The sequence below is a fragment of the Equus quagga genome, chromosome 4 (genome assembly GCF_021613505.1).
Source record: "Equus quagga isolate Etosha38 chromosome 4, UCLA_HA_Equagga_1.0, whole genome shotgun sequence".
Taxonomy (NCBI): Eukaryota; Metazoa; Chordata; class Mammalia; order Perissodactyla; family Equidae; genus Equus; species Equus quagga.
The window spans coordinates 14,851,270-14,995,448 of NC_060270.1; the positions used below are offsets into that span (position 1 = coordinate 14,851,270).

Consider the following 144,179-nt stretch of genomic DNA (forward strand, 5'->3'; position numbering starts at 1 on the left):
CGTATATCAGCCAGAGTACACTTGACATAAAAATGAAATTACAAAAGATTGAAGGGATTTTGGGTGTGCCAAGGTCTCAGCTTGTGGAAATAGCTTTTAAGGTTTTTAAGACTCGAGACCAGACACAAGAAAAGATGGAGCAATGGCAAATGAAACAGGAAGCCACCCTGCTGGCAGCAGCCCTGAAGAGAGCCAGTTGAACCACAAGGACCCCGAGGCTGAAGGACGCCTCAGGTAAAAAATCCCCAAGAGACACCCTCCTTTAGGCCAAAATCAGTGTGCCTATTGTAAAGAGGAGAGACACTGCAGAAGGGACTGTCCAAAGTTGACGGAGAGAGACTCTGAGACTAAGCGGTGGGTGGCTAATCAGATGCCAGAGTTGACTGATAGTGATCAAGAATGCCAGAGGCTCCTTTGAGTCTCAAGAAACCTACTGTGATTTCCCCACAGGAGCCCCAGGTAACAATGACAGTGGGGACCAAACTGATAGATTTTCTTAAAGACACAGGAGCTACATATTCACTATTAAATACCAAACTTGCCTCAACCTCTCCCAGAACTATGACGGTGACTGGAGTATCCGGTGGAATGTTGAGCAAACTGTTCTTGCAACCCTGGGATTATAAAATTGGGAAAAGTTACTTGAAACACAGCTTTCTTTATATGCCAGAATGTCCCGTTCTGTTATTGGGGAGAGACTTATTGACTAAATTGCCGCTAGACTGACTTTTACTCCAGGACAGATCAACGTTAAGGTGCCTTCTGAACATGCCTGCGCTTTCCAAGCCCTGTTGTTGCAGCCAACCCCTGGACCCATTCTAGAGATACCAAGAGAGATCCTACAAGAGGTAAGGTCAGAAGATTAGCGGAGTGGGAAGCCTGGAAGAGCCGGGACTGATCAGCCTGTTTCTATTAAGTTAAAACCTGCTTCTAAGCCTCTGAGACTTAAGCACTATCCTCTGAGAATCAGCTAAGAGAGGCATCCAGCCTTTGCTGAGATCCCCTTTACAAAGTGGCCTCATTAGACCATGTCAATCACCCTATAACACTCCTATACTGCCCGTGCAGAAGCCTGGCACGACAGAATGGAGGTTTCTTCAGGATTTGTGAGCCATCAATGAAATAGTGGAGGACATAGACCCCTGGTACCTAACCTTTGTATTTTGCAAACCACCCTCTCTGGGCAATTTTGTTGGTTTACGGTATTGGATTCGAAGGACACATTTTTCTGCATTCCTCTGAGTCCACAGTCACACAACTGTTTGCTTTTGAATGGGAGGACCAAGAGACTAAAACTAAGTGGCGATATTGCTGGATGGTCCTTCCCCAAGGTTTCAAAAGTTCTCCTACAATTTTGGGGGAAATATTGGCAAAAGACCTACGAGACCTGCAATTAACAGGTGGGGCATTGCTTCAACACGTAGATGACATACTGATAGCAAGCCAAAATAAAGAGGACTCTGATAAAAATACAATTTTGGTTTTAAATTTTCCGGCCGACCAAGGCTACAGAGTCTCTAAAAAGAAAGCCCAATATCTCAACCCACCATCAAATACCTCGGATTTGAACTCTCCAAGAGGCAAAGGAGTTTACTTCCTGACTGACGAGAAGCCATCACTCGGGTTGCAGTTCCAACCACTCAGAGGCAGCTGCGCCGGTTTTTGGGCATGGCTGGTTTCTGCCGTATTTGGATTCCTAACCTGGGACTCATAGTAAAGCCCTTATATGAGGCTTTCAAAGGAGAGGACAATGAACCTCTAGAATGGACCAGAAATTGTCATCAAGCCTTCTTAAGGGTGAAAGAAAAATTGACGACAGCCCCGGCGCCAAGTCTTCCAGATACCAGGAAGCCTTCTGATTTACTTGTACGTGAAAGACAAGGCATAGGACTGGGAATCCTAGCTCAAAACCTGGAAAATGTCAAAGGCCAGTAGCCTATTATTCTAAACAGTTGGACATTATCACCAAGAGATGGCCTGTTTGTTTGCAGGCAGTGGCTGCCACCTGTAACATTCTGTAAGAAGCAAAAAAGTTTACATTCAGACAGCCCACCATGGTGCATACCTCGCATTGTGTGCTCCCCTTGTTAGAACAAAAAGGGGGTTATTGGCTGACATCTGGATGAGTAGGAAAATATCAGTCCATTCTACTAGACAATCTTAATGGGACTCTCAAAGCAATGTCGACACTTAACCCTGCCACCTTGTTAACTACTAATTTGGAGGAGCCCACCCATGACTGTCTTCAGATAATTGAACAAGTTTATTCCAGTAGACCAGATTTGCCTGATCAGCCTTTGCCTCAACCTGATTTGATATTCACTGATGGAAGCAGTTTTATGAACCAAGGGTGACAGAGAGCTCGGTAGTGACATCTCAGAGCATATTGGAAGCAGAGGCCCTACCAGCAGGCACCTCAGCTCAAAAGGCTGAAATTATTGCCTTGACTCATGCCCTTCACCTTGGAAAAGGTAAGATTAATGTGTTTACTGATTCAAAGTACGCCTTCTCTGTTGTCCATGCTCACGGGGCCATCTGGAAGGACTGTGGCTTGCTAACCTCTGGAAATAAGGAAATAAAACATGCCCTTGAAATATTACAACTGTTGGATGCTGTGCCAGAACCCAAAGAGGTAGCTGTCATACACTGCCAGGGATGCAAAAAGGGCAGAGACTATCTAACTCATGGGAATAATAAAGCAAACCAGGCAACAAAACCAGAATATTCAGAGGACGATTTAAATCGGGCAAAGGAGTGGGGCTGTGATTATAGCAGTCCTGATTACATAGGTTGGAGAATGACTGCTCAGGGAAAGATACTCAACCAAAGCACCCGATGGAGCCCACACTCACTCGGATACATCAGAGTACTATGGGCGAGATGCAACCTTCCAGTGGATCCAGAATTATACCATTGGACCTGAACTACAAAAAACAATTCAAAAGATTATTGGGAAGTGTGTGACTAGTGTTAAATATAACCCCAAGGCCAGTGCCCTCCTCCAATGAGGGGAGCCCATTTGAGGGGGACCACATCGGGAGAAGACTGGCAGATAGATTTTACTGTGATGCCAAAAGCCGAAGGTAATGTTACTTTTGGTGTCCGTGGAGACCTTCACCGGGTGGACTGAGGCTCTCCCCTGCAGGACTGAAAAGGCTTCTGAAGTGGCTAAGGCTCTATTAAAAGAGATTATTCCCAGGTTTGGACTGCCTCTTACTAGTCAAAGTGATAGCAGGGCTGCCTTTGCGGTAAGGGAACTCAAGAGGTGTCTCAGATTCTGGGAATTAGTTGGAAGCTGCATGCAACCTGGAGACCCCAGTCTACTGGAAAAACTGAAAAAGTAAATCACACCTTAGAGAAAACTGTGGATAAGATTTGTCAAGAAACTAACTTAACTTGGGATAAGGCCTTGCCCATTTCCCTGCTTAGAATGAGTGGTACCCTGAAGTGGGCTTGGGTTGAGCCCTTAAGAACTCTTATATGGGAGCCCCTTCCTATAAGCTGCCGCCCCAACAGATGCTTTAGACAAAAATGGAGAACTTGAAACTATCAGGTATGTACAAACCCCAGGAAAGATACTAACCACTGTTCATGAGTTTGCTTCCAACAGGTTGCAGTACCTGACTGATTTGCCTCTACACAATATCCATCCAGGAAACCAGGTCCTGATAACGACCAGGAAAAATCAACACCCTGAGGATCAGCTTCAGCCTAAATGGATTGGACCTTATGAAGTGTTGGTGATGACCCATTCTTCCGGAAACATAAAGGGTATTAGGCTGTGGGTTCATCATACGTGGGTAAAACTTGCACCTTCTCTTGAGTCCCCCCCTAAACCCATTTGGACTAGTGAACCTCTGAGTGACTTAAAGCTATTATTTAGACAAAAGACACAACGAAAGAAATTATATGGATTTGGAGTTTGTTGAGCCTGGGTTTTAGTCTGGCCTAGAAAAATAACGCTACGATAAGAATATCACAAACCCTCAATGAACCTGGAAACTTGTCTCAGTGTTGGATATGCCATACTCAGTGCATGACTACACTGACTCCTTAGTCATTCCTGTAGTTGATTTTTCAAAAGTACCCAGTTATACTGTGGTTTATAATCAGAAACCCTCAGATGTAATTCACCAAGTTAAAGAACTCACTGGAGGACCGACGTCTCCTCTCGTTTCTTCCTGACTCTGCCTATTGCCGAAAGATGGGCTAATTCTTACGCTGAAATAGCAGAGTGAGACTACCCAGCAAATGCAACATTGGCCTCCAAATTGGTTGGAATTCCTGTCACCTGGTGGTCTGAGACAGAACACTATTGCATGACAGAGTTTCATGCCTTTGGGGAGCCCGTCTCCTGGAAATATCTCACAGTTTTGCTCAGGGCAGAATAAAGCCCTTCCCTTTTGCAAAGCTTTTCGGCCTCATTCCATCAAACGATGAGGACCTCATTCCCTCTTTTATGCATCTTTAGGAGCCTGAAATATTAATGTTACCCCAGTTGTCATTCCTGTCTCTGACCCCCACAGAATTACAGGAGCCCCCAAGCATTGGAAATTTTCCAAGACAGACCCCTGGTTTGACTCCATCCTCAAGGGTCTTACCCAGGGTAGTCAGTTAAATGTTTTCAATTTGTCTGTTGTTCTTTGTGCTCCCTCAGGTTATCTGTTTGTCGGGCATACTAAAATTTGGGTTATTTTACTAATATGTATGTCATCTATGTAATTATAAACTGTAGACTAAAGTGTCGTTCTGAAGCCATTGATCAGAGCACTAAGATATTAGCCATGCAAAGCATATCTCGCTGGTACCCAAGAATATTTTAAAATAAAAGCAAGCCAATTTCATTCCTCTAACCCTGATCTTTGCCCTTCTACCACAGGACGTAGCCTCTGTTCCCCAAGACTGAGGAATGATAAGATAGTGGGAATTGAAACGAGGAACGAAGTTAAAAATCTATCCTGGGCCAGAAGAAGAGAAAAACTTTGACATAAGCTTTGTTAACTGCAGCTGTGCAGACTCAACATAATCGACTATTGTTTAAAACTAACCAGGTCTTTCCACCCCTCTTTAGTATATGAGTGAGCTGTCCTTCGCAGGAAGTCAAGGTCTAGACATCAAAACTCAGCCTCACCAGGCCGAATGGAGGCTGAAGATGAAAACTAAACAGACAAGTCCAGACAGTCAAGAGAAAAGAAATTCAGCCTTCAAGGCCAAATGCAGGCTGCTGGGAAGACACCAATCAGCAAGGCCACATAAAAAGTTTAAAAAAAAAAACCTATTACCATTTGCTACTACTAATGCAAATCAGACATTTAAAAATACCGAGAGGCTAATATAGATATAAAAAATAAACTGGATGTGAAGACTTGTGAGGTTGTCATCCATAATCTGAATTTCAAGTTCATCAAAACCACTTCATTGTTCACCAAAATAACCCACTTTTCTCAATGAGTGCTATAAATCTGAACTCATAAAAACACATTTATACTATTAATATATTCACTTTTGTTTTATGTTATTAGGGATCCATATAAAGATTTCAATTGGAAAAAAGATCTGAAACTAAAAGGTTTGACCAACAAAATTATTTGTGCCACCTAGTGGTGACTGAGATAAACATGACTTCTGACAAGAAAAAGTTTTGAGGCTAACCTGTACTTTTGATAAATAAGATTTAACTGGGAGAAAAATGTTGACAATGTGATAATATCTAATATTGTATATCATTTAGATTAAAGGTATTCGAAAATAGAATATTTCAGTACAATCAGTTTGGAAGATTAAATTAAGAAGGGAGAATAGCTTGCTGGCCACATGAGCAAGCAGGATATCTGAAGTGTATTAGAAGACGACACCCATGTTTATCTTTCCATGTTATACTATATCAAACATCACCTTACCTCGTCACTATCTTCACTGTGGACATTTCCTTGCAATACAAGAATTGGACTGCAATTGCAAAAAGGAGAAAAATAAAGGGGCACTGAAGTAAAAAGAATATTCTTGAATGATGAGGAAAAAAAAAACTAAGGTTCCTTAGAGGCAGGGTTAGCCACTCCATTATGTGCAGAATGGGAAGAAGAGGGATGAGAGGCAATGTAGGAAGAGAAGAAGGTAAAACGAGTCTTCAAAAGGCCTGGGTTCTGCTCCTTGCCTCTCAGCGTATGTCCCAGAGTAGAACACACTCAGCCTTTCTGAATTCCTCTACCCCGATCTATAAACTGGTGTGATACAACAAACGGTCTCTAAATTCTGCCAGGCAATCACAAGAGGAGAAACACTCCTGAATCTTTGATAAAAATAACTGTGGTGGCATCACCTTAATAAAACAATCAGGAAACAAGATAACTAATAGCACTTAGCATATTTCCTGGCATACAGTAAATGCTTCATAAATATTCACTATTAGCAGAGGAGACTTGGGGAGGAAGTAAGAAGAAAAACAAAAGGAACAAAGAAGAGAAAGACGGCAGGAAGTCTGGTACACAGGATTTTCTAGTCCTAACTCTCACACTATTACACATTTAAGTACTTTCCTCATAAATGTGAACCCAAACCAGGCATCATCATTCTGTATGACACATTTCTTCACTTAAAGAGTAGTTACTTAAGGAAAATACTATTCTCACCTTTTGACAAGAAGCAAGAGAAACAGTCTCTTTACACATTTTTATTAAACAAGGCTGGTAGTGGAACTTTTTTTTATTTAATGCATAAACATGTAAGTCTCTTTATTAGAGAAATTGTACATATTGGTGAATATGGTCAATGGTCACATCTATGGGTTAATTCTTTAAAAATCAGAACCAATTAATATTAGGATAGATTCTATGCTTGCTTTGTTACATTGTGAAGTGTCTTGTGTAGTCATATTCTATTGTTGGAATGACAGCTTGTACAAATTTCAAGAAAATTAGAAGATACCTAAAGATCTTCAGCTAAGGAAAATAAACCAGTAAATAGTTCATGATTTAAGCTAACATTGCAATTACCCATTTTAAGCAATAATTTCTCAAAAAAAATATATAAGACAAAATCGTAAATCAAGTATCTTGAAAAGTTCACTCATGCAAGTTTGTGTCTATTCAATGAGGCTCTCTGTAACTCTAAGGCTGCCTGATCCACTTCCATTTCATATCTGAATGTGAAACTTCTTAATGAGTACAAGTTCATATAAGCCCAGCTACTCTGATATAAAAATAAGGACAAGGCTGTCCATGTTTAAAGGAGTGGGAAATGGTCCCACTACTGACTATGTTTGCTAGAATATTTTAGAAAATAAGACAGGGTAAAAAATACAAAAGCACTGAAGCAAAAGAGAAAAAAACAATTAAGTGGAACTCTTCCCTAAGGACTGATCTAGGTTAGCATGCGACTTGTCACAGAATCTGCTATATTCAACAGTCTTTACTAGAATCTTGAAATTTTTCCTATGTTCCACTGCATGTGAAAACATCAAGAGCTGAATTTTATTGAGGGAACGGATGACTCAATTACGAATTTATATTACATAGAGTCTTCCAAGTTGCTACCTAGCTTCCACCATAGAGATGAATGTCAAATTCTGCATAATATGATTTCAGCAGTAAATCTGGTTTGGATCAAAAGTTCTTGCTTTTTCAATATCCAATCAGCCCAATGTTCCTCTGAGGGACACACTTTATTAGCAAGGCTTAGGTTACCCGTAGTTCTAAGAGTGCGGTGGCCCCTCAGTCTATAACACTGAGTGGCATGAGTCACCAAGTCTAATATCAATCTAGCACCAAACTAATTCAAGCTATGTGGCATCTAAACCATTGATTTCGGCTGCTTTTGATGAATCCATGCTATGGGCATATGTCTTTCAGGATGGAGCGGTTTACTTGATTTATTCCTCTTCTCAATCCCAGAGAACTGAGTAAGAAAACCATAGTAAGATATAAGAAGGGCGCTCTTATCTGGAGAAAAATGAAAATACTATATTTTAAGAATATCTGAAATATACTTCATGTGCTTTACTTTTTAATTAACCTATTCAAGTTGAGTTTTTTGCCTCAAAGAGACCTCAGACTGACACAACCTAAATCTACTCTTACGTGCCAGGAAAGCACATTTTTGAGAACGTGTTAAATTGGAAATAAGGAAGGAAAAGATACTCATGTTTTATCCTCTAAACTAGTACATTACTCATCTTTCAACAATGAATCAAATCCATTGAGTTTCTTTTCAAACATTAAGAGCCATGGTTTTGTATTCACATTCTCTTAGCCATTTCCTCTTTGACAAACAAAAGCATTTGGCAAGCTGCTGCCTAGAAGCACACCTTGATCTGAGGCTCTGCAACAAGGCAGAGCAAACTGGTGCACAAAGGGGCCATGTGGCATCAACTGAACAAGGCAGAGCTATCACAATCCAATGTTTTCTAAAGACTCGCACTAAGATTTCCAGATATGAGGGACTAAAACAAGCTACAGGTACTGTGTCATTAAGGTTACACTAATTTTCCCAAAAAGGAAAAATAAATCCTAGGAGCCAATTTGCCACTAATCACATACACAGGTAAGGATACATATGAACACCAAGTTCTCCCCCTCCTTCTGCAACAGTCTCAATGATCTTCTTCATCACCTCAGCATGCCTAAAAGCAAAAGAACAAATCTTATTAGCATAGATCAATTAGACGAAAACAAGAAAAGCAAGTTTTTGTTTGTGAAGCAATCTACCTTATTATTGTTGGTTAACAAATTTAACATATAATAGTTACATTGTAAAATACTCTCCTCCCTACTCCCCAATGGGTCAGATTGTTGAGTCACCCAGACTGTGGTCCTGGGGGAGGGGATAATTTTAAAAAGCTACGGGAGTCAACAATGAACACAATGGCACTAGTTAGCTTTCCTACAATGGAGGCAGTGGGCAGAACACCAGAGAAAGGGAAATCACGCCAGGGCATAATTGCAGAGCGAGGGTTGTCCGCTCTGAGAAACAAAAACAAATCAGACCAGGCAAATTCCAAAAAGCTACATGGTAACAGTTGGTAAAAAAAAAAAAAAAAGAAATAATGCTGTGATTTTGACTGTTTAAATATTTAGCTGAGAATAAGCCAAAACTGAGGTAAAGAAAAGCTAATTCGTCAAGAAGTTTATATATTTTTTCTTTGTCCTAATCCACATTGTAAAATTTATCTGATTCTATTTAGAAATTTCTTTTGTTTTTAAATAAAGATAGATATTTATCTGAAGTTTTTGTCCTATCCACTGACCTCTTCACGGCCAACTGCTGTCTCTCCTGTGGTACAGAAAAGAGTGATATCAAGGTGACTGCCTGGGCACATAAACTGACAAAAGGGCAAAGTACAAAAGAAATGAACTATCTTTTATAGAAACCCTGACTTAAATAATGCTGCTTCAGATTTTACGACTATAACCTTCAGGACAGAGACAGTCAACTTAGAAGGTGAGAGTAAACACAGTGGTCCTGAAAACATGAAGGTACAGTCTGAGGTGGCCCGTGGCAAGGCCTAAAACATCCCTGAAGTCTCATTTTACAGGCCCCCAACTTTTTTGCCACGTTAACATAAACATTTTAATAAATGACTGTATTATGCAGTGTAACATTAATTACCAGTTAAACTACTTCTCTCTTTTCCCAGCTGAGTAAAATTTCACCTCAGCAAGACACATGCCTCAGTTTCACAAGCATGCCCTACAACCTCAAACCAAGGAACAAAGAGAATAACTCTCAAAATGAAAATCTTTTAGATTAGATAATTCAAAACTGAAACTAATGACTCAAATTACTTTTCACAGTTCGCAATATTAACAGCTCTTGATGTAAATAAACTGGAAAAATGATCTAGGCTTTCTATGGGATAAAGTTTGGGAATAAAGAGGTTGCAAAATTTTAAACACTAGAATGTTGCATCTAATTAGTCAATAGAATACCAGAGTTTTCATCTGAAAAATATTGTTAGTAGAATTTCTCAAGGATTTGTGAAAGTTACCCATTAGAAATAACTAAATGAAAGAAACTAGCATGTAATATATATATATATTTTTTAAGGAAAATTCTGAACAAATCATGTATATAGACTCAGGTTCACTTATTTGGCCCTGTGAATACACAATGACACAAAGAAAATCTCGAATTACGAAATGCACTTGGTTTGATAGGGCTGAAAACTTCTTAACAGAAGAGTAAAGCAGAACAGAAAGTCTGCATGTATCTCCCTTCGCTAACCAAAAAAAGGAGAGAAACATGTCACCTAGAAAAAGAAACAGATTAACTTTATACTCCACATTCACAGAAAGATACATCACAATGGAGCACACCATGTCTAAATGAGGCATATTTCTTTAATCTAAAATAGATCTTCCAAACTATTCTTGAAGCTAAAAACAGGAGTGAAATCACAAAGATTGATACTATAATCAGACATATACAGGGAACAAAAAAAAATGAATTAAACTTAAATTGGTGAAGTTTTTTCATTTTTCTTATATATTTAACTAAGCACAAGAACACTTCTAAGGAAGACAAAAGAGAATTTTATTTGCTTATTAAGTAAATTTTTTCTGTTAGGGCACCAATGTTTATAGACTCCCAAGTAATAAATTCATGAATTATAAAGACACCCCCCCCCACATACATACATACATACACACACACACACACACACACACACACACACACACACACACAGACCTGCACGGGTGAACTGAACACATAGGTGGTGGTGGGAGATGAGGGTGATTTTCAATGGTCACTGTTTTCTTCACATGATCTTGACTGATGTCTTCATACATGTGCTCAACTGTTAAAGGCTGCCGTTGCTAAAACAAAAAAGGCTTTGAAATTACTGTTTAAAAACTTTAAGGCCTAAACTTAAATGTCTATAATGTATTTATTCCCACCTCCCACATCGCTTACAATTTAGAATTCTAGACTATTTAGAATTACCGGATTATTTGGGGGAAAGTTTACACCAAGGAGGGGAGGAAGGAAGAAGTCTGTCCAACAAGGCTTTGTGATATCAGCCACCACCTAATGCAATAAAGATCCCACAAAAAGTCAGGTTCATGGCTATCAAAACATTTTAAAACTTTATATCTCGTCTTTTAGGTCTATTTTGTTTATTTCTTCTTTCCCATTTATAGTTTTTGGAAAGACAGGTTACACAAGTTAATTTTATTTCAATTATCCTTTAATTCAATTAAGTGGGTGAGTAAAGGAAGGTTTTCTGTCTTAAGGGAAAAAAAGACATGTGACACGAATATTCTGTAAATGCCTATATATCTAATAGATGTAATCTCAAACACAATTTAACACAACAAACCAAGTTCAATTTCCCTCACATTTTGAAGGAATAAGCTCAGGGAACAAGCAATAAATATGTAACAGACTATTTCTGCTTAATTCTTAGTAGGACTGTTGTCATGGTGAATAATGCACAGTTTCTTCAAAACAAGAATCAAGTTCAATATTAATCATAAAATTATAAAACAAATGATTTACCAAATTTGAAAGGCCACAATATATACTCATGGACCTAATGGCAAAGGAATTAAACACAACAATTTAAAAAATTTGCATTAAAATAACTTTTTCTTTATTTTTACCTCATCATAGCCAAACAACCATAGTCGTGGTGTCTGGTAATATTTATCGTAAGTGATGTAAAGGTCGTAAGTTCTGGTTTGCAAAATAGCATCTTCACCTCCAGCATCAGTTTTAGCTTTACAAGCTTCTACTATTTTCCTTGTGTCTAGGGTAGCCTGGTAATAATGGAGAAAATTTTACAACCATTAAAATCAGCATAAATGTGACATTTTAGAAAATCTATTTTTCCCACCCTATATATTTTTTTTCAAAAGCAGATATAACTTAAAACTCAAAGTTAAAATGTACACATATAAATAAAAACTTATTTGAAAGATCAAGATACAATTAATAACACTAATCTCCAAGTTTACTCATTAAAAATTAACCAAAGAAAACTCAATTTACAAACCTCATCTGTTTCCAACAATCCACTCTCTTCATATTCTGTTATAAAAAGCAACAAAAGATTAATTAAGTTCAAAACAATTTCCTAAACCAAATTATGTATTACTTCAGAGTATCATTCAAAGACCAGGTTTTTGCTTTTGTTTCTGATATTGAAGAAAAGATACTGAATACATGACTGAGCTAACTCTATACTTACAAAGCAGTGGATACTTTACCTGAGAGAGCCAGAGAAAGTCAGCACGCTTAAGGCTTGGTCTGCGCCACAGTCTAATAATAATACTAATTGGCATAAGAATACCGTAATTAGTGACTCCATAGGGTACACAAGGTTGCTCACATAACTGCATAAAATGTGCTACTAATGTCATCAGTGACTTCTACTTCGCTGAATCCAGTGGTAAATTCCCAGTTTTCATCTTAATTGACCTCTCAGGAACATATGGCATGATTTATTCCCTCCTCCTTCAAATACTTTCTTTCCTCTGCTTTTAAGATACTCTGTTTTCCGGGCTTTCCTCCCTCTCATGAGTTTCTCCTTCACTATCTCCTATGCTGGTTCCTCTTCATCATCTCCACCGTTTTTTAAGAAAAGAAAAACAACCTGCAGTAACCAAGGGCTCAGGTTTTAGACCTTGTCTCTTCTCCACTCACACTTACTCCCTTGATGATTTCATCTAGTCTCAAGGACTTTAAACACTGAGGACTGTCAAATTTATTCCCTGACTGCAGACCTGGATACCTACTTGTTTACTTATGGCTCCAATGAAGGGGCATCATTAATATCACATGTCCAAAAGTGAGCTCCTAAATCCCCCTCTAAAGCCATTCAGTCATATAATTTTCCCCATCTAAGTTAATGATATCTTTCCATATCCTCAGGTCAAAAACCTTGGAGTCACACTTGACTACTGTGTCTCTCTCATGCCACATCTAATCCAGCAGCAAATCCTCTTGGCCCCAGCCTCAAACTATGTCCAGAATTCTACTGTTTCTCATCACTTCCAATGTTGCCGCTTGAGCCCAGCCACCATCATTTCTTGCCTAGATTATCAAAATAGCCTCCTAACTGTTGTTTCTATACCCCCTCAGTCTATTCTAACACTGCAGGCACAGTGATTCTGTTAAAATGTTAAATCTCATTCTAAGTTTCTCTCCTACCTAGAAAAACCCCTCAGTGGCTTCTCATCTCACTCTGAGTTATAGCCAGTGCCCTACATGATCTGGTTCGGAGTTTCCTCTCTGACTCCACACCTTATTACTCTCCCCTCATTCTTCTCTGGACATAGGAGCCTCCTGGAAGGATTTTATATAAGCCACACATGCTCCCACCACAGGGCCTTTGCACTCTCCCTCAGATATCCAAATAGCTTGTTCACTCACTTCATGCCAGGCTTTACTCAAAAGGCCTATTTTCAACTTGGTTTTTCTTTTTTTTTGAGGAAGATTAGCCCTGAGTTAACTTCTACTAATCCTCCTCTTGTTACCGAGGAAGGCTGGCCCTGAGTTAACATCCATGCCCACCTTCTTCTACCTTTTACATGTGGGACGCCTACCACAGCATGGCGTGCCAAGTGGTGCCAGGTCCACACCCAGGATCCAAACTGGTGAACCCCTGGCCACTGAAGCGGAATGTGCGCACTTAACTGCTGTGCCACCAGGCCAGCCCCTAACTTGGTTTTTCTTGACCAACTTATTTAAAAATTACAACACTCATCCCACCCCAAGACTTCTCATCCCCTCCCTCCTTTATTTCTCTCCCTAACACTTATAACCATCAAATACATTATACGCTTTGCTTATCTCTTCTTTTTCATTTGTCTCCCCTAAACAGAACATAAACTCCATGAGATCATGTCTACTTCTTTATCTCCAGCACCAAAAACAATTATCTGATACATAGATACTGTATTGCTCAATAGATATTTGTTGAACAATGAATGAAAATTAACTGCTTTTTAGATACCATCAACATGGTTTTCTAAGCAAAATTCCATATACAGCAATTCTTTCCATAACTCTATGCTCAGGAAATGTAACAAACATACTAAAAGCCTGTCAGATATCTAAGGCAGTCCCACAGCTTGTACTCGAAACTGCGCTTTACTCATAAGGTTCTTCCTACCCCTCCACTCCAGCATGGACGACTGGATACCCTTCAGAGACAGAAGGAATCCAGAGAGAGTATTTTTGCAGGAAGGTAGTTCTGACAATTATGAGACATCCAGGTGGAAATGAAACTAAATGAGTGGAACTGAAAGAGATCTGGGTTGGAGGTTTAGATATGGAAGCCTTGAGCATAGAGACAATATTTGAGATTGCTGTGAGCAATTCTAGTTACAAGTAACTCATTTATTTCCTCAAAGAATGGGAGTTTACCATGGAAATAAGGACAAGACTCTCACTAGAATTCAGGAACAGATACACAGCTAGGCTTCATGGGGACTCAAAAGTAATTTAGAAAACAAAACTGAAAGATACTTTTCAGTCGAGGCTAGCCTGGCAAGCACGCTATGCTGTCACTTCCTCATCAGCAAACACCACTTGCCGTTATGGTGCTTCACCTCTACGTGGCACCGTCTTCTCCTTCGGCATGCTACAAGACATCTCTACCTCACCGTAAATTCTACATACTTTTGGGATTCAGCCTCCAAAACGTCTACTCTTTTTTTTTCATATTCTCTTCCTTTTTCAACTGCTCTCTCTCTATACATTCATATATTTATACTTAAAACTCTCACAGAGAACCTAATATACTTTATACATCATTTTTCCTGTCATACAAATTTCCATGCCAGACCACAGTATGCCATTACACAAACCTTAAGAATAGATAAAAATCTACCCAGGAGTGCAAGGAGTGAGCAGAAAAAAAACAGTGAAATCCCATGAAATGGTAACATTTAACAGCTGGGCAGAAGTAGAAGAACCCCAGAAGAAGACTTAGAAGAAAAAGTCAAGGAAGGAAGAGGAAAACCCAGTGCCACAAAAAACCGGAGGAGGAAAAAAAAGAGGAGGAAATGGTTAGCAGAATCAAATAATGCAGAGAAGATAAGTATACAGATTGGATTTAACAGAGAGGTTGCCCTGGTGACGGCAATTTCTTCATCTATTTTTAAATATCTGAGGTTTCATGTGCATTAAAGATGATCATGCTAATGAAATATGAAGCTTTTTGAAGAGCCATATACTATTAGACATGTATTACTCTGCTCTGTTAGTACCATGGCTTTCAATCTCTTCTAACAATGATCCACTAATGCAGCGATTCTCAGCTGGCAATCCTAGGAAGGCATTTCAGAATCTCAGGGAACAGTGAGGGGATTCTGTATAGTTCACAAGGCCCCATTAAGAATCATATTGTAAAGTTTTTATAGTAAGATGTTATCAGAAAGGAAAAAGAAAATACAGAATGCACAAGCAAACTTCGTTCTGCTCTGAAAGAGTTTAAGAATTAGCTTAAGAATCTGTATCTTACAGCTGTACCCAGCATTAAACATTTATGACTAATATTTATCCCAGTAGAAATAACGCTGTCAAGATTATGCTCTAGGTAAAGTAGAAGAGGTAAGTTCTGCACTGATTAAATTTAAACCATACAAAATCCTCCCTAGGCTGTTAAATGTTAAAATTTAGAACTCAATAGATTAGAATTCTTAATCCACATGAATTACAAATATTCCAAAATCAATATTCTAGCGCGACTAAAGCAAATGTAGGACACAAATACCTTCCATATCTGCAGCTTCTCCTTCATCTTCCTCTTCTTCCTCCTCACATAATGCTGAGCAATCTTGGAGTTTTATACTGTCCTTTGAAATTAATTATATGTGAAGTCAATTAAATATGTTCACTAGTTCAACTACTGAGCACCCCCATGTCAGCACAGTGCTAATCACTGTGAAAATAAGAGTGATATGCCAGTTCTCATCCTCAAGAAACTCTTCCTCCAGTGGAGATGACAAACCCATAAACCAGCTAAGTGCTGTGACTGAGAAATACACAAAAGGCATCACCGAAGCACCACGAGTCACCTGAGCTACCCATTTAACAAGAGCTGCCAGTTGCATTCCCAATAAAATAATATTTTTGGGTAACCAATTCATTGGTATTAGAAAACCAGTTCAAAGTTACATTAACTTACGTATTTAATTTAAACGTGGAAAAAGGTATATATTTATAAATCACAATACATCCATAAGATAAATTTATTATTATAAATCAAACTATTATATTCTAATTTGTTAACAATATCCTGGCTGAATTAAGCAATTACAGTTATTTCAACACATAAGATTTCAGTTCAGTTTCTTAACTATATTAGCACTAGAATGGAAGAATGATGCTAACCAAAGACAAGCCTGATGTACAATTATTTTCATAAAATTAATATTCTAAAAATCTGAAATTATTGTACTAAGCCAAAAATTTGAACATTACTTTCACCTAATTTAAAATTTTACTTAGCGATGATTTTATTTACCACCATAAACTTAAATCGTATGTATCATTATTACACTAAAAATGTGAAACCACAGAAGAAAGATTGTCAGAATCTGCGTAATTATTAGATGAGCCAATATCTGACAATCTGATCATTAAGGGAAATTTTAATCATGTTGGTGATGTTCATACTTAATACAGCAGGGTATGGCAGAAATCAACAGCAAAGGTTAATACTTGGCTCCACATGGGAAGTATTCTAAGCACTAAATTATAAAAGATAACAAATTGTATATTAAATAGGAAATGACAGGAAAGGTATATTCTAGTTGTAAATTATTCTAAGTATCCATCCTTTAGTAGGATATAAGGATGTTAAATGGGATCTAAGCACCATATTAACCATTATTACATTTATTAAAAATTCTTAAAAGAATTACCATAAACCTATCAAAACAATGCTATGCACACTACTCTGCCATCTATCATTTCCAGAGTCTGAAGCACATACACTAATGGCTGGAGTAAACAAGATCTTCTGAAGCAGCAAAGCCAGTGTGCAATTTCTCCTTAGTCATTCAAACTCTCCAAAAAGTAGAATTTCAAAATTCTCAGGCCAATGAAGTGAACCTTAATCCCTACTAAGCATAAAATTGTACACTGAAAAAAATAAAATTTGTTTTAGTTTCTAACACTTTCTGTTAAGCCCCAGTTACAAATCCCAAAAGATCCAAATGACAAAAACAAAGAAGAATATCCAAAACTAGCAAATGTTGTAGTTGAATGTTTCAGAAGGACCAAAGGAACACAATTATCCTGCCCAAATATTCTACCCTCCAAGAGACTTGACTGTTAACAAAATAATTAAGAAAAGAGAGGGGGGTAAAGGCATTTTGCATTATTTTTTCATATCATTTCAAGCAACTATAAAAAATATGAAGACAATTGTGGTCATTCTCTCTTTAGAAATGAAAAGCTAATAGAATACAGACAGTCTGAATTAACTGAAAACTTTCAAGCAGAAAAATTCCACTCAATTACGTATTTTCACCCTCCCCCTAAAATAAGTCATACAATAAAATCTAATTGATTTAGCTTCCACTCACTCAAAATGTCATGATTTTGGATGATATAAACTACAATTTACCTTTAAATTCTCAAAAGCAAAAAACCCCACTCAAATTAGCAATAAATTAATAAACTACAGAAGGAATGAATGAACTTAAGACAAGGTTTAAACTACAAAATTTAAATAATATATCATTAGCATCTACTAATCAGCAAGTAAATAAACCCCCTCAAAAACCTCCACTTACAGACCATTTGGTACTTAAAAATAAAAAGCCATTCCTTTTAAACTAGCCTAGAAGTCTTTCCAATTAGTGAAAATTAGTAGTTTTTAACCAGTTATAATCCAAAAACATGTCTTTCTTAACCATTCGACAGATTAAGGAAAATAAGAGCAGCACTGGGAAACAGGAGTGTTTTGGTATACTGAAGTAAGAAAATGAGAAGGGAAAAAATAACTGGAATTTAAAAGAGCTTGGCTGCATAAGAATAATATGAGTAATCTTAAAATATATATATATAGGGAAATAGCTAGGCCACTGAACTGAGAAATAGAACTGATCAAACAGTACCTTGCTTTCCAGTGTGATCTCCTTAACTGCTTCGGTTATTCCTGCAATACCTGTGGTCAAATTCAGCAGAAAAGAGTAACCAAAATTAAGTTGTAAACATCCCCCACCTACCTGATTCAAGTAATATAAAAACACTTAAAATTATCTAAATTCTCACAAGTTCTTTGAAATGAGAAGGCAACGTTACAGCATTTTTACAAATGAACTCTAATAGGAATAATCTCAAAGTCACCTCTCAAATTAAACATAAAATTTAAAAATACCAATATAATATTTCACCAGAATTATCCTACTCTATCATTCCTCATTTACTTTCCTTGTGTGAATCTAGCAAAATACATATTCATTCCCAGAGAGTGAATATATTAAGAGATTACAGGAGTCGTATTTAGATTTTATGTAAATCTGCATCACAATTTTCTCAATAAGATATTGGTTACACTAAATATGCTATTTGCTTCAGAAATCTAGGCCATCCAGAGGTAGCAATATCACGTGACAATTAGTATGTGAGACTTTCTATTTTTCTGTTTTCACATCTTATTTAATCCTTACAAACACTATCCTGTGAGGTAGGTAGGGTAATAAGTCCTCCCAAAGAAGAAATAGTCTCTAAGAGGTAAATTAACTTGAGTCTCACAGCCTGTTAGTGAAGAAGCTGGGATGCAAATCCACACAGGGTGACTTTGGGTTCAAGGCTCTTCCAGCACACCTTTTAAGCAACCACCTCGGAACCTACACGTCTCAGTGAAGGTGGCATTAAGCAGATGGCAGCACCACAAGTCAGCTAAATAACATTTCTAATTCAAAATATCTGTCAGTGTTCTCAATTAGTTCAACAAGGATGGGAAATATTAAAAAAAAAAACTCTAAACGCTAAACATGCTTTGCTCCTTTGTTAATCTTCTAAAACTCTGATATATCTGTTCAACATGTCCAAAGCAAAAAATGACTTACTTTCACAAATGGAAAATGTCACAATCCACAGCTCTACCATAAAGCTTTTACCTCACAGTGGTTTTTCTAGCAATTACTATATATTACGTATGATTATTTCATAACAGTAAAACTCAAACATTAACATATTGAATTGGTATTACAAAACAATTCACTGAATCCAGTACATAGAAACAAAGAAAACAAACCTTCTCAACCTGTCTAAATATAATAATGTAGCAGTATGCCATTAACCCACTCTTCTAGAAGCAGGACTTACTGGCAAAGAAAGAGAAAGCTCTAATGACTCTAAGAAGGGTAACACTCTCAAGTGCTGTAATGGTTAATTCTATGTCAACTTGTAGGTTATTGTGTCCAAGTGTTGGTCAAACACCAGTCCAGATGTTGCTGTGAAGGTCTTTTTTAGATGTGATTAAAAGTTAAATCATCAGACTCTGAGTAAAGCAGGTTATCCTCCATAATTGGGGGGGGGGGGGGGGGGCGCTCATTCGACCAGAGTGAAGGCCCGAAGGGGAAAAGACTGAGGTCCTCCAGAAGAAGGAATTCTGCCTCCAGACTGGAGCTGCAGTAATCAACCCTTCCCTGAGTCTTCGGCTTGCTGGCCAGCCTGCCCTATAAATGCGAGCCTCGCTAGCTTCCACAATCACGTAAGCCAAATCCTCAAAATAAATCTATCTATACCTGTACCTGTATCTATACCTACATTCTATTGATTGTTTCTCTACAGAACCATTGACTAATACAAGGGCTAACAGAAATAAAAGAAAGCCGAGAGAAGAGAAGCAGGGATGAAGGAAAGGGACTAGTCACCTGGTCTTGGGAGTCAGTCGGAAGCACTGCTTTAATCCCATCAGGATACAGTTTAAACCTAAAATTCTACGGGTTATCTCTCATAAACATTAGTTAGAATGCATTATGTACATCAAATTAACTGCAGCATAATACTCTGTGGTTTCCATAGATGAAAATGATGTTACTTGTGCCCTGTCAGTAGGGCACACATTCTTTTTAGTTGCTGACTTTCTGTAATAGATTTTTGTCAATCCAATCATACTGACTTACAAATAAGCACCTGGACTTTGGGATAGTGATTACGGAACAGAATACAACCAGACGACAGAGTAACTCATTAACTTGACATCACAAACATAGTGCAATAACCAATGGCTCTAGTCAGTTAACAGAATTTCCAACAGATGTGCTACCCACATCTTCCAGTCATGGGAAAACTAAAGTAGAGCAGAAGTCTAACAGCTCTCCCCAGTGGGGGAAAAAACGATGATCTTTAAAATTATTTTAAAAAGTTGTTCAATCTGCTCTTTTCTCTAGGCCTTGATATAACAACACTCAATGCATTAAGAAACAAATCAGTTTCAAATCAGGAAGCCCAAGTCCTGAATCTATGCCAACATCACCAGCAGGAAAGAGATAGCAGTGTTTCTCCTATTCAGAGAAGAGGAGAAACTGATGGGACCACCTGTTTCCCGTGCAGGTTACTCAGCCCTCTATTGCAGAGGGTCTCAACCGAAGGCAGCAATTTCCCCCCTCATGGAATATTTGGCAATGTCTGGAGGCATTTTTGGTTGTCACAACTTGGGGAATGCTACTGGCATCTAATGGGTAGAGCCCAGAGATATCACTAAATGTTCTGCAACGCACAAGAAATGCTACAACAAAGAATTATCCAGCCCAAAATGTTAATAGTGCTACAGTTGAAAAACCCTGCTCTACCACTACTTTTGATGTACCTCCTACTCTCTACAATTTAGAGGGAGGAAACCTGTTTTTAGTATCCTAGATTTAAACCCAGAACATATTTTCTTCATTAAAACTAAGTCATAAAAGGTAGTTAGCTATAGCAGCATATAATTACATACATTTACCTAGTTACATAAATACAGTGGCAAAATAGATTTTTTAGGACTTGGAATAAAAAATCATATTCAGAGTCCCAAACAACTTATGCAAACATACACTTATGAAAGGCTTAAATTTAGTCAATTCCTTTAACAAAAACTTACTGAACAATTTCTCTATCAAATACTTTGGCAGATACTGAGGACTCAACAATGAATCTCTACCTTCATGGAGCCTACAGTGCTTACAATCCTTTTAGTAGTCATTCAACAAATAATTAAATATTTTTAAATGCCAGGTCCAAGTAAAATATGAGTACAATAAAGCTCATCATCCAGCAATGGAATGACATGTAAATAACGGATTGTAAAGCAAAGTAGTATGCATACTCAGTATTTCTAACTGGTTTGCTTTCTTCCTTTGGAAATAAATAAAATAATATCATATTTTCAAACTGCTACTGAAGTAAGAGTATTATAGAAATGTGGTAGACTCTAAGGGCATTTTTCTCTTTTTTTTCCAATTTGTCCTCCTTCTTTTCACTTAAAAGTCTACTGTGCCTTATGTACTCTCTTTTTTTTAAAATCAAGGCTGCTATAAAAGATTGTAAGAGTTTAAAACAACTTAAACCAAATATACGCCATTCTGTTCTCCTCTTACCTGTATTATGATAAGTATCTACCCATCCCCCATCGCCATCATCTTCTTCAATGATAGCTTCCAACTCATCAGAATATTCCATCTGTTTGCAACGCTTGTAGCATGGCACTATAAAAAAGTGGCAAGTTTAGTTACTAGCACATAATCTGCTTCCTATAAATCCATTAGAAAAAGATAAGGTTTATTCCATAAAATATCTTTCTACCACCAAAATATGAAGTGAGTATATTTCACTTCTAATCAAAGTGATTAATTTCAGAGTTACATTCATCCCACAGACACACAATTATTTGACCACATTTATCTTTCCCTAAATAGCTTTGTCAGAAGACAAGGAGAAATGCTCTAATGGGAGTGTTCTATGTATTCTTTACTGTGATGGTCTGTGAAGAACAGCAGGCTGAAGCCAGAGATGACATTGTTCAACTTCAAGCTAATGAATAACACCACCTTATTTTAATGGCTTTGATCTCAGAACATGGAGGCACCAACACCTGTCATACTCAGAGGTGGTAGAGGTGACCTCTGGTTTGCAATGCTAAGTAACTTTCAATATGAATTTCATAATTCATATTTAAGTTCCAGCTATTCATAATGGATAAACCAGTGTAAAATTCGCTAAACTAAATTTTACTCTCTTATGCAATATTGGTGTCAAGTTTTTCATACAGCTAACGTGTCAATTAACAGGTATTATTATTCATATAATTGAAAAATTATATTCAATTAACACTGAATTATAAAGTTGAACAATTAGAAGGTAAAAACATTATGATGTAGAGTCAACAAATTACTATCTCCTGATTTTTTTAAAACAAGCAGTATATAAGTGATCAATCGTAATAAAACACATGTTGTAGGAAAAAAAAAAAAACCCTGCTGTTTCGTATATATTTTCCCTTTCCTATAATGGGTAAATGAGAGTCTTGGATAGGTACTATAACAATCTTTTGATGTTGTTTTCAAAATAACTTCACAAATAAGATACTACCTGTTTCAAAAACATTTTATGTGCCTATAGGCAATCTTTCAATGCCACAATGAACAATAAAATCTTTAAGAGTTGAGCTTTTAGATGTCAAAAGTAGTATCAATTTCACTTTCCAAGAAAAACTTAAGTCTAAAGATTAAAATTAAATAGCTAAAAAGATGATGATTATGAAGTCAACTTAAAAAAAATCTAATTAGAAGTAGTTCAACTTTGCCTCGGGCCCTTTTCCTCCATATCTTAAAAACTAGACTTTTGGCAAAAAGAAATTTAAAAAAAGGAAGGAGATAAAAACCAAATAAGGAAAAAAATACTTTAGCAATAGAAAACCCAGAGCTTCATTAAGTGTCCAAATTTCTGTCTGAGAGAAGCTGTAAGTACAAATTAAGATTAGTAAGTGCTAAGGTTTTTCTTAAAAATATAACTCTTTGTGCAAAATTTACTAATATATGCAACATAATTCTTACCATTTTTGGTAACCAAAAATTGTTTGCCTGTTGGTAGGTATGCCTTCACTTTCAATTCTTCCCCTGTAGCCCTTTAAAAAGAGTGAAAAGTGCCAAACACAAAAAAATATTTTAAAAGGCAAAGACAGAACAGAAGATATCACATGTAAATCTCAAAACCACACAATCCACACCCCTGATAAAACTGTTTTAGGACGGTTTGGGAAGAATACCATTAAGTGATATATGCCAGGGCATGGAAGAGCACAGCGATATTTTAAGTGAAACATGCTAAGAGATGCAGACAGATCCAAGAGCATTTGGATTAAATACTAGACAAAAAATGTAGGATAATGTAGAACTACTAAGCAACTATTATGCTTGCCTCTAAGCAAAAAGAAAATGCTGTTCTTTAGTGAGTATAATCTCATTAAGGTTTTTAACGCTAAAGTAGAGCTCACCTTGAAACCAAGAGAAGGCAGAAGAATAGCTACATGACATTACATAACAAGTAAGTGGCTGACAAGGTCCCTGTTCCAACTACTGTATTAAAATTGGAAGTAAGAGGTAAAAGATGCTTTGAATCACAAGATGATAATGTTGAGAATAATAATAATGGAAAACAAATAAAACTTTATTGAGTACTTATTAAGCATAGAACTTCTTTAAACTCTAACACACATTATTTTCATATAATCCTCAGAACTGTAAGAGGTAATATTAATACCCTCATTTTATAGGTAAGTAAACAAAAGCTGAAAGAAGTCAGGTTGCCCATGATCACAAAAACCAGAAGATGGAAGAGCCAGGGTCAAGCCAAGTGTCTCGAGAACTCCTGCTCTTAAATGCTACTCCCTCTGTGGGTCAGAACCAGGTATAACATTTCTGATTTTTTGAGTGACTCTGGAATACATAAGAATTTGTTCAAAGATTCTTCTGTGGGCTACCTACTGGAATTGGCCAGAGCTGTGGTGTCATGAGGTGTCTGTCACAAAAATGAGCATAACTTTGGAGTTCCGCTGCCTTGACAAGCTTCAGCCTAAAGTTCAAACCATAGATTTGAGCACAAGATAAAGCCAGGAAATATGCTAATATCATTTGGCAGCCTTCTAGGCGGCTTTAGACCATTCCCAAGTGTTAAATTCAATAATGTCATGGCAATGCCTGAGGTTCTGAGGGAAGGAGATAGAAGAAGGTCATGAGAGCATCTGTAGACATTAAAGTATAGCATAGAAATAATCTGTTTTTAGCAATAATTTAAAATGAATTGTTTCTTTGGCCCCAACAGTTCAGCCAGAAGAGTGGACACTGGAGTGGGGTATATTAGGGTATAACTGAGTTCTAAGTTACAAGTAAATTATTTCAACCATCACAATTCATAAAGTGAAACTATAAACTCCCACCTGCTAAAAGAAGATCCTGTCCATAAATACAAACCCCTATAACAATACTCTAAATCCTATGTCCAAAGTAAGCAGACAATTAAGGGCTATGAAAAAAAATCTGACTAACAAAAATGTGTATCTATCATATTGAAGAAAATCCTAAATTAGTTCTTTTTAAAAATAACTATTATTTTAAATTTTATATACCTATTTGACTTGAAATATATATAAATAATAGACTAGAACCTAGTAAATATAGTTTTAACAATCTAAGAGAAAAAAATCAGAGAGCTTCTACGATTGATATGAACTCAATTTTAAATATGAAACAGAAATACATGTAGGAAAGACAACGACATAAAAATAAATGAACCTGACATTATGATCTTTCTTGGTACATAAAAAACAATGCTCTAAAAGATAAAGAGCCATCGACACAAAGCAGTAAGAACCATTTTGGATATGTGTTAAATATAAAAATTAAGGGGAACAGAATAGGCCACAGACGAAAGAGAGTTCTAACTCTGGTTTAAAACAGTTTAATTATTTAGGCTCTTTAAATATTAAAAAAAAATTACCAATTAGAACCTTGTTAATTCCAGAACCCCCACTCCCAAATCAAAACTGCACCTTTCAACTATAATTGGAAAAGTGTCATTGAGGAAAACAAAAAAGGATCTAACAAGCTGAGCCACTTATATCCAAATGAGATGATAATTCCAAACAATTCTAGCCTAATTAAAATAGTTTTTCCAGTACTAGGATCATTTTTTTAGCTATTGTCAGGTGGTTTTACCATAAGTACTTGAAAGTAATGAAACTAAAATTGTTTTAGAACATTCTGTTATTATTCAGAATATTTAAAATATATGTTATGAGAACTGTTAAAATTACTTTTATAATTAGAAGAAAAGTTAATGAAGAAAATACAAAGTTAAAAAGTCTGCTATGGGCCGATGTCCAACTGCGACCTTATTTGGTACCATGAACCTCAACTGGAGCTAACTCCCAAAAGCGGAGGATATTTTTGAACCTTAATAAATGTCTTAATAATGTCTTAAAGAACACAAGACTGCAAAATCTCTGGATTTATGAATGTCATAAAAAATATTCAATAAATACTTAATTTGAAAAAAGTGAGCTGATCAAACTTCTTAAACTCTTCAACAGTATCTTTTAAAGATCCACCACAAGCTCAGACCTAGACACTATAAAGAAAGGGAATACAAGTAAAAGCAGTAAAGGCATTTATCTCAAAAATGTCCATCTTTTGTGCTAACAGAGCAAAACAAAATAGGTATAATGCCCAATTTTTCTTCCTTTATTTTACTTTGAATATCACTGGCGCAAAGTTTAATAGAAAAATCTACTAGAAGAGGGTTAAACCAGTAGTTCTAATTTTCATGCACTAACCTATTTTGTAAACTGCCATAACTATCAAGTGATACCTTTTACAAATTTTCTCTTTCGCACTCAAGATAACTTACCATTGCCATGTTGGACAGTGATGGACTAAGTGATCTCCAGCTGCCACAAACTATTCAGGATTTAAAAAGAATATGAAAAAAAGGAAAAAGAAAAATTGAACATCACTGAATTTAAGGTGGCAAAATACCAAAGTGATCATCCCATGTAACCTTTACACGCAAAAATCAATTAAACTGCAAACAGCCCCAAACTTGCTCTCTCAGCCAGAACTTATTTTTGAATACTATGCAAAATTTTTAACATCCATAAAAATTCAAATTAATTTTGGAAGAAAAAAATATTGAGTGCTATTTATTTTTTAATTCAATTTTAATCACTGGATTAAATAATGCCAAAAGCATACAGAATCATGAAATAAATAAGGGTAACACTACAGCATTTCAAATTTCAAAAATCATTTTATGGATAAATAAAATGTAGAGAGATTCTTGCTAGCAGCTGAAAACTCAATGAAAATCTTTGAAAAAATTACTAAACACATACAGGTCTATGATGCAAGCATAGTTTATTACATCACAGTGCACATTTCTTCTTCCTCTTTTTTTTTTTCTTTTTAAATTTACGTAAGAGCCAATTTTGAAAGCTTTTTCATGCTCTTAAAGGAATCATTAACAAAAGTGAGAAATGTAGTGCCAAAACAATGAATGGGGAAAACTTAGAAACTTTTGATTTTTTTGGAAAACATCAAGACAATTAAGAAAGTGCCTCCTCTAACAAACCTTGGACTTTCTAGGCAAGCTGAACACTGTACAAGGTTTCGGTTTTCTTCAGAAATAGAAAACAGACTCAGGAGAAACAGTTTAAGCTTCTGAGAATTTCCATCACCCATGAACACGAGCGGATCTTACTGCAAGACGGCAATCCTGCTTATTCTTAGAGCAGAAAATGAAAGTCTGTTCCGCACAACCGCAGCGCCCCGACTGGAGCACTGTCTGCACATACTTTCCCAAGGACTCTATTTCACAACAGCTCCAACTTCAAATCACCAACAAGGGTTGACTACACAGCAAAAAATTACAACGTCTTCCATCTTCCAAGGTCTTTCTGAGAGAAGGAGGTCTATACACAATACTCTAATTTGAGTAAAACTCTCTAAAATAAGAATTCTGAGAGTAACTTCTTTTAAGATACATTAACAAGATAAGATTTGGCAGCATATTCCCCCCAACAGCAACTTCATGAATGTTTCTGTTCTTTTATTTCAACAAATCTTTTTATTATTTAAACTGGTCAGGTAAAGACAAAAAACCCAAATGAAAACAATACTCTCTTCCTCAAGGTTTAAGCATTTTGGGTCACTGCAACCAGGTGCTTACATTTAACTATGTGGCTCTCAGGAACTAATTCATCACCACCACACGAGTATTAATTTAATCAAATGCAAGCAAAACAATAAAAATTAAAAAATTCTTTAATGATACTGCCTTGAGGTTATAAGACTGTGATATTTTATTCCATGGCACCTCTGGTGGCATCTATTAAAAAAATAACAAAAACACTAGAAGGTAAGGAAAACTATAAAAGAACATAAACTGCACTGATAATCAGTACATGTGTACATCTGCCCTCATTCGCAATGGCATCATTACATGCTTCATATGCTCAAATGAAATAAAATCTAAGTTTCAAATTTCTAAATTCTCAATATTGCTTGCAGTAGCTTTCTCTTAGTGATTAAATATTAAGTAATACTGAATAACTCCAAGATAAAATCAATATACATACATACATTTTTTTTGCTGAGGAAGACTCACCCTAAGCTAACATCTGTTGTCAATCTTTCCTCTTCTTTTGGCTTGACGAAAATTTGCCCTGAGCTAATGTTTGTGCCAATCTTTCTCTATTTTCTATGTGGGCCAGCACCATGGCATGGCTGCTGATGAGTGCTGCAGGTCCGCACCCAGAAACCAAACCTGGGCCACAAAAGCGGAGCGTGCCACACTTAATCACCAGGCCAGGGGCCAGCCTCAAATATTAATATTTTAGTGAATAGATTTATCCCTCAAACTACCCTCTATTACTAGTACTCTACTTAATCAAGTCACACACATTGTACACCAAAGTATTTTTAGTCAGACAATACTACATTAGGTAATGCCTGCCCCTCTTTTTAAACATAATACTTCCACACCTCTCAAGGAAAACAAAAAGATACCTGGGGGGCTGACAGCCAGAAGTCCAGAAACAGTAACATAAAACTAATGAACTGATGAACTCAGCATAATGTTTATCCAAAGCAAATTATGTCTTCTCATTTTCCTCCCCCAGACTCATTCTAATCTAACTTAATCCTGTAATTGTGCTCTATCCCAATCCAGCATTATGTGGTTAGTATCCAGCTGAGCTAGTTTCACCTTGCGTTGTTTACAAAGGGGGAAAATTCATAAACCACTTCATGACGCAATTAAGTGTAACAGTTATTCATTCTAGGATTAGTAGCTGTTTTAAAACAGTTAGCTTAATTCTATCCAATGACCACAGACTTGCATCTCTAACTCCAACTATCTATTTACCAATTAGTCATCTTCACATAGAGAGATAAAGCCAAAGAGCACAAGAAGAACAGTAAACTTTCATCTCTACTCTTGATTTCAGATACTGTTTCAAGAGCCATGTCTAAATTACACCTTCAGTTGGCAAGAACATTAATGATATCCTTAAGATCAAAACTTAGTTTTATTTGGCATTCACAGTATTAAACTCATGATGTCTAAGGTAGAATGGGTTCTTTAGAGAATGTCAAGCCAAAATCTGTCATTTTATAGATGAGGAAACACGAGGCCTATACCTAAAGAGCTTCATCGATTTGCCCGCAACAGAATAAAAGAAGTTAAAGAAATGGGTTTAGAAGGCTGGTCTTCTAGGTTCTTTCCATACCACTGATAAAGAAATGAAAAGCAATAGGATGTACTGGAGTACATGAGGAAGCCATTTAGTTTAAAAATAATTGAGCACAATCTTGTTTTTCCAAAAGGGCCTGACATTGCCTACTGAGCATGCATTGTACATCTGCTTTAAACATTTCCTATGTCCCAAAGTCAAGAAAGATACCCCTAAAGATAGGGATGTAGCTTCCCCCTATATCAGCATTTCTTTGAGGATAAGCATCTCTTCCTGGAAACTAAGGATTAACTAGTGACCTACTGTGCTCACCTTGTGACCACTGACTTGCTGACCACTGACCTGCTGTGCCAGCTAAGCATCTTGTGACAATTCTAAAAGGGACGTTCCTGTCATATGTAACGTATGCTCTTTGTTCCAAGATGGTATATAACCACACTGTACACCCCACTTCTTTGATGCCCTTCCTTCCTTGGGGAAGGCAGGCCCCGGGATAGTCCTCAGATCTGGCTCATAATAAACTCACCCCATTTTGATTTATAGATTGATTATGGATTATTTGCACTGACACCACCATGTGTCTTTAGTAAAAATAAAGACAATTTTAGATAAAAAGATCAGTTCGGTACATCATTCTTAGAACTCACAAGGATTCGGGACTGAAGAGATTCCATCACAACTGAAAAGTGAAAGATCAGTTACTTCTCTGGCTTGAGGTCTTGGAATTTACAGTAACAGCCAGATCATACAATATGGCTCATTTCAAAATGTTTCTTTCAAAACAATGAGTAAAAGTTTTACTGCCAATGAGTGATGCTTTTAATGAGAGTTAAAGTGAAACGTAAATAAATTATTTGCCATTTATTAAAATGAAAAAAATAATCCTGATGCAACCATGACTATTCATAAAACTGCAGTCTAAAAAGATTTTTGGACTAGTATTTATTTCTCAAAGGATAACTAAATAAACTATCTAAAGGACAGAGAACACTTCCATTATATAGATTTGGTGAACAAGTAAAATGATTCCTCAAAACATAATTCTATGTTAAAAGTTCAATAAAACACAACTGGCCTATAAAACAGCCATTATTTTCAGCATTAAGCAGATTCAACATTACTTGGTTAACAGGAGAAGTGAAAGAATGGTGAAAAAAATCAGTGTTAAGTAGTATGTAGCAATAAAATATTGAAGCTGAACACTGACAGAAAACAGTGAGCTGAAGTTTCCAAACGGAAAGCCGTGAAGATTCATGTTTGGTGTACACAGAGGCAAAACCCAGCAAACACCTCAGAGCCCACTGTGCAGCTCAAATATGAGGGAAATCTTATGACCACTGACATCTTTTCCATTCCCTCTCCCACCCTCATTTCGAAACCAAGAGGAACTACAGAGAAATAAGAGAAGTGGCAAATCGAGAGGAAGTTACATTTTCTTCTATTCTATGGGAAGAAGAAATCCCCATAAAATTGCTAATATAGTCAACAGAATCTAATTTTACCCAAATCAAGATTGAAATTCAAGATGTTTTCTTAAAAAGCAAAAAAGCCACTCTGTTTAAGATAATTGTAAAACATAATAGCTTCAGAGTATCTTCAACACTCACCTCTTCTGGGGTGATAACACCTGTTTCCTTAAACTTTGATTCCTAAAGAGATTAAAAAGAGTAACACTATTATACTGTGTTTCACTTTCATTTAAAAAATGTTTGTTGGTAACTATTTGCCTGTCACCTTTCTAGGCAACAGAACACACATAGAAAAACAATTTATCACTGGTACCTGAACCTCAAGAAATATACAAGTCTAATGGAGGAAACTGACATGAAAATAATTACAATGCACTTTGGTCAGTGCTATAAAAGAACAAAACTCTCTGGAAAAACACTCAAAGGTTTATACAAACATTAGGCTTTACAATGATTCTGTGGAATGACCAAATACCTTTATCTTACAGAATAGTAAAAATGTCTTAAAGATGTTTAGACCTTACAATTCAGCCTATGTCTCATTTAAATCAATATTAGAAATCAAATCTAGAAGTCATCAGTCATTTAATACTTTCCCATTATTCTCATCTCCAACAAGATATTGGTACAATATTCTCTTCTCTAAAGCAAAGATGTTATTTACCAAATTTTTATAAATTTTAAGTTGTATGTAAGACTTTTCGGTAAATTCATTTATGAATATTATTCATTCAACAAATATTTACCAAATAATTACTATGTGCCAGGCACTATTTGAGGTAATGAGGATAAGAGTGAACAAAATAGACCAAACTCATCCTTGTGCTCATAGTTAAACTGTAGTGGAGGGAGAAAAGCCAAATGGTAATGAATACCAGGAAGAAAAATGAAGCAGAGAGGAGACTGGTCAGCGGTGAAGGAGAGAGGGCTATTTCAAACAGGATGGTAAGAGAACAAAGACTGCATCAACAGGTGACTAGAGCAGAGACCTCAAGGAGAGGAACCAGCCACAAGGCTGTCTGGGGGGAGAGCATTTCAGGCAGAGAGAAGGGCAAAGGCAAAAACCCGAGGCAAGAAAGCACTTCATGGGATAACAAAGAGGTCAGACTGGCTTAAGCAAAAGAGAGCAAGGGACAGAGTAGATGAGATAGAGCCCTGAGCCAATCAAGTAGAGGCTTGAAGGCCATCCATCATAAGGACTTCAGCTTTACTGTACATAAATCTCCCAAACCATGATTTTTCTTAACTTTCACTTGTTGGGAGAAGTCACTATTTCTCTCCCAGGGACTTAAGTTTTTTCTCCTTGCCTTCTCATGTCTCGTAGGAAACCACAAGGATTCTCTCTGTAAACCAACAGTGTGCACAGAGAGGCGCAGGAAGGGTCATTAATTCTGCTTTCCTTATTACTAAAAATACATAGTGACAAATGCATATGGAGAAGCTAACACTTTCTTTTCAGTTGGTGAACAAGTAAAATGATCCCTCAAAACGTAATCCTTTAAGTTCAATAAAATATAACTGGCCAATAAAATAGCAGTTTTATATTTAATTTGGGAATTCTTTTTCTCTTGCTCCTCTCTCCCTAAAACTAAAAAACTTGTAACAATCATGTATTATTTAAATCCTGTATTTTTAGGTAGACATGTTTCTGAAAAAATGAGATAATATGCAAAAGAATCCTTTGAATCAAATGTCAAAATTATTTTCAATTTCAAAGCGACTGAATAATCTTAAGATGGGTTTCGCCATAAACAAATTTAAGCACAGCAAGAGTTGGACTTCTCATCTACAAACCTGCCTGACTTTTTTCCCTAACTTGGCCCAACAAAGTATCATTTTAAGATCAGTCTTAAAAATAAACATTAAAAAAGCAGAGGACTAATATTTCCCTTTGTCATGGAAAGAGAGCAAAGTAAACCTGTCCACTATTCTTCTTGGCACACCAGAATAACTTCTTGAATACAGAGGACCAACCATTCCCAAGAATATTTCATCCCCACACTAAGATTTGTAGCTTTAATTGAAAGCTTTAAAAAAAATTTTAATTTTTTTCTCTTAAAAAAACACTAACAAGAACTCCGTATTCACTATCCCTGCTTGCTTTTCAGAAAGGAAAAACAGTGACAACAAACAATTTACTCTCAACGAGCTATAAAATTAAACTTGAATGCACTTCTGGAAACTCATCTTTGAAAAAAGTCACTGCTGTAACAGCTAGTGTGTCATGATTTTTACTTTAAAAATGCTGTATTACTGACAATGTAAAAAACCCATTTATATCTAGGAGGGTCAAGCTGCTCCTTATTATCACTGAAGTCCAAGCTTAACAACTAGTTTGGGCTATTTTAAGGACTTGGGAAAGGGAGTTTTTGCCTGTTAGCTGGGTTCAATGGTACTGATAGAGATGATGACGCAAGTTTCACCTTGTTCCTCTGAAATCTAACAAGCTGGGACCTCAATCACAAGTTACAATTTCAAACTCCTAATTATAAAGGACTTACTATGAAATCTGAAAGAAAAAAAGTGACATGTCATTCTAGTACCAAACACTGATTTCATTTTTTTTTAAAGATAAAATCCTTGTTTAAAAAGTTCAAAAGACTTCCGATATTAGGATGTCACCTTCTCAAATCCACTTAGCTGAGGACCACCTTCCAACTCGACGCACCCAGATGCGCCGAGTTCCGACGGATGGAGACAGGAGTTCGCATAAGACCGCTTCAAGTCTACCCTAAGGGCCAGAAAGCTCTGAGAACCGCCAGGTGAGCACTCAGGTGGGGGCTGCACCTTTCCTGCGTCCCACTCTCACCCGCTTCCTCCACCTCTCCCCGCCCGAAAACACCGAGCCTCCCCGGCGCCGGTTCATCCCTGCCGAGTGGAGGGTGCGCCTGACGGCCCCTGGCAAACCCAGCCCAGCTTACCTTGAGGACCGGGGTCAGGTACTCAGCCACTTCCAGTGCCTTTCCCTTCACCGTGTTAATCACATTCTGCATCCTGGGGCCGGAGGAGCGGCCGGCCCCGCGACCGGGTGGGAAGGGCAGCCGGGACAGGGCCCGGGAGGCAGAAAATGTCCCCGCTCCCGCCGACTCTTATCGGCACCCGGCCGGTTGACTCGAGGGGACGGGACGCGACGGGACGGATGGGACGAGGGGGAGGGGCGGCCGGCGCCGCGCGCGAGGGCAGAGCGCGCTCCTCGCGCCCCCGGCAGCGCGCGGCGGCCCGGGCCCAGCTGTCACCTGGCCGCGAGGGAGGCGGCGAGGCCGAGGGGAGGGCTGGCGGAGAAGCGGGCGCACGCGCAGCTCTCGCCCTCTCCGGAGCTGTCTTCTCCCTCTTGCCGCACTCGCGCCCCTTCCGGCTTCCCCTTCCTTCTCTCACTCTCTTGCCGTAGCTCGGCCGCCACCTGGGCCTCACGTGACACAGGACTCTCCCAACACGTGACGCGAGAAAGGCCGCGAAGGGGCGGGATCAGGCCGCTTCGCCCCTCCCTCCGGAAGTGTAACACTGAGTGCGCCTGCGCAATGGGCACCACGCCCTCTCTCTTTCCCAGTCGGGTTCTTATTGTGCTTTTTGTTCTGGAATAGAAGGCTCCGGGACAGAGGCTTTTTCGCTTTTCTCTCCTTCCCATAGCCTTCCCGCCTATGGACCCTAAAAGCTACTACTGCTGCTGCTGCGGAGCTAGACGGCTACTGTCTCAGCTCTAGGATGTGCGCTCTTCCTTTAGAAGCTCTATGGAGGGAGTGAGGTAACCCTGCCCGCGGGCAAAGGAGTGCGCGTGCGTGTGAGGGGAGGGCGCGCCAGATAGCCCCACTGCGCATGTGTGACAAGAAGGCTTTCCCTGCAGGTGGAGGGAACCCTGCCTTGTAGGGGAGGTGTGGCTTTGGCCTCTGTGCGCTTGCCCGGTTCGGCAGTCGGTGTTGGCCTTTCAAGCCCATCTCTCACCGATCCTCCAGGCACTCCTGTGCGCTATTCCTGCACTGAGAAGCTTTGGGCAAGTTACTTACCTGGCCTAGACTGTGAATAATATGCATTTCTGCTAGGGGCCATATTCATTGCTTTAAGCTCAAGTCGCATCTTACCGGCAAAATAATCGTGAGCACTGTGTAGTGTCTTCAACACATCAAAAGAGGGCCTTAGGGTCATTGATTTCTAAATTCTCTTCTATTTCTAACACTAGTTCAGTATAAATTAACAGCATTGTTGCAGGTATTTCCATTTAGGTCATTATTGTAAGGAAATCTTTCCCAGTAAGCTGTTTTTCCTCTTCTTAGGGAAGAGCTGCCACTGAGGAGAACAATACAAATCTGAAATTCTCTTCTTCTAGAGTTAAGTTGCTAATAAGAGTGAAAGTTAAAGAAATGCTTTTTTGCAGAATTCTGCTGTCCCAAAGTGTCAGTGGCTCACTTGCTGCCTTTGGCAGCAGTTCTAATCTGGCCTTTCCTTTTCTGCCATTGGAATTTCCCTTCCTATCAAATTTTGACTCCTTTCGTTTCCTTTCCCCATAGCTTCTCTTTACTTCTCAACTTTCTTGGTTCTGATATAGCCATAGCCAGACTTCTAAAAAATCCTTTTTGTCTTCTTCAGAAATCAATGGTATTTGCATTATGCTTAATCTGCCAGCAGGTTTGCTCATGAACTGTTCTTCTCTTTAAGGCAATTAAAAAGCAGTGGAATGGAAAGTAAGTGCTGTGGTCATCCCCTATTAAGCTCCCTGTCAACGATGTATACATTCCTGCTAGGGGCTGTATTCATTGCTTTAAGCTCAAGTCGCATCCTGCTGGTAAAATATTCAGCCAATGAAGGTAAGTTAAGACTTGGAATATGTATGCAGCATTTCCATCTAATCACACATTCTCTCTCCTGTTTTTGGTTTCCTTGTGTATAAAATGGTGATAATACCCTTTAAGCACTGGCTTCATGGGAATGATAAAGAATGTTTAAATTTGATTCTTCAACCTTTGATCCTTAGCAAGAAAAAATTTTCGTGCTGAGTGAAATTTGGGTCAGTCAAGTACAGAATCAAACCCTTTATAGAACAGATCATAACATCTGACTATTGCTTCAGTCAACAGCACAACACAACAGTGTTTCCGGGCCCATAGCAATATGTATAATTATAACTTATTTTGAAGGAGACAGGAGGATATATTTGGTCACCTGGCATTTATGAGGTCATATCTTAATTGCTGTATCAATGTGACAGTACAGATTATTAGCTATAAATATGTGCTCAAGAAATCTTGTTTTTCTTTAATGTAAGAATTTGTATTTAAACGATTTAATTCAACAAAACTGTACTGAGAACTTCTCACTAGTTATTGAGGTCACATAAAATCTTCACGGCATGACCCTTAATGGTCTGCTTGGGGCTCAGATGTGTATATAAGTCTCTACTTCAGTTAACGTTTTTCTGCCAGGCACTAGACTAAGTGTAACAGGATTCAAAGTGCAAAAGACATAGACTTTGTTCTCAAGAACTCACAGGTTATTAGGAGAAACATACATGTAAGTACATCATGAAAATAACAGTATAATAAATGCAGTTCTACACCAAAGGTGCAGAGATTGTTGAGAGTAGAATGTGATATATTCTGTCTGGCAGAGGATGATGTGGTGACGGTTGATGCACAAGAAGACAAGATGGGCAGGCTTTTCAAAACAGAGGCAACAACCTATAAAAATGAAGAGATGCATAAAAAAGCAGGATGGATTGTGAGACCATGTAGTTCAGAATTGGCACAAAGCTGAAGGGCTTGGAGGAGAGGGAGTTAATACTGATAGTTAAGGACTTCATATGCCATCTGAGGAGCTGGGACTTTATTCTCTGGGCCTAGAGTCTGGGGGATAAGGAATACTTGAAGGATTATGAACAGGAGGGTAAAATGAGAAAGACTTTTATGATAGCTGGATGGAGGATGGACTAAAGGGGAAGAGACTGGAAGCAGGGTAGCTAGTTAGGGGCTTATTACAAATTCAAGCCACAGATGATGAAGACTAACCAAGGCTCTGGAAGTAGAAATAGAGAAGAAGGGTAGATTCAAGAAATAAACATAGAAAAGATAGGACTTGGAGAATATATTGAATGTGGAGATTAAAAAGGAGATGAAATATTGGGTAGTTCAGAGGTTTCTGGTTTGGAGTGAGAAGTGGATTGATGATGTTCTCAGCTGAGATGGAGACTTAGGAGGAAGAGCAGGTTAGATAGAGTTCAGAGAGATGGCAGTTTTAGCTACATACCTTCCATGAGGCCAGGAGCTGTCCCCTTGTTCAGTGCAATGTCCTGCAGTGTCTAGCACATCACATATGTGAGGGAAATGCCAATTAAATGAATCACTAGGAGGTAGTTATTCATAAGGGTGTGTTTAGTGAGCATTAAATGTTCCAGAGTACAGATTTGGAGACGTGAATATTAAATTGACATTTGAAACCCTAGGAGCAGAGGGCTAATCAGGGTAAGCACACAGAATGAGAAAACAAGCCAAGATCAGGACTCTGAGGAATGCCAAGATTTCATAGTCATGCTGACGCTCAGAAGGACTCCAAGAAGGAGTTGTTAGATGAGGGAACTAAATGTATGTCACTTGTAGAAGAGAAAGAATGAGTTTGAAGACTGAGAGGGAATTGCAGCGTTATAAGATAAGGATTAATACATGCCTTTTGGAATTAGTAATTAGGAGATATTTGTTAATCTCAGAGTAGGTAGGTTGAGTACAGTGTTGATTGCAGAAACCAGATTGCTTGGGGACAAGACTTGAAGGGAAAGTGGGTAAAATGGAGATAATGAATGTTGACACTGTTTTAAGGAGAGAAGGAGAAGGTGTGGTAGTTGGAGGGGTAGGATCTTATATTTTATTTTTCAGATGGGAAAGTTTTAAGCGTATTTATAGGCCAAGGAGAGGAAGCCAGTTTATATAGCGAAAGATAATGGAGATCTGCTGAAGCTAGAGAAAATACTTACTGGAACAAAGTCCCTGAAGAGAAGGGTGGGCTTTAAAGGGGAGAATGGGTGAATACTGGGGCCGTGGCCCCTTTCTTTGGGACTAAAGGGGACCCAGTAAGGATGGATGTGATGTAGATGAGGGTGTCTCTGGGTAGAAGGTGAGTGGAAGGAGGCCCCACATGATTCTGAGACACAGTTTGGGATCACCCATGACGGAAATATGAGGAAAAACAATAAAAGCAAGAATGAGTTAAAGAGCAGTGACAAGAGGTTGAGAGTTGTAATCTGAAGGCCCCTACCCCAGTTCTTGTGTGTGCTTGTTCACTCATGTGTGTATCATGGTAGAGATCAATGCAAAATATTATTGGAAGTTAACAGTGTGTGATTTCAGTCTAGCTTTAAGCTCAGAAAACGAAGAAGGAGACATTTTAGCTGGGCTTCGAATGATGGAGAAAGTTTAACAGGCAAATAATTGAATTCAGGTAGACGTTTATTAAGTGCCTACTGCATGCAGAACACTTACCTGCTGGGTCTGTGAAGATGACTGACATGATCCCTTTCTCGTAAGGAGCTTACATTCTAAGGTAAGACATACGTGTGAAAAAGAACTGTAATACACTGTGACAAGTACTGTTACAGAGGTTTATAGGTAGTGTTACAGGATCAGAGATGAATAAACAATTGATTGTGCTTCAGTTGAGAAGGTCAGGGGAAACCACAGAAAAGAGGAAGGGTGTTCTGGGTAGAAAGAATGTTGAGTTGGCATTTTTCGTCTGTACTTGGCCAGTTTTGGTTTTTAATATGATGACCAAGGGAAACAAGCAAATATTTTCAAAAGGAGGAAAAAAGGCACTCCTCAGAATAGAACCTAATCAAGTTTATGTTTGTCCTTGGCAAAAATATGGAGTAAGTTGTTTGTAAGCATTTAGGAAACAGGTAACAGCTAAGACCAAGGTGTGCTCAGCAAACCTCACTGCCTAATTAGATTGACTTGTGAGTTAGGATGTAGCTTCCCAACTTGTCAATGCGTTTGGATGTGTCAGCGTATTTTCTCTTGGCCCTAGAGGTAGCCAGGGCCCTGGGCCACTTACCTCTTGCCTCAAGTGGCCTTCTTTTACCCTGAGGTACCATTTATCCCGGAGTGCCAAACAAATATTGTTTCTATGCATGCGATGGTGTGAAGCAGACAGGAAAGCTCTGAGTTAAGGAAACATCGCAGGCAGGGAGTACCTTCATTTTAACAAGGCAAACTTTAAGTCACACAAGAGGAACCATGAGCTAGGTAATAATTCAGCCAGGTAAATTCATAGCTTTTTAATGAGTCAGGCTCTGAGTGGTAATTAATGGTCAATGTAGAAGGCGTCTCTTATGCCATGCCACAAAGCTTTCTTTGCCCATAACCCTAGGCACCTCAACATATTTACCAGCAGCTTGGATGAAAACATGAGAGGCATGTTTATCAAATTCAAGGAGAATAAAATGCTGAATGGGGTAGGGAAAGCTAATACATTAGGTGAATTGATTCAAAAGTGCAAAATAGCAAAGCCAACACGATGAAGTTTAATAAAACCAGTATTAAAATCCAGCTTTTAAGTTTAAAAACAGCTGTAAATTATTAACTGTATGTAAGTGTTGATCGTTGTTATTGCCATTGAGTCAATTCTACTCTGGCGACCCTGTGCAAATCAGAGCGGAACCCTGCCCAATCTTTCTGCACCATCCTCTCAACTTGCGGTGCCATATCAGACAGTGCTCTGCTGCTATTCATAGGGTTTTCATGGCCAGTTTTTCCGGAAGTGGGTAGCCAGGTCCTTCTTCCTGGTCTGAGTCTGAAAGCTCCACTGAAACCTGCCCACCATGGGTGACCCTGCCGGTATTTGAAGTACTGGTGGCATAGCTTTCAGCATCACAGCAACATGCAGCTACCACAATGTGACAACCAACAGATGAGTGATGTGGTTCCCTGACCAGGAAATGAACCTGGGCTGCGGTGATGAGAACAATTTATGTTAACCACTAGACCACCAGGGCTAGCTATGTATAAGCATTAAATGGAACAAAACTTATAGTAAAGAAACGTTTCTCTTACATTTCAGAGAACAAATACGATTATCTTCCAACTACTGTCAATGTGTGTTCGGAGCTGGTAAAGCTAGTTTTCTGTGCAATTTTGTCATTCTGGGTTATCAAGAACGGTGAGTCTTGAAATGGTACTTTATACTTGATAAAAGTCACAGAATCAAAAACTGTTAGAACTGGAATGAACGTTTTATATCACTTAGTCTAGCCTATTAACTTTATACATGAGGACGCTAAGATGCAAACAGAAGTGTGATTAGCCATATTCTACAGTTGGAGAAGCAGGCTCAAAGAGGAAGTGCTCTGCAGGCTGATGGGAGGGGGCAGAGCCGGGACTCCAGCCCACGTCTCTTAGCCTCCTGTCTGTTGCTCTGTCTCATGACTTGTTTTTGCAATGGGTCGCGCAGTGAGTTTTTATTCACATTCAGGATTTTCTTAATTACCACTGTCTGACTTGATATGTAGCATATTGCAGAACAGTCCCCATTTCCTTCAGGGGAGGCAGCATAATGCAATCGAGACAGTAATAGAGAGAGACTGAATTCTGGGGCAGATCATTTTAACGTTTCTAAGCTCCAGTTTCATTAATTGTCAAATAGGGATACTAATCCTCCCTCACATCTGAAGTATCTAGCCTTTGTGGCTCTTCGTATTTATTAATTCTCCACCGTAGTTTCCCGTTTATTGAGCCTTAGCTCTCTGCTCCTTTGACCTGCCTCCCCACATGAGGTAAACAGAATTTAGAATATTAAAGGTTTGCCCAAGAAGATGTCTTTTCATACTCAAGTGTTTCAATCTGTGCAGTTTCTAGTTAGTGGAATACATTTCTTAATCTCATGAAATTCATGCGTTATTTATAGGGCTTAAATCATTTTCTGTCTTTTCTTTTTTACTTTGTATTCTGTCTGTTATGGTACCTCCCAAGTTTTTAGAAGTCTAGAGATGGAGTATTAACTCATATTAGGATTAGTAAAAGTTAATTTTCTCTACTCTGACATGTATATAAATTTTCACCTAGTATCTCCCTTTCCTGATCCCTCCCCGGGAGGAAAAACATCCCAGCATGAACGCTTGATTTTTTTCTGCTTATTTTAGCTTGTTGATCTCTCCCTTGGCATTATGATCTCCAAGTAGTAAGAAAAACGGTAAGTATCCAGAGTTGCCTTAAGTGACACTTCTATCTCAAGTTAACAGGAATTAGGAAAATCTCTATTCCTAAGGTGTTGCTGATTGTCAGTGATGAGGCACAGTGGTCGATTGAAGAAAGACAGTAATGAAATCCTGTATTGTCTTTGATTTCTTAAGGCTAATAATCACTTATGGAAGCAAGTTCATAAAGCGTCTTTTAAAGAATTGTATCAGAAGTCAGACACAATTTACTTTCTCTAAAAGTATGGTGATTCTCATGAAGATCATTTGTTTACTGGTGTATTTCTTTCCTTAGAAGATCATCAAAGTAGAAGCTTGAGATGTGCTTCCTGGAAGGAGTTCTCCAGTTTCATGAAGTGGTCCGTTCCTGCCTTTCTTTATTTCCTGGATAATTTGATTGTCTTCTATGTTCTTTCCTATCTTCAGCCTGTAAGTAAATATGACAAAGAAAATAGCATTGGAAAAACACAGAGAAATGAATCTCAGAACTAATCTTTCTCTTTTTTTTATCGTTTTCCTTGGCGTCGTTAGTTTCTGAGTGCCCTTCCTGGCCTTCCCAAGGTTTGACCAGATCATCTGCCTACTGACCAATCTGCTTGCCAGATTCTCTCACTGCTATAGATCACTGTATTAAACTGTGTGGACTGTTCTGCGGGAGTTGCTCCCTGGGCAGCGAATCTGGAGCCATCTCTCTTTGTGTAACCTTCATCAGTCTATTTTCTGAGCCATCCTATGGTCACCAACCTCTAATATTAATCTCAGCACCCAGGACCTCTAAGCAGAGTTCCATGAATAACTCAGAAAATTATTACTCAGTGCACCACTCTTTCTTACACTCACTTTAATGTAGTTTGTATGTATTCTATTTGTATGATTTTTTTTGTTGTTGTTAGTCCTATCATTTAACTAACAAGTTCTTCAAGGATGGAGATTATATCCTCCCAACTTTAAATGTTATCTATAGCTGATAATATGAGCAATATTTCTCATCTCTCTTGGCATCCTCCATGCCAGCTTAGAGAGCCAGTAATAATCAGAATTAAAATTTGGCCTTCTGCTTTTACCTATTACTCAGTTTGGGTCACGTGTGTATTTTTCCCTAATATTCTGTAAAATGAAGATTTCTGTTGCCATTGTTGCCAAAATGTGTTTTAAGTTTCTTTAAAGAATAAATTCAGGCGTTTTGATTATAAATAGGATTTTATTGGTTTAGTGTATCTGAAACCTCTTAAATATAGCCAAATCAGTTTGAGCGTGGGATGGAAAGAAGGGATCACTAGAGCAGTATGGGAGAAAACAGGAGTTTGATTCTTTTGCCTCGTTCAGAAGCTGTGTAACTAGCAAGCCCCAACTGCTCTAAGTCTCAGTTGCCCATCTGTAAGATAGAATCATGTTACCATACCAGCCTGAAGGCAGAGGCCTGGGCCAGGTGATTACCTGAGGTTCCTTTCAGCTCTGTGATCTGTGCTGTTAGTAATATTCATCCCATCTAAAATTAGTGTTCTCGCCTAAATTCTTGCTTCCACTTTGTTTTTCAGATCTGAGAATTCCTGTACCCAATGACATAATTATCATGTTCAATAAGTATATATTTGTTGTATTTTAGTGGTATCCAACAAATCAGCTCTAAATTTGTATCCCTTTTCTACATCCTCTGTGCCAAAGCAAGACTGCAATTTCCTGTTCTTCCAGCTTATTGCTCTGCTCTTCCTTCCTGATTGTGTACAACCACATATATTACCAAATAAATTACATGGCATTTTCTGTGTATTGCTGTGCCCAGGTCTAGTTGGAAATAACGATGCATGGAAGTTTTGGGGCACAGCTCTGGTATTTTGTTTGCTCTATACTGTTGCATGGAAAGAGTTTTCAGAATCCATCAGGCCATCCAGGCCGCCTGGTTAGGTGCGTTTGCCCTGTCATTGTGGTGACTGACAGACCTACCACTTCCCTACTCTTACTTTGTTTCCTAACTGGGAGTTACAGAGAAGGACGCTGAGAAAACCTTAAAATAGTGGTTCCCATAAAAATTGAATAGAAAAACAGCAATGTTGTGTTCTTGGAATTTTTGCTAGTTTTTATTGGATTTACTCTTATTTCTTTAATTCAGCTGCAGATTAGCCATATTTGCTGGTTATAATAGACTGTTGGTCATCTTTGGGGTTTAATCAGCTTAAAGTGACAGCAAAGAGAAGGGCAGGGTGAACTAAATCAGTAGGATTTGTTTTTAAAAATTATTAATGTTGTCAGATCCAGTTATGGGGAGCTCTGATAAAATTTCCTACTTTCTGGGCCAGAACATACATACACACGTTCAGAGTACTACTCTCATGTGAAATCTGACTGAATTCACAAAAACAAACCTTTATAAAAATCTGACTGACACCCTTCTAAGTGTTTAGAGCAATGTGAATAAAGAGCTGTCAAACATGAGTTTAGAAGGGAATCACTGGTATTGAGTCACTATGGTTCAACCAGGAAAATTGATTCCATTCCTGGAATGGTAAAGATGCTTAGAAACCTGTGCTCAGCTTTCTTAGTATATAAATGGGCCTGGCAGTACGTGTCTTCTCTCTACCCATAGAAGCAGTATTAAAAGGCTGTAAAGCACTGTGAGAGCTTGAGAAAGTATATTTTAAAAGCATGGTAAACGTTATTTCTAGACCTAATCCTTTAGAGTTTGTAAATATTTCCAGATCTGCACATACAGATTATTTACACAGGCATTTGCTGAATTTCAACACATTTTTCAAAGGCTGTCCAATAATTTGATCATATCTGCATAAATTCAACAAGCAATAAAAATGGAATTTAATCCTTTAGTGAAATAGCTGCCCTAATAACCCCTCTGGTTTTTGACCAAAAAGCGTTTTTTGTCAGATAAACCACGAAGCTGGGAGATTTCTAAGGTCAGTCTTTGTTTGGATTGTAACACTATCTTCTTTTTCTTTCTAGGCCATGGCTGTTATCTTCTCAAATTTTAGCATTATAACAACAGCTCTTCTATTCAGGATAGTGCTGAAGTAAGTAACTCGTTATGAAAGCGTATATCATACTTGAGAACGGCACAGCCTTGTTTCAGGTGATATACCCAGAGCACCGAACGCTCCGAGTCCCAAGGCCAGGATTTGATTCCTAGCTGGCTTTATGTATTGGGCGAGTTGTTTACCTATCTGGAAGGCAGCTCCAGTGCTAGCCTGTCTAAACCTTCTGCAATTTGATATTTGAAATGCTTTTTCTTAGCAGCTCAAAAAAGCAATATAATTGCCTGGGTTATTATTATTCTAATTTTTAGTGCCAGGTTTTCAACAAAGAATTCATGAGGCTTTTTTTTTTTTTTTTGCATAATCTCTGTACACTAACAGGGAACCAAGAAGTTCCTAAGATTAATACATTTGCTGTTTGGAGTTTGGAGATGGTAAAGAGTGGCAAATTCTTTATTAAACTACTTGAGATAAATACGTGATGTAAGCTCTAACTGGCAGAGGATTTGCATAAGGAATCTAGTCAATATTACAATTAATCAGAATGATAGACTTTTAAACTTTTCCAAAGCTATCACCAGTCTTTCCTATCTCCAGGACGACCTTTGAGTAAAATAAACATTTTTAAGTAGACAGGCTGTGCTGCAAAGCAGAGGCCAGGGTGTCCTGAGCTGATATGGGATCTGGGTGCTTAACTCCAGTTTAACTTTTCGTAATGATGATGATGATAAAAATAAAATTAACTTCTTGTTTTATTTGTTGTGATTGGTTTTTTTTTTAATTTTACATTCACTTTCTCTTTTTAATTTCTTATTTCTCAATGTGCTATGTCATAGCATGTTCTTCGATGATTTGTGTGTACAAAAGGATGAATGGTTTGGTACATAGGCACTCAGTAAATATTTGTTGCATACATGATGCATTCAGTACATAAATTATATAGAATTCTTGAAAGATTTTCTCTACCACGAGAAAACTTTAATTTAATGGCTGATGTGAGAGATGGGAAAAAATGAAGATTACATCTCGTCCAGTTGAAATGTTAGAGTGCACTGGAATTTGCTTTTGTATCATATTCTTCATTTTATTTATGAATTGTGAAAATAATTCAACTAGCAACTTAAAGAATGCTGTTCCAAAACATTTTGAAGTCTTTAAAATCAGCATGAAAGTCACTTTGTAGGATAAAAAGTTGGCTTCTGAGAAAATACATGTAAGCAATAATATCTTTATGTTGATTTTTGTCATAAAATTAGAGATGCACTTCCATGAAGGAAAAAATTGGCTCTGACACACAATAAAAGGCTATTTAATAAGGGAGTTTCAAAAAAGAGTCTCAGAAACATGTTTTCTTAAGTAAATTTTTTTCCTGTGAAATGGCGGTTTATGAGCACACATGGTGTTATGCTTAAGTTATATAATACATAAGTATTATGACAAAATTACATCAATTTAAAACTGAATTTACCAAAGAGAAGATAGAAAGTATGTATTGCCTGACTTAAAATTGGCCAGTAGCTCTGGTTGTGCCTGTAGTTGTTTCTTTGCTTTTCCTTTAACTTACTCCAGAGCATGAGCCATGCCTGTGCGGCCGAGGTGAGGGGCCACTCAGCAAGGCCCTGCCCAGTGCTGGCCTGAGTGCTCGTAGGCAACAGGGCAGGGGAGGTTCTTCACCAGGCAGGGACAGGAAAACACTAAGGACTCCTCAGGGCCAAGCGCAAGCTGAGGGCCTTTCTCCACTCTTTCAGCTTAACCCACAGTGACTCCAGGAGGCAGGTGCAGTTATTGTCCCCATTCATCAATAGATTTGTCCCAAGCCGATACGTGCCCGCATCCCACAGCCTCTGAGCATTTTGCATTTTTGGGTGGCTCCCTTGACTGGAAAGGAGGGATGTCTGGGGTGGGCAGGCCTAGGGGCAGAGGGACCAACTCAAAATGAGCTGCCCCTGTCCAGCTGAGCATGCCAACACCATGGGCAAAGATGACTGTAAAATTTTTAAGCATTTAAACTGTTCAGATTAAGAAAGTTAATTCTTAGTGTAACCGAATCCAAATCTATTTATACTGTAAACTTTAAATGTTTGCTTGTAATACTATTAATTGCAATATTAATTGTATTATTGCTAGGGTTTTCTGCTTTTTTACTTTTGTTGAGGAAGATTGGCCCTGAGCTAACATCTGTTGCCAGTTTTCTTCCACTTGGTATGTAGGATGTCACCACAGCATGGCTTGATGAGTGGTATGTAGGTCCCAACCTGTGAACCCCAGGCCACCAAAGCAGAGTGCGAGAACCTAACCACTACGCCACTGTGCTGGCCCCTATTGCTAGTTTTAATAATAATTAACATTGTTATGAACTAAAGTTCAAAACTTTTTCACGTATTTTACCTCAATATTCAGAACAGTAATATTGATTCTAAGACATATGTTTGCTTTGTTGTTGATATCTCACTGTTTTGAATCTTTGGAAGTTATTTATGTTAAAAAGACAGTAAAATCACTCCATTTTTATTATTTCCTCAAGCACTAACTTAGCTCCCAGAGCGAGTCTTAATTTGACTGATTCACAAATCAACACCGAAGCTACTCTTCATAGAACTAAAATAATATAATAAATCTAATACTGTCTTTTATGAGAATCTTTTAAGAGTTATCTATTACATTTTAAAGTGAATTGAATTTTGTTCTCCTTTGATCTTTTTGTTGTTGGTAGTGTATGTTGCTTGTCTGTTTTTCCCTATTTAAGTAATCTACTTTCTGCAAATCATTTCATGATTTTTTTGCTCGTGGCAATAAAATAGTCCAGTGACTAATGCAAGAATTACTTAGAAGAATTTGAAAGTGGGAAAAAGAAAAATGTCACCATCCATATGTCTTCTTCTCTTTCCTAGAGAAACCCCATGTGAATGTATAGATATGTTCTTTGAGATATAGCCACTGGTTCAAAGTGGAAACTGATGGCAGACGTTCTGCGTCAAAGCCTTACTGGTTTGCTGTTATGGCTGAGTAGTATTCCATATATATATGTACACACACTCACAAACACATACACATCTTCTTTATCCTTATCCATTCATATGTTGAGGGATACCTAGGTTGCTTCCAAGTCTTGGCTATTGTAAATAATGCTGCAATGAACATAGGGGTGTATATATCTTTTTGAATTAGTGTTTCTGTGTTCTTTGGATAAAACCCAGAAGTGGAATAGCTGGATCATACAGTATTTCTATTTTTAATTTTCTGAGAAATCTCCATATTGTTTTCCATAGTGGCTACACCAATTTACATTCCCACCCAGCAGTGCTTCCTAGTTCCACTGCCTCCAGGAGGGCCGGTCTGCCCCCCTTCAGATGTATAGATGCATGGATCTCTCAGGGGTCCTGGTGTGCTGTGCAGAGTCCTTTGTTGGTCAGTGGATGTCTGCTTGGTTGTAACTTAAAGGGGAGTGGCAAAGGGAACAATTCACTCCACCACGATGCCGACATCACCTCTGCAGCATTCTTTTGATGAAGAGCTGAGGCCTTTTCCTTGAGTAGGTATAAAATTTGCTGATTGGAGTTCTTTGGCTTCTTTCTTGCTTGAAGCTACATTGATTATACATCATCCGTGATTTCTGGGTTCAGTTTCTTTAAAGTAGAGTAAGTCCTTGAAAAATACTTTTAAAGTAGCTTCTCCTAGATTTTTATTATTCATTCTCTAATGTTAAAATAAGCTCACCTATACCTGATTCAAAGGCAGTTTTTTATCTTGTGAGTGATTTGCCTTTAACTAGTCTTCCTAAGCATTCAACTTAGTTTTCATAAAATAGCAATCCTTTTCTTTCATTCGTAAGTTATCATTTATGTAATTATTAAAACATTTGATTCCAATAATGAGATTACCTTGTGAAAACCCGTTTAGAAACATAGACTCTGTGAGCAGACAGTTCACTAGGAGCAGAGGCCTGCCGGTGGGGCCGCCTTCTAGCTGCAGGTGTTCAGCTCTGAGCATGAATGTGAATGTTTTCCTGGGGCCGTGGACATCAGTTAAGTGAATTTCTACTGTTGCATTCACCAAACTGAGGAGCAGACTCTTCCATGTACAATCCGTCATCATTTGTAAAAGTTCAGATCCTAACCTCACACGATAATTTGTTATGCTTTTTTTTGGTTTTTGGGGATTTTTTGGCCAAACATCTACTATTTTCAGCCTAATCCTTAATAATTTTTACCTTCCCTAGAACATTACCTTGAATGAGTAATTATTTGCAATAGGTACTATGTAGCTTGTTTAAGGCTTTGTTTCCTTGGATGCTTTTTTCTCAATGTCAGTATTAGTGGAAAATCTATAGCTGTGAGAATTGAAAACTTCTAAGGAGCTAGAGATTATATCGTTGCCTCGTTTGTGTTGATATGCAGTAATTGGTTATATAATGATCTTTATAAATTGGGCACCCGTTCTTCATCTCTGTCTTTGCTGCTTCCATTCACTTTGCTCCCTACCACCTGAGGTATACCAGCTGCACCATCGGAAATTTACGTGACTAGTTCACGGTTCCTGACCTCATGGCACATGGCTATGCTAGCCCCATCACTCTGTGCTAGATCTGGTTATTTGAAAGTATCTACGCGATAAGCATATGATAGTGTGCACAGGTGTCTGCTATCTAGGCTGGTCTGTGCATGTAGCAGTTTCGTAGCGTGAAACTCCATGGAAGCATTGGTGCAATCAGACACATCTTTCTATGTGCATGCTGGGAACTCAGAATTACACTTAAGTGGCGCAGTGGTCCAGAAGGAAGACGTGTAAAACCATGGCTCAGATCCCTTCCTTGCTCTTTCATAAATGCATGACCTAGGGAAGTCAGTTAACCTCTCAGAACACTATTTCCTCCATGAGAACAGGAATTGCCTAACCCATTAGTAGGTGCTCAGTAAATGCTCCAAAATTCTTGTAAGTTCTGATTCTCTCCTGTTGCATTACGCTTCTGCCATTGCTTGTATTATTCTCTTCGTGGTGTCCCTCTTCTTTGCCTGACTAATTGATCTGCAGGCTTGAAGATTCTGTTCCCCTGAGAGGCCTCTCTGTCTAGCCCAGCCTGAGTCAGCAGCTGCTCTTTCGTTAGTCAACATTGTACATTCTCGTTGCCTTTGCATACTCTCCCCTCTGCCTAGGTATGTCACCAGCTTCCTTTTCACATGGCAAACTCCAGTTTATTTTTCATCTTTGAGCTCGTGTCATTTCTTTGAAGCAATACCTGATTGTTTACAGACTCTAGTTTTTCTTCTTCAGTGTATGTCAGTTGTTCCCTGTATCACTTGTCACACATTATATTGTCATCATTTAGTTTCGTGGTGCTCTCTCTGTTAAAGTGTAAATTCCTTGAGGATGGAGATCAAGTCTTTTTTATCTCCCCAGATTGCCTGGCACATATTAGCTGCTTATGAGATGGCTATTGAACTGAATGAATCTGCAAAATGGAATAATAATAATGTCTTCTATATCTCACAAGTTTGTTGTTTGACAAAATAAGGAATTGTTAGGACTTTGTAGGCCGAAACACTAAAAATAACTTTTCCTTGCCTTATCAAACAGTGGATTGCTGTAAAATGCTTTATGATTAGGCTCTAATCCAGGAGCCAGCTTCCTCCTTATCTTTTTTGGGTCATAAATACCTTTGAAATTTGACAGAGCTTTGAAGAGTGCCCTGGTGGTTGGGGAAAGGCCAGGAATTACCTCTGTAGAAGATGTGGCACCCACTGCAAGGATTCACAGATTTCTGAAGCTCATCACATTCTGGTTCATGGGAACCAGGTTGAGAATACTTACTTTGTAGTGAGATAAAAAGATCAGCTCTGGAGGTAGAAAGGGGGCTTAGTTAAACCTCCAGGTTAAAAGGAAACTTACTGTGAGGAGAAATGACTGAATGGCCTTACGGGACAGTTACTATAAAAGTAAATAAAAATGTCAAGTTTAAGGAGCAGAAGCACCAATGGATTTTGAGCTTGAATTGGAAACACTAGCAAAAACTGGCTGCAGTTCATTCAACCAAGTACTCAAGAGCCTGAGTTTTCAGGAGAAACAGTTGATATGGGAGGAGGGAAGAAAAACAGTAGTAAAGTCTTGTTTTTCATCTTTGAACAGGAGGCATGTAACCTGGATACAGTGGGCTTCCCTCCTGATTCTGTTTCTGTCTATTGTGGCCCTGACCGCCGGAACTAAAACTTCACAGCATAACCTGGCAGGACATGGATTCCATCATGATGCCTTCTTCAGCCCATCCAATTCCTGCCTTCTTTTCAGAAGTGAGTGTCCCAGAAAAGACAATTGCACAGCAAAGAAGTGGACTTTTTCTGAAGCTAAGTGGAACACCACAGCCAGGGTTTTCAGTCACATCCGTCTTGGCTTGGGCCATGTGCTTATTATAGTGCAGTGTTTTGTTTCTTCAATGGCCAATATCTATAATGAAAAGATATTGAAGGAGGGGAACCAGCTCACTGAAAGCATCTTCATACAGAACAGCAAACTCTATTTCTTTGGTGTTCTTTTTAATGGACTGACCCTGGGCCTCCAGAGCAGTAACCGTGATCAGATTAAGAACTGTGGGTTTTTTTATGGGCACAATGCATTTTCAGTAGCCCTTATTTTTGTAACTGCATTCCAGGGCCTCTCAGTGGCCTTTATTCTGAAGTTCTTGGATAACATGTTCCATGTTTTGATGGCCCAGGTCACCACTGTCATCATCACAACAGTGTCCGTCCTGGTCTTTGACTTCAGGCCCTCCCTGGAGTTTTTCTTAGAAGCCCCATCTGTTCTTCTGTCCATATTTATTTATAAAGCCAGCAAGCCTCAAGGTCTGGAATATGCACCTAGGCAAGAAAGGATCCGAGATCTAAGTAGCAGTCTTTGGGAGCGCTCCAGTGGGGTAAGTTTGTGAGGATGCTGCTTTTTGCCTGTTCTTCCCAAATTCAAAGCATGGTTATACAAGTGCTGATTTATCAAAGGACATATCAGATCTCTGTGACTTTTAAAAGTCATCCAACAAACATTCATTGGACTTCTTATGTGAGGAAGGGCTCATGATAATGCTGTCAGGTGTCAAGAAAAACTATAAATCCAAGTCTCAACAATGTCATGCATTAAAGGTATCAGAACATTATGGAGTTACTGAGCTGGAGGGTGCCTCAGGTTGTCTGGTCCAGTCTCCCACATTTCACAAGTGAAGGAACAGACTTGGAGAGGTAAATGGTCTACAGACAGTAAGTGGAGGAACTGGTGCTAAACCCGTGAGGTCTGACTTCTAGTCCATTACTCTTTCCAACCCACCATAGTTGGGAAAATAAGCCTCATTTGTCAGAAAAGTTGGTCTTCAACATTAGGAAGTCTTGTTAAATGTAAGTAGAATGCCTGGCTCCTTAATTTTCCCATAGTTATTCATAAACCACAGTGAACCAGAAGTGCAGGCCTTGTTTATCTCGCTAAGAAGGTGATTTTCAAAAGGATCTCTAAATGTAAGAGAAGAACATTTTCTAGAAGAATACTTCTGCGGTTAGTCTGAATAAGTAGTTTTGTGCGAGTTTGCTTATAATTGTTTTAGGAGGGTCCATCAGTCATGTTATTAGCAAATTAATAATGGTCTTTTGGAGATTGAAGTCAGGAGTAAGATATATGTTATAAAAGATGAAATAGACGCCTCTATTAGCTTTAGATTTACAGTTTTCAAGAACACACAAAATATGAAATACTTCACACAATGAATATTTCACTCTTTGGGAAAATTAATCTGTTTCTTGTTAGAGTTCATGACAGAGCTTCCCTTGGTAATACTTCGGAAATGGTGGTGCAACAGGTTCTTAAGATGAAAAAATTAGAGCCTTGGGTCCCAAATGCCCTGATCTCAGCCACAGTATAAATTCAAAAGTCCTGTGTTCTTTTTTAGTGGTCTGATAACACTGCTTGCCCTACTTCTTAGGTAAAAGAAAATTAATTTAGGCAACAAGGCCTAGTTGATAGCTCTCTCTCCAATCTTTAATCATTTCCTGTCAAGACCAGCAGAGGGTGCTGCTTACTGTGCTCATGATAAGTTTGAAATTCAAGTGCTGAGGTGCGTTTCAAGTTTTCACCATCTCATTATACATCTAAAATTAACTTTCAAGAACTTGTGTTTATTTAATTTCACTTGACCAAATTATAGTTTAATGAAATAAAACCTATAATTTGTTAGTAATCATTAAAAATGCTGCATTTCTAGTTTTGTTTTAATTAATTACTGATTTCGTGTTTCCTTTTAGGATGGAGAAGAACTGGAAAGACTTACCAAACCCAAGAGTGATATTGAGTCAGATGAAGATACTTTCTAATTGGTACCCAAATAGTTGGCATCTCTCACAAACCTTATGCTCCCGTTTTCAGCATGTGTAATACTTGTCTTTTCACTTCGATAAACCAAGAACATTTATAAAGCATAATCCTCTCTGCATATATCTAACCACTCCCTGAACAGTTCCGTCCAAGACTTAGAGTCCCCAAAGGCTAAGAAGTTCTAAGGAACTGACAGAGGAGTAATAGCATGGAGGCTGCGTTAATGGTCCTGTGCTTGATAAGTCAGGAAGAAATATTCGCAGATGATTTTCCTCGTCCTCCAAGGTTCCAAAAAACTTGTAGTAATCATGTGAGCTGAACCCTATAAATATACAAATAGAGATCGGTTTGCCAGATAGTCATGATTTTGTAGTTCTACTCTGCATGCCGAGGTCTTCCCTTTTTATCGTTATAAATTTCACCTAGGTTGTCCCTTGAATTTTGAGGCCCTGGAGATACACATTTTGCAATTAAAAGCAACATGACTCTTTCTAAAAAATTTGGTGGAAGGACCTTACTGTCTAGCTGCAACACTGATTTGAGGTTTAGATAGTCTGTGCTAAATGTTTTGCTAAAGAAGCAATTTTTCAGAAACAAAATCTCAGAAATTTAATTTCTAGGAAATCATAGGGAATTTGATTTTTAGTGATTGTCTCTTGATGTTTTTCTACAGAAATAAGCTTTAGTTTAGGTGAAAACTGGTTGTAAGTCACTACACTTATCACTTGTATTTTAAATCACTTACGCAAGCTGCGCTGGGTTTTTTCTCAGTTTGACCTCATTACTCTTGGATTATTATATTTTGAAGAACTAATAAGCCATTTCATTTTATTAGTTATTAATTAGAACTTAGGGTGATTATATGTGTGTTTGTCATATCCTGTTGCTATGAGTTGAGACAGTGGCTTCAGAATCATACCAGATTGTCAGTAAGATTTATGCCTAAGATTCCTTTTAAAAGGATCATTTTGCAAACAAATGACATTTACTGAAATACGAATAGTATAACTCTACAAAGAGGAAGGCCATTAATAAATAAAGCCCTTTACAGTAATGACATTTCACACTTCAAGTGCATGGTCTTTTTCAAGGTATTTTTGCATGCAGCCAATTGACTCCATGAGGTAGAGAATTCTGTCAGGTGATAGGTTATTTAAAAGTGAGAAAACGGAAGTGACTTGCCCAAGGTCATGCAGCTGGATGGCGATTGGACAAGAGTCAGCTTTAGCTAGTCGGCCTGTGTGCTTACAGAGCATCACACTGCAGATGTGTACACTGCACTTTAAGGCGTCATCCTCATGCTGTCTATTCATTTTTTCTCTTCTTTCCCCTAATTTTTGTACAGAAGAACATAATACTGTTATATAATCCATCTGTATTATCCAGAATAATATGACTGGTAAGAGTTGGTGGAAATTTATAAATAAAATAATTATTAAACCTATATCTTATGTTACCACTCTATCATGTAAGGTGGAATACAGAGTGCTTTTAATTTCAAAAAATGGAGTGCAGCAAAAACCAAAACAACATTTAAAACTTCCTCTTTCAATAGATCTTGACTTCTGAGGATAGCCAAAACTGTTCACTTTATAGGCATTTCCATCGGTTACGTGAAACACGAAGATTACATTATTAGGGCAATTTATTTTAAAGGTAAGGAAAATCAGGTATGGGAGGACCTCACTTTTAGAAAATATAGCATACGAAACCTTTGTCTTACAGAACAGATGAAACAGTAGATTCTACTAGTTCATGAAAATTGATTTTCTTATTTACAATTACTTTTTTTCATCCTCCTTTTTGGAAAGCATTTGTTACTTTTGTTAACTCACCGGTTAGTGAGAGAGAGAAAGAGCTGGAACTGAAATGTAAAGTTCTGATGTGGATACACTGGAGTACTTTGTGGGCACTTCTGTTTTGAAAGGAGAGTACCGGGAACATGAGAGGTCTAGAAACCATATCTTATCACCTTGGGTGCGCTTGGAATCAATTATATAACCAGGCAGAAGAACAATTGTCATATAGAAAAGGTAGACTTCTTTCCTTTTCTGAAAAAACAGGGGCCGGCCTGGTGGCTCAGCGGTTAAGTTCGCACGTTCTGCTTCTCAGTGGCCCGGGGTTCACCGGTTCAGATCCTGGGTGCAGACATAGCACCACTTGGCAACCCGTGCTGTGTTAGGCGTCCCACATATAAAGTAGAGGAAGATGGGCACGGTTGTTAGCTCAGGGCCATGCTTCCTCAGAAAAAAGAGGATTGGCAGTAGTTAGCTCAGGGCTAATCTTCCAAAATAAATAAATAAATAAAAAAGCAAACTACAGTGAAAGTTGTGGGGTGATGGTTATTCTTTCTTTATAAGGAAGACTCTCCTAACGTGATACTTTTGTTTTTGTTTTGCTTTATTTATTTTGCTGAAGGAGATTTCACCCTGAGCTAACATCTGTTGCCAGTCTTCCTCTTTTTGCTTGAGGAAGATTCTCCCTGAGCTAACATCTGTGCCAGTCTTCCTCTATTTTGTAGTGGGTCGCCACCACAGCATGGCTGCCAACGAGTAGTATAGGTCTGCACCTGGGAACCGAACCAGGGCTACTGAAGCAGGAGCACGCGTACTTAACCACTAGGCCATGGGGCTGGCCCCACGTGATACTTTTCGACAGTAGAAAAGGCCTCCCTGAAGAGTAGTAGAGAGTAGTGGTAATTCTCTATCACTGAAGTTTTCAGAGAGAGATTGTATCATCAGGATGTTTTAGAAGAGATTCCTTCTTTGGTACAGAACTTGAACTAAGTGACTCATAAAGGTCCATCCTACTTTTAGATTCTCTTCTAAGTAGTTATGACCTACAACTAGTGCACTCAATCTACTCCCTTCATAGTTTCTGAATAGCCTTTAGTCGGACCACAAATGTGGCATACAGTGATCTGGTTCCAGCTCTGTCATTGGTCCTAGGACCAAACTTCTGTCCAGCAGTCTGCCTAATCCTGAGGGGAAGCAGGACGTGGCTGTTGGTTATAGAGGGAAAGATGGCTTACACCCAGCATCCTAATCCTTGGCCAGCTACATCCTGCTGCCATAGATTTTCAAGGTCTGTGTGCAGAGGAGATGCTCAGAATTACTTTGTAACTCTAAGGCGTTTTGCCTCTGAATCCTCATGAGGAAGCTTGGGAGCCGGACTGGACTCTGTAGAGCTGCAGGGAATCCTTTTGCCCTTGTACAGGCCCAACAGGCTGGACCAAACACAGCCCGAGTCGTCCTTGGGAACTTTCCCTTTGACTTACGTCCTGATTTTTCCTGTGGACTCTTACTGTCCTAGTGTGGAGAAGAGGCAGAGAAAGTCAAACTCAGAGGAAAGAGAGTTGTTCTCCTTCTCTAAAGCCTAGAGCAGACTTTCTGAACTTGACTAATGTGTATCCCTCCTTTAAAGGAGAAAGAATTCTCACAGATCTCAGTATGGACCTTTTTTCTACTTTTATGTAAATACACACAAACGTAATACGAAGTGTAAACTTTTTGCTCATAGTTTTTGAAAACCAAAACAGATTTACAAATAAAATACAAACAAAGCTATAAAACCAAGAAATTTTCAATTCAAATGTGAATTTAGTGAGAAGGTGGTATTTTGCTTAAATAGAGTCACAATAAATCCCCTGAGAGACCTGCAGAACTTCTGTCCTCACTTCCTATTTTACTTGCTCCAAGCACCGTCCTCTGTCTGCCAAGATAACTGAAACCTGCTGACATTGCCAGTAATGCATTTAATCCTGCCGGGATTTACCAACTCATGTCCCTAACAATCCGATACGGATGTGGCGTGGGTCAAGCTGCCAACTCCCATTGGCCTCGGTGCCCTGGAAAGATTTTTAAAATGTCAGCTTTATGCGTTCTCTGCAGTTTTGAAAGAACTCACCAATAGAATTGCCTAGGCTTGACACATTTTTGAAGAGTACTTTTTTCCCCCACAACATTCTCTTTCTTCCTCATCCTCTTCTTGGCTCACTCTTGATCATTTATATTTTGCTGAAAAATTTAACCATCCAGATTTTCAAATTTATTTGCATAGGAATTTATGAATCATTCTCATAATTCTTTTGATTTCCTCTTATAGTTCTATTTTCTTTCTCATTTTTAATTGTGTGTATGAGTGGTTTCTGTATTGGTGTTTTTTTTAAATAGGTTAATGAGCAGTTTCTAATTAATTTTTACTTCATTGAAGTTTATGTTTTTCTAAAGTTTGTTCTTTTTCCATCTTATCTACTTGAAATGCATTTATTTTCTTTCTTGTTTGTTAATGAACATGTTTATAACTAGTAAAGAAATTTCTTGGAATAAGTACACCTTACTTAGGCCAATCCCCGAAGACTAAAATAATAGCATTATCACATCATTATTTTCTAATTATGCTGTTTTGAGTCAAGGGTAGTGTGACTGAGGTTTTTATTCATACTTTTGGTATTTTCCAGTTTTCATACACTTAGAAAATGAGATCTGTGCTCTCTCGATTGTTATTTTCATGTTTTTATTCACTTATTAGGTGTATTTTTGCACGTCCTTTGGTACGCAATAACTTTTTTTGAGAAAGTTGGTATTGGTTTGATGTTTTGAACCAGTCTAAAAGTTTCTTGTAGTATTTCATATTTATTCCACTTATGTTTCTAGTCTGTTTCATCACTAATAGTTACTTTCACATTTTTAAAAGCAAATTTAGAACTTTATAAATGTATCAACCTCAAAAATTAAAATGTAGTCATTGACTCCTTTCACTGAAAGATGAGGAACTTAGGGTATTATGTTTCCTCCCAACTCCCAGTTTTTCTTAATAAGCTCTGAGAGTTTTATTCAGGTCTGCTATGTTGTATTTCATCTCTTCTAAGACTCACGTTTTCACATTAGCATCTCTGAAATTGGGATCTTTTAAGCAGTGACATGTTGAGAGGGCTGCTGCTCCGTGGCAGTGATGATGAGCTGTCTTTGCTTACACAAGCAGGCGTTTGGCATGACTGGATAACTGCAGTTACAACTTCTTGACATTTCAGTCAGCAAACCACTTACGGACCATTTGAGGAGAAGATGAGAGTCCTGGTTGTTGTCTGAAAACCTTTCGTTGATACCTCCTGGGAAGATAAGAACATGCTACGTCACTTTTACAGAATGAGTGTCAGCAGCTTGGAAGGAAACCCTGGAGACAGCAGGGAAACTCTCTTCACAAGAGCGGCAGCAGTGTCAGTTCTCTCAGTGGCGCAGAGAACATTGTGTGTGGGAGACACCTACAGCTCTGCCTCAGAGAGTGATTCAGAAGATTCTGGCTTGAAATGGGGAGATGTTTTACAAACTGCTTAACTTATGTAACTTACAGTTTCCCTTTTTGTGTAATCAGAGAATGCTACGTGATAAAGTCTTTAAAAGCTCTTTAAACAAATATAAAATAAAAATCCTGTGATAAAAAGTAATATGTTTAATTGACTGTGTGCTTTCTTAGATCTAAAATGGTGGTGCCTCTTAGAACTGATGCTGTCATAAATATGAAATTTGGAAGTTTTTTAAAAAAAAAATTTTATATGCATTTCTTTCAAGAATTAATAGTTTGCCTTTTAGTTTGTAATCCCAATTATCACAGCTAATTAAACTTAATTTGTTCATGACATAAATTCCTCATTCATAACTTTTTAATGCTAATTCATCTCTCCGCTGGGAGCTGTCTTTATTAAAATAGATTTTTCTCTTCTGAAAGGGTTTTTGGCTGATACACTTCCTGAGGTTTTGTATATTTTTTTAGCATCTACTAACTACTAACTGCAAGTTTTTTTCTAGTCATTATTGCTCAAAGAGGTTTTGCATTTTTGATTTCTTTCTATAGCTAGGTAATATAAATGACAGCTTGTATGGGAAATAATTCTCAAGTCACCCTTTTTTTCCCGTCAGAAATCTCTTTTTTATCGTTTAGTGTTGCCAAGAAGTTAAATGCTTCCTGCTACATTACATATATATGTGTGTATGTATGCATGTATGTGTGTATGTGTGTGTGTCTATATGTATATATACATACACACATTTTTCCCCCTTTGTAGTTGAGCTGTGTTTGAAGCCTAGGTGCCTTTTGTTTAGGTCCTTTCTGTGTACTCATCTGTAAACAAAGTTTAACATTTTAATTGAGCCCAATGTTTGCCACAAAATGGTGTAGGTAGGCTCCCCATTACCTAATCACTCTTTTCCTGGACACTGAATGCCATCTTTAAAGCTCTGCTAAAGGGCTGGCAGCTGCCTCAAGGAGGTGGAAGGGAAGCAGGGACCATAGAAAATTGCGATGGGGGAAGTTTTAGGGGGTGTCCTTTTCCTCTCTATCGGTGGAAACTCCTGCTTTGAGGGCCAGCTCCATAAAATTGGGGTAATGCTGTCTCTGTGAGGAGGGGGTGTCTTCCTCTGTCTTAGAGTGAGCCCTTGCTCTGCTAAGAAGTCAGATTCAGTGCAGCGCCACGAAAGCAGCCCACAAGCTTTATCTGGAGTTGTGAAATTTGCTACTAGGATTTTCATATTGTATACTTAGATAAACTCAGATAATGTTTTATGTATTCAATATGTTCTATACACTTAATATGCTATATAGAATACTTTAATATTTCACATTTGTAAACTTTTATATGTAAAATAACATATATGTATGTACACACATACCACCCTGCAAAGATTTCAAGTTCACGTATTTGAATGAACTCACCAGACACCACAGGACACACTCACGTAAGACTTATTTAAAGGTGAAGGGACACAGTGCAGCAAGGGAAGGAGAGTGCAGACACTGGCGGGCCAAGAGAGATCCCACGCCTAAGCTCCCAGGGTCCTTATTTGTACACACAAACCACTGTCTCCAGCTTAAAACACAAAGATCTGTGTGAGGAATCTTGACTTTGAGAAAGCTCATAGAATTTCCCGGGATATTTATGCATATCTGGCCATGTAACCAACCAGGTTTACTTAATCTTATTAGGCCAGTTGGAAACCATCATTAAAGAAACTGACCCTGGGGATGCCCAGGGTAATTTCAGACTTTAAATAGCACATCATAAATCCTACTGCCCTTGTCTTGGCTAAGAGTCAAACACCAGACATCCTCATGTCCCCAGGGATAAAGCTAGAGCTTTTCCAGTCTAGCTGTAAACAGCTGTGTCCTCCGTATACCCTCACCTCCAAACCTTTCTCCACTTAGGAAGCAGGGTGGGTCAGCAGTGGGGGAAAAAGGGCATAGCCATTTCACCTGTCTTTGGCCTCTCAGCCACATCTGATCCTTGCACAGGCAATAGACTAAGGTGTATTACCTATCTTTTCTAGTGCCCAGTTTACCCAAGTTGGGGATAGGCACATGTCTCAAAGTTTATGCTATAAGAATAAGGCTATTCCATAGTTTCAATCTTGATGAAGTTTTCTTCTACAAATTTACTACTTTTTGTTCATTTTAGTTTATTTCAGGGAGGGGGTGGTGTTTATGAATGAATTAATACTAGTGCCACCGTCTTTCATGGACATCCAGACAACTTCTTCAATCTAGGGCACGTAAGAAGTTCCCTGGAGAAGTAGCACCTGCCCTGTGAGCATCCAAAACCCATTGACCATGGTGACGATGGAGTCAGTATGAGGTACTTGCTCAAATCATATGGAGACTGACAGGAAGGGCAATATAATAATTCTTACCTCCGAAGACTGAAGAACTGTCATCACTTATCTCTCCCTGGTCCCTTCCTCCTGACTCACCCCCACCCCCGAAAGGACCCATCATTGATTATGCATACTGTCTTATAAGTGACTGTGTACATGACTCATCTCCACTAATCTGTGAGCTTCTGTACAAGGAGTGTCTTTTTGAGTTTTGTATTCTTGGTTTCTAGCAGACTACAGAAAAGATAGTATAAATACAATAAATGTTTGAATGTAACTTGACTCTAACCTGCAAGTTAGTATCTTGGATTAAAAACTGGAATGACAAGGTGGTTCTTTGCACACATCAAGGGTTTCAGGTATTCCTGATCAGGTCTTGCCAAATTGGGGCATATTCCTGCCTTTGCATACCCTGTTCTAATTTGGCTCCCTGAAGAGTACTCATGACAAGAAGCAAGTGAAAGATAGAAAAGAGGACTAAAGAAGCCAAATGGAATGATGGTGAAGTCTGCAGGAGGAATCTACTCTTTCTCTGATGTTTTTGGGAAGGAAAGTAAGGCTTGATTGCAGGGATTGGCAATCTTCCAGACAGTTTGCCAAGCTGTTCCCTACTGCCCTCCTTCGAGGAGCTCCTTTTGCATCGTAGATATCCTTGGAAAGGGTGGCACTTTCAGCCTATCGATTATACCTAATCACTTGTAACCATCTCTGAGCCAGAATGGATCATGGGAGAGGGGCTGGGAAAGAGGAAATGTCTAAGAGAGAGGAAAAGGATGCTTATGGAGGAGGAAAACCAAAGAAAACTTTGCCCAGGGTCAGTTTTAGCTATTTGAAATCACCCCAGCCCTTCACCCAACCCCCTTGGCACATAGATCATCACATGGATTGGAGAATGGAGGACAATTCTTTTGCTTTCTAGAAGGACAGTACGAATATTTAAGGTCTCTGCAATCTGCCAAGGGACTGCCCAGTTTGTCCAAGCTTCAGGATATCAGAGAGGTGATACATGTGGTCACCAAATCAGGAAATTGTATTGAAGAACAAGCATATGCCTTGTTGGAGGGACTGAAATGTTCAGGATGCAAACAGTCCTTGCCAACCTGAACGTTTTTGGAAGCCGCAGTCTGCCTGTAAGGAGATGATGAGGGTTTCTGTGTGTTAGCGGCCAGGACCTCACTGGGTCTCAGCCACAGCATTGCAATATGCTGGGAAGAGTTCAGTGAAGTTATTTAATACCTTTCCCCACTCCCGTAAAAACTTGCAGCTGGATTCTGAACTATGAAGTCTAGGTTCTCCGAAAATTTAACATCAATTGTTTTGTAGGAAACCTCTGAGCTTAGCATTCTGTTCCCTAAAGGAATATGAATTCCAAGCAAGATTCCTAAGTGTCATGGAGTTAGACAGGAACTTAGATGTCTACTCCTGCTCTCTCATTTTGTACTTGAGAAACTGAGTCCCAAAGGGAAAGTGACTCACCTTCGGTCACACAGGTAAGTACATGGCAGGGCAAGAACCAGCCGTTTTCCCAAGCCCAGTGGCCCTTTTACAAAACTAAAAGAAAGTCTGGCATTGGATGCTCTGCGCCAACTCTGAGAGAATGGAAGAGAAATAGTTGGTGTTTTAATTGTGCTTCACCTTGTCATGAAGTCAAGAGTGCTCACCAGCCATACGCCACTATCTGCACACTCCAAACCATTAAGTAAGAGCAGCCAAGGGGGAGAAAAGAGGAAAGGAAAACATTCTGCAGGCAAAGGGGAGTTGGTGGAGGCAGAGAAATGCACAAAGGTACTTTTTAAGAGGCTTCTTTTTCTAGACTCCATACATTACTGAGTCCTGAGATCATCAATCAGGGCCCAATGAGGCCATCATTCACCATAGTCTTGAGCTGTTTTCATCCTCAAGGCTCTAGAAGTTGAGAAGGTATGAGCTTCATTATTAACTAACCCAGACAATGAGACCAGCTGGGCTCTACCACCCCCACCGCGTCTGGACCGCCTGCCTCTGAAGCAGAGGAAGGGTCTCTGCTGAATTAATATTCACCTCAGAGCCCCAAGATTTCTCTTGGAAAAAGCAATTCTCGGAAATTCATGGAAGGGAATTGTGACAACCAGCAACTTTGGCAATGCTGTGTCCTCAGAGTCTGCCAGATTTCCCTAACTCAACTGAGGGCTTTTTCTTCTAAATACCATAATTCCATAATCTTTCTCAAAGACTATTTTCTTTGTTTCTTACCTTTTTTGTTGCTGTTTGGAAGGAAGTGCTTTTATGGAAAAATGATACCTAGGTTTCAAACCACCTGATTATACCCCTTAGAAGACAGAGATACAGGTTACCTGTCTCCAAGCCTCCCATTTACGGAGATATACTTTGTATTTTTCCAGATCCTAGGATTCGAGGACACTTACTAATAGCATCTTGCTCTGATTGTTTCGGTCTGTTGTTGAGCTATGGCTTATTCTGTAGCGCTCCAAATGATGACCCGTGACTTCTCGGCCCACTCACTAGAGAAGGGACAGTTCAGATGCTTTGATAATTATTGCCTCAGTGCCAGTGAAACCAGAAGTATGCTTGAAGAAGTAATCTCAGTCAGGTTATGAAAAAGTGTTGTCTGTCTTTGGTTGGAGGACCTTATTAATATTATTCTGTAAGTAAATTTCCTATTATTCCTGTCTAATTAGTTTCCTTGGGAGATGAGACTCCCTCATTGTTATATTTCCTGAAATTGAGACTTTTTGGGCCCCTTACTTAGAAATTGTCCCTACATAATTTCAGAAGCGATGGTAAAGAAAACCATTTTTACTGGCAATTTTAAGCTGTTCTTTACGTTGGCAAAAGTTTATGAGCAATACGCATCAATCTGTCTCCCACCTGCACACCTCAAGCAGCTGGTACAGACTGTTCTAGAAGGAGGGAGAAGGAGAGAAGGAGAGGGGTGGGATGGGAGCATAATTTACATAAGAGAACTGTGTTCTCAAGTCACTTGAACTTTCTGGACCTCAGTTGCCTGTTACACAGGTAAGAATGAATGGTCTTCGTGGAGAATGAAGGACAAAACGAGCAATTTCTCAAGTTCCTTGAGCTACAAATTCCACTTTCACTATAATTATAAGAAAGTTCAGATGATGTAAAACAAATTTGTGCCAATAGGCACAGATAATAGATAATATTCACATGTGGCTTGAATGCAGTTATTAGTATCTGTGCTCATTAGAGTTAATAATCAATACCAAGATGATTTGGAGAATTAGTTATTAATAACCGTGGCAAAAAATAAACCTCCCCATTATTGAGGGAGGCTGGCACTGTCAGGACGCCAAATGCCTGGGGATCTGACTGCCTACCTAAGGGCAAATTCACGGGTATTAGTTGGTAATATTACTTGATATTGTTTGTTGAAAAGTAGGAAACAATGAAAGAAAGGAAAGAGGGAGGGAGGAAGGGAAGATATTTAGTTTGACATGCCAAATGTAAAAAATAAATGCTCTTTTTCAAAGATAAGGATTTTATTTTGCACTCTGGCTACAAATTTATCCACTGTAACTTATTAACATTTGTCTTTAAAACAAAAAGAACCCTTGGATATAATCTCATTCTTGGGAATTTTCTTTTAAAAGATGCCAGGATGGTAATGGGTCCATTAGCAAGTTAATACAGGAGGTCAAGTGTGAGGGTCCAAGTTTTCCATGCCAGGAAATCCATGGCACCTGCTACAACTCTGGAAGTATCACCCCTGGCCGCAGTGCCAGATTCTGGTGATGATTTAGGGATTCCTTTTCCCTGATCTGTGTCTGAAATGACACTAAAGATAACAGAAACAGGGCAGGGAGCGGCTACGATGGCAAAGCCAGGTTTGGTGTTTCCCTGGTTTTGGTAGCCATTATCACTGTACTCCTGTGGGATCAAGCTTCATGAAGGAAGCTCACAACATAAAGCAGGGCCATCTTAATCATTTTTAGACTGACATTTTGAAAAGTGTTAAGAAGCTATTCCATCTGTTCAGATGTTTCTTGAAAGCATGTGGTGCGATCTTTAATTTTCTTTAACAATCGTAGTTTTTACTTACAAATTAATACTAAAAAAAAAGTCAAAAAGAGGTATAAATACACATTCTATAGAACTTTGTATTCCAGATCACGTCCATCATGTAACAGAAGGAAAATATCCATTTTCATTACCATTATTCAGCACCAGATCCCCTCCAGTTAGAGAAACAAACAGTTCTTTTAAACGTCTTTATGATTTAAGCCTTCAATAACAACTCATGAGTAGGCAAAAGTTTGCTATTTATTTAATCTTGGAAGAACACTGAAAGAAAAAGGCAGGGAATGTAGGCAGTGTGAAAGCACTCCTTTACATAGCTGGCCACACGTGGCTTTAACAGCTGCAGGGGAAACTGACTGGGGCTAAGGTTACATATTTCTGTTCAGTAAGGGTATCCATGGTGGTAACTCTCATGATGACGGTAGTCATCCTGGTAACCATCCTGGTATCCTTGGTGGTAACTATGGTAGCCGTAGCCTGCGTACTCATCTTCCGGGCAGCGCATCCCCAGTGACTGCTGAATGGCCATTTCCTGTCTCCGCAGTTGCATCGAATCAATTAAATCGTACACGATCACCATGGACCACATTGGGGAAGGATACCAGGATTTTACATTTCCATCTTTTCCAACTAGAAGCATGGAGAAGTACTCCGGGCTCACTTGAAAATAGTTACGGATGTCTTTCACCAAATGGGCTGGGATGTCTTCTCGCTCCACAACAGAGCTCCCTAGAATCGGATTTGAAAAGTTGTTGTTAGTGGATTAAAGAGTCAGTGCTCAGGAAAACATCAAAGAGAGAAGAAATCACTGTGAGAATAGAGAGAGGACCCACAAGTCTGTTCCCTTTAGCTCAAAGTCCAGTTAAAGAAGTTTGCTGTTTTTTCCTACTGGAAATTAAATGTCCCTGCTGGCCTACAACATTATTAGTGTCAAACTTTGGGGCACGTGCTGTCTCTTTATAGGAATGTTACAAAATATAAAACCAGTCCCTTAATTTAATCCTGGCAAGATCAACTTCTTTAAAATTTGTCACAAAGATTTCTATTTCTAAGTTTATTTCTGATTCAGCTTAGTTACTTCTTTGCAATTATCGCTTTCCTTTTGATACTGTTGTCTTCATAATAAAAAGCTTATTTCATTGTCAAAGGTGAAAAAAAACTAATTATGGAAGAGCTGGATAAATGTATTTAACTTATTATGATTAGAACAAAAGAAAGGGGCAGGGACGGGGCACTGACACTTTCTGGGTGTCTGCTCTGCCCAGCATTGTGCCAGAGAGTTGATACACATTAAGAGCTTGATCTTGGAAGAAAAGACTGGGTTTGTTCTGAAACCTTTAGTCGCTAGTCATTTTATTTCAGCATCTCTGAACTTTTTAGTGTGTGTCTTCGTCTGTTGAAAGGGAATCAATGAGATACGGCCTATGCGCCTCATAAAACTGTTGTGAGAATTAAATGAGTCACATAGATGGAGATGCTCTGTAAACCGTAAAGCCCTCTGCAGAAAAAAGCATTCCTTTAATTAAGAAAATGGATATTTTCACTGTCACTTATGAATGATTTTATTTTACAAACAATATTAGTGCTTGTGCTCCACTGACTTCCTCTACACACATACTGTGCACACACACACACGCACGCACACACATGTGCGGGCACACACCACGAGGTGGGGAGGATTCAGTGAACTCTGGTCACCTTGGAGGTACTCCCACTGCTTGCATACAGCTTAATATAATCTAACTGAACTTGACAGTAGTTCATACTGCTTTAAAACGACACTTTACCATTAATCGGGAACAGCTCTAAAACTCCCCCAACTTCCTCCCCAACACCCAAAAGCTTCAGAATGGTTATGTGGCGCAGACCTGAGAGAAAAAAGAAAGCCACAGAGTTAGTAAGTCATCGTTTACTTCCAAAGACTGGATGTCTGACAAATTAGAAATCTCCACGCTTAAAAAGTATATAGATTAGGTAAAGCAATCCATTTTTAAATTTTTCCATAAAAAAGTAATTAAATACTTTTAAAACGTTGAAAAAGACCAGTTGCAGATTTTCGGATTAACAACAGGATCAGAGGTGGTTTCGTTTTGTTTTGTTTGTACTCTGAAATTGAATAATTCGCTCTTAAACTGTGATTCTCACTCTATTAAATGACAAAACAAAAATGATGCCATGGGAACATTAAAGTGTCTGAGATGATCTAAGCTGATTAGTGTTCTGAAAAAAGGTCACGCCTGAAGTTCTAAAACAGCTTACATGGAAAATGGCTTTCTCTCGGAGAAAAGACTGCGGATCCCATCCAATCGTGATTGTTAAAGAAATAGTTCTGGCTTCCTCGCACAAAAGTTTGTGGCTTAAAGGGCCCGTTCTTATCACTTACTTAGAGGACTCAGGGGAGAAGCAGTTAGGCAGGATGCTGGCTTCCCACCCTCCTGAAGCTAAAGTTTCAGGAAAAGAGAGCAGGTCATGCCTTGGTGGCTTGTTGGAATTCTTTTGAAGATGAAGCACCCATGAAGGGATTCAGAAGAAAGAGCATAGGAGCACATGGGGCTGTCGATTCATCCTATCAAGGTTTCCTGTTTTAGATAAAATCCCAGCCTGGTCTGGGTAATGACTGGAATATGAATATTGATGGTGTTTATTGTCTGGGAGAGAAAATTGAAAGCTGCCCTGGGAGGGCTCTTTAAAGGAGGAGCTTAAATCCAGGCAAAAAGCTACTCCAAATAAATTTTTTGTAGCCTTTACTCTTCTCCCAGAGAAGTGAAGCATTCTGTTCTACGTGTCGTTAGTCATGTTTTCAAAAGGGAAGATCATGAATTTAATTATTCCTGGAAAACATGACTTGTTCACATTTCCTGTATATTACAAAAGGGTTTGCTTACACTAATGCGACTTAGGCTCTGTGTGCAGAGATCAGAAATAAAACACCACCCAAAAGCTGCTGAAAAGACAACTTTAGAAAATCAAAAAGCTATGATTTTATTTGTATTCTATCTGTGAAGGGTCATTAACTGCTCTAAGAACTTCTGTCTTACCTAGCACCATTGGTGGCTATAAATAATTTAAAATATGCTGAAGAATACTGGCACGATCAAATCTTATGTATGTTGATACGAAGTCTTAAATTATTAACCTTGATAATAGGAGTATAAATAAAAGTTCTGAATTTCTAATTGTTCTCACTGTTACGAGCTTGTTTTCTGCTTTCTTTTGAGTTATTAATTCACATCATAAAACTGAAATGTATTTTTAATGTACAGGTACTGGACCATAACAACGACCCAGCTCTGTTAATGCTTTACAAAACTCACACCCCCACCCCCTCCTTTTATAAATCAATCACGATTTTATAACAAATGATTCTTCTTCCTAATAGAAGTATCCAAATAATGCTGATCCATCTATGCTCCAATTATGAATTTTTAAATCTGTGGCCCTTCACTATTTTTTCCCTCCTTTAATGACTCTCTCAAAATTCTTCCTCTTCAGAGACAAATCTTTTTTTTTTTAAAGATTTTATTTTTCCTTTTTCTCCCCAAAGCCCCCCAGTACATAGTTGTGATTTTTTAGTTGTGGGTCCTTCTATTTGTGTCATGTGGGATGCCGCCTCAACGTGGCCTGACGAGCGGTGCCATGTCCATGCCCAGGATTCAAACTGGCGAAACCCTGGGCTGTCGAAGAGCAGCGCGGAAACTTAACCACTCGGCCACAGGGCTGGCCCTCAGAGACACATCTTAAATGAAATTTCAGTTGTGATTTTCATTTTTGAAATTGCCATTATCTCCTTGGTTCATCACTGAACTTAGTAATACATTCTATGTACTATGCATTTTCCTTTCTGTATATCCACATTCAAAATGATATTAGCTCTTTCAGGCCACTGGGATAATAATGTTTGGTAAAGAAAGCATATGTTAGTTTTCAAAACACTGGGCAATTCACTAAAAAAAAAATTATAAACTATATTTCTCTTTGACCTGCTTGTCTTAAAAATCAGGTGCTGTTTAACAAATCTGGCTGTCTTCTTGACACCCAGTTATAGATCAAACCCTTTTTAAGCGAATGGCAATATGGTACAGTGTGCTTCAATTAAGATATTAATTCCCAAAGCCATTCCTGTTTTACAAAAGACATTTAGTCTATGGAGAAGTATCCAGTGTTGGTACCTAAGTATTACCTAGGGAAATGATGATACCTGAGTTTTATGATCTTAGAGACATTTAAAAAAAAACAAACAAGAAGACACATAGTACAGATCATTGAAAGTAAAACAGCAGGTATTTTCAAACACTCCGATGAAGATCCCGAGAGGGGAGAATATTGAGAAAAAAAGATAGACCCCAATTGCCTAAGGCTCCAGTCTGAAAGCAACTTTATACTCAGTATAATTGAGTAACTGTCTGGGAATCTGCAGTCTGGACTGGGGAATATTTGGATGATCTAAGCTCCTATGTTCCATTTTAGAATTGACCAGGAAGAGGGTGGTACGAGAAAGCTGTGGTGACTCGGCTTCCCACTCACCAAAATTGCATGCCTGACCACTGAGGGCAGCGAGCTGCTGTGAATAGGCCCAGTCTTCATCACTAGGAGCGGAGATCACCAGCAACCGCCTCCTCCATCGGAACCTGGAAGAGAAGAAGAAGGCCACAATTACTGCTTCAAACAATGGAGGCTAGTGTCAGGAAGCAGAGGCACTTTGGCTGTCGGTTTTTTCCTGTGCCCAGACTAAGAAAAAACAGCAACCCTTAGAAATGTCTCATAGCTCCTCAAAACCATTAACTGCATTACCACATTTTTTTGTACTTTTCTGTTGTAACTTCCCAGTCTGCCTACTGTGGCATTTGTGTGATGTATCAGGCATGAGTCTGGTCACCATGCCCGATGAGGTCACTTAGGGAGAGAAGAAGCTCTCAGAGGCAATGAGGCCAAAATCGTAGGTTAAATTGTAGCAACGAAAATAAGGAATTCATAAGAGAACTGAAGAAAAATCAAGTTCTAGCTGAGTTCCCTCTAGGGTTTGGAGAGGGTTGAGAAGTGAATATATGGATGAGAAATAGAGTAGAAAAAGAGAACTGAACTTTAAATAGATGACAGGGACAGGAAGAAGGAAAATGGGAAAGTGGCTCAAAGAGTCATGGAGGATTCCTGAAAAAACGAAGCCCCATGTACCTTCCTCAGTAGCCAGTGGTTCTTCCAGAGGCAAATGCAAGATCTAAAATGTACCTTAGTATCATTAGTAAGAACCAGCACGTAGAGAGCACCTCTCTGAAGTGGAAGGGGGCTCACCTAGAGCCACAGGATTTTAGACTTTGTGGTAAACTAGTTTCCGCTCTTACAGCTCCATCACGGTAGGGCAGTGGAAAGAGCTCTTGGCATGTAGCCGGGAAACTCAAGTTCACGTTTTGTCTACTACTGCTACTTTTTGGATTCCTTGAGCATGTCAGTCAATTCACGGAGTCTCAGTTTTTCCTTATCTCTAGAATCAAAAATTCCATCTGCTTCAAAGAGGTGTTATAAGAATTAAACTAAGACCCACCAATGAAGTTATCTATGTGATGGCATGGAGATAGATCGCGTCTTAATCTTCAGGCTTCTGGATGTCGAACTTTGTCCATTAACAGACCGTGGACATTATGTATCAAAATGCTATATGATAAACGATTGAATCCTCATGAATCGTATTGAATCCTTATCATTTTATTGTCCCTTTCACCTACACAATACGTGTTCCTCACTACAGCTCAGTGAAGGCATGGCTTATTGTCCTCATTTTACAGATGACAAAATGAGATTTAGAGAAGTGAAGTAACTTGCCTAATTAGTAAATCTAAGAGGTGGCACCAAAATATAGATTTCTCTGACTCCCAGGCCAGTGGATTCTCTAGTCTGCCACCCTCAGAGGTGCTGATGCTTGGCTGGTACTCTCAGGGTCCCGAGGAGGGTATGAAGGAGAGAGGGAATACATCCAAGGGCAACTGTATGGACTTGTCTCAAATTCCACCTTCCCTGGAGAGGGGATTTTCCTTTCTGCCTTTTGTGCAGACAACAGCAGGATGTCAGTGCACTCGCTGAGCTGGAAGTCAGTTGATTTCATTCCCGACTTCTCTCCCTGTGCCCCCTCTAGTTTCAGAGTGAACATGAGAGTTTTCAACCCCAAAGAAAATGGCCTCTTGGGGGAATCGTGGTTTGGGTGAATGAGAGAAAATGATAGTCTGATGAAATACAACCTCTGAATGGACGCCTGTAGCAAGGCTCGCCAAGAATTGCTTGCTGTGACATTACATTCGCTTCCTCTGCTTGTTTTTCTTCAAAGGGAAAGAAAAACGAAAATCTCCACTGAGGATAGGGAGATGAATGTGTTTGGCACAGAGGAGGCGAGAGGAGTGTCTAAGGCTGTCCGAGGTTTCCTGGGAAAGGGAACAGTGGCTGCCGTCGGATCACACACCGTCTCCCGCACTTTCCCTGCTTCCTTAGGAGGCGTGCCAGACCAGCACTGGCTCCCCCCAGCCAGCATCCCAACAAGGCCAGCCTTCCTGGCCTCACACAGAGCTGGAGGGTGTCCTGGAGGAAGCTATTTTGGGCAAGGTCTATTTTGGCTTGTTTACCTGTGTGCAGCACTGAATGCTGTCCTGATTAGAGAGGGGTGGGATCTGAGACTCCCTATCACAGTCATGACCAAGAGAGGGTCACTTCCCCTAAGTAATGCTTCTTTCTCCTAGAGACCTTCACATTAAGATACAACGCTCAGCTCATGACACTGAAGGAGCTCACTTCCATAGGATGTAACAAGAGAGGTGAATGTGGCCCAGATCCTTATTTTAGACAAATTGTTTCTCTGTCACTTTGGCTCCTCAGTAAATAAAAATCCTACAACTACGCATGTGTTTGCTTCTCTTAACCGGCATTCCCAAATTAGTTTGCATTTGCCCGCTATTTGGGGCTTCTGTCTCAGAGAAAGGTAATTATAGCCTGGACCAGATGAATGTTGCTAAAGACTAGACCGGCCTCAGAGTCTGGTGAGCTGAAACCAAGCTGTATAGACCCAACAACAACTCAGCAAATTTGAAGGAAAATTCCCATTTGGATACTGGTTTATTTATAGAATGCTTATTTAAAAAGAAAAATTCTTTTTCAGTTTTCTTCACTTAGGTTTCAATTCTGAGGTGTTGACTAAATCTCTTTCTTGATGACAAGGTTCTCTAACTAGGACCTGAGTAACTGGCCCTAATACTACTAATAACCAGCATTTATTGATTACTTACTTAGTGCTATGTTCTCAGACATCATTACCTTTAGTGCTGAATTTGCCTTTCACAACAACCCTAAGAATAGATACTCTTATCCCCATTTCGCAAATGAGAAAACTAAACCCCAGAGAGGTTATGTGATCAGCCCAAGTTCACACAGCTAATATGTGTAGAAACCAAGAATCAAATTCAAAGCTGTCTTACCTATGCTTTTAAGTATTACACTATTCCACTTTAATTTTTAAGATCAATTATAATAATCAGCACAGTGATTTTGTGAGTTGTAACCACAAGTCATGCACAGTCATAGGACAATCAAATTATAATCATATACCATTCTGAATATCCATTAAAGATGTTCCTGAAATAGTAATGAATATAAGAGCCCATAAGGCTCTTACATTCGAAGGAAAATACATAGGGTGCTATCCCATTCAAAAGACTTTAGATGCAACATGTGTGTACATGCCTTAAGAATCAAAAAAATGCCAAATTCAAATCAGTGATCAACGTGAATGAGCATTCCAAGCTTTGTGAGTGAACAAAATTGAGATAACATCAGCTTTCCCTTTCAAGTTTTGAAACCCAAGACATGGTGATTATAAAAGGACACTCTGCCTGGAGATGGTGAGAAGACTCCCTCAGGATGCCTGTGGCAGGTCGCACAGCTGCCCAAGTCCTTGGTTATAAATAACAGCAATGAACTGGATGGTAACTGTCTGTTTTAGAGGTTGGACAACCTGATTTTACTGAGATGGGTCAGCAAGCATGCATCTTTCAGTCCTGCAAAATTTGGAATTATGGAGAGAAAGTTTTCAAAGAATCAAAATCATAGTAACAATCTATATTTCTAAGAAGGATCCTGGTCTTCTTTTTTTTTTTTTTCTTTCTGCTTTATCTCCCCAAATCTGCCCGGTACATAGTTGTATATCTTAGTTGTGGGTCCTTCTAGTTGTGGCATGTGGGATGCCTCCCCAACATGGCCTGATGAGCAGTACCATGTCCGCGCCCAGGATCTGAACCCACGAAACCCCAGGCTGCCAAAGCGGAGCATGCAAACTTCACCACTCCGCCATGGGGCTGGCCCCACTGGTTTTCTTTATATAATTTATGTTCTTAAGAAACTTAAGAGAATTTTGCTTAATAAAATGACAACCTTGAAATTCCAATTAGAACATATAGTTGAGTAATTGGTTTAGAAGTATGGTTTTAAGTTGAAGTCTTACTAATTGTATGCAGTTACTGGAACATCTGAGAAAACTTTAGAGTCATTGTATTTACAAGATTAATTTGTTAAACTTATGGATCATTTAAGTACTCAGAAAGGTTTTGTTCACTTCAAGCAACTGAAAGAAATATATTAAATATACAATGACTGTTTGAAATAATGAAGTTGTTTTATTACTGAGTTAGTAGGCAAGATCTAACATTATTCAAAGCCCCTTAAAAGTGACAGCTAAAATGCTAGGTTACAAATAGAATAATAAGATTTAGAAGCCTAACTTAAAAGTTTAAGAGAGAGCTAAGGTCTTGAATTCATAACTTGGGTATATTTAACACTAATTGTTAAAATCAAAAGTAAACTTCTGGGGCAGCCCAGTAGTGCAGCGGTTACGTTAGCATGTTCTGCTCCAGCCGCCCAGGGTTCGCCGGTTTGGATCCCAGGTGTGGACACTGCACCGCTTGTCAAGCCATGCTGTGGCAGGTGTCCCACATATAAAGTAGAGGAAGATGGGCATGGAAGTTAGCTCAGGGCCAGTCTTCCTCAACAAAAAAGAGGAAGATTGACAGGGGATGTTAGCTCAGAGCTAATCTTCCTCAAAAAAAAAAAAAAGGTAAACTTCTAAAAAAGCTTTTCTGCCTTAAAAAAAAAAAAAAGAAAAGAAAACACCTCGGGGCCGGCCCCGTGGCGCAGCGCTGAAGTGCGCACGTTCTGCTTTGGCGGCCTGGGGTTCACCGGTTCGGATCCCAGGTGCGGACATGGCACTGCTTGGCAGGCCATGTTGTGGTAGGCATCCCACATATAAAGTAGAGGAAGATGGGCACGGATGTTAGCTCAGGGCCAGTCTTCCTCAGCAAAAAGAGGAGGATTTGGCAGCAGTTGGCTCGGCTAATCTTCCTCAAACAAAAAAAGAAAAGAAAAGAAAAGAAAACACCTCAAGGGCAACAACAAGCTCTTATCATCATCTTCTAAATCATCTCTATCTAGAGGGATAACCTTGGATCAGAAGGTGGTGTTTCAATGCCCCCAGGACCAGACGAAGAGCCATCTGCCCCCTGGAGTCCTAGAGCCCTTGCTCAGCCAATAGAGCAGCCTGAAGACTAAGCTGAGCTTCAAGTCCCTGTGGAGACATGTGCCTTCCATCGCCATTGCAGATACTTGCACTGCACTGGAATTTTGGATAAAGGAAGAACCTCAGGTTCCTTTCAGCTCTGAGATCCTGTGGTTTTAGGAGTATCTTCCTTCGCTTCAAACTCTGGGTATCTGGGTCCAAGACTAAAAAGAATTCATGTTATATTTTCAAAAGAAGTATTAGATAAGAATGTGGACTTTGAGAGCCAGATTAGCCTGGGGCCACTAAATCCTAGAATTGACACTAGCTCAGGGATGAGAGAAAGTTACTTAATCTCCATTAGCCTCAGTTGTCTCCTCGGCAACACGACAACAGTTGCAGTACATAGATCATGGGATTCTTGTGAAGCTTAAATTTGGGAAGGAAGATGAGTTGCTTGGTACAGAAGTGAGCCCACAAAAAGTGACCACGGTATCCCTGGGATGGAGATTGGGCTATTTGCTATCATTCTTATTTATGAGGGAGAGATTTTTCAGGCAGGTTGAGAAGTGTAGGGTCAACATAGCTAATAAGTTGCAGACCTGCAATTTGAATGAATGATAAATCCTATGCTCTTTACACATCATGATGTTGTCTCCTAAGAAGCCCATGCCTCCTGAATCTAGAAGAATTCAGATTATCTACTTAGGAAGGAAGTTCTGCCCATAGTGATACACAGTTAACACTGAGCCTCCAAGAAAATCCTCACTCCATTTCTGGAGCCCCTCAGCCACACAGTTGGGCATATTACAACCACATATTGCGGGGTATTAGACTGAGGTCTCTGTGAGTTTATTTGTTGTGGGTAGAATCTCTGTAGCTTTGCACTTCTTAGGGCCCCAAAGGCCCTGTAGAATTTTGATCCAACATGGGGGAAAGAATGGAGAACAGAGGAAGTAGGGTCATTTTTTTTTTCACCCTTCTCTGCTAAGTAGTGGAGTTTCCATACAATGGTTTTCAATAGACTGCACGCCCGGAGGAATCAGGGAGCTAGGTCAAGAGGATTTCTCCTTTTGGGGTCCTAGTGGGACATTTGTTGTTCGCTGTGGAGTTGCAGGGAAGCAAAAAATCAAACACAGTGTGCCTGTTTGGAACTGGAAGGGGCCTAATAACTAAATACGTAAAATAAAAATGCTGTATACAAAGCCCTCCAAATTTACTGACGGAATAAATTAACCCTCACAGGTCCGAATTCTGTACATTCTGGGCCAAAAAAAGGAACAGAAAAGAGAGAAAAGACCTATCCAAAGCCACCAAATCAGCATTCAAGCTTGGAGCTGACCCCAGTCAGCCTTGTGACCAGAGCCACTTCCAACGGGACGAGACTAAGCCCAGTGGCGAGCGGCATGAAGCAGACAGACTCCTCACCAGGGAGGGTCACTCTCTGCACACACTCGTGTTGCTTTGTGTTTCTTCGGTGTTTTCATTAGCTCATGCAGGACACATGCCTGCCTGCATGGGGGACTCCAAAGGTGGTGTACCTGGATAGGAAGTTCTCCAGCGACTGCTTCTTGTCTTCCTTGCAAACAATGCCCTCCTTCTTCTGCTTTTCCATGTCTTTGATTCGGGACTGGAAAGTATCGATCAAATCGAACACAGACTTCATTGCTATGGGCACCTCATAGTATTGCTGTTGAAGAAAGAATAGAATGTATATATAATGGATGACGGTGTTCAGGGGATAGAGAGCCTGGGGGAATTCAGAGGAGCGCTGGGGAAATCAGAGCCTGGAGGGATCATTGATCTAGAAACTCTCTCCTGTAGTAGTTCCTCTGCTGATGTTTTGAGGTTCAGAATCCGTGAAACAATTGCCCTTTACCTTTTATGCAGTTTTCTTCTTGACTACACTCCTTTTATTGGAAAGGGTCCACGCCCTCCTCACCACACATACCCTCGGCTCACTTCCCTACCTCTGGGTCTGAGTTGGCTCCTGTTCACTCCACAACTGGAGAGAAAGTGAGAAACACTGGAATTAACACAGGAAACCAAATGGGATAACATGGTAGAATATCTGACCTGAGCACTAGGGGTAATTTTCCACCAGAAGGAGGCTTTCTGTGGTCATCAGGAATCTACATAAATTCTTTTTATGATTCCCAGAGACTATTTTATTGAGTGAGCATCACTTAAAATCAGGTCATGTTTGCTTATGTATTCTCAGAAAAAAGTTGAGATTCAACTTAAGGATAATGAAATTGCTTCCTGGCTCATAGCTGTCTGGACTTACAACAGCAAACTGAGATGGATTTGAGGGCTGGCCGAACATAACCAGCATAAGTTAGAGAGAAGTCTTGACATGGCTTGGAGCTATGCCCTCAATGGGAGTTCAGTAAATCACAGACTGTGAAAGCTATCAGAGACTTAGGGATCATTTGTCCAACCTCTGACATTAGAGGTGGGGTAACACAGCACGGAATGAATTAATGAAAAGATCTCCCTCTAGGGAGAAAGTAGGTATAAAACCCTACTGTCTTGTCCATATTGGATCAGGAGGTAAACTTCTAGGCCCTTCCAAAGTAAGTCTATGTTAAATCTGGGTTTCCTGAAGGCAGAGTCCAAATATTCTTAACCTTTTATCCTCTGGTCCTGGCTCATGATAGATGTTCGATAAGTGTCTAATGAATGCATGACAATGATGTTACAGAAGAATTTAGTCTGACTCAAGTATCTGGGCCATTGGAGGTCATCCAATCCAGTCATTTCTAGATACAAATTCTATAGGACCACAAGGAATATTTGGGCTATTTCAAAAGCTTCCCATTTATGAAATAATTTGTGCTTATTTATATACCTAATAGACTCATTGACAAAAAAATGCAGTCGCTATTTTAAGGAATGACACTACATCATCTGAAACAGGACCCTGTACCTTGACTCTCAGGTCCACATCTGTGAGCACCATGAAGAAGTCATTGTAGGTCATTCCGTACTCTTTCCTCAGCTCGCTGATGAGATGCTGGTCCACCAAGTCCTCGTCATCCACCACTCGCATGGGTTTCTCATTATCTTAAGACAAATGAAATGTGAATAAATACAGGTACGACAAGGCAGAAAGCAGTGGGAAACGAATGGATGGAGGCTCTGAGCCTTTGTCCGAGTTAATTACAACAGCTTTTGTTAGTTGCACATATTCAACTAACATTTCCTTTGAACAAAAGTTTGCAAAGTGAATAAATAAATATAGAAACAAATGAATAAATAAAGTCATTGTGAAAGTCACTCTTCTAAAGATCATCAAGCCCCATCTCTGCCCACCCTGGTAGTGGTGAATCAGAAGAAGCAAAGTGAGAGCGAAGGCTGCCGAGTCATCCCTGGAAAAAAAAAGACTGCTACCCCACCCCCGGATGAGTCATCACCCTCACTCACCAGGGAACTGGACCCAGATACTCTCAAGTTTTATTTCATTTTGGAAATTCATTTTAGTTTTAATTATTGAGTTAGCTAAGTTCAAAATCTGTGTCTGTTCCTCCCTTTTATTATAGAATCACTTTGGGACTCAGTGAACCACATCATTGCTATGGAGAAAAGTAAGTCTAAGTTCAAATCTGGTCATTTTGGCCCCCCAAAAGTAAAGATATGCATAATACAAGTTTCGTCAGTGAATACAATTTCAAGCAGTGTTACTAAATTTACGGAAGTTTTAACAATTATGTATTTTTCCAAACATCATGCCCTAAAAATAGATTATTATAATTCATTCAGAATGGTTCCTGAAGGTCTCACACGGTTACTGGGAGGTTGAACATGGCGACTACTGTGTCTGGAAAGTATTTTGAAATGATAGGACAGCTTTATTTGCTTCTTCCCTCCCACTCAGTCACAGTTTCCCTCAACCCTACTAAAATTTTTATCTGCAAAATAATTCCCTGTATTTAAGAAAAACATGAAAAAGTTAAAGTTAACAAATGATGCTAATGGATATACTAGGGAAGAGAGTCTATCAGTTATTCTCAACATTGCTACCCAAAAAACAGTACCGCAGTAGAAACAACCACAATTTTGCAGATACAGAGGTTATGTATCTTGAGTACAGTAGACTGTTACTCTTTTATTGATAAAAGGAAGACAATTACAATTTAACTATTACTGTGGTTTATTTGATTAGGACCATTGAAAGTATATAAACACAGAGCCTGATTCTCCCAAGCAGATTAAAGTGAGAGGAGAAAGAACCTGTTTTTCTCCCCAAAATCACAACAGTTCTTGCTGGAGGTGGTCCAACGGCATGAGAGCTGAGAGCCTATATGAGAACCGAGCACTGTCAATGAAATGAAAAATGACATGCCTCATAAACACAAACTATTTTTAATGTACCTTTTTGAATGAATTGCTAGATTCATGCTGTTGGTTTTTAGTATATCTCACTGAATAAAAATAGCAAGTTGCAGAATAAAATGTACAGTATGACTTTATTCTTGGTTAAAAGGAAATAAAGCAAAAGAAAATACACCCACATGGGAATATCACAGGAAAACGTCCAGGAGGACACACAGCTGATAACAGTGGTTGCTGCTGGGTAGAGGGGAAAGGTGAGGTGGAAGCTTTCACTGTTTACTCTATGCATGTCTATGTTATTTAAATTTTAACAAGGAGCAAATGTTACTTTGTGATTAATAATAATAATAACAATAATAAAGGAAATCATTTAAAAACTGATTTTGAAATGTCCTTAACAACTAATGTCCTGATTCTAAGACTTTATAGACCAGATTTTATCTTGAACCTAGGATTTCCCATTTTTCATTCTCAACATACACTCATTTTTGCTTTTGTTCATTCAACAAAATATTCGTCACCAATGTCCTGAGCTGATTCTGTGCTGGGTGCTGGATTCAGAGAAAAGTAACTTGGACAGTGTTCAAGTTTCTAATTGGAATCAAAATTAGACTATTAACATCTACCTAACAGATAAAGTCACAAAAACCACTGAACGGCTGAGATGGAAGGAAGCTGGAGATTGTAGTAGATTTCAAAAATGGTCCCAATTCTCCACCGTCCCTATACCTACACTTTACTGGTAACTGCGGCTCCCTGTTACAGTGAATGGGTTGAGCTGTACTACCTCTTGATTCTGAGCTCATCTGTACAACTCTCTTTGGCCGGGTTAGACCATGTTAGCACAAATGACGCTAGAATAAATTAATAAACAGAGGCTAGAAATGGGCCTGCGTATTTGAGATTGCTCTTGACTCCGCCATCGCCATGAGAACCTGTTTACACTAGTCTTCTGGAGGATAAGTCAAGCCAAATTACTCTGACTCTTCCCAGCCAGGACTGTTCCAGATCAACTGACAGCCAGTTGACCCCTAACATGTGTGCAAGCTCAGCTAAGATTAGCAGAATCCCCTAGCCAACAGGCAGCTGACTGCAAATACATGCACAAACCTAGCCCAGCCCAGCCCAGATCAGCTGAACACTACAGACCTGTGACTAAACAAATGTTTAATGTTGTATGCCATTGAGGTATGTGTGTCTTTATTACATAGCCTTATGGTGGCAGTAGATAACTGATAAGGACATCATCTGGCCCAACCCAGTCACATTTTTGAGGATGAAATAAGGAACTGTAGTGAACACTGAGGTGTGCTATCCGGATCCTACCTTCAGAACTAAGGCTTCTGCAAGTGTTAGCAGCCGAATTCCTCTCTGAAAATTGCTCTCCTTAGAAAAGAGCTGCCTTTCCCCAAGTCACACTCTTACTAGGAGACAGCCCACATTCGATGGTTGATGCAGTGCGGGAGGGAGTAGATATAAAAGCTGTTCCCCTTGCGTCAAAGTACCAACTCTGAAGGGTCAGTTGCATTACAATTTAAATTTACCCTCTGTCTTCTTGTATTCCTCACCCCTCATAGGCATTATTCTTGAGAATATTCCCCATTCACCTCCTGCATGCAAATCTCAGAGTCTCAAAGTCTGTTTTCCAGGGAACCAACCTAACACAGACCCGAGGAAGGTAGCAACTTGCTCAAGTTCACATTGCTACTTAATAACAGAGTGAGGGTTAGGACTCAGGTAGTACGGCCTCACTCCAATCCAGTACTCTGTCTACTTAACCAAAATACATCACATTCAAGGACAGAGAGGACCTAGGACCAAGATTCAAGCCAAACTTTGTTCTACTAGCAGATGGCAAGAAACCAATTTCATGGTCTGGTTTCTCCTTTCAACTAAAATATTTTCTGAAATGTTTTGACTGAACATTAGAAATGAAACAGTTTGCACTCCCAGCCTTCAGAAATATGTACATCCCAAATGAATGTTTGTGCAGAGAGAATCTGCCAAAGAAAAAGAATGAAAACATTGATCAACACTGGATCCAACTAGGTTGAGGGTAATTCTACAGTAAGACAGAGTCCATCTCTGGCCAAATTCTGAAGAAGGTGCATGTGAGGCCAGCTCTCGTCTCCAGCTGCTTGCTCCTGCCACAAGTCTCTGTTACACTCTGCATTCTGTCTAAATCAGGGCTGGGTAAGCAAGAGGTTCTCTTTAGCTTGGAAAAGCAACATAAATTCAGCAGCTTCTTATTAAGTGTATTCAAGTTCTGCCAAAGCTCTCTAGCCCTTGTCAAGGGTTCCAGGGCTTAGAAACAAACATTCTTTAGGACACATTGTATATATAAACTGTCCACATGGTCCGGATCCAGCTAAAATGATTCACAGATCCACGTCCATTTAGTGAGATTTGGTCATTCCACACAGCCTCCCCCTAGACCTAAGATTTCTGAAGAGGGACGAGAGGGAGGGTGAACTCTGTTGGGTGCTGGTAAGGACTGGCCCTACAAGCGTGACATTTGCCCAGTTTCCCACATTTTAAGAACTCCAGCTTCCAAAGTCAGTGGTCAAATTCAGGTAGTAGTAAATTTCTTCATGTATTTGCTTTTCCATGTCTGAGGATAGACAGCAATGACACTGCAGAAAAATTCAGCTTCAGTTGCAACTTATTAAATACCAACTGTGTGCCAGGCATTACGTTTGAAGTTTCCACCTATGACTGCTTCTTCTCTGTGATATCCAGGGTTTCTCCTCTTCCCATCCCTCCTTCTCTAAGTTGAGGTCATTCCACCAATGTCCCTGGACCTCTTCGGCCTCTCTCGTTGCTTCAGAAATTCCCTATCTCTTCTGGCAACTTTTCAAAGTCTGATCCTCTGGAGCACATGTTAAAATTGCGATCCTTGGATTCAGACCACTTAGATCAGAATCATTAATGGTGAGGCCCAGGAATCTGCATTTTAACAAGTTTCCTGGGTGATGGTTATGTACTCTAAGGCCAGAGAGCCCCTGTGCCACAGGATAATCCAAATCCTTGGCATAGCATACAAGGCCATTTATGTCCTGGACTGAGCCTACCTTAACTAGCTCATCCCTGAACTCTTCTTCCATAGGTTATGCTCCAGCCGTCTATTTTCAGTTTCTAGGAACATGCTTTATCTTTCTGGAATGCTATCCCTGCCCTTGTCCGCATGGGAACTCCTAATTACCGGTGCAACCTGTCTTTACCTCACCTGTGCACTCACGACATTTTTACATTCTTCTGTAATAATAATTATCACTTTGCATCGCAACCAATTGTTTACATGTTTATCTTCCTACCAGATAAGAACAACTCATCAATAGGGACTGAGTCTTGGTTATCTTTTATATCTTTACAGCTTGGCACACAATTAGCACTCGGTACCAATTTGGTAATATGAATACTCTCCCCTAAGAAAGATATCAAATGAAGAGTGTAGGGAGGGATAAAGAAGATAAGCAATTCTGGGTCTGTGTAGAAAACCCACCATCAAACTCTTACATTTTCCTTTGATCTTGTGAGCCTGAAACACAGCTAGTCTAAGCGTAATTTGAGAAAGTATATCATATACATTTATTTCGTAAATTTGGTTTTTCATATATGAGGTCTCAAATTGTATTAATCATATTTTTTTATTTTCTATATATTATGATGCTTTGATATCTTAAAAAACCCTTCTGGCTGAGGAGAGACTGCCCCACTCCGGGCTAGCCAATTCTTAGAGAGCAAAGGGCCCAGCCCGGAGCATGTCTTTGAAATGCAAACTAACCAATCCAGAGCCTTACCTCCTCTATCCGGCCCAGGCACCCACCCTGGGAGACAATATTCCTCTGCTTTAATCGTCTCAGGGCCCGTTGTCAGGCAGCTAGGGACCAGCCCATAGCCCAAACCCTGCTGAAATTGTTCAAACTAGCCAATCCAAAGCTGTTCACCCTGCCCTGCTTTGCCTTTCCCATGGAAACCCCAATAAAGGCAGTGGTCTAGCTCTCCCCTCACTCTTGCTTCTGCTTCCTGACCAAAACTTGATGTTCTTCCTATGGCCTTGCGAGGCACACTAGTTTCCTCCCTGGGACCTGTGAGTAATAAATTCTATTTTCCTTTGGCATCCTGGTCTCTTACGTGTCATTTACCAAACTGCACCATTCACCCAGGACCTTAATATACCCTGTTCTGGAGTAATGTACAACATAAACAAAACATATTTATAATGCACTTAAAATATAACTGTCCTATTCAAGGAGTCAACACAGGACAAAAATCTCTAGGTTGTGCATTGGATAAATATGGAAGCAAAAACTCCAGCAGAGGCTGAATTGCTTTTATCTCAAGAATATTCCCAGGATTGCTGAGCAGTCTGTAGTAGATTGTTTCAGTTAGGATAACCTTGGCCTCCAGCTATGGGATTTACTTCCTTTTGATTGGAACGTGAATTTAAATGGCTTTGTAGTTGATCCATTGGCTCCTATTTTACTCTCTGAGTGGGTCGTTTGCCTACCTTCTACCACTCGGTGGGATGAGCCACTGGATGAAATTGATAGCTGGGACTAGCATGGCCACTCCTGATCACAAAGCTGCTGCTCTCATTTGTCCCTAGAAAGAGCAATTTATCCTATCTGAAGAATGAGTCCTGCCAGGTATTTCTCTGTCCTACAGACTGACTCTACCAAAACTTAAACATTATTTAAAATTTATTTGAAAAATATATTCAGAAATCTTTACATGGTTTACCAAATAAAGTTCGAATTCTTTGTCATGGTATGAGAAATTCTCTAAAATTAGGTGCCAATCTACATTTCTAGTCCTCTCTTCCTTCTATCCTACGCCCAACCCTCTGCTCAAGACCAAACCTGGTCGCAAATCAGAATCACTCAAGCAACATTTTAAAAAAAGATTCCTCGACCACGTCTTCAAACTGGGTCAGTATCTTGGAGTGGGAAGGGGACTTGGGAGTCTGAATTTTCATTCTAATTTATAAAGAGTACCTACAAATTGAGATTAAAAAGACGAACAACCCAACAGAAAAACGAGCAAAGAACACTAAAAACAAAATATAAATTCTCCTTAAACATATGAAAAGATGTTCAATCATACTCATAAAAAAAGAAATGCTGCCCAACAATACACTACACTAAAATACTACTTTTCACATATCACATTGGCTAAAAACACCCATAAGTTTGATTACACACTCAATGGAGAGGTTTGGGGAAATAGACACTCTTACACATTGCTGGCCGGATTGCAATATGATACAACTTGTATGGAGAGAAATCTGGAGATACGTCCAAAACTAGATACATTTTCCATTTGGCCCAACAGTCCTACTTCTCAGAATCTATCATAAAGATACATCTACATACATAAAGTGAAATACGTACAGGGTTATTAATTGTGAAGTTGTTTATAGTAACGAAATGCTGAAAACAATCCAAGTGTTCATCAACAAGGGGACTGGTTAAATAAACTGTGGCAGAAGCTCACAATGACTTAATAAAGAAGGAGGAAGATCTCTATACACTCATAAGGAAAGATTTCCAGGAAATATATTTAAGTGAAAAAAGTAAAAAGAAGGGAAATATGGGTTATTACATTTATTTGTGTTTGTATAAAGAAGCACTAAATTAATAAATAAGGAATCATAAAAGTACCTATGGGGGGCAGAGAGTAACAGGGTAAAGGAGTCAGGAATGGCTGGAAGACTTGTCTCTTTATACCTTTTAATGTAGCTTTGACTTTGGAATCCAAAAAAAGTATCGTTTCTTTAAAAAATTAAATAAAACAAAAAGTACCTTGATAGAGCCATCATCCATTGAATAATCTACTCAGGTTCAAGGCCCCTCCATTAAATCCACCCAATTTTCAAAATCCTCTGATATTTACAATATCTCCTCTGATGACTGCAATTGAAAGAGCACATCCCTCCACCATGTTCTTCAAACAATTGTTTTATCAGGTGCTTTTTGCTCCTTGATTGTCAAGGGCTGATCTTGACACTCATACACTTGATGTCAGAGGCAGCAAAGACAGTGGAATAGGATGACTGAACAAGTTAGGGGACAGGCTCTCTAGCCTCTAGGGCACAGAATGATTGATAATCAAAGACTGAATAAGCAGAGAGGGACAGCCAGTGTCTGGAAATCTGATCAGTCACCCAGCCTTGCCTCCCAGCTCAGGGTGGCAGGGTAGAGAAGGCAGCTGCCAGGCAGTGTCACCAGTGATGAAAGGAGGAATTGGGGCAAAGGGTCCATTTTTCAGGTGCTCCTGAGGAAAAGGAGCATTTTTGCATTGTTACAGATCCGGATCCTGATAGTTGTGAGGCTTGTTCATAAAGAACAATTCTCTTCAACAGGATCAAAGACAGAAAGAGCATTTTAGGCTGAAAACTGTTCTATCATTCTCACTAATAAAAGTTATTTTAGAAATTCAGCTATGAATTCTTTACTCATATGAATAAGGAATCAACACTTTCTCTCCTTGTTGCCACATTCCACCTCCATCAACTTTTCCATCTCCCTTTTTATCCATTACCCTTGTGGAAATTAATAAACAGAAACCTCATTTAATCTGAGTCAGAGGCCAAAAGGGTGTGTTCTCATGCCCTCTGCCAGCCCAACAGGAAGAAGAAAGACTTCCTCTTCTTGACTGGCAAGAAGCTCAGCCAATGAGAGACTGTCAGAACTGAGCCAATGAAAAGGCACTACATATTGAACTCCCAATTCCTCCAATGGACTCCTGGTTTACAATAGCCTTCCCAACCTCCTCTTCCTCCCTATAAGAGTTTCTCCTCCCTTTCTGCTGGAGGATTTGCAGGTGGCTCGCCCTGGTTGCAGATCTGGAATTGCAATTCTTTGCTGATCCCAAATAAACCCATTTTCATATGGAGACATAACTGGCTGTCTATCTGTTTAAGGTCAACACCCTCGGACTCTTCTTGTTTCAAAAGAAGCTGTCAAAGAACTTCCTTTGCCCCATAAAAATGTCTGGTGCATTCTAGCCCTTAAAATTTGGTAATCGAATATCAGTCTCAAAATATTTTTTGTCCCTGTATTTTGCTAAGAAAGAAACATGTTTGCTACATTTTTTCCTCACTTTCTTCATTCTTCAATAAAGTGTCTTTGCCAGCAACTTCTTCCTATCTGACGAACTTTGTCTGTAATCCATCCTCTTAACACATACACCAATATTCCTATTTCAGACCAGTATTTTAAATACCACTAACAATTAAGAATGTCTTTATGTGTTAGGTCGTTCTAAACTCTTGTGTATAATATACTCTGGGCTGGCAAAACCAGGAATTTGGCCAAGCATAAATAACTTCTGTTAGGGTAATACCTGAAATCTTAAGGCAAGTTTCCTGGCATCTGTAGGTCCATCATCTATAGTTCAAATACATTTAGCAATATGGACCAGCTGGTGAGCACAGCCCACACTGTAATTGGATGTGGGCCTCTGCTTTCAAGGCCCAGGAAAAGTCTGGAAGAGTAGAGAGCACTTGATTTATTTTTAAGGAAAGTAAAGCCATCTGATATATTTCCAGCTGAATATCGGTCAAGGCTGGAGTTTGGTTCACTGAGACCACGGTGCTTGGCAATTCATATTTTCCCATGGCTGACTCCCAGTCCTGGCTGAAAATACTACAGCCTTTCCATAAGGGTAACCTGGGACATGACACAAGGAGAGAAAGGCCTTCCAGGAATTAGTTGAGAAACAAAATAAAAGGCCCCCCAAATCATGTCCAAGCTGCCATTCAGTGAGAGGCAAACACCCAAATCACAATACCTGACTTCCAATAAGGCACAAAAGACAACTTCAGTCCCTCTACAGTTCATATTCAATCCAGATGTCTAAAAAACAGCAAGATTAATGCTAACAATTTGCCAAGGCAGCACCAGATGCTTATAACAGTTAGGACCATATAGAGATTGAGGTGAAAGATATAATGATTTTTTCCAAACTTCTCTGAAATAAGGAATGAGAATTCTTTGCGTAAGAGTTGGTGGATCACACATTTGACAGTGGGAACACCTGGTGGAGGAAGGCTTTCATCACCAGCCAGCACCAGTTTCTGTACTGGACTGAATACCTACTTCCTCTCTAGACATCTGGATTATAATTAAGCTCACTGGCTCAGGCTACCATTTGAAAATTCAGAAGCAAGTGCTTGAATCCCAGTTAACCACTGAATATATGGCTTTGTAGTGTTAGTCCCTGAGGCTTCAGTTTTATCATCAGGAGTAGTAAGGCAGCCTGACCTTGAAAAGCAGTTGTGAGGGTTCGCTGTCAACATTCTCTAATTAGTAGGAAGCAATTACAAGTCTTTTTCACTTATGGCTGCTCTAGTCCCTGCGACAGCTCATTGATCTCCACATGCCTGTCAGAACAAATGGTGCTGATGAGGAACACAATAATAGTACTTATTATGTGACAGGTATTTACCTACATTATCTTATTATATCTCCGGCATAGCCTGTGAAATAGACAGAACTAAGTTCTAAGCTGAGACTTAGGAAGTGACTTGCCCAAGGTCACACAACAAATAAGTTGTGACTGTGGATTTGAACCGGTTGGTTTGACTCCAGAACTTCTTTTGTGTCTTTTATTTGTAGGATTATTGTTATTTTAGTTAAGGTAAGGACACTCCTTTTTTTTCCCATTCTCCCTCCCAAACATACACACAGCACAGGGATAAAGGTCCACAAACCAATCACTGAGCAATACTGATTTATGATATGACGTTAGGAAGAGCGCTGTTGATTTTCCTTCGGAGCTATCTCAGGGGGCAGCGAGCTAACAAAGACAGAGAATCTATAACTGAAACTTCTACCTGATAAGTTCTGGAGACCTGCTGTACACACTGTGCCTACGGTCAACAATACTATATTGTGCACCTAAAAATTAGTTGGTGGGTAGATCTCATGTTAAGGCTTGTTACCACAATAAAAAAAATATGATTTAGAAAGCTAGACCATATTAAAATCCAATTGACATTATCATGACATAGTTATCACTGTTATATGTTCAATTATACCAAGATCACATGACAGAAAAATCTGTGAGATAACGTGTTACATGTATTGAAGTTAACTGTTAACTAATAGGGAAAATATGTTTTATATTCTTTCAGATGTTTTCAGATGAAATATAGTTTATGAAAAATAGGCAGAATATGCAAATAGTGGAATATGAAGGATTTTCACTATAGTTAAAAAGAGAATTTTTAAAAGTAGAGAACGCACATAAGAAAAAAATTTTCTTAAAAAATAAAGCCCTAGAGACAACAGTAATTATAAAACAAACTGGGTGGGGCACATCTGGGGCTTCTGACTATGAGGCTGAACCACTCACAGTGAGTCTTGCACTGTTCCCATGAGAGCGGCAGCGAGTTGGCTCTCAGCTGCCCATCGCTGAGCTGTGCGCCTTGCGAGTCTCACATGCATCATTAATATGAAAAATTGTGAAAACTCTACATCTAGCCAAATTCTTGTGCTCTCCAAAAGGACTTGGGTGCAGTTCAGTCCATATTTTCAGTGACTTTTCGTTTAGCTTAACAGCTTCTCTCAGCCCTGGTTAATTCCCTCCCCAGCCTTGCCAGAATCAAGTACTTGCAAGGGTCTGGCAGGTCCCCGTCTGTGAGTGAGTCGCCTGCAGCATCAAGGCTGCAAGAAGATCAGATGGTGTTGCTCACAGGCGAGAAGACTCAGGATCCAGAAGAGAGCCTGTGAATACCTCTCTGGTTCTCCCCCCACTGTATTACTTCTCTCATTTTTCTCCACCTTACTGACTTTCAAACCACCGCGTGCTTGCATATTTTTCATTTTGAAGTGTCAAACCTTAAACTAGAACCATCTGGAACAGTGATGTAAATACCTAGGCAATCTGACCTTGTTATCACAAAGAGTGAGCCCTTCCTTTTGATTCCCCACTGACCTCTCCCATAAAGTTTGTCCCACCTTAACCATGAGAAAAACAATAATATAATTAAAATGTTTAAGAGAACCTAGCTGGAAGTGGTCGATTTTCATGGTGCTGTTGTTGATAGGGCCGAAGATGGTGATCACGGAGATTTTCCTGGTGGCCATCTTGCAGAAACTTTCCAGATACTCATCTCGCTGCTGCACATACATGTTGTTCTCAGCCTTAGGAGTGGTGATCAGCTGGAGGTGGGTGAAGGCAAGCAAATATTAATTCATAGTGATAGTTTCATACTGAGGAAAAACCCAAAGGGATGATTTGTCATAGAGCGCTGGTAGTGACTTTCACCTAAACAAAACTATACTGTTCTGTAGGACAGTTAGCATAATTATGACCAAAAAAGACCATTTGGAAGGGTTTTTTAAATGGCTCCAAACAGCTTAGAATTTTCTGCATGCTTCCATTGTTTACCTTCTTTACTAGTCTCCATGCATCTTGGTTTTCTCATTTGCAAACTCTGCACAGGACTACTTATTTTGCAAGGCTGTTGTGAGCATCACATGAATATTTGGCATGTAATAATTGTTCAATAAATGCTACCTCCCCTCCCTCATTTGATCTTCATTATTCCTAATTGGCTGCTCAGACCTTCATGAATTTAGTGATTTCTATGATTATTTCATGTCCCACAGGGTTGAGGGGGTTTCATAACCAGGTCTTGGGCACAATGGAACATTCTATGATTTAGGATTTTTATTAGGATATCTTGTAGAAAGTTTCTACCATGGCCTTTTGGCCTATGTTTTGTCACATAGAATATATCCCTTGTCACAGGGGGCCTGTACAGAGCCCGAGTTGGACATCTTTGATCTTGGAGGCCTCCAACCGTATGGCTTTCACGCTTTCAGTTCTGCCTTCTCTCCAGTTCAGACCTGGTATTTTTTATCTAGCCCCTGTGTCCTTCACGCTCACTGTGAACCCCTGACTTCTTCTGGGGAAAAAGAGGAAAGAAAGAACAACAGAAAGAGATGATTTAGTCACCAGCCATCTGGAAAAACATATATTGCATTATTTTAGATAAAAGAGGATAGCCCTATATTTTAGAGCTCCTCTTGAACCCTCTCTCTACGAATGCCTCAATGTTTTCATCTAGCCCTATATAAAAGTCTATCTACTCCCTTGATTATTTTTGTTGCCTTTTCCGGAGCCTTCTCCAATTTTATCAGGCTTTTCCTGAACAGAAACCAGAACTGTGTACCATACTCCACAAGTCGGTGGGCACAGTGCTGTTCACCTGGAGGTGAGAGGATGTAAAATTTTATTCTGATGATGACCAGGTCTCTGTCAATCTCTTTGACCTCAAATAGCTCACTAGGCTGATGTCTACAATGAACACTGTCTATTCACGCTTTGCTCACCCATCGCCGAGCTCAGAGGCCAGCCTCCATACACTTTCTTGCATTAGACCACATTTAAATTTATCAGCCACTTCTTTACTTACTCATCTAACCTTATAAAATATTTCTGAAGTTTGTAGTTATTAGCCTGGCATTTTTCAGAGGGGAAGTCACCATGTCGTTAACCTTCTCCAAATACTTTATCAAAATGGTTAATGAATCTGGTCCCAGCTTGATCCTGCTGTTGATTTTTCTGTCAGAGATGTACTCATTGCTGCCTGAAGCTTTCCCTTCTAAGAGGTCTCTCTGCTTGACAAACTTCTATTACTCATTGAGTGTAACATTAACAAAGGTTTTCAGGGATGAAGTTATTTTTTTCTCAGATCATTATTTATTTTAAGTAGACCTGATTGAGTTTATTTTTGATCTTGTATTTATATGCCTGTTCAGAGGAACAGAGTGGGTAAGAAGGGCCTGTTTTAGAAGTGTAATTTCCCAAGAGGAAAAAGAGAAAATTTCCAAAAATTTATTCGCTGATTCATCCTTAGCCTTAAAAAAAATTTTAAGGTGGCTATAAAAAGATATGGTGATGGTATTTTTGCTTTGTTTGCTAGTTTTTAATTAGCTAGATGACATTTGAAAATATTTCTTCAGGTTTTGATGGTAGCCCAAATCGTGGAGTTTTAGTTTTAGTTGCTATGTTTTAGGTTTTTCTTTCTGGTTATTATTTGCTCACCTACACACTATTTTGAAATAAATAAAATGAATGGTTAAGTGACAACACAAAATAGTCAAAAACAAAGGTGAGAGAAAGAGATTTACTGATAGTGATTTGAGACTCCTTATTCTAAACCAAGGATAAGCCCAGATTTAGAATACATTTAGAGGTGTCTCAGGGCACAGATGCCCAGACACTAGATGACTGATAATTACCTGCCTCTGTAACTTCAAATCCGTACGGAGACTCCATTTCATTCATCTCGTACTCTGCCTTGGACCCTTAAAGTCTGTTGACAGCCCTTGATATGGCAGGATTTCAAGAGTCCTCAAAGCTCCATTTGGTCTTTTTCTTCCCCTTGTGCATAATTGAGGATTTCGGACAATACATAATCATACAGAAACTCATCCTCCCATGCCTGGCAGCTTCTCCCCCTTTTCTCTGAACACAGTGACCCTAGGCCATGGATACCCAGTGGGAATCGCACTTAAATAAATAAAGAGCTCTGATGTTTATTTTCACCTCAGGACCTTCGCCCAAGGATGGCTGAACCCACCGTTGAGGTGACATTTATTTTGCATGACTCATTTCCTATCTTCCTGCCCTCCACAACCTGGGTCCAGGTTCTCTCTTGCTAACCTTTCCTCTTGTTCCTCCCTTACGTGACCTCTTCACCCCGTAGCCAGACTGTCTAAATTATGATATGAAAGGACTCTTGGCAGAGTGGCAAAGAGAAAGAGTGACTGTAGCCAAAGTTGGAGGGCCTGCATTTTAGTCCTAGTTCAACCCCTGGCTATCCTGTAGCCTTAACAAAGGCACTTAATCTTATGAACCTTAGCTTTCTCATCTTTACAATGGAATAACTCCCCGCCAACCTCATTAAGTAGTGAGAATTGAGCAGAAAAGAAAAAAAAAAACTATACATGTGTACAGGCTGTGTGCACCGGAGCACCATACATGTATGTTGCCTCTGAATAGTTCACCCACATTCCTTTCTAGCCTTGGCCCTATTACCCTTCCCACCTAGAAAGGTCAAATCCACTCCCCTCCCCTCTACCATATCTGAACCTGAGCCATTCTTCAAGTGTAGCATCCTCTTTAAAGTCTTTCTAGCCCACAATCACCACTTTCCTCTTTTAATTACTGTTCTTACAGTCTGCACTGCTCACTTGGAATTTATATATTTCCTCAATTTATTATTTTATTTCATATTTATGTCACACCTCCCCGACTAGAGTATAAGTTCTTCAAGGTTCTGAAACCCCAGCCCTGCCAGTGCTGTGCAGGTGGTAGGAGCACACATGCTGGCCCCCTCCCTCAGGTTATACAGATAATCCAGTCAGAGGAGAGGGGAGGGACTCAGGAACATGGTCCCCTGATTATGAACGCCTAGATGCAGTTGGTAAAGACTCTCTCCGTTACATTGAATCTGCCTGTCGAGTTTGCATCAGGGAAAGCAGAGCAGGCTGATGCTCAGCACAAGTTCTGACACTCTTTCCCCGTGTATTGATGTCTCCATCCCATTCATTTTCTAGCTTGGCAGTATTTCAAACAGTATTTAAAATGGTAACTATTTCCAATCCCCTCTTCCTAAAAAAAGCATCCTAGAGCTTCTCAGTAAACACTATTGTTGGCACTTGGCCTCTTTCCCGTTGGGTGGTGATAAATCAGGGCATGTATCATGAATTTAGAATTGTGTTGTGATTCTTTTTCACTTTTATGTTCTAACTGTGTGTTGGCACAAGGAGCCTCAGAGTGTAATGAAGCCAGTTTGCATAAGTAAAGGGAGCAAACAGGAATGGGAAGATGCTAGGGGAAGGTATTGTAAGGCTCAGATTATTCTAAATATTTGGTTAGGCTCAAAACACTAGATTTTTACAGGATTCTGAAAAAATAACATTCAAGCTAGTAGTCTGCCTTAGTAAAGCAGAGCTTTATGTCCTTTTCTAAAATTAAACCAAATAGGTAGATTATTATCCCAATATCCAGATTCCTGAGCTAAGGTTGAAAGAACTAACCCACTTGAATTACAGGAGACTCAGTCTCCAAAGAATGCTTACACTTGAACTTGAATCACTGCAATTCAACACTATGAGGCCTCTTGTTAATTGACAAGCAGGTAAATCTCAGGGCACAAAGTGACAGCTTTTCAGCTGTACTCCACATAGTCCAATATTTTAGTGACAAACATCTTATCTATATTCTCACTGTTGTCACCCCAAACAGACACCAACCAGTTTGAGGGATAAGGTTAACTGGGATACAATCTATTGCTCTTGACTGACTGCCAGGAAAGCCAGAGAGCTGAGGTACAGAGAACTAGCTAGGTATTAAAGGAAAAAACTCAGAGCTGGCTCCGTGGCTGAGTGGTTAAGTTCATGCACTCTGCTTTGATGGCGCAGGGTTTGGCCGGTTCAGATCCTGGGCACAGACCTAGCACCGCTCATCAGGCCATGCTGAGGCGACATGCCACATAGCAGAACCAGAAGGACCTACAACTGGAATATACAACTATGTATTGGGGGGCTTTGGGGAGGAGAAGAAGAAGAAAAAAAAAGATTTGCAACAGATTGTCGCTCAGCTGCTAATCTTTAATAACTAAAGGCAAAACCTCTACATTTGTGCTTAGCACAAAATGTTGACAACTGCTACATCTTACCATTTATCTGGGTAATTCAAGGTTGAAAATGAATTTTAAAATATCTGCATTGATTAACTGGCAGGATAATTTCTCAGTTTCCCCTTGAGTTTATGGCATGTGCCCACGGGAAGCTCACACCCACAGGAAGGCAGAATCGGGGAGCAGCTTGAGCATGAACTTTAAAACCAAACAGACCTGAGTTCTAATTCTGGCTTTGCCTCATATTAGCTCTACAGCTTGGGAAACTTCTCAGCCTCTCTGAGCTTCCGTTTCCTCCTCTGTAAATGGAGTTAATAAATCCTTCTTCATGGGATTGTGGTGAAAATTAAACCACATGGCCTCGGCCAAGTGCCCTGCAGGATGTGCCCCTTTCTGTTGACAGGCTGAGAGGTGGGGGTTTGAAGGACTGACCTCCGGCCTGAGAATAGGAGTATGAATAGGACACCAGGATGCACAGGCAACTCCGTCGAAGGCTCTAGGATGCTGTTCACCCAGTTACAACCTAAAACCTTGCTGCCTATGTTTCTCTAAGAAATTGGTTAGGTAGCAGTTACGTGATGTTTTCACATCTAAATAATGATATAAATAAATGCAAAGCACTAGGCATATAAGATAAGTTGTAGTTGGGCAGCAGGTCACTGAAAAACTGGGAAGATGAGTTAAAAGGCCTGCACGATTTCTTGGAACGCAAACCCCATTTCAGTTTGAGCACACTGGTTAGGCTGAGGCCAGTTGGAGGTGTGCGTCAGCCATACAGCTTGGAGGGCGCTAAGCCTTAGTGATTACTAATTGAATCACTGAACTTCCTGAATAACATCAGCCATGTCTGACAGGAAAAATGAGTGGAAGAAAGATAAACGGCACCAACAGTCTCTCATCGGAAACACTAGTCTCTTCGCTGCCTAGTGAAACAGATTCTTTTCTCTCCGCCTTTTGATTTTATATCATGTTTATTTCATCGCATCTTTTCTAATCTATTATTGTTTTAGACATGACTAGCTCTTCAGAAAACACATTTCTGATATGATCATGAGCTGGGCACACGTGGGATTGCAGGACTGAAACGCTCCTGTTTGTACTTTCTTTCTAATAACAAACCTGGCTCTCTTGCCAGCCCCAAAGAACAACACTGCCATGAGCAATCCCAGCTGGTTTCTGTTTTGCCTCACGTGACATCAGTAGAAGCTGTCATTGGAGTTTCATTTGCTAGAAATTTATGATCAGGGATGCTGTTAAAAGCAAAAAAGACCCAGCTGGGCTTTCAAACCCCTGACTGAGGGAGTGGAAAGACAGAGGGAGAAATGAAAAGCATGACTAATATCAGGGAGATAGTAGGAAAACCCTTTCTTTTCACTCACGAACTAGGGGCAATGGAAGTATTCGCCAGATGGGAGCACAATTACAATCCCGACATTTTACCCAAGCTTATTTTTCCCCTGGTTAAAGGCTGCCCATGAGGAGCCCTTGGCCTGCCTTGCTGGTGAAACGGCCAGGTTGGGTGATGTGTTTTAGCAGGCAGGACAAAGTCCCAGGTATGCAAGAGGAGAGCACGTCTCCGATGCTTTCCCACACCCTAAAGAGGGCAGTTTGCCCCCATGGCTTGTCTACCAAACATTCCAGTACCAGGTAGAGTTCTTCTCTGAAATCAGTGATGCTTTTTGGTTCTGACTGGAACGTTCCCACTTAAATTTATGTCCTCTGGGAGTAACCAAGCAGCTGTTAAACTACTCTACCAGCCAGCCTATCCTCTGCTAACCTAAGTTTATATAGTTACTTTAAGGCTCTGGTTAAAAATGAGTAACAACATACAAAAAGTATATAACAAGACACACACACACACACAACCTGTAGAATCAACCAAAACTTAGGTTTGGTTCTAAGACCTACATACATGATGGATGGAACAGCTAAGAGAATTTGGGGACATGCCCCTCCCGTGATGAACACCACAAGGGACTCTGCTCTGAATAACATTCAAATGCACATTTAAACTTTTTGAAACCAGATAAATGGACACCAGAGTTGCTCTGTTTACATCATTAACCCACATTTAGGCCAAACTGGAAAAAGTAAAAGACCTTCTGAAAGATGCCTTGAGAGAAGAGTGCCTGTCTCTTTTGGTGGCAGGAATGCAGGGCCAGGAATCACCCTGTCCGTTCAGTAGGATAGATGCTGTCCTTAACGGTGCAAGATGGCTCCATACCACCCAGGTATCTGAGAAAATCCTTCCTGACTCACATTACGCAACATTAATTTCCTGACCTTTTTCTCTGAAGTAATTGGATCATACGTTTCTCCTCCTGGACAGTCTGGAGTAAACGAGGGCATTAAGAAGCTAGGTGTAAAATCTTGGAGGGGCATTAAAAGAGGTGCAAGGGGACATGGAGAGGAGAAAGAGCCATTGTCATATCACTGAGGAAGTGCTCTTACATTTAGGATGGAGCTTATTCCTGTCCAGAGTCTTCCTTGGGTTTGACTAGATTCTGTTATCATCATTCTTCGGATGGTGGCGAGTAGTGGCCAAAGAGAGAGTTACTGAGATGGACATGTGACATGCTCAACACTTGTGGTACTCAGAACCAGGCAAAGCAGAAGTAAGGACTGCTTGTCTCCTTTTTCATACACACACACACAGACATGCTCATTTTATAGAGGCACAGGAGAAACTGACATGACATCTTGCCTCCAAATTCAGCAATGTCTCTAGGGTGTTGGAAATGGGAGCAATTAAGCCAGTGCTCCACTGTCCATCCTTCTGGCTTCTTACTGGTAGTTGGGCAGTGATGGAGGAGGCAGCCTTTAAGGGAGAAGGTTTTAGCCAAGCGGTTTTAAAAGTATTTGTGAGGGTCACACCAACAAGGACCCTTCCCCACTCCCGGTCATACCCACTCCCACCCAGGCTGCCTTACTTTCTGCTTCCTATCTTTGATATGGACCTAATCAGGGGGGAAGAAGGAATCTTGCCATTTCCCCATCTACATGCTTCTAAGTTCCTAAGTTCACGCAGAGAGAAACCCTTTTCCTAAGTTGTGACTGGAGTCAATGCATGCCATTTTAGGAACTCCTTCCTCCTTCCTTTGTCCTTTGAACTTGGTAAAAGGAAGCTGTATCCAGAACTATCCCTTAAAAGAGAGGAGTAAGGATAGGGGGTGGTAGTGACGGGTTTGGAAGAAACTGACTACAGGTGCTTCCCTGGGCTCATGTCTCAGGTCCCCTGTCACTGCCTGTCCCTTAGGGCTGTGAGTCTGTGTGGAGAGAGGTTCTCAGAGCATCTTAACCAAAAGGAGCTGCTGGCCTGGCTGCTCTTCCTTGGATCTTCTAGACATGGTACAGGTTCAGCCACAGTGTGCCATCCAGCAACGTGATTTTAGAAAAACAACAAACTGAACGTTAACACGCCCGGCCTCAGCCCACAGAACAATGCCAAGCAGAAGATTACTTACGAGGAGCCTTCGTTTGCCTTCGAAGGAGCCCAGCAGGTCAGTGGCCGACTTCCGGGGGCTGGGAGTGAGGTGTTTGGTGGTGGGTTTCAGGAAGCCTTCCTGCTCTGTCCTCCCCGCTTTTTTCTTCTTGCTCTTCTCTCTGTCCTGCCTGCTCTTTTTCTCAGCCTTGTCCTTCTTCAGCTGCTTTTCACTCTTGAGTAACTTGTCTGCTTTCTCATTCTTCATCTTTTTTTTCTTCTCCTTCTCGGGTTTCTCCAGCTTCTCATGCTTTTTCGACTCCTTTGCTTTCTGGGGGGGAATATTCCCCACCTGCAGCTCCTCCTCCAGCTGAGAGGCAGTAGGCCGGCTGAGCTCATACTTATCCTCATACTCATTGCTAAGAATTTTGTCCTGGGCCTTCTTTTTGGGAGGCTTCCCCTTTGCTGGCTTGTGAGGTCCTGGAACCACGTTTGGGTCCCGGGGGCCATGCTCCCGCCTGTCTGTGCGGTTGTCCCGGACCCGCCCCGCGCCAGCCCTTGTGCTGTGCTCTGCACCGGTGGTGGGAGGGGCAGCCGTGAAGCTCTCGAAGCTGGTGGCCTTGCTGGGCCTCCTGGTGGTCTGTGGCCTCTCCCTGTGCTGCTCCTTCCTGGGTGGAGGGTAGAGATTTTCTGAGGCCACAGGGGCCCTGGCAGTGGTCACCTCCGCTGTTGCTGGGGGCCTGTGGGCGTCTGAGAAGGGAGGCGCCCGAGGGGTCCAGGGCCTTTGGGTGGTCGGAAAGGCTGTAGTGGTTGTAGGTCTTACAGCTACAGTTGCCACCCGAGAGGTGGCCCGAGTCACTGTTGTGACTGAAGCAGGAGACAGGGTGGTGGCCCTTGGGGTTGGAGGAGGTGAGGGGGGAGCCCCGGTAGTGGTGGCGGGTTTTCGCATCACCTTCACCCGACTCTCTCGGGTTGGCGGGACGTGTGCTCTCCTCTGGTCTTCTTTCCTCTTCTCACTGCTCAGGCCTGGCCTCCCTGCTCCACCACCGTTGTTCCCCTCCGCCACCACCTGGCCCTCTATTCCAGAGGCCTTACATTTTTGGACAAAACCCTTCTGCCTGATCTTCTCTATCCTGCGGATGGGGCTCTGGTCGATGATCTCATACATGGCCTCCAGCCTGACCGGGTAAGGGTAGCGCTCTTCTACCTGCAGCGTCTTCTTCAACAGCACCATGCCAAACTTCCCCTTCTCCAGCTTCAAGAAGCTCATTAGCTTTGGGATGAGGTTGGGATCTAGGGGCTGCTCCAGGACGCGGCCCTCACTGGTGATCCTCCGCACCTTGCCTCCTTCCTCGCCTGCCTGGTGGAACAGCACAATCTGCTGAATGTGCCGTTCCGCCAGCTCGCAGTACACGTCGTCCTTCAGGAGGCTCATCATGAGGCGGTAGTAGCTATCCGAGGCGTGGGGGGCTGAGATGACCCACACCCTGTTCTTCCCTGCAAAGCTGGCAAGGATGTTGGGATTGCTGGACCCCGAGGGGAAGCGCAACATTCTTGACCGAGCTAAGGACCCCTCATCTCGGACCATCTCACGAGGAGAGCTCCGGGCTGTTGGTCTCTGCTCAGGTCTCACCAAGGCTCCATTGATGCCCAAAGGGGCCGGCAGTGCGGTTGCCTGAGCTACTCTCAACACCGGCACACTCCTCCTTCTTTGGAGAGGCTGGAGGTTTGGTTCTTCCAGAGTGCTTCTCGCAATTCCCTGAGACCTCCCCGTGTGCCTCAGAAACCGGGCTGGCCTTCTGTTGACTGGGGAGACCAGAGGCACTTTCCGCCCTCCATGGCTCCCTCTATTCATGGCTTGGGGGTGGGGTTCTGATCCACACACCAGCCACAGTGCCAACAGCATGGTAAAACTGGGTCCCATTCTCCATGTCATTGTGCAGTCCTCTTTGGGAGGCAGCAGGGTCAAAAGACAGAAAGGGGAGGGGGGAAAAAGAAAGAAAATCATTTAATTGCAAACAGAGCTGGGCATTTTCTCTCTCTCTCTCTCTGTTGGCCTAGGGGAGGGGGAAGGGGTGGTTAAAGCAGAAGGAAAGAGGTCAGGGAATGGAAAATAGGATGAGATCCTGTTGCTTTTAAACCCCTGTAATTTGTCAGTGCTTAGCAGAGACAGTTACATTAAGCAGGAAACCCAACTCGGGTCTGCACTCAGCATGCTTGCACTGTTTCAACTGACTGATGCTCCAGAGAAAATGCACACTAAGCATATTAATTATGACTACATTCCCATTTCATTTCTTCAATAAGCAACAAAGAAACAAACAAACACACCGAAGACAGAAGGATTACACACTTACATTGTGGCTCATGGAGATGGAATGCAGAGGGTTTAAAAAGCAATCTGAAGTGTGGTCCCAGGACAGTTTCCCAGATGAAACACTCTTCCTCCCAACCCTCTCTCTCCCTTGAGAGGCTGAGCGATACAAAGGGGGTGAGCCGCAGCTCCAGCTCCCAAAATCGCACCACAGACCCACCGCCTGTCCTGACCTGAGGGCTGAGCTGCTTTCTTCTTTTCTTTCTGGCTGTGTCTTTTTACCTTCTTGACAAGTAGGATGAAGTGAAAGGAGCTGTCCTTTTGAGGCTTTGCATCTCCATTTGTCTGTAGTCTCTGCGCGGTCTCGTGTGTCTGTGTGTGCCAATCTCCTGTGCCGACAGACACAGGACGTCCCTTACAGTGGAGCCCCAGCTAGTTCTGAATCTCGCTCTTTCTCTCTTTAGAGTTCCAGGATCCTTCTTATCACCCTTTCCCCTACAGTCTGGCTTAGTCCCTTTGTTTCCGAGCGTAAAAGCACTGGGATTAATATGTTTTCCAGACTGAGGGAAAACACAGGAATGTGATGTTAAAAAGGACTTTTTTTTCTCTTCCTACACTTCTCTCCTCCCTTTATTTTTCCCCACCTTTTTTTCTCCTCTTTTCCTTCTCCTTCTTTTTCTTCTTCCTCTTGCCTGGATTCAGTCCCAGAAATGCCAGGACAACCTCAGTTTTGATCCAAACCAAACTCAAACAACAGCAGCCACTGGAAATCAAGGAAACTTCACTAAGAATTTAACAGATCAGCAAAACACCGCCTCCTTCCCATTTCAACACGTTGAGAGTGGACTCGATGGTGATGGCGGGGTGGATGGGGGGAGGGCTGTTCTCCGGGGTGGGGGAGAGTTTTGAAACACTACACATCATCATAAATCACTTTAGAATAGGATGGCTGAGGATTTAACCCCTTCCATACCCAGTAACCAGGATACTTTCCCTTCCTTTCTGTACTCACACTGCACTTCGGAAAGGGAAAATTCTCAGATTTCTGCATCTGGCTGCTTGGTTTTCCTAGAGACAGATTCTCATTTGAGTGAGAGTTCTTGGTGGCACATACACAGACAGTATATATATTTATAGTTCCACGTGTATATTTTTATCTCTTTCTCCCTGCTTCATGCGTTTAGTTTGAGGTTGGAAAAGCCCGTGGAAAACATGACTGGGTTGTTTTTATTTTATGCTAATTGGGGATCAGATTACAGTACTGTGTTCTTGTTCTTAGTTTCTCCTTGGCATGGAAGGAAGCTGGTAAAAGGTTAGAAATGCAGGCGATGGCCTCTTTCCCCCTGAGATTGAGGTCGGCCATTACATCAGAGAAAGGGCATTGTAGTCTCCAGTTCTGGGCTCTGGCTAGAGATGGTAGGCTAAGAGCTTCTTCAGAGGGCATGAGTGTGTGTATGTGTTGCAATATTTTGCCCTCCAGAGGCTTCAGTTGAGACTTTAGGCAATCGTTAGAAGGAGCTGTATCAGGTTCCAAAGGAGAGACGGAGGCAGCTCTGTGCATCTACCTCCTGGCTCTGCCGTGGGGATTCAGCCTTTAGCAGGGAGGGAAGATGCCTCAGGTTCTACAGGTGTTTCTTCTAGGCTCTCCAAGAGAATGCAGCCAGTATTAACTGCCACAGACAGTGACGAGCCAGGGTTGCCAGAAGGCTCCTTGCAAGCTAGGCCACGCTACTAGCTTCCCCCACTGAATAAAACCTGGGCCCTAGCTGCTACCCCTTGATCAGCCCTGTCTCCGACTGGTCATCTGCCTTTCCTTCACTCAAGCTCTCAGGACTGAATTGAAGACCTCTAAGGAGTTGAGTCTCGGGCTCTCAGCCCACAGCTTGAAGACCAAGGGGTGCCGAGAAGGAAAGCCCTCCTGTGGAGCCCTCTCAGACACTTACAGATTCAGTAACAAAGGTGGGCTTCAGACAGAGACCCTCTGCCCACTGGAGTCAGAGAAGATTTCCCCTCTCATGGGATTCGTCTGTTAAGTTGGCCAAATGCCTTGTGCCAAGTTGGACAGTCCTCGATGTTATTTCCTTCCTCACATCATAACATTTCCCACCCTATCCCTTACCAGGCCTCCTCCTCTCCTTCTTTTCTTTTCCGTTAGTCTTCTCCCTACTAATAACAACTATCATTTATCGAGCATTTTCATGGGAGTCTCTGGGCTTGGCACATTGATGTATTCTTTGGTCTAACCCTCAGCATCCCTAGGAGATAGGTGGGATGATCCCCATTTTACAGATGGACAAACTGAGGCTTAATGAGTTTAAATAATTGCCTACTTGGCACAGATGGGAAGTGAGAGAGCTGCAATTTGAACCTGGATTCAGAACTGTCTACGCAGCATTGTGTTACCCTACCTCCCCCTTCATTGCCTTCCCACGCCTTCTCTCTCTTCTCTTTCTTCAACTCCTTTTTGTGTCTCCCATATTCATAGAAGAGTCTCATTTATTTGGTCAACCAGAGCCCTACTTTCTGGAATAATTGTGTAGCTATACTTTTTGCCTTTCTGAATAGGTCCTTAAAGTCTTTTATCCTTTTTCATGGCTTCCACCAACCTCTCAACGATGTGCACAATATTCGTCGCCTGTGTACTGGTAAAGTTGGAATACAGCCACTTATGCGAAGGGGATTTCACCCAGAGGGGAAGCCAGCTCATCCCTGAGCTGGATGTCTTTCCGGGAGCCTCAGGCTTTCTTCTCTTCTGTGAGCCTCAGCCACTAGATGGCGTGCTAAACACACAAGCGGGAGACGACCTAACAAACCCCCCCTCCGCGTCTCCCCTAAGCTCCGCCGCCCCTCTCACCCGCGCGCGCGCACACACAGACGCGCACACACCCAGACGCGGGCAAAGTGGGCCTTCTCGTCCCTGCTCACGATTTTTCAACCTCAGAGCCTGAACCCGTCCCTGGAACCTGAGAAAAGCGCCCCCGCCCTGCACGAAAGTCCAGGGAGTACATGCTAGATAAGGGCAATTAGGAAGCAAGTCAGCATCCACCCCTTTCTGGAGAAACCCATCATGATACATGGTTTGTAATGATTCTCAATTTCTCCTCCGTGATTGAAAAAGCTCCCTGCATTAAGAAGCTCCCACTTAGATCTTTCCATTTTTTTCTGTCGCCTAAGAAAGAAACAGAACTGATTAGCAGAGACGAGAGAGAGAGATTTGAGAGATTGATGTTGAGTCAGAGAAAGGTAAAAGGAGCAAAATTCAAAAGTAGATTTTAGAAATGCTAATTTAGGAATTCACTGATGAGAAAGTGTCTGCCATTGGTCTGCATAGTAATTTGGAGGGAGGAAAGGAAAGAATGTGCAAAATAGAATTGCTTTAGAGGCGCTGGGCTGGGGAGTAGTCATCTGATGAACATCCAAGTGACTGTAAGGAGGCATCCAGAAAGGGGTGTGCTAGCTGACCAGACCCACACTCACCCAAGGCTTCAGCAACCTGGGACCAAGACTCAGGGAAATCTGCTGTCCCGGGCACTCTGGAGAAACCATAGTTTCTGTCACGCGTAGTTGGTTCCCTTGCACAGAGTCACACTCAGTGGATGTTACTGAACTGGATTCAAAACGTTCTATGGCCTGAGAAAATCATTTGCTCAAGAGGAAACCAGAAAAAAAGAAAAGGGGGGAAAACTACAAGCTCTTCGGTGTGGTCTTGGAGGGAAACCACCTCTCCTGCTCTGTCATGACCTGTTCCCCCAGCAGGAAAAATCGCAGAGCCATTTTCTCACACCTGTGTGGCAGAGACACAAACAATACTCACATTGAGGACACGGCTATGTGCTTTTCCTTTCCATTTTCAGACTCTAATCAAAGTTCAGTCTTAAGCTATGTTTATGTTCTTCAGTATGAAAAAGAATTCTCCTCCTTCTCAGGATTCACAATGTAGGACAAACTAAAGACATAAACAGCAAGGTCAAGGGGAAAGCCCGCGATGGCTGTGAACTCAGCATGCTGCTGTAGCCCAGAGAGCCTCTGAGAAAGGGTAATCCCCCAAAAGAAACACTCTGAAATTGGCCCTGAAGTGTCAACAAGGTCACGTGTTTAACTGAAAATTGAAAGGTAAGTATACTTTAGAAAATAAATACATAAAAATAAAACTTACCTGATAGGATAGTGGCCAAAACTATTAAGAACAATTTCAATGTTCTTTTTAATTTATTTATTTTTAATTACATTAGAGTTTATTGGGGGGAATCTTCAAGGTACTTTTTTCCAGATGGAAAGTTGTTTAATTAAGAAAATGTCAAACTCCTAATTCCAGCAAATTGAAGGATCTTGCCTTAGCAGAGGTTAAGGAGATATGTGAATGACCTAATGGCTTATTTAAACTTTTTAACAAAGTTCATATCTTTATTGGTTGCTATTCTGTGTGAGAATTGTAAACTTGTGGGCATATCAATTTGCTGCTTTTGGAAGTTAGTTCTAGGGTGGGAAGAGGGGAACAGTACAGGGTTCAAAGTCTTAGCCATTGGCAATTTAAAGTGTACAAAAGATTTATATCAATCAGATTTGCAGGGGAAAATCCTGCTGCTGCTGCTGCTGCTGCTCTCCGGGCCATTAGGTAAAGCCAAAAAGAGACTAATGATCCAATTCTTCTCCCTTCTTTCAGCTCATCTCTCAAATGTTCCCTGAAAGTGCAGACTTTGTACCAGGAATGATAGAGAACCAGGCAGTCTCTTCCCCTTAGAAGCTCACGGTCCATTGGAAAAGATAAACAAGCATCAGTCAGTTATACTCTCCACAGCAGTGCTGCTGACTTTCTCTTCATGTAAAACTCCAGTGCTGATTTTGTAGCCAATTTGCACAGAGTCCATTTGCGTCGGAGACTCTCTCTTTGTTGGATCAGGCCCTCCCCAGAAAGAGGCTTCCCGTGGCAGCCACTGTGTGACACCTGGAAAATCTTGCTTGGTATGTTCTCTTGGCTCTAGAGTCCGCTAGAGTCTGCATGAGTCCAAGATCCTCTGTCTGGCAGGATGTGCTGGATTGCCTGGCTGTCCTTTCATCCTCATTTTCCCAGTCCCCATCTTGGCTCCATCTCCTGCACCTGCCCTGCTACGATTGCCTGGTCTTTCTCTTGTGGATTCTCTGTATAGACTCTTCACTCCCAGGTTTTGATGACATCACTCAGGATATTACCTTACATAAGGAGAGGTTAACCAACAGGATGGCAGTTCATTCATTCAAGAAATATTTCTTCACAGCCAGGCATTGTTCTAGTCACTGGGGGTATATCAGTGAGCACTCCCTTACCTCGCAGACCTTGAATTCCAGTGGTTGGAAATAGGCAGTAAGAATATAGACCAATAAATATACCTGTACCTAGATATGTGCTTGGAAGAGATTTTTTAAAAGGGAAGGGAGTTAAAGGTGATGGACGAAAGGAGGCCATTTTAGATTTGGGTCAAGGATAAGGATCCTAAGTGAAGTGAGGGAAGAAAGTCACTCAATATTGGAGGAGAGGAAGAACATTCTAAGCAGAGGGAACAGCAAGTACGTAGGCATTGAAGCAGGAATTGTTTCACACGTGTCCCAGAAGAGCTGTGTTGACTAGTTTTAAGCAAGGATGCAGCGAGACCTGATACATGATTTAAGGGGATGGCTGTGGGTGCTACGTGGAGAGTAGAGTCTGGAGCAAGAATGGCAGCAGGGAGGTCACTTAGGGAGATCACGTGCTAGTGCAAGGGAAAGGTGCGTAGCTGGGATCAGGGTGCCAGGAGCAGTGTAGGTGCAGAGAAGCCATCCTCTTTGGTGTATATTTTGGATAGAGCTGATAGGAGTAGTTGTGGCAAGACAACCACGTGTTTTGTTTGAAGTTCCTTTAGACCCCCTGGTACAGAGGCTGAGCAGGCTGTTGGTACATGAGTCTGGACTTCAAGGAGGGCTGGGCCTGAAATTATAAATTTGGAAGGCTATCTAAAGCATGAGACTGGGAGAAATCACTTAAGGAGTGAGTATAGGTGAGATGAGTGGTGCTGGGCCTGGCGTACAATGTTTAGGAGATGACAAGAGTACAGGATAGGGCAGAGCAGCTGGTGCGCAGGACGAAGGCAGGAGCACATGGTGGTTTTCACTCGCCCACAGATTGAACCACCTGTTACCTCTGACCCTTTCTCTGCAGGTCCTCACTGCATGTGTCCACATTCAGCTCATTCTTCAACGTCTGCGCTCTGTCCTATTTCTTCCATAGAGTTTCCCCAGAAGCTTCAATGTGAACCGCTCTCCTCTTTCTGAGAGGTATTCTGTAAAGCATCTCTATTTTGATCCTTTTTTATTTCAAATATGGTTCTTGTTCTTCCAAGAAGATTTTTAAGCTTCTGAGAACATGGAGTAGTCTTACATTTATTCGGCATCCTTCTTAGCACCTGCATATAGTTAAAATACAAAAATTGTAAGTGCGTACCAAGCAAATACTGTTAAAAGGAGAGATGGCAAAACCCCAGAAGGTAACCTAACCATGACATCACTTTAAAGGAAAGAACAGAAGGAAAAAATCTGCACTCCTAATGAACCAGAAGGTCTCCTGATCTCTATTTATATAATAATAGAAGTAGAAACAGAAGATATAGCACTATAAATCATCAAATTAAATCTTATACTTGCATTGAATTATGGAATTGCGAACTTGAGGCAAAACATTTTACGTAAAGTGATATAAAGCTTCCTTTTATTCGAATGAATAAAAAGCTTCCTTTTAGTAATTCAAAAACTGTTTATGGAGCACCTTTTATGTGTTGGACGCTATCTAGTTTTGAGAACACAGCAACAGACAAATGTCTCTGCTCTCATGGAACTTGTTATTCTCAGATGGTGAGAAGCAAGCACCCTAAAGAGAAACACTGCAGGGAGAGGTAACAGGGAATGAAGGAAGAAAAGTGCTATTTAAGATGGGGCGATCAGACATCACCAAGTGCTACCCCTGTCAAGGTGTTATATGCTGCATGTACAGGAATCTCTGGCATGTTGTCCATCAACTTTGTGATTCTTCAACCTTTGAAGTTAGAGTCGAATTTTTGTCATAGTCTTAAGTCTTTAGGAGCCAAGTCTCTTGAATGAAGTAGATGATCAAATTGTATAATTCTGGTTGGGGTCAAAATAGTAGATGACTATAAAGTAATATTTCCTGCGTGGTTCATTAACTGGCTTTGGAGGAAATATAATAATGGAATTTCAAAAATTCTCTGAGTGTCTGGCATAGAATAAGTACGTGTTATGTGTTTCAATGAATGAGTAATTGAAACATCCCTATCTACACTTTCCCAAGATGTCTGCTCTGAAGTCAGTAATATTAATTTGAACTCTGCTGTTTTTTAATAAAACAGTCACATTTGTTTGTAACCACATCTCAGAAAGCTCTGTTTAAAAACTGTATTGTTAGAACTTAAATACTTTTAACCAAAGTCTGTTGCAAAAATTCCAGAATAAAGATCAAATACAATGTGGTCTCCAAAGTGAGTTAGAAAGTTCAAAGCAGAATTCGTCTGAATCTGTTAACAGGTGACATTCCAAAGTTGTAAATGTTATTTTTATTTAAAAGTTAAGTGTGGAAGATAAAGGCATGTGATCCCTTTATAAATAATTTGTGATGGTGGATTTTGGCAGGAGCCTTGGCATTAACTATCAGGAAAATTCAGAGTCAGTACAAATAAATGTGAGTAAGTGACTGCATCAAAAACAAGGGAAACAACTTAGATTGAAAAAACAAATTCTGGTTGGAGAACACTTCCCATATTTGGAGATTTTGTCCATTGGATAAGATTTGTTTTGCTTATGAGAAGGCAGCACAAAATTTCCACGCAAACAAACCTTAGACTGGAATCCCAGGTTCACTACTCACTAGTTGTGTAACAGGCAAATTTTCATCCTCCCTGAACTGAGTTTCTTCATCTATAAAAATGTGAATTTTTTTAATATCAATAACAGGGTTAATTTTTTTTTCTAATGATGACTTTTATTAGAGTGTTTCATGGTTCAAATAGCAGAAAATCTACAGCTAATTGCTGTAAACAACAGGGAATTTGTCAGCTCACACAAATAAAATGTTCTGAAGTGGGGCAAGCTTCTGGGTTGGTTTGCGCCAGAAGTTCTCCCTCTTTTTTTTGTTTACTGTGGTGAAATATTCATAACATAACACTTACCACTTTAACGAATTTTAAGTATATAGTTCAGTGGCATTAAGTGCGTTCACATTGTTGTGAAACCACCACCAACCGTCGCCAGAACTTTTTCATCATCCCAAATTGAAACTATGTACCCATCAAATAGTAACTCATGTTCCCCTCTTTCCTCAGTGCCTGGTAACCACTCTTCTACTTTCTGTCTCTATGAGGGACTGTGAATGGTTATTTTTAATGTATGAGCGTGCCTATCGCAGTGCTAATATTCAGCCAGTAGTGGGGAAATGGTGCCTGTACAAGAGAAGAGCAATCATAAACTCAGACTTCCAGCTGAAGGCAAAAGGTTCATGAAGCAACATAGGAGGGAGCTGAAGAGTCAGAGAGGTGCTAAGCCCCAAACACAAAGAGAAGTGATTAAACATTGGAAGGAGATTCACTTCTTAAGTATTTCGTGCCAATCTGGCATGAAATCAGAAGCCAAAGCAGTATTTACACTTCTCTTCTCATTTGGGCTTTTGCCTCTATGGCTTCGAAAGTCTTCCAGTTGTCTTCTCACCACCAAACTCATCCTCTCCAATCCACCCCCCAAAAATGGCCGTCACTATAATTTTCAGAAAACATCAGTGCTTCATTTCTGCTGCTGCCAATTCCTCAACAGTGAGCAGAGAACTTCAGGGAGAAAACTCAAGGCTCCCCTGGCCTGGAAGTGAGCTGGGAAATAGACACTGATCCTGTCGGTAACCATGGAAACCTGGTGATCGTGTAAGGTTGGATTAAGCTGAAAGGAGTAATGAGACTGTATGCCTGTAATATAATACCTGAGTGGAGCTTGGCACTCTGAGATTTCCTTCTGCAAAGCAGGTTTTGAACTCTAGCCAACAGATGAGTGTGATGTGGAGGATGCCCTGGAGGAGCCAGGGGGATGGATGCCTCAGGACTGTGGTCTTCAGGAGAAAACCCTCGATAGTGGGTGTGAGCTACACGAGATGCACCAGAGCTATGAAACACCCTCCACACATCTCACAGGTACATCAAACAGTAAACATCCCCACATATGAAGGGAAAGCAGAGCCCCACAACCTCTGCTTCCAATTAAAGAGAAGCACAATTGCATGATTTGGAAACTGAGGAGCAATGATTCCGTTAATTAAGGGTTTTAATGACTTTGTTGTAAAAAAGTCTCCTGAGTATAAACTTGGAATAAGATGGAAAGAATTTGTTTTTACCATGTTGGACCTAAATTAACCTGGCTATCCTTAAAACTTAAAAAAAAGAAAAAAAAGCAAGAAGAAGATTATAGTTTTAATTTTATTTTTAGAAATAAAGTAATTATTTTGAAAAGACTGTGCTTAATTTTATTTTTCATTTAATGTTGTCTCAAAATAGATGGATATTAAAACGTGATACATGAACACCCATTCATGGTGAGCTGGTGTGTCTAAATAATCACAATTTCTGTATGAGTGAGTAATTATAGATAGAAATATTGCATAAAACAATATTTCAAATCCAGAGGTTATTTTTAAGAGATTTTTGGAAAACAAATATTTTATTATGTCAAATGAATACTATCCACCCAGTTTACTGAAAGACACAAGTATTTAGAGAGAGATTTGAAACTATTTGTTCTATAAATATTCAGAGCGTGACAATCTGACTCAAGCTGAAAAGAACCAATTTCTTGTGTTTTCAACTGCAATAGAGCCAGTTAAAGGTTCACCCAACTATTCAAACTCAATTTACCTCAATGGAAAAAATAATCCAGTTGATTTTTTCCTCCCTTTTCTCCACAGTGTTTTTCCAGCATCCTGACAGCTGTACTTTTGTATGCCCAAACATTAGATAACATTTCAGGTTACGATAAGGAAAATGTTGTAAATATCAGAGCTGTTCAAAGATGAAGCTGTTCAAAGAGAGGCCTGGGAAGGCAGTAAGTTCCCTGTTGAAGAAGGTGTTAAAATGGGAGTTCCTTAGCAGAGAATTTAAACCTTAGGTGGCTAAGCCAGGTGAATGTTTAGCCTTGAAGGTTCTGGGAGTCTACGGTTTCTATAATTTCTATGTATGAATTGATGCAATAATTGCCCTGGCTTCCTTTCAAGGAAAAAAAATTGCATGAAATACCTGTTATCGGAGTTATCTAAAGGCACAAGGTAGAGAAGCAAGTGTCATCGTAACGCAAAAATAATGGACCGTTTCCTTACAAAGTTAGTTCCTGAACATTGTTTTCCATGTAACAACTTTGCCCATCAATTAGCACCTTCATCTAATAAGAAATGGTGAAGAACTGCTGAAATTACATGCAAAGATAGTAACAAATGGATCTGGCAGAAGAGAAAATCAATAAGAATGAAAAAATGCTTGGTTCTTCAAATGAAAATTATTTGGATATCAACAGATTAAAATACTTCTTTCGGAAAATCAATTAAGCTATTGAAAAGACATTGAATAAGCTTGAAAATGTGATCCTCATTGGGACTGTGCTATAAGAATGTAACTGTGAGCAAAGGATACTAGGTCATGTTATGCAATTTTCTTAGGAAAATTTTACTTTCCCCCAAATCAACAGCTGAGTCTGTCTTTCATCATCCTAAGAATTTAGTGCACATTTGCAATTACAACTCAATTTGTTAAATCTAAAATAAAATAAACTTCATGTTTTTCTCTCAGATTTCAAGATAAGGTTGCAAACAAACTTTAAACTATTTGCTATGACATTTGGTACCTGTTGAGATGGATTGATTTTGGTGGCCTTCTCTCAAGATAAAATTTTTATTGAGTAACAAGGACCTCCTGTACTTCCAAAGGGAGCTCCTTAAAATAATCTGAAAACAAACACATAAAATGAGATGCATTGTATTAATAATTTTTAAGAAATTATTTAAACTTTCCCACCCTACACAAATCCACAGCAGAAATAGCACATGTATGTCAACCTAAAAGAGAAAAGTCTAAGCCTCTTGTGTCCGAAGCTTCTTTAGAAATCTAAAATATTTCCATTAGTTAATTATACTGAGAACAGTTTATGCAAGGTGGGAAGCATCCCCTGGGATGTCACTCACTGAATGCAATTGTGGGTGACGATGAGTCTTATTTTTAAACGATGCAGGATACCTAGACTCAGGTATTTCCTCCAGAACTAGGTGTGTCTCAGCTCTGCCTGAGACCTCTGCTCCATGAACCCTGCTATAGCCTCTTGACCCACCTCTAGTGTTTTGGGGTCCAGCACATCAGTCTGAGTGCCTCTTGGAGTCCATTTTTACTCCCATAATCCTCACAGGAATCACCTAGGCTTCTTAAAGTAAATTGAACTCTACCCAAGGCTCCGCCTTCACAGTAAGTTACCAAGAAAGACTGCCCTGGACAGGCACAATGTCCAGTTTACTGGAAAACAATTTTGTCCTTCCCTAAATACAGAGTAATGCCCCAGGAGAGATCTGAGCGGTCAGGAAATCCTGGTACTGATGTGGAGGTTTAGGTGTTCTCGGAATTGAGCTAGGAACACTTTGAAGGCAGTTTCAGATAAGACAGAGCCACAACTGTAGACTAGAGCCCAAAGACCAGACCAAAAAACCTTTCAAGACCTTTCTGGCACCTCCCTCACCATTTGCAGAGCTTATAACCTCCCACCTTGGCCATAAACACACTGGCCTTTTGGCCAAGGCAGCAAGGTGTCGCTTTTGAAGAGCAGACCCTGAGGTAGCCTTCTCCTTTACGGGAGTTTTTCACTTACTCGCTCATCCTTGGGAGAAAGGGCTTAACCTCTGGCTGCCTCCCTTTATTACATAATCTGCTCCTCAGTGAGGGCCCAACCCTAGTTGCTGGTTGCTTATTTGGAGGAAGATAATTTTAAGTTCTAGACTTTGAATTCTGTAAAAGCTTATCTGATGGCTTAACGTCATTTTCCTCTATGTTGGCAAATTCATGCTAAATGTGTTTATTGAATGTGATACATTTTCCATGAAGTAATAGGACAAAGTCTTCAGCTGCCTATGTTGCTCCTACTTAATTAGTTCTCCTTGTCTTAGGAAGAGGAAGCCCAGTCCCAGGTTGGCCCCTGGCTCTAAACAAACCCAGCACAAGCCCCAGGAGCTCCTCCGAGGGACATACCAAGACAGTGTCTCACAGTCTGTGGAGTTCCTCGTGGAAATGTGACAGAGATCAGAAATATGTAGGCCTTTCTCTGTGCCTGTCTTCTAGACGCCCTGTGGGGGCTGGCAAAAAATGTTCTTATTCTCCAAATATTCACTGGCATGTATTTGTGTAGTAAAATTCTGTTTGGGGTTTGTAGTTGGTGTTTTTAAATGAACATCTGTTATTCTCTTTCAGTCTAGAGGTTCTGAACCCAGCTGGGTGGGGCAACTTGGCTTCCTCAAGCACCTCTGTTCAGTTGCAAATGGAGCCTGTCATCCATCAGCTGCCTGTTGATTGGCTGACCAGCTGCCACTCATCTCCCACAGCTGTTTTGGCTCTGAGAGGCTCGTGGGTGGGGAGGGAGAGATGGGGTCAGGGTCAGCTTGTTCTGTGCACACAGCCCATGGGAGTTCCAGAAGCAGGGATGTTTCATTAAACTGCTCTGATCAGCCATTGCTGAATTCCAAAGTCACAGACCTGAGTGAGTGTGAAGCAGGCAGAGGGTCTGGTGTGTACCTTTGAGAATGGTGAGTCAGAGCAGATTAGTTTTTAGAACAATCGTTTTTACTTCCTGGTGTCTCTCTTCCCTATTTCTATGATAGGGGATTTTAGATAATGTGGCCTGTGCTAAGGCAAATGAGAGATATGGTTACAAAGAGTGCTTTATTTTCACCAAAGAAATATGCTCTGTGGACTTATATTATGAGTTCTATATTATTCAGAGGAGGAAGTTTATCTTCTACGTGACTCAGTACCACCAAAACCAAAAATACTGCAAGTTCCCTAGACCACTCCAACTCTAATGGCTTCAGGACCCTGGATTTCAAGAGAACAAAATGCAAGACTTGAAAAGCTCTATCTCCAAATCCTTCAGCAAAATTATATCAACAGTCATAGTGATCCATCTGACACACTGTTGTAGGATGATTACTCTTCCTGACTCACAGCTCGTTGTGTTATTGTCTTGCTCAAATTCCTATAATAGCTTGCAGCTGTCAAAAATACAGATCACACTCTTTATCTTGGCGCTTAAAGTCCTTTATGATCTGACCTCAAACTACTTGTCCAAACTCCTATTGCCAACTGCTGCCATTAATGCCTCCTTCAATCTAGCCAACGTGCACCACCTACTATTTCTTTGTTCTCCCTTCTTCTTCCACTTCTGTATTTTTGCTTATTCTGTTTCCTCATCTCCCCAAGTCCAGCTGCCCCCTAACTGTCCAGGCCAGTTCTAATGCATCTGCTCCATAAAGTCGTCCCTGAGCCCTCCCAACTGAGCCCATCTCTGCCTCCTCCAAATAGCCAATTACTTTCCCCCCTCTGTCTCAAAGTGCTTTCTGCCTGCAGTTATACTTCACTGTGCCCAGTTGTCTGACCTTCTCTCGGAAGAGCAGACAGACCTGTGTCCAGTTAATCTTTATATTTTCCCTAGAGCCTGGGTCTTGCAATTAGCATGTGCTTGTTAAATTTTTGTTACAAATATAGCAATGGACATTTGTAGAGAACTTTGGAATTTCCAAAAGGGATTCGCATTCATTAATTCATACAATTCTCACAAGTGAAAATAGAAAGAACAAGTCTTCTCCTTATTACAAATGAAGAGAAGGGAAAGGGAACTAACTTTTAGTCGGAATTAACTTTTACTTATTTATCGAACTATTATTTGTGTCATTCTTTTTATTTATTTAGTTTATTGAGGTCATAACAGATTATAATGTTGTGAAATTTCAGTTGTACAATATTATTTGTCAGTCACCAAATATATGTGCCCCTTTACCCCTTACACTCAACCCTCAACCCCCTTCCCCTCTGGTAACCACTAAGCTGTTCTCTTTGTCCATGTGTTTGTTTATCTTCACATATGAGTGAAATCATACATTGTTTGTCTTTCTCTATTTGGCTTATTTTGCTTAGCATAATACCCTCAAGTTCCATCCATGTTGTTGCAACTGAAGCGATTTTTGTCTTTTTTATGGGTGAATAGTATTCCATTGTGTGTATATACGTATATATATATATATATATATATATACGTATATACACCACACCCTTAGCCAATCATTGTTTGATGGGTACTTGGGTTGCTTCCACATCTTGGCTATTGAAAATAATGCTGCAATGAACATAAGGGTGCATAAGTCTTTTTGAATTGCTGACTTCAAGTTCTCTGGAAAAATACTGAGTAGTAGGATAGCTGGGTCTTGTGATATTTCTATTTTCAATCTTTTGAGAAATCTCCATACTGCTTTCCATAGAGACTGCACCAGTTTGCATTCCCACCAGCAGTGTATGAGTGTTCCCTTTTCTCCACATCCTCTCCAACGTTTGTGTTTTTCTGTCTTGGCAATTCTAGCCATTCTGACTGGTGTAAGATGATATCTCATTGTAGTTTTAATTTGCATTTCCCTAATGATTAGTGATGTGGAACATCTTTTCATTTACCTGTTGGCCATCTATATATCTTCTTTTGAAAAATGTCTATTCATATCCTCTGCCCATTTTTGGATTGGGTTGTTTGTTTTTTTGTCGTCGAGATGTGTGAGTTCTTTATATATTTTGGAGATTACCACTTGTTGGATATATGATTTGCAAATATTTCCTCCCATTTGGTGGGTTGTCTTTTCATTTGTTCATGGTTTCCTTTGCCTTGTAGAAGTTCTTTTGTTTGATGCAGTTCCATTTTTTCATTTTTTCCTTTGTTTCCCTTGCCTGAGAAGACATGGTACTCAAAAAGATCCTTCTAAGACCAATGTCAAAGAATGTACTTCCTATATTTTCTTCTCAGAGTTTTATGGTTTCACATCTTCTCTTCAAGTCTTCCATCCATTTTGGGTTAATTTTTGTGTGTGGTGAAAGATAATGGTCTACTTTCAGTCTTTTGCATGTGGTTGACCAGTTTTCCCAACACTGTTTTTTGAAGAGAATTTCCTTTCTCCAATGCATGTTCTTAGCTCCTTTGTCAAAGATTAGCTGTCCGTAGATGTGTGGTTTTATTTCTGGGATTTCAGTTTTGTTCCATTGATCTGTGTGTCTGTTTTTGTACCATATAATGCTGTTTTGATTACTGTAGCTTTGTAGTATATTCTGAAGTCAGGGATTGTGATGCCTCCAGCTCTGTTCTTTGTTCTCAGGATTGCTTTAGCTATTTGGCGTCTTTTCTTGCCCCATGTGAATTTTAGGATTCTTTGTTCTATTTCTGTGAAGAATGTCATTGGGATTCTGATTGAGATTGCATTGAATCTGTAGATTGCTTTAGGTTACTACTTAAATACTGGACATTTTAACTATGTTTATTCTTCTAATCCATGTGCATGGAATATCTTTCCATTTCTTTATGTCATCTTTGATTTTTTTTTTCAATAATATCTTATAGTTTTCATTGTATAGATCTTTCACCTCTTTGGTTAAATTTATTCCTAGATATTTTAATCCTCTTGTTGCAATTGTAAATAGGATTGTATTCTTGAGTTCTATTAGAGTATAGAAATGCAACTGATTTTTGTAAATTGACTTTGTACCCTGCAACTTTGTTGTAGTTGTTGATTATTTCTAATAGTTTTCTGATGGATTCTTTAGGGTTTTCTGTATATAAAATCATGTCATCTGCAAACCGTGAGAGTTTCACTTCTTTGTTTCCTCTTTGGATTCCTTTTATTTCTTTTTCTTACCTAATTTCTCTGGCCAAAATCTCCAGCACAATGTTGAATGAGAATGGTGAGAGTGGGCACCTTTGTCTTGTTCCTATTCTTAGAGGGATGGTTTTCAGCTTTTCCCCATTGAGTATGATGTTGGCTGTGGGTTTATGATATATGGCTTTTATTATGTTGGGGTACTTTCCTTCTATACCCATTTTATTGAGAGTTTTTATCATAAGTGGATGTTGGATTTTGTCAAATGCTTTCTCTGTGTCTATTGAGATGATCATGTGGTTTTTATTCCTCACTTTGTTAATGTGGTGTATCACTTTGATTGATTTGTGGATGTTGAACCATGCCTGCATCCCTGGTATAAATCCCACTTGATCATGGTGTATGACCCTTTTAATGTATTGCTGTATTCAGTTTGCCAATATTTTGTTGAGGATATTTGCATCTATGTTCATCAGTGATATTGGCCTGTAATTTTCCTTCTTTATGTTGTCCTAGTCTTGCTTTTGGATCAGGGTGATGTTGGTCTTGTAGAATGTGTTAGAAAGTGTTCTGTCATCTTCCATTTTTTGGAATAGTTTGAGAAGGATAGGTATTAAATCTTTGAGTGTTTGGTAGAATTCTCCAGAGGAGCCATCTGTTCCTGGGCTTTTATTTTTTGGGATATTTTTGATTGCTCTTTCAATCTCTTTACTTGTAATTGGTCTATTCGGATTCTCTATTTCTTCCTGGTTTAATTTTTGGGGGTTGTATGAGTCTAAGAATTTATCCATTTCTTTTAGATTGTCCAATTTGTTGGCATATAGTTTTTCATAGTATTCTCTTATAATCCTTTGTATTTCTGTGGTATCCATAGTAATCTCTCCTCTTTCATTTCTAATTTTATTTATTTGAGGCTTCTCTCATTTTTTCTTAGTGAGTTAGGCTAAGGGTTTGTCAATTTTGTTTATCTCCTCAAAGAACCAGCTCTTAGTTTCACTGATCCTTTCAGCGGTTTTTTTGGTTTCAATTTCATTTATTTCTGCTCTAATTTTTATTATTTCTCTCCTCCTGATGACTTTGGGCTTTGTTTGTTCTTCTTTTCCTAGTTATGTCCGTGTAGTTTAAGATTGCTTTTTTTTTCAGACTTTTCTTGTTTGTTAAGGTGGGCCTGTATTGCTAAGAACTTCTCTCTCAGGAAAGCTTTTGCTGCATTCCATATGAGTTGGTATGGTGTATTTTCATTTTCATTAGTCTCCAGATATTTTTTGATTTCTTCTTTAATTTCTTCATTGATCCAATGGTTGTTCAGTAGCATGTTGTTTAGTTTCCACATGTTTGTGACTTTCCTAGCTTTTTTCTTGTAGTTGTTTTCTAGTTTCATAGCATTATGGTCAGAAAAGATGCTTGATATGACTTTAATCTTCTTAAATTTATTGACGTTTGCCTTGTTTCTCAATGTATGGTCTGTCCTTGAGAATGTTCCATGTGCACTTGAGAAGAATGGGTATTCTGCTGATTTTGGATGGAGTGTTCTGTATATATCTACTAAGACCATCTGGTCTGGTTTTCATTTAGTTCCACTATTTCTTTGTTGACTTTCTGTCTGAATGATCTACCCATTGATGTAAGTGGGGTGTTAAGGTCCCCTACTATTATTGTGTTGCTGTTAATATCTCCTTTTAGGTCAATTAACAGTTGCTTTATGTATTTTGGTGCTCCTGAGTTAGGTGCATATATTTATAAGTGTTATGTCCTCTTGGTGGAATGTCCCTGTTATCATTATATATTGCCCCTCTTTGTCTCTCATTGCCTTTTTTATCTTGAAGTCTACTTTATCTGATATAAGTATGGCAACACCTGCTTTCTTTCTTTGCCATTAGCTTAGAGTATCATCTTCCATCCCTTTACTCTAAGCTTGTATTTGTCTGTAAAACTGAGATGTGTTTCCTGGAGGCAGCATATTTTTGGGTCCTGTTTTTTAATTCATCCAGCCACTCTGTGTCTTTTCATTGGAGGATTCAATCCATTTACATGTAGAGTGATTTTTTTTTCTAAGGAAGATTAGCCCTGAGCTAACATCTGAGCCCATCTTCCTCTATTTTATATGTGGGACGCCTGCTATAGCATGGCTTGATAAGCAGTGCATAGGTCCGTGCTAGGGATCAGAACTGGTGAACCCTGGGCCACCAAAGCAGTGCATAAACATAACTGCTGTGACACTGAGTGGGCCCCTAGAGTGATTATTGATACATAAGGGCTTAATGTTGCCGTTTTATCACTTGTTTTCCCTTTGTTCTATATTTCCCTTTTTCTCATTCTATGTATTTCAGACTGCCATTTCAGTTTGGCTCTCTATGATGGTTTTCTCAGTTTTCTCTTTATTTATCATTTATGTCTCTGTTCTGTTTTTTTGTTTAGTGGTTACCATGAGGTGTGTATAAAAGATCTTGTAGACGAGATTGTCCACTTTCTGATATCCTCTTATTTCCTTAGTCTAAGCAGGTTCCATCCCTTTCCTCTTTCCCATCTACATTATTGTTGTCACAATTTATTCCATTTTGTGTTGTGAGTTCGTGGTTAAAATGATTATATGTATTCTTGATGTTTTCCTTCCCTTTATCTTTAATGTTATAATTAAGTATTTGCTAATCTGTTCTGATAGAGAGCTGCAATTTTCTGATTTTGTCTGCCTATTTATTTCTTGCTCACGGTTTTGTACCCCTTTCTTTTTTCTTCAGGTATGAGGGCATTCTTGATCATTTCTTGGGGGGACGAGCATCTTGTGGTGATGAACTCCCTCAGCTTTTGTTTATCTGGGAAAGTTTTTATTTCTACATCATATCTGAAGGATATTTTCGCTGGATTGAGTATTCTTGGCTGTAGGTTTTTGTCTTTCAGAACTTTGAATATATCATTCACTCTCTCCCAGCCTGTAAGATTTCTGCTGAGAAATCCACTGAAAGCCTGTGAGGGGTTCCTTTGTAGGTTATTTTCTTCTGCCTTACTGCCCTTAATATTTTTTCTTTGTCATTGACTTTTGCCAGTTTTGCTAATATATGCCTTGGAGAAGGTCTTTTTACATTGATGTAATTAGGAGTTCTATTATTTTCTTTTAGTTGTAATTCCAGCTCCTTCCCCAGGTTTGGGAAGTTCTCAGCTATTATGACTTTGAACAAGCTCTCTGCTCCTTTCTCCCACTCTTGTCCCTCTGAATACCTATAATCTTTATGTTGCGTTTCCTAATTGAGTCATATTTCTCAGAGAGTTTCTTCATTTCTTTTTAGTCTTAGTTCTCTCTCCTTCTCCATCTGATGCATTTCTATATTCCTATCCTCTTTATTGCTAATTCTGTCCTCCATAATATCAGCTCTATTATTTAAGGACTCCAGATTTTTCTGTATCTCACTCATTGTGTTTTTCATCTCCAACATTTCTGATTGGTTTTCTTTATAATTTCAATCTCATTTGTGAAGAATTCCTTCTGTTCATTAATTTTATTCCTGATTTCATTGAGCTGTCTTTCTGAGTTCTCTTGTAACTAGTTGAGTTATTTTATGATAGCTATTTTGAATTATCTGTAATTTAGATTGTAAATTTCTGTGCCTTCAGGATTGATTTCTAGGTGTTTGTCTTTTTCCTTCTGGTCTGGAGTATTAATATAACTCCTCATACTATTTGATGGGGTGGATTTGTGTCTTCACATAGTGATAGTATCTGGTCATAGATTCCACCTGCTGCCACTGGGGATAGAGGGAAGCAGGAGCTGTGTATTCTGAGTCCACTGTGATACCTGTCAGCTGTGCCTGTCCAAGACTGGGCCACTCCTTGGGACCACAGCAGCCCTCTGGGCTCTCCCACTGGATGGGAAAGTGATCACATGGGGGCTCAGGGCTGCTGCCACCTGCTCCCACAGTCCCACTGAGATGTGCTCCCCACTTTGGGGCCACAGTGGTACTATGGGCATTTGTGGAAGTCAGGACCTCATTCACCTGGGCACACAGATCTGCTGCCATCTCCTTCTAGGTCTCACCAGCCATTATGCTTGATGGGCAGGGACTCCTTACTGGTTTCAAGCCTGGGCCACTCCCTGAGGATCATGGTAGCACTGTGGGCTCTCCCACCAGATGAAAAAGCAATCACATAGGCACTCAGAGATGCCATCACCTGTTCCCACAGTCACACTGAGGCACGCTTCCACCCTTGGGGCCAGAGCAGTGCTATGGTGCTCCAGCTGGGAGAGCCATTGCACACATGCATATGGCCCCAAGGGGGCCTGTCTCTACCACCTCCCCGGGAGTAGTCAAGCCACCTTCAGATGTATAGCTGTGTGGGTCTCTCAGGTGTCCTGTTGTGCTGTGTGGGTATCCTTCATTGATCAATGGATGTCTATTTAGTTGTAGTTCAAAGGGGATGAGCTAAAGGGAACAGCTCACTCTGCCACATTGCTGACATCACTCGGATTTGTGTCATTCTTAATGCCTGCCTCTTCTGCCATATTGTTAAGCTAGAGAGCAGAAACCATGTCTATTTTTTCACTGTTTTATTTTCAGTGCCTAACACACTGTCAGACACAGTGTAAAAACTCATAAAACCTCTGCTAAATGAGTGACTGAGTGAATACTATGAGACAGCAGTGGACTGAATGTTCTAAATTTCATTATTTGAATCTCACACCAGGTATCATCTCCATTTCCCAGGCAAGAAAATGTAATCTCCAGGGCACAAAGAGCTTATGTGGATAACTGGAATTAAAACTCAAACTTGTGATTATACATATCATGTATTTTCCATTACACCACCAGCTTCCCATGAAGAGCCTTTAAGTTGTCTTTCTGTTGCTGTTGTTGCTGTTTTTACCCTTAACTCCTTTATGATTCTATAAAAAGAAATTTTTAAGAGTTATTTTAACTCTTAAATATTTATCTCTGTTAATTGCAGACATCAGAGTTACAAAATAGTAGACAGTGTATTAGTCACTATAGCCAAGTCCTGTAGTGTCCTTGTGTGAGGGTGTATGGGGGTGCACTCTTGGAAGGGAGGAAGTAATTTTCTAAAGATTTCTCTACTTTTACTGCAGTTCTCTGCTTTCTTTGAAAAGAAAGAACTATTTTGATCTAAGAGTGAAAAATAATTAAATTTGCATCATGATTTACTTTATCCTAAGTGATCCAAAGGAATATTCATAGTTATATTTTGACCAGTGTCTTTGAATTGAGGAAATGAACCTATATTGAGCAATCTCCTCACTCAAGGACTTTATTTAGGTGAATCACCTGATGATATAGGAATTATTATCACCTCTATTTTGCAAAAGAAGACATCATTGCTTTCATTTCTAAGCATGAGTTACTTTTATATCTATTAAAATTCAAATGAAAAATTTATCGTTGAATTGCCCAAATATTCTCCTTTCTCTTTATGTGAAATTTGGGAAAAGATTGTCTTCTGATTTAGCAACATTCTTCATTCCTAAAATCAAAAGGGGAAACTTTAGCTCTGGATTTTTCTAAATCTTCTTTCATAGTGTTTATACTGTGGTTGGTGGTCAAGTCATTGGGCTTGAAATTTTGTGTTTGGCTAACACAAGCATGCAAAGGTGAGAATTGAATAGTGTCTGATTATTATTTAATGTATTTGGTTTATTTTTGTCACAAGACCAAAATGTTACTTCTCCTTTTCAACATACATTTGGGAAGCCAGTTCTGAAACTACTTCCTTTGAAAGATAGTGTGTTTCAACATCATTTCTAAGAGGGAGTCCAGTTTATTCATACTTTACAAATCTACCTCAATCTGCCTTTACAACCCATGATCTAATTTGCATCTTTAATACTTACTGTGCCTTTAGTCACAGCATATTTTTCTTTCTGTGCAGATCCCAATTACTAAACTACTGGTGAGAAGTCATTCACAAAGTGTATTGGATCAAAACTAAACACCTTAAGACCAAACCTTTGCGCTTTAATGCCATTCCCATGAGCTGTGCTTGATATCCATAGCATGTTCCTGTCATTGTGATATGGATTTAAAGAAAGCTTTTAAAAACATGGCAAATTAGCAAAATCTAATTGTCCGTGGATGGGAAAATTACTCTCAAAATGTAATCCAAAACTGACATCATAAAGAATCTTTTGTAGAAATTTCTGTTCCTGTGGCTACTCTTGCAATGCAAAATATTTATGTGAACCCAAATTTTTCACAAAAAACCATGACTGTTGAAAGGGCATCATCTCCTGTCTTCTGACTACTGTCTTTATGTCTCACTTCAAATTTGTCAGGCACTTTTACAGCAAGGGCCCTCTTGAAAGAAACATCTGCGAAGGGAGTTTGGGCCATTGAAACGCCAACTGTAAAAAATTTAAAGGTGTACCTTCAAAATAGAGTTTTCTAAGTAGTTGCATCAATTTAAATAGGAACAGAAGTTCCTTTTCTGAAGATAAGGAAATAAGTAGTCTTTTCTTTGATGGGCCCCCATAGCCACACTTTCAATTGGTTTTGCAGAGTTCCCAGGTCCAAACAGATCAATATCCTTCAAGAACCACAAGGCAAGAGAAGCAGTCCTTGCAAATGCTTCTAAAGCTCTATCCATCTCCCTGCCACCTCTGCCTGCATGTGACGAGCAGTTTCCTTTCTTTGCTGTAGTCCTTAGTCCTGACCTCTATGAATTTACAACTGTCATGGACCTTGATGTTAACTGTCATTTCTTGGTCATCAGGTTTAACATCATTCTGCTGGTTGTCTGGTTCTGGTCTTGGTAGAGCTCTGCCTACTTCCAGTCAATAATGCCCATCTGTGATCTCCTCTAGTCCCCTTCTCCCACTGGGATTTCCCTGCATAGTAGCTATTTACTGCCTCCTTCTGCTCTAAGCAGGCATAACCTCAGAGCTGGTCGACCTACAGGAAGTTCACCTTTCAGGTTTTGGCAAGATATACCCAGTGAGTGCATAATATAACGAATGGAGATGATTTTGAAGGAATTAGTTGCCTAACTAGCGTGATGACAGCCTTTACTCCCTATAACCTCTGGCATTCTCTCTTACTCTCTATGTGCTTCTGGCGTTCTTCTGTGCTACATTCTTCTTCTTCTGACATGGAGGTATGAGTCAGAATAAGGGAAAGAGAAGAGAAAAAATAAAACCACAAGGAAAACACTGCAGGAAAAATATTGATATCTTCAACTGATGAGGAATAAGCCAGAAAATACCTGAGGACCAGTTGAAAGTTATAAATAAATCTTATACAAACATAATAAATTAATTTTAACTCCTCTAACTATTTCAATAACTAAAATGCGGGTTTAGGAAACATCTCACAAAGACCATGCCCAGAGCACTGTACATTTCTTTGATCAATTGGCCACAACAGAAATGTTATGTACAAACTACAAGTGAGGGAAACACTTGAGTACAGCCTAGGATTGGGATTTCCTGCAGAGCTTCATGCTCTTTCCATCTCTTCCTGGCACAAAGATCTTTTTTGGGGGATCAAAACAGGAGATACGCATTTATGCATGCATACATAGTCTTTATTATAAAAAATTCTTCTAGAAATGTTAAGAATTGTTGAGAAGAAGTCCCGTGATTTTTAGATAATGCTAAAAATACTAAGAAGATAAATTAGGAAGTTAGCAACAATAAAGAAGTAGATTTAACAAGTATTAAATGAGAGATGGCAGACATTCTACATAGTTCACAAAATCCTTACAGAAGAATCTGAAATACTAAGAGGATGATTTTTCCAAAATGTGGAATTTGACCAGAAGGGAGTATCATTTTTTAAAAACTGAGGCCAGAACATCCATATAAAGAGCTAATTGGTCAATTATCAAGTAGCTGGAATCTCACAATGCCTTAATATCTAGAAATTTGGAAATACTGGGATATTTGGTGGTGTAGGCCCTATAATTTCTTTTTTTTTAAATAATTCAAACTTTGAGTAACATTTCTTAGAATTCCAGCCTCCTGAGTACATGTTCGAGATTTTCCAGTTTCTCTGGCTGTTAATAACAAAATGGGAGGGTGGAATCATTAATGAACAGAATGGTAGCAGGAATGATTGGTTTTTGGATTGGAGCAAAGATGAGTCGCCTTGAGAATGCACTGTCATGGAAGTCTAGCCCTCTGGAGTTTGGTTTCTGGGCCACTAACTCAAAATTCTTCAGGAAATGGAACAAAAGGAATTCCATAGTACAAAAGGGTCCCCTTTACATAATTGAGATGGGTTTTTCTGTTTTGATAAAATATAAAATAATTAAAGGGAAGAATGAGAGGTATGACAGAGATGATAGTTACCTTTCAATATTTATTCTCTTCTTCTTTAGTCATGAGAAACCCACATTTTAGCTTGGAATATAGCAAATATATATATATATATATATATATATATATATATATACTCAATCTGCCTTCCAGTTAGGGCTACTTTGTGATTAATTTTGGCCCATGCGGTATAAGTGGAAGTGTTGTGTGATATTTCAGGAGTCCTTCTTAAAGACTGAAAAGCCTTCCTTTGCCTGCCCTCCACCCTGCTGAAGTGACATTTGGAGCTCCAGCAACCATCTTGTACCAGAAGAAGGACCTCTCCCTAAGCATGTTGGAGCAGAACTTTGGAGAAAGACCAGTTCCTTGATGACTGTGAGGTTGCCGTCGCTTCTGGACTTAATGTCTCTGAAATTATTTTACGTGAAAGAATGACACTTCTTTATGAAGGTACTTTTTGTTGGTGGGGGGAGAGGAGTGGTCCATGTTATTCTCAGAAGAACCTAATCCTAAATGAGAAATTCCCCACTTCCCTTCCTAGTACTCTGCTTGGATGTCGTGCTGGGCTTGGGAGAAAGTTGGAGGTAAGTGGGGGCAGTAGTCAGAACAGCTCATAAGTCAGAAGATTTGGCATTCATTGCAGCTGCAACCTGTAGGTATGATTCTCTAGAGAAAAGATAGACAAAGAGTAACTTTTCTAGAAACTGAAAGAGTTTCTGGATTACGTGCTGGGTTGGCCCTTGCTACCCTGCTAAATAAAAGATATAGGAAAATATATCAATGTAATTTTTCCTTTCTTCTCTTAATTCCAAGAGGGGGTTGTGTGTGTGTGCGTGTATGTAATTCTGAGAATGTTACAATTCTGATTTTCTCATGAAGATTAAACGAAATTTCAGTTTTAATATTTTTCATTTAAGTAGTTAACCCATAGAAAATCCTAAAATCTGAGCACCTGTAACTGTGTTCAATTTTAACAGAGTTCTGGCCAGTTTTTTATTTCTGAAAACAAATTCCCCAGCAACTTGGAGTCCCAGAAAGAAAAGTGCTCACGCAGTTGTGGCTGAAACTTCTTGTTTGGGAGCAAACAATATGACCGGTTGTGGTCATACTTCCTATGTGGCTTATATCTTATGGTGTCAGAGAACAGAGAAGAAAAACATAAGGTTTTGGAGAAAAGGAAAGGAAAAAAATATTAGATGAAGAAGTAAAATCATTTTTCCGATTGAGAGATGGACTCTGTTTTGCCTTGTTGAAAGATGTCTAATAATGAGAGGAGAGTGGGGTAGAGGGACACCTCCATTCACTCTTCTTTGCTGCCAGAGTTTGAGTAAATAATCAAATCATGACAAATTACGCCAAAGCTTTTAATGACATTAGCTAGTAAACTGCCATCTGTCCTGATGTCAATTCTTCTTGCATGTGAATTGCAAGGTGTTGCACTTTTATATATTTTAAGCGAATGGGTCCAAACTACCCTGGATCTTTTTGGAAGGTTTTAAAAATAGTTCAGAAAATTCTATTTTCAAATTTTGTAGGTGAGTAGAGAAAGAATAACTCCTGATAACATTAAATCATTTTCAGCAACAAAATCACTTATCAATGGAAGCGTCATTTCATAAAGCCTTTTTCAGAGTGTGGGTTTCTTTTGAAAAGCAATTATTTTCTCACTCTGTTAAAATTCTTTACCTTGAAAGAAGTTATTGAAGTCAATTTCTACAAAAAATATCTGCAATGTAGCATACTGTCAGATCTGCTTAAATCATCATTGTTTTTACATCATTTAATGGTTGACAAAGAGTTTATACTATGTTAAAAACAAGACAACAGGCCCAAAATGGAGTCACTAAGCCCCACGTCACCAAACCAAGACTTAACCTAATTCCAGTTCTGGCTCTTCCACAGAAGGAATCTTAGAGTCAATCAGGAATCACCTAATGAGCACTAGTTAGGTCTCCTGCCCGACAGACCTCTGCCATCGCCCACAAGAAGGTAACCTTGCAATAACCAACTGCTTTTCTGCCGAGTATAACTTCCTTGTTCCTACTCCCTTCTGACTGTGAAAGTCTTTCATTTCGTGCAGCTCCTCAGGCTCTTTTCTCTTTGATGGATTGGATGCTGCCTGATTCAAATGAGTTTTTGCTAAAACTCAAAATGTTTAATATGCCTCAGTTTATCTTTAACAACTACACATAAGAAAATGACAGTTTTGACACATTTTATTGTTGCCTTGTGTTTGTGCTGCTGGTGTTATTTTCAAGATGTGGATTGTTTGTTTCTTGGTTTTTGGGTTTTTTTGTGGAAATCTTTTTTATGTCACTTTTCTATCTTGTGAGGTTTGTCTAGATTAAACCAAACACTACATATTTTATTATTTTTTTTTTTAGATTTTATTTTTTCTTTTTCTCCTCAAAGCCCCCTGGTACATAGTTGTATAGTTTTAGTTGTGGGTCTTTCTACTTGTGGCATGTGGGGCGCCGCCTCAGCATAGCTTGATAAGTGGTGCCATGTCCGCACCCAGGATTTGAACCAGTGAAGCCCGGGTCACCAAAGCAGAGAGCGCAAACTTAACCATTTGGCCATGGGGCCGGCCCCAACACTACATATTTTAAAGACACTAGCCAGGCATACATAAACCACAATATGTAATAATTCTCTGAAAGCAAGCAAATCAGTGAATTCCCCTATAGAGTGAGGTTCCACCATTCCCCTGAAATAGCTCGCATAAGTCCACGACATGTGACCATCTGACAATCAGGCTCAGTGAGGGAGCCCAGGTTAATCTGTACACTAAATAGTAATGAACAGCTATTCTCTTGTTTATATAGATTAAAAAATTACAAATAGAAGTTCTAATATTTTCTTCCCACGTCAGTAGATTGTCTTGCATACCCCTGTGGTGTATCCAACCCGTTTTGGACACTACTAGGGAATCCCAAACCAACCCCACTTTATAGCATCCACTCATTCAACACTAATGGCAATATCATAACAAGGGGGTCCCCCAGACATGTTCAAAATTTTCTTGTGTGACTAATACGACCCAGTTCAACCCAGAGAACTGACGAACAAGCCTATCCTTCTACCTGCCAGTAATGGGAGCCAGTCCAAGACCCTGGACTCTCTATTTTGTTCCAGCATAAGAATAGCTTGGGCTGGCAAGTGGATTCCAGCCCAGCACCTTTCCACCTTGCTATCCTACCTCTGGGTGGTGAGGCACTGAGAGCTAAGGAGAAGTTGGCTGTGAGACTCGAGCCCAGTACCCAGTCACAGGGCCAATTCTCAATTCCAGCACTTTTACATCAGCGTTTCTTCCTTTTTACTGTCACACCCCACTCTAGCTGCAAGTCATACCTAGAGCACAGAGTTAGGTTTAGCTCAGCGGTCTGCCAACGCAGGGACTCAGAACCCCGTCCTCCTCTTCTCCCCTCTAGCTCCGGGTTTGGGCTTCAAAAGAAAGAGTCTTATTCCATCCCTTTTCCCCCAGATAATGAGGCCGTCACCTTCTATAGGTAACCACGTACAGTGATTCTAAAGAACATTCCTCATTTCAACCTTCAGGCTTCTAACCTCATCTCCTTCTAAGTCTGGCTTCAGTGAATTCAAAGTGCTTTCCCAGCTCCTTTCTTGTTGAAACAGAGGAAACAAAAACCAATTTTATCTCGCCTGTACTACAATGTTGACAACACACTGTGATCAAGGCACTGTGCTAAGACATTTCCAGTCAGCATTTCATTTAATATTCACACAAGGCTAAGGGGTAGACATGATTATTATCTTCATTTTACAGGTGGAGAAACTGAGGCTTAGAAAGGTTTCCGGCACAGAACAGAAAATGGAAGTTCTATGATGCAAACTCAGGCAAGACTAACTTCAATATCCATAATATAACCACTACACTATATTACAAATCCACAATTATAGTTATGGACAATAGTAGTCTCTACCAGAATCATGCTCAGTGCTGTGATGGAATATTTTTCCTCAACTGGGTCACTGTGTTTGGAGAGACAGAAAGTGTGTGATGGTAGAAATTAGCAAAGTTTGCTGGGAGAAGGTAGAGAACAGAGCCCCTAACTCTGCCTAGAGGGGGACCAGAGAAAGCTTCATACAGGAGGAAACTCTGGAGCTGATGCTTGGAGAATGACTAGGCATTAGCCAGGGAGAAAAGGCTGAATGGACATGCCTGGCAGAGGAACCGTTTATGCAAAGGTGAGGAGGCTTGAGAGAACCAGGCACATTGGAGGACAGCAAACAGCTTTCCATAGTTGGAGCACAAAAAATAGAATTTTGAATGTTGAATGGAGGAGCAGTAAGAGACAAGATGGGAAGAAAAGGCAGAAGGAGAACATGGTGCACTTTGCAAGACGCGCTAAGGGACAGGACTTTTTCTGTAATTGGCAAAAGGCCATTGAAGGAGTGAGTGTAACATGATCATGTTTGTGTCTTAGATAACTTTAAAAATGGATTAGAGGATTGTAATAAGGCTTAGAGCGCTGGGTTGAGAGATTGTATAAGTTTATGACGCCATTTTATTCTAAAACTCAGGAGACACTGCAGGTGTGGCCGGAGCCACTGAGACAGACAAACAGACCAAGGCAGTCTTTTTCACGTTTTCAAGTTGAAGGCCTAAAACCAAACCTGGACTTTTTAAGGCCACTCACTCACTCACTGACTCATTTCTTATTCAACAGACATTAATTTGGCACGGGTTTCCAAGAACTGAGTTCAAAATAGAGCAAGGTCTTCCCATCAAGTTCACCCCAGGACAAACCCACATCCGTTCAGTGAGCCAGACTAGACAGGCTCTTCCATCTGAGCAGGAAAAGCGTGAGGCCGCTTTTACACATGTCTCTCTCCGCCCTCTCTCTGCACTTACCTTTGTGTATCCGTCTCGCTTCCAGAATCCCCGCAGGAACACCCGTCACACTGGTCCATGCAGAGTCCCTGCCTTTTGGATAATCATGTGTGGTGACAAAGGCCTGAGCCACCCCCATGCCAAAGTCCTGCAGAGCTTTCTGGAGAACAACTTGCAGACTATTGTGGGAGAAATGCTAAAGTGGGATTGCACTGGCTGGAGCATTCAGCATCTTTCCCTTATCAGACAAATTTGAGGATAAGTGAAAATCCCCATGTGGTTAGCGGAGGCAACATTTCAAATAAAACCCCCGTAATATCAACAAAGGAAAGTGTGATCATCCCAGCTCTGACCCAGAAAGGATGAAAATTCTGCCTTCTTGCTTGCATAGATTGTTTGAATTCTTCAGTGTTAGAACAGAAGCCAACACACCCAAAATAGTTTCTCTATTTTCCTGCTACGTCCTTTTTTCCAAATTGTGCATTGTCACTGTTTTCACTAGTCTCCATAACAAAAATTACTTGAGGACCTATTGTGTGCAAAACGCTGTATAGGACACAGGAGATACATAACACATAAAAGAGTGTTACTATCCTGGAGTTGATGCAGATAAAGGGTACAAAAGGGAAAATAAGTAACACAATAACGTAGTATATGCTGTGTATTGAGTACATGGGACAGACAATGGTTTCCTAGGGAAAAGGAGCTTTAGTTCTTAAAAGGAACAGGGAGGGTTTCGATTATCAGAGAGAGGAACAACCCAAGAGGGGCTCACAGAGGAAAAATGTGAACTCTGGGATTGGAAAGTAACAATATCTAACATTCACATAACATTGCCAGGCACTGTTGTAGACACTTCACATATATAAATTTGTTTTATTCAGTATAACATCCTTATGAGATAAGTACTAAATTATCCCCCAGAGTGTTAGAGATGAGGCAAATATGGCACAGAGAGATTAAGTGACTTACCCAAAATCACACAGCCACGATGTGGCAAAGCCGCAATGTGATCTCAGGTGCTCAGCCTTCAGAATGTGCTATTAACCACTATTCTGCTACACATCCTAGAAAGTGTGAACAGTAGCCAGGCTCCACACAAGGGCAGCAGGGAGAGGAGAGATGAGCAGGTGTGTCCACAGAGCAGAGGGTGAAATCTGAAGGGAGCGGGGGCATATACAGAAATGCCCCAGAAACCCTGGTATTCTCAATGTAAGTGACAGACTGAAACCCATTCACTTCTGGATTTTCAAAGGCAGTTTACTGTATATTTACAAACATACCTCATTTCAAAAGTCAAAACTCAAGTAGTAGAATCTTCAATGCTCTCAGGCTGCAGCAGTATCAGGATTGAACAGAGACTGGGGGAAGTGGTACATTGCATAACTACAAAAATGAATACTAACGTGGCCTTTGACTATGAAAATGTACAAATTTAGAATTTCCCTAGAATTTGTATTTATAGAATCGACGTGTGTGTCACTTCCAATTTTACTGAAAAAACATTCCTGAATGTTCTTGGTGTTTGGCTTCTTAATTTGTCTGTCTCCCCTGCACCATGTTTCCTGCTCTTTCTTCCTTGCACCACAGGTCAGAGACAGAGGGGGTGACAATGAACATCCTGACCAGGGTCTTTCCAGGCTCATTAGGGTCCTATTTCAGTGGCAACACTGAGCCAGCTCGCTTCCCCCCCGCCCCCCCCCCCCGCCCCCCAACTCTGGTCACAGAAACCTGCTTCTGGTTAAAAGAGAGGCGAGAAGAGGGATATGGTCGAACGGGGAAGTTGGTTTTGTTTCAGGTTGAGGGACAACTCCATAATCAAAGAGCGAGCCTCAGTTAAATTGACACTATCTATTCTGGAACAAATTCACAGAACTCTTTTCCACCCCAAAACTTGTTAGCAAAACAATGATCTCATTGGAAGGAGCAGAGAACGGTTGGAGGAGGACTCCAGCAGACAAGCTTCCTGAAAAGAAAAGAAAAATTAGTCAACATCTGAGGCCTACAAGTCCTCCTCCTTTCCCTAAAAAAAGGGCTCCTGGGGGCAGGCGGGGCGGTGGGGGGCGGGAGGGAAGGCCAACAACTCTCTCCTCTCCAGGCTTCCTCCAGCTCTAATTCAAAGGACATCAAACAAAATCTTCATATATGTTTTGAGACTTTGTTTTCTTCTTGTATTTTTGCTCCCCTTTCCCACTCGGACATTTTTAGTATTTTGAAACCTTTTCAATCATGACACTCCTTTGCACCCCCTTGACAGCTTATATATTTCTGAGTCCACGTTAGTGAGCTTGGGTCTCCCAGACTTAAGCCTCACTTCTTCAGGATGGAGTGGGAAGGGCATTCATGCCAGGAGTGAGATAAGAGGTCTCTTACAGTTTGGACCAGGCCTCCCTACACAGCCCCACTGTGCCACGGAGCCCAGAATGGGCACGGCCAAGGGCAGGATGGGTCAGGAGGCACAGTCTTCCAAACTACCGAGAGGGACCCTCTTAAGTAGCCCATCTCCCCTCGGAGCAAAGAGGGAATGTGGAGAGTGGTCCTCTGCATCCTCTCTTTGTCTCTGAATAGGTGGTAATCACTTAAAATGTTCATACTAAAGTCCCCATTTATCATTGTTTAGAGTTCTCTGGAAATAAGAAAAAAATCCTTAAAATTGTTCAGAATTCTCTGGCAAAAAAAAATTAAGTACTTATTGCTTAAAATAAACCTTATTGTGAATGAATGAAAGTAGTAACTGCTGGCATGCAGAGCAGAACTAAAGGAGTGTGATTCTCAGGAGCAGTGAAGGGTGGAAAGGAGACCTGGGGATTGGAGGGGGGGGGGGGAGGAGGGAGGGGGGGTGGGAGAGCTGGGTGTGTGGCAGGAGTTGCTGCTTGGAAGGTCTGGGAGCCTGGGGGTGGGTGCATCTCACCTGGCTTAGACCCAGGACAGGGAGCGAGGGTCCCGCTTCCTGGGCGGCCACAGGGCCAGACAGAACAGTTCAGCCTGGACTGGGGGAAGAAGCAGAGAGAAGTACCGGCAGAAAGGTTTGCTGATAGCCAGGGATGGTGACAAGCCCGTCTTGGATGCTCAGAGAAATATCTAGAACAATAATTTGGTAAATCCTAAACTAGACAATACTGATCCATATCTAGTTGATAACTTTTAAGTGTCCTCATCATTTTCCAGAAAAAAAAATTACCACACATTTTAATTCTCTTAGTTATTTTCTAGTCTTTATTCAATGCTCCTTGTTAAATTTTTATTTGAATCTCTTCTCCTTTAGCCACCTTGTAACTGAATCTTCATTGTGAGATAATTATGTCTTTTTCTTCCATTTCTTTCCTGAATTCAATCAATACTCATTTCATTTCTTCCTGACTGGCTTTTTATTTTGTTGGTCCACTTTTGCTTTGAATTTTGAATTTTTGATTCATGCCAAATACTGGCAAGCAAGGCTTCAAGGAGGTGAGGGAGCAGATCTCTCGGGTGTCGTCAGGGCAGGGCAGAGAGAGGCACATTTGCAAAGGCCCTCAGGCAGGTGCAGACCTGGCTTGTTTGAGGAACATCAAGGAAGCAGCATGGCTGGAGCAGGGAACCACAGGCTCATTCCTACTGTGTGTCATGCTTTTTTTTTTTTTTTGGTGAGGAAGATTGGCCCTGAGATAACATCTGTTGCCAACCGTCCTCCTTTTTTTTCCCTCCCCAAAGCCCCAGTACATAGTTGTATATCCTACTTTTAAGTCATTCTAGTTCTTCTATGTGGGACGCTGCCACAGCATGGCTTGATGAGTGGTGTGTAGGTCTGCTTCCAGGATGTGAACTGGCGAACTAGCCACCAAAGGGGTGCGCACAGACTTAACCACTCAGCCATGGAGCTGATCCTGTGTCAGGCTGTTCTAATGACTTTTAAAATATTAACTTGTTTTCTCCTCATAATGACCCCTACGAGCAAGATACGATTATGAGCTTCATTCTACAGATGAGGAAGTGAGACACAGACCAGTTAGTTATTTACCCAAAGACACACAGAAAACAGCCAGGATTTGAATCTGTGTCAACTACTGGAAGAGGAAGACGACGAAGAGTAAGAGGAGGCGATGGAAGGGGAACGGGGTGGCACTCTCCCCCCAGGGTTTGCGGAGCATTTCTGGGACTCTTGTTGAGATCACACCTCAGGAGAAGATTTTGATCAATGGAGTGACACGGTTTGATTTACATTGTAAAAGGACCCCTTGGGCTGCTGTGTTTGAAAAAGACTGTAAGCCGGGAGACCTGCTAGGAAGCCGTTAAAATAACACAGGTGAGGGTGCCAGATCAGCTGATATTCATGAATTCTGATTTTTTTACGTAAAATAATCCCGTTGAAAAGAAGAAAAAACATGTTGGCAACGAATTCAGGCCTTTGCAAAACACTGTGATTGCTAATCAAAAGACATGTCTACAGGTCCCTCCGCCCTAACGCCACCTCTGCTGCTGTGGCAGGGCACCCCGTGGCCGGCGCCTTCCCCCTTCTGTCTCAGGCCCTCGCTCTTTCTCTCCCTTTGAAAATGGATGTGCCCCGAATGAATCAGCTTAGTCATCGCCAGAATGAGGAGGCGACCCAGCAAAGCAGAGGCGTAGCGAAGACCGTCCCGTGGGGGAATTCACTTCCCGAGCAGTGTTTATTCTGCTCCCACACCTCACACTGCACAGACGGTTGGAGGGAGGCCCCATCTGCTTTCTCTTGCTCCCTTTCCACCCCATCCTCTCCCACATGCAATCACAGAGAGGGGGTGGCCGGGGCAATCCAGACCCGGGGCTGAGATCATCCTAGTTCTGTCTTTCCCACCCTTGGAGACCTGAGATCCTGAGTTAAAAATGCCCCCTCTTGTCAATGCCGCCTTCACATTGGAAACTACACCTTGCAAGCCCAAGTGAGGCAGCTGTACAAAGCTCGTGGGGACGGGAGAAGTGTGCAAGCCTTTTTATCTTCTCCCTAACAGAACTGCGCACATGAAGCAGGAGAGCCAGCTAGCCACCGGGGGATAGCCAGTATCAGCTGGGGAAACTCCGAGCAGATTCCTGAGGGGCATTGAGCCTTGGCCTTCTCTGCAGTACTCAAGGGCTGAGAGTCTATCTGGGAGGAAGGTCCTTGCCCGTTCTCCAGGCATTTCTTTCGGATATGCTCACAACAGCAAGACATAGTCAGGGCTGCCTTGGGAAGTCCACCAAGAGCTCCTATCAGAATATGGAGACAAGTTTATCTTCTTAGCAGCTGACGTGAGAATTTCCTGAGGAAGAAATGGCTTTGATAGCTTGTGAGGAGGGTAAAAGCAGTGGCCTAGGTTTTAAGTGGACAAGGAAAATGAAAGGCAGACTGAGACCAAGCACTGCCGGACAAATATGAGGAGTGACGGCCAGGAGGCTGGCTGGGAAAGGGAGGGCGGAGAGGCTTAGAGAAGCAGATCGTGGCCTGAGGTGGAGAATGGAATAAATGCCATGAGCCTTTCCCACAAATGCCCAGATCTTCATGAAAACTGCAAACAAAATTCTGGATGTGCTTAGCGTGGTTGAATTTCTTGTGAAAGCTGGTGAAGGGCCTCGAGCATCAGGTGGGTCTGGGGCAGGAACAGTCGACCCACGTAAATGAGGGAGAGTCAAGGTCTCGGCGGTTTGACGCAGACGGTGACCTTCATGCACGGAATCATGTGGGCCCTTGCAGGACAGGTGTACAGTCCAATCTGGACTACTTAACACTTAGAGCTCAATGCTGGGTGACTCTTTCTGGACCTCATTCAGCCCTCCTCCCTGGCTCCCTGAACGTCTCTCTCCTAGTCCCAGTATTTCTCCTTGGAGCGGAAAGCTCATTCAGCAGCCCTTTGAGAGCTTTGTCTGAAAGGCAGTATAGCACAGGCGGCAAGCGTGAACACGAAAGAGCCCGGTAGTCTGAATTTGAATGCTGGCTTTGCTAGTTTCAGTGGTGAGTCCTTGGTTAAGTCTATCCATGCCTCAGTTTCCCCAACTATAAAATGGTATAATGGGGTTCCCTAGCTCACAGGGATGTTGTGAGTTTTAAACAAGCTCATACAAGTAAAGTAGTTAAAATTATGCCTAGTTCATGGTAAGATTACATTAAGTATATCTGTTTATTATTACTTAATAATGGGAAGAATAAAGGAGTTCAGCTGCAATATCAAAACTTTCATTTTATTGATCACTGAATTTACCTTTTTAAATTTCAATCTAGTCACAATTCTCTATTTAAGAAAAATTTTGTTTCCAAGGTATAATTGACATACAATGAACTGCACACATTTAAAGTATGCAATTTGGTAAATTTTAAGAAAAACAATATATACGCATGGAGCCATCATCAAAATTGGCAAAATGAACAAAAAGCTTCCTCGTGTTCCTTAGCAATCCCTCCTTCCCAGTCCTCCACGCTCCCCTCTCCTCTCTGTTACCAGCAAACTACTGATTTGCTTTTTGTCACTACAGATTAGTTTGCATTTTCTAGAATTTTATATAAATCCAATCATACAATACATGCTCTCTGTTGTCTGTCTTCTGTCACTCAGAGTGATTATTTTAATATCCGTCCCTGTTGCTGCATGTATCAGTAGTTCATTTCTTTTTATTGCTGAGTAAGAAGTATACCATTGTATGGACATACCACAATCTATCTATGTGCCTGTTGATAGATATTTGGGTTGTTTCCCGCCTTAGGCTACTATAAACACAACTGCTATGAGTATTTGCATACAAGCCTTTGTGTGGACTTAGGTGTTTGTTTCTCTTCTGTAAATACTTAAGAGAGAAATGGCTAGATCATAGAGTACATATATTTTTAACTGTTTAGAAACTGCCAAACCGTTTTCTGAAGTAGTTGTATCATTTTTACATTCCCACCAGCAGGTCTCTACTGCCACATTTATACTTGATAGGGTCAATCTTTTTTAATGTTAGCCATTCTAATTGGTATGCAGTGTTACCTCGTGATTTCAATTCACATTTCATTAATGACTAATGATGTTGAGTATGTTGTTATTTGCTTATTTGTCATCTATCTTCTCTGATGAAATGAAGTGTCCATTCAAGTATTTTGTCCATTTTTTAAAATTGGGTGGTTGGTGTTCATATTATTGACTTTTGAGAATTCTCTCTGTAGTCCAGACACAAGTATTTTTTCAGACGTGCTTTGCAAATCTTTTATCCCAGTTTGTGACTTGACTTGCCATTTTCTTAATGCTGTTTTTCAAAGAGCAGAAATTTTTAATTTTCAAGTTTAAAATATCTCTTTTTTTTCTTTTATGGATAGTGATTTTGATGTTGGGTAAAAGAAATTTTTGTCTAACCCAAGGCCCCAAAGATTTTCTTCTATGTTCTGTCTAGAAGTTTTATTGTTTTGGTTTACATTTAGGTATATGATCTATTTTGAGTTAAATTTTTTTCATATGGTGTGAGATATGGATCAAAGTTCTTTTTCTGTTTTGTTCTGTTTTGCTTAAAGGTATCCAATTGTTCCAGCATGGTTTGTTTTTCTTTTTCAGTTTGTTAATATGGTTAATTACATTGATTGATTTTTTAATGTTATGTCAGCACTTAACACATTAGATAAACACAACTTGGTCATGACATACTATCCCTTTTATATTTTTGGATTTGTATGGCTAACATTTTGTTTTTATTTTTTATTTTTTTTGCCGAGGAAGATTTGCCTTGAGCTAACATCTTTGCCAACCTCCTCTGCTTTCTATGTGGGCCACTGTGACAGCATGGCTGACAAGTGGTGTAGGTCCAGGACTGGGATCTGAATCCATGAACCCTGGCCACCAAAGTAGAGCATGCTGAACCCAACCACCTAGCCATGGGGCTGACCCTGTGTTTTGAATTTTTGCATCTGTATTCATGAACCCAATCACCAGGCCATGGGGCTGGCCCTTTTTTTGAATTTTTGCATCTATATTCATGAGGAATGTTATTCTATAGATTTCTTTTTTTTAGTAATGTCTTTGCTTTTGGTGTCAGGGTAATGCTGGCCTCATGGAATGAGTTGAGAAGTATTTTGTCCTCTTCTATTTTTGGGAAGGGTTTAAGAAGGATTGCTGTTACTTTTTTCTTTAAATATTTGGTAGAATTCACCAATGAAGCCATCTGGTCTTGAACTTCTCTTTACTTGTTACAGATCTGTTCAGATTTTCTGTTTCTTTTTGAGTCAGTTTTAGTGGTTTTGGGCCACTTGGTTATTTAGGAGCATGTTGTTTAATTTCCACATATTTATGCATTTCTCAGATTTCTTACTGTTACTGATTTCTAATTTTATTCCACTACAGTCAGAGAAGATATTTTGTATGATTTCAATCATTTGAAATTTATTGATCTAGACACACCCTCCACGCCAAGTCTAAGTTAAGGTTGCTGAGATAACCGTCTGGCGTTGTCAAGCTGTTTGGCTGTTTGGAGTTTCTTTTGAAGCTCAGTCGGCTTCTGCAGGCGGCATGTAGTCAACGAGGGATGGACTCAACTTTCCTGTCTGGGTTTCTTCCTGGCTCAGAACACAGATCATTTGGCTGGGACAATGTTAGGAATGCCCTTATTTCTCTGGTTGGTGGAGCTGAAGGGCATATTAGTGCCCTAAGTTGATAGGAATGTCATGCTTAAACTTATCAGCTTACTTTGTATGAGCTGTTTTATAAAATTCAAACGAGTGTTAGGATGGATGTGGTTGGATTTCTGATGGTGGGGTTTTTTCATGACAGGTTTCATTTCCTTATCTGGCATCTAGCCATCATCCCCTTCACTGACTCTGGAAATTAGGACAAGCAAGCGTTCCCTTCCCTCAGAAGTCTCAGTGAAATTCCCGCTCGTAACAGGGTGTTTTTTCCTTATTCTCTGAAGACCTTAGCTGCAGGAGTTCATAGAATAGTGCGCTCAGACGTTCTGAGGCAAGTATGATTCAGAGCCCACTTTGGGCTATTTATCTGAGGAAAAATGTGAGCCAGTGAAGTTGAGACCAAATTGAGTTCTGCAAATAGAAGGGAAGTGAACTAGGTAAAGAGAACACGTTGGCCTCCAGAACAGTCTGCACGTCCCTCCTTTGGCAGGCCACATGATCGTGTCAGGTCAAAGAAACTGTTAGAGGCTCTGTTTTTAACACTTGGAAACAGGAAAAGTAAACCCAGCTTCTGAGGACCTTGTGATATTTGCCACAAATAAAAATATTCCACTTTTCTTGTGTTGTGTTCCTTTAGCAGCTGCTACCAAGGGAAAGATATCTCAGTTACGATTATGTTTGACCCATAGTATGTTTGACTCTGCCTCAATGAAAAGAACATAAATTAAATGTTTTCTGAAAGCCTAACTTCATACTAAATATCAAGTTAGGGGAAACAGTATCTAGTTATAAGCCGTGCATAAGAAAGAGTCATATAAAATGGAACAAGATTGCAAAGAAACAAATCTCTACATCGACACATGGACTGTGATTTATCACTAAATTCAACTGTTGGATCACCATATAATTCAATCTGACTCTAGTTCAAACTCTGAGACACAAAAATAAGACTCACCCTAACTTCTTTCCTAGATTCAGAAACTGATACCCTAGATTCAGAAACATATATAAATACAAATAAATAAATACACACTCACATTGTGGCTGGTTCCTACATAGGACAAGATAATTACAGGATATAAGCAATACAGATGCCATTTAGACCCCTTAACTGCTTTTGAGTAAAAAAAACAATCTGTTCCTATCAAAAACAATCAAGAAAAAAGTAAAAATCTATTTTGTCTGTGACCAAGTCTGTGAAGCCTTTGTAATTATAGGCCCCAAAACTATCTCCTGTCCTTGAGAAGGACAGAATGCAGGTATCCCAAAGGCTGATAGCTTTAGGGGAAAAGTGACTTGAAGTTGAGGACTGAAATCCACCACGAGGCAGACAGGACCTGGAAGCAGTCACTGTACGATGAATACCCCATGTCCCACCCTGTCTCACCCTTCTACTTCCAAAGTCATCAATATGGCTCCTGGTGTTCACAACAGGGTAGCCTACCACTAGGATTGGAGGAGGGATGAAGCTAGTGTTGAAGAGCTCCTGCCCTCCACTGTCTCTCCCCATCACCAATTTTGGTTGGAGGAAGCTGAGCTCTAACCACCAGGAGAGCTGTGAGGCATCATCTCCCACCGTCTCGTTCACTACTCGACTGTACGAAGTCCCTTAACCTGACTGAGTCTCTGCCTTTTCATTCACAAAACAAGATGACTGGCCCGGGGGTGTCCTACCGTGTGTCCACGCTCTTAGACTCAGGGATCTTGGAACTGGAAGCAATCACCATGAATCTATGATGTGAAATATTAAATAATGAATATAAATTAAAAGCTCTTAAAATAGTCCATAGGGAAAACAGAGTCATAAAGTAAAACACAAAATAAAACAAATTAATGACAAAGATGTATTTTGTAACCTGGATGAGCTCAGCTAACTAGCATCTCTTTCCATTATAGCCGGTTGTCTTCACTTTGCAACGCTGTGATCTAGCTGAATTGGTTAACTCAGTTATTAGTGCGTGATCTGAGACAGAAAACTTTCCTGGGGAGAATATTGTTTTATTCTTATGGATCCATGGCTGTTTTTGTGCTTAACTTTAGTCAGACACGAAAGAACATCTGGTGTTTCATAGAATGTCACCTTTGAATAGAAATTTGGCAATCATGTGCTGAGTTCTGGAAAATGACATACTGTCTAACCAGCGTCCACGTGTGGGTTCCTATAACAGATCTGAAATGATGACTTGATCCAATCCACCCAGAAACCCTGACTGAGGGCTCCATTCTCGGGTGTCTTTTCTTACGAGTGGACGCATGCCATGTTCCCCAGCATCATTTCAAACATAAACAGCCCGTAGATACCAGCTGTCTCTGGAGTAGTCTGCAGGCCAGGGAGGGAGGGGTCAGAACAAAGGGATGGAGAACTGGATTCCAGAGCCAGAGAGTATTCATGCTGTGTGGAACTTTGTGGATTAGTTCTTGTCACTCAAATATGAAACATGGCCACCTAGATCAAAGGAAAGAAATGACTGATGCTACTTTATCTGGCTATAAATTCTCCCTTTTTTTCTGGTGAGAATGTTTGGAATATCTTAAGCCTCTGGAGCTAGACTGCCTGAATTCCACTCCTGACTCTGCCCCTACTCACTGTGAAACTTGGGTGAGTTACTGATCTTCTCTGTGCCTTAGTTGCCTCATTTGAAAAATGGGAATAAAGTAGTACCTACTTCATAGAGTTGCTGCGAGAATTTAAAAACTCAATGTGTGTAAAAAAAGAAGACGAAGAAGAAAGAAAAAGAAAACCACTTAGACTAATGCCTGGCACAGAGTAAGCACTATGTAAATATCAGTTATTATTATGCTAACCTTGGGGAAGGAAAATTAGTGGGTAAGATATAAAATTTCTTGGATAGATTGAAAGATTGTCGGATTTAGAATTTATTTTATTGGAGAATTCTTAATCCTTTTACCACCTGGACTTTATCTGATTCTACCTTCTGCTTCTTTACGGATTAAAAAAATGCAAATAGTTCTCAGACTCAAAACAAATGGTCGCTATCCAGAAGGTGCCTCTCCTTTTCTATCCTTGGGTCTGCTCCGGAAAGAAAGCAACTTATAGTCTGAAATTAACATTTTCCTTCTCTTATGGAGCTTCACTGGCTCAAATAATGAAACTATTCCGTTTCCCAGTGAAGATGGGCTTTGTCCTGCCAACCAGACAGAGTTGTGTCTGCCCGGAGATTGACAGCAACAGTGTAATTGCTGAGCACAAACCAAACAAAACTTCCAGGGCTTTAGAGTTTAGACAATAGTTGAATTACAAGGGCAGTGTCCCAGAAGAGACGATGCTTATGTTTTGCAGACCTAAACAATAAAATGGCTGTGTCTTTGAAACCAATCCCCTGGTCTCTGCTTTACTGGGATGTGCCTTTCCCTTGACAGTAGAGAATTCCCAACATGGGGAGAAAGTAGGTTCCCTGTCATAGTCCCTCGTATAGCTTGAACGACTATAATTGCAACCCTCCAAATCCCCTGTGTGACATCAGTAGGAACTGACTCTACCAGGCTAAGAAAAACTTGCTGGACCAGGGAGGGTGATGTTGTTTTGATTGGCGATTCAGCCAAACAAGATTATTGCAAACTCAGATGGGTGGAGAGTTTCCCAGAAATGCTGAGTAATGGCCAGAGGATATGCTGTGATCTGAGACAGATGCCTCGCCAAACATAAGGTCCACAGGAGTCTAATGGCTTTCAAGTAAGGCACTCATCTAACAGTCTTGGGGACAGCCCTGGGATTGAATGGCAATGGGAGACTCATCGGACCTCAAGCATTCCAAGCACTCTTCAAAATTCCCTTCTCCTAGTACGCTCATTATCTCCAGAGAGGAAAAAAGACTGATAAAAACAATTATAGTTAAGATGTTCGGCCCTGAGTGAACCTCCATCCGTACCCTAGAGTTATGCATTCTTTGAAGGAGAAAAGAAAAATAGGATAATTAGACACCTCCCACAGTAAATCCCAAAGGCAGAATTTCAGGCCATGTGTAATCCATCATATTATCATCACCTATGTCACTATCTTCTCCTCACTCACAAGGCCAACCCTGCAGCACTGCCCTGAAAGAATAGGCCAAATCCACAGACATTTAAGTCTGGCACTGTGCAAGTATCTGTGATCCCAAACTAGCAGAATGCAGTGTAGAAATTAAGGGCATTGGGCAAGAGTTCAAGCTTGGTAAAATCCTAGCTTCACCCATTACTGGTTCTATGAGCCTGGGTAAGTTACTCAACCTCTGGAGTTTCAACTTACAAAATAAAACCAACAAATTTACTCCTTATGGTGCTGCTGTGGGTATTTCATAGGATGAAGCTCTTTGCACAGTGCCTAGCATGCAATAAGATGTTATCTGCGTGTGGTATTAAGTGGAACCCAAGCACATATGAGTAAGTTTTTTAAAGCTCAGCTGGTGACTATCTCATGGACCACTAAAGTCCCAGCTCTTGGCACAGAGTAGGTAATAAATATTTGTTGAATGAATAAAGTCATGAGTTTCTCCCTGCTTCATCTACTCCCCAGGTCCTAACCCTTGACCTCTGCCTCTTCCATCACAAGGGAACTTCTAGAGCCAGAGGAAAGAGTATTACGGGTAGGTGAAGCTGGATGTGGTAATGGGGCTGGTCAAGATTAATGCTGAAAGCGACAGCCCAGCTGGAAAATAGGAGCCAAGCGTAGCCAAACATCTGGGAAGATCACAAATAGGATCCAGGATGGGCGTGAGACTGAGGTGAGGGGCATGTGAATTCTGTGTGCTTCTTTCTCTGAGGACTGGCCATGCTGGGAATTCTAGCTGAACTCACCAAAGCTGAAACATAAAGGCTTCTCTCCAGTTTTGCCAGGAACTGTCTTGTGACTTATTCCAGATAGGAGTAAAAGATTTGGCTCAACAAACAGGCAGTTATGCTTATGTATTTATTGCCCTCCACCCTCTTCTCCCTGGTTCCTTTCTCCCTCTACCTCCAGGGTTTCCTTCCTTCTCAGGCGTGAGGGGAACAGAGAGGGCTGGGAAGCTGTTTCCTTACATTTTTGGACTTGAGGGGCAATCTGCCTTATAAGTAAAACCCAGAGTGTTTTCTCCTCATTTCTGTGAAAACTTACCACAAATTAAACAGATGAGGCTTGTGTTTCTGGTAAATAAAATAAATGATCTGCATCCAGACAGGTGAGGGCAGGGAGGGGGCTGATGGCTCACTTATCACCTGTTATCCTGGGCTAAATTTTCTCTCCCTCTAGTCAACCTTGGGACGCACCCTGTCCTGACCGCTTCTGCCCAGGGATGTTCCATCAAAGGGGAGATTCCTAGCCTTGGTTTCAAAGCCTTCAGCTTTGAGGAGGAGATGGAGGAAGTATTGTACGGAAGTGTGTTTTCAGTCCTGCAGATGGTGGTTGAAGATTACAAGGCCAACCCGAAATAGGTGCTTTCGTTGTTGTTGTTGTTTTTAAGAACGAAAATTGCTTGTTGGTATTGGAGAGAGGCCTTGTACAAAAGGAGAGAAGAATTTGTTCCTGGCAGCTTTCAAACCCACAAAAAGGCAGCATTTGCTTTGCAAACATGTGTCTCTGAGGCTGTGTGGGCCCCTGCCCACAGTAGGCAAGCAGTTTACTCTTAGGTAGCAGCAACTCAACATGCTTCAAAGGATTCCTTTCCTGCTGCTTCTTTATTCAGTGCAAGTTCTCCAACCCATGGAGGTCTCGCTAAGACATCAGCATTGAAAGCAGACGACTACACAGACCCCAGAGGAAAAAGACCCTTGGCTTTTTTTTCACACTCCATTATTCAACTCTTGTTGTTACTGCATTAGTGGTTTTTCTGCTTCCGTTTTGTGGCTCTCTGATTCTATAGCTGTTTTTACTTCAGCTCTTTTAGTAAATAATGCTTACTCCTGAAATGCGTGACTTACACCTTCTCTTTCCTGCTTCTGTGAGTCCTAATTGTTCTAGCTCAGAGGTGGTCTTACACAGGTCCAGGGAGCCAGATGCCAAAACTAAGAATGTAGGGCAAGCTGGATCCAGAGGTCACACGGGAACAGGAAGACCTGGGCCACAAAGGCCCCAAATGTGGTTTGAGCATAAAAGGCAGGTGACTAAGTTAGATACATAGAGTATAGACCAGATGCTGAAGCCAGGAGTAAACAGCAAAAAGTAGTCAAAACTGAAGCCAGGGTTCAAAGCAGGAGCACAGAGAATCACAGGTCTGATTTCAGAGGTAAACTAGCAAGGAATGTCCTTTCAGACTCTAGAACAACTAGCATTAAATTAAACACCTACCAGACACTCTGCTTGATGACTTACACACATCATAACTCTGCAGGGTTTAGTCTACATGACCTCTAACATGCAGATGAAGAAGTCAAAGCTCAGAAATGGAAGTTCCTTGGCCACACTACATTTGGATCTATGTCTGTGTGACTACAGGCCATCCTCTTCCCATGGGTTTCATTGCTGCCGGATAGACTTGATGATCTAGCTATGGCTACCCTTTCTCGAAGGGAAAATGGTCCAGTGGTGGTGTGAAGATGGGCGCTGCTCCAGGCTTTCTCTACACATTTCTCTTCATTCATATAAAGGGCTGTCCAAGGCATGAGTAGGGTAGGCAATGGAGTGTTTGGAGGGGAAAAGAGAGAACCAACTTCCTCAATCTCCCTTCAACCATAATGTTCCAGGATCAGATAGTCCTTCTATTAGAATCACTCTTTTAGGAAGGGGATGTAGTGAATTGCATGCAAATTCTACAGTCAGATCACCTGGTTTTTCATTGGAGTTCTATTACTTACTAGCTGCCTGAACTTAGAAATCTTTCTTAACTGCTCTGTGCCTATCTCTCCCTATGTAAAATGCCAATAATAATACCCAATTTGTTGGCTGGTTGCTGTTTTAAGTATTAAATGACATAATTCAGGCAAAAGACTAGTTCGATTCCTGACAATCACTGAACGTTCATTCTTGATATCACTATTAGAAAGAGTTGTCATGTCTGTATTACAACTACATAACCTGGGAGCTCCACTTAAAGCAAAACTAGTCTCTCCAAGATTTTGGTTGTCAAGCTCATCCAAAGCAAGATTTGCTGATGAAATAAACAATTGGTGCTTCTCTTTGGGATTCTTAAATGCCGTTGTCCTTCTCTTGGAATGGAGCAGTGGTTCTCAACCAGGGGGGCAATTTTACCCCCAAGCAATATTTGACAATGTCTAGAGACACTTTTAGTTGTCTACTGGCAGAGGGCCATCCTACTGGCATGTAGTGGGTAGAGGCCAGGAATAGCTCTAAAGTCCTACAATGCTCAGAAATATCTGATTTAAAACGTTAGTGATAAGGCTGAAAAACCTAGGGGTAGAGGAAGTGAGAGTGTTTACCCAGGAGAAGAAAACATTTTAAAGAGTCCTAGATGCTATATGCAAATGTTTTTCTCTTCTTTGTAGCAGCCTTGCTCAGTTCACAGATGTGACGGCCTCTCAAATTTCTTAAATGACACTGAACATATTTTTTTTAAGATCTTATCTTTTCCTAAAATGACCTGTTTCCCCAGTGTTTGGTTATCCTGGCCTTGATGTCCCCCATGTTTTTGGTTTTTTCAAATGCTGGGTGATTCTAGATTGTCTGTTTATACTTATAAACAAGGGTCTGCATCAGCAGCCTCAACCCTGGCTGTACATTAGACCAATTCAATCTCTAGGGGTGAAACCTGGGCATCCGTAGTTTTCTAAAGCTCCTAGGTGATTTGGAGACACAGTGAGGGTCTAAATGGCCTCGTATCAGGAGTTAGAATAGTGTTCTTTGGTATAAATGAAGCTCTCTGCCCCCGCCACACTTCCTTAGGTAAATACAGATTTTGAGTTCAGGATCCTTGAGAAGAGTTGCCAAGGAGGAAAACATTGGGATTGGAGTAACAGCTGCTGCCATGGAGAACTTTGTCTTCAAGAGAGAAAGAAAGCATTGGTGCCATGGATGGTTGCAGCAGACACACCCACATGGGGCTTGTGAGATGGGTGCTGAGGCTCATGATGGTAGGGGAAGCACAAGAATAATAGATAAATTGGGCCAAGAGCCAGATATAGAGCAGATCCAGCTTTTTGAATGAACCTTCTCCTCTCAAGAGCCAACCTCTGCCCTCCATACCCCCTTCGATTGAACCAAGGAGCTGAGCCCTGCCTACCTAACCTGGATTTCCCTGATTGGATGGGAAGTGTTTGACTTCTCTTTAAAGAAGTCTACTTATAACGTACATCTACATTTGGAAATCAGCACACACTGCTAGTTGTCCTTGAGCCACATAGCCACAATCTTCCACAGCATTCCTATTGGAGAGCTAGGAAGTCAGGAAAGTCCCAAATACGAAGAGGAAAATATGGGTGCCCTACTTTGCAGAACTGACCAGGCAGCCGAGGTGTGAACTAGCTACATCAAAGTCTTCTCAAAGCCTTCATTTCTTTCTCCATGAACTTAAGTCTCTGAGGTTTCTACATGACCACACCGTGCCTCTAGGTTGCAAAGCTCCTTTCTCCTCTGCTTCCTTTTCATCCTCCCTACCGGCAATTGTTGACTAATGATTACATCTTGATTTCTATTGGTGTTGGGTGAGGCTAGCTAACTTCAGAGACTCACTTGGGTTAGATTAGGAAGGCTTACATTGGGAAGCAGTCACCGTGTTCTCAGTGTTTTTCTTGCATTAATGTTAAGAGACGCCTCCTCCATTCTCTCAGAAGTGTCAAGGTGCAGGAAGGGAAGAAAGCAGGTTAGTAGTACCCACCTCAGGAGTGGTCCATGGGAAGATGGAGCTTGCACATGAGGCAGAAATAAAGTCAAGGTGAATACAGTCTTATTTAGCTATGCAGATACTCTAGTGAGCAATCCAGTAATCCAGAACAGCAGTAAAGTAACACATATCTGAGATAAAGAGCTCTTCGAGGAGAATGGGGAGCAACAAATTACCAATTTAGCCCAGATATGCATACTAATTTTGCTTTTGTTACATTA

General features: G+C 40.3%; 3 protein-coding genes across 11 annotated transcripts; 1 reads left to right on the forward strand and 2 right to left on the reverse strand.

Annotated features, from left to right (window-relative positions):
- Positions 1 to 6,655: 6,655 nt before the first annotated feature.
- Positions 6,656 to 33,509, reverse strand: ATG3 (autophagy related 3). 2 transcript variants are annotated; one of them, XM_046657714.1, is made up of 13 exons: positions 33,081 to 33,509; positions 30,298 to 30,339; positions 25,849 to 25,898; positions 22,998 to 23,068; positions 21,543 to 21,650; positions 18,069 to 18,118; positions 15,716 to 15,797; positions 11,990 to 12,024; positions 11,598 to 11,753; positions 10,939 to 11,022; positions 10,684 to 10,811; positions 8,549 to 8,617; positions 6,656 to 6,924 (listed from the first exon to the last, which is right to left on the reverse strand). In XM_046657714.1, the coding sequence occupies exons 1-13, from the start codon at positions 33,150 to 33,152 to the stop codon at positions 6,843 to 6,845; spliced, it is 1,029 nt and encodes a 342-aa protein (XP_046513670.1). In that variant the 5' UTR covers positions 33,153 to 33,509; the 3' UTR covers positions 6,656 to 6,842. The 2 variants fall into 2 exon arrangements, with proteins under 2 accessions (XP_046513670.1, XP_046513671.1); XM_046657715.1 differs by lacking the exon at positions 10,939 to 11,022 and having other exon boundaries at positions 33,081 to 33,502.
- Positions 33,510 to 33,667: 158 nt separating this feature from the next.
- SLC35A5 (solute carrier family 35 member A5) lies at positions 33,668 to 53,092 on the forward strand. Of its 5 annotated transcripts, XM_046657712.1 has the most exons (8): positions 33,668 to 33,901; positions 34,810 to 34,958; positions 39,193 to 39,291; positions 40,620 to 40,753; positions 43,280 to 43,347; positions 49,432 to 49,592; positions 50,127 to 50,212; positions 51,579 to 53,092. In XM_046657712.1, the coding sequence occupies exons 1-8, from the start codon at positions 33,888 to 33,890 to the stop codon at positions 51,645 to 51,647; spliced, it is 780 nt and encodes a 259-aa protein (XP_046513668.1). In that variant the 5' UTR covers positions 33,668 to 33,887; the 3' UTR covers positions 51,648 to 53,092. The 5 variants fall into 5 exon arrangements, with proteins under 5 accessions (XP_046513668.1, XP_046513663.1, XP_046513665.1 ...); XM_046657707.1 differs by having other exon boundaries at positions 49,432 to 50,212; XM_046657709.1 differs by having other exon boundaries at positions 40,623 to 40,753; positions 49,432 to 50,212.
- A 10,468-nt stretch (positions 53,093 to 63,560) lies between these two features.
- Positions 63,561 to 98,424, reverse strand: CCDC80 (coiled-coil domain containing 80). 4 transcript variants are annotated; one of them, XM_046658695.1, is made up of 8 exons: positions 98,235 to 98,424; positions 95,320 to 97,223; positions 87,206 to 87,362; positions 75,788 to 75,924; positions 74,400 to 74,548; positions 67,860 to 67,963; positions 65,123 to 65,203; positions 63,561 to 64,064 (listed from the first exon to the last, which is right to left on the reverse strand). In XM_046658695.1, the coding sequence occupies exons 2-8, from the start codon at positions 97,210 to 97,212 to the stop codon at positions 63,718 to 63,720; spliced, it is 2,868 nt and encodes a 955-aa protein (XP_046514651.1). In that variant the 5' UTR covers positions 97,213 to 97,223; positions 98,235 to 98,424; the 3' UTR covers positions 63,561 to 63,717. The 4 variants fall into 4 exon arrangements, with proteins under 4 accessions (XP_046514651.1, XP_046514652.1, XP_046514650.1 ...); XM_046658696.1 differs by lacking the exon at positions 98,235 to 98,424 and adding an exon at positions 97,873 to 98,228; XM_046658694.1 differs by lacking the exon at positions 98,235 to 98,424 and adding an exon at positions 97,824 to 98,228.
- Positions 98,425 to 144,179: the final 45,755 nt, after the last annotated feature.

What these genes read in the sequence shown, in the direction of transcription:
- ATG3 (XM_046657714.1), bottom strand. Translation starts at nt 33,152, where the DNA reads ATGCAGAATGTGATTAACACGGTGAAGGGAAAGGCACTGGAAGTGGCT. An exon ending in CACTGTCCAACATGGCAATG is followed by an intron (nt 23,069 to 25,848) that starts GTAAGTTATCTT and finishes CTCTTTTTAAAG; the next exon opens with GGCTACAGGGGAAGAATTGA. An exon ending in ACTTTCCCCCAAATAATCCG is followed by an intron (nt 10,812 to 10,938) that starts GTAATTCTAAAT and finishes TTTTTGTTTTAG; the next exon opens with CAACGGCAGCCTTTAACAGT.
- SLC35A5 (XM_046657707.1), top strand. An exon ending in ATTCTGGGTTATCAAGAACG is followed by an intron (nt 39,292 to 40,619) that starts GTGAGTCTTGAA and finishes TTCTTTCCTTAG; the next exon opens with AAGATCATCAAAGTAGAAGC. An exon ending in TTCTTTCCTATCTTCAGCCT is followed by an intron (nt 40,754 to 43,279) that starts GTAAGTAAATAT and finishes TTTTCTTTCTAG; the next exon opens with GCCATGGCTGTTATCTTCTC.
- CCDC80 (XM_046658695.1), bottom strand. Translation starts at nt 97,212, where the DNA reads ATGACATGGAGAATGGGACCCAGTTTTACCATGCTGTTGGCACTGTGG. An exon ending in AAGGCAAACGAAGGCTCCTC is followed by an intron (nt 87,363 to 95,319) that starts GTAAGTAATCTT and finishes ACCCACCTCCAG; the next exon opens with CTGATCACCACTCCTAAGGC. An exon ending in TGGTCAGGCATGCAATTTTG is followed by an intron (nt 65,204 to 67,859) that starts GTGAGTGGGAAG and finishes TTTTTCTCTCAG; the next exon opens with GTCTGCGCCACATAACCATT.